We start from the raw sequence: 144179 nt of genomic DNA on the forward strand, positions 1-144179 counted from the left end.
TTGCCGACCTAACAACCAAATCGAGGCAGGGGCTCCGTCCTCCAGGCGAGCGGCTGTGCGCTCCCCTTCTAGACCCGTGAGGGCAGGTACGCATTGCAGTATTCTCATTGCCACCAAGGTTTTCATTGCCTTTTGATAGTCAGTACAAGCATAATGCCAAATTTGAATGTTTTCATGTTACATCAGCCAAGGCTGAGGTTGTTAGTTTCCACTCCCTCAGTTGCAAATGGTCTTCTGGAACAAATGGGGGCAAAAGTATTGTTGAGGCATTTTTCATGAGAATGTTTTATAGTCTTCTGTAACAAATGTGGCAAATGTATCGTCTAGGGTACAATACTCTTTTCAGGCATTAATCAATGATGCAACTCTTGTCAACATTGCTATATTTGCAAGTTTGGAGTTTGTTAATTTACAAATACCTTTCCGTTTGCAGGGTGATAAACAAAGTGGTAGTAATGACAGTGGTTCAACATCGGCGGGACAATCTCCACGACTTAAATCTTTCTCTTGTAGATCTCTTCTGACTAATGATGTAATTGATGCCTGATAATTGGAAGTACAAAAGAATCCGTTCGTTCTGAGACGATGTCTATATATCCGTGTTAGGAACCTATTATATAAATTTAAGGTTGAGTTGAGTCTATGAATTCATTAGGTTCTGCAAAAAATTTGGAAGCTAATCTTGAATTCTTAATAAATCAGTATGGTAGTACGTATGAGAACTTAATGTACAAAGTAACCTATGATGCTAATATCTTATTGCTATGATGTTCTAATGAATTGTTTCAATAGTTTATTGATATCCAGTGCTAATTTCTGCCTTGACATATATAAAGTGTGGATATAGGTGTGTTTCTTTTCTTTGGCTCATCAATGTTTGTGATTACCTATCTGTCATCTTAGTATTCTTTGTAAGTCTGTTTGGAAAAATAAGCAACACTCCGCAGTGAGCCACTGCTCGCTAATCCAATATGAATCACGTGCTCTCTGAGTTTCAAGCCATCTGCTATATGGTACCTGCCCATTGGCTGAGAGTTTCATGAGAATGGTCATATTTTATGCTGCTCACAGTGACAAATAGAGGATTGCGTTTTTACTGCTGAGGGTGAACCAGTTGTCCATTCCGCCTCTAAAATTTTGCCCATTTTCCTTTTGCTACACTTCCTTTATTTGCTCCTTTTTGATTTCAGCATTTTTTCACCATTTTCGGCTGAAGTCTGTCAAGGTGGCATAAGACTATTTTGAACTTCTAGAAAACATCCATTAGTTATGAACAGAAACAATACATTGGGTGGTTCTTTTGTCAATTATGGAGGGTATCTTGGTTATACTCGTAATGATCAAATTTTGCATGCTTTTCTTCAGTCAAACTGACAGTGACAGTAAAACAAATTATTGCATAATGGAAGAATGACAATGTATTCCCCTAGGTGGATGCTTAGCCCCGCTAGGTGATGGTCCGTCTCCAGACTAGTACCCAGCTCTTATGGGAACACGGACTTACTCGTAAAAAGGAAATGACTGAAATTTGAATGGCATAATGACGAACAGGGGCCAGCTTAGTGGCAAAGGCAAATTTGCATTAACACTAGACACCTTAGGCACTTTTGGCTGACTGCAGTTGGAGCTGCACATATTAGTTGAAGTGAAGAATACGGATTATTAATTGCATGCATTTCTGTAGGGCAACAAAGCAGGTGCAGTTTTTATACGCATTTAAAAAATTTAAAATTTCAACCTTTTGTGCTACTTCTATGATACTACATGGATTACCCTCTTCAATACTTTTTTTAGAATTTTGGATTTGAATTACACTGTAAAACTAGATTGCTCTTGTTGCCTTTATTTACGGATGCAGTTTTATTTGCTCAGGCACGTATTTTCACTTTTTCAGACATTGTTCTGACTCTTTTCTTTAACAGGTGGAAAGTGGACTAAGAAGACCCCTGAACCCCTAGGGCTCACGTTGAAGACAGATTATTTTGCAAACCAAAGTGGACTAACCACAGTTTGTTGGAGGAGGGATGCTGGTTCCTCAGATAAGAACTAGATGTTTATTTCTTGGTCTAGGGATTCCTGTTCAGATAACTAGAGCTTTATTAATTTCCCTTTTTCTCTTATAAATGAATTAATGAGTTTTATTTGTGAATATGTCTAGATGAGTTCCTGTTCAAAATTCAGATACGCGACTTGTTTTCATTCAGTGATGTAAATGTTCAGATTTGCATGCTTCCTACTGGCTGATATGCATTCATTTCATCCAAGAGATTCTGATCTGATTTGTCAATCCAAATTTGCTAGGTGCATGCTTGGTTTGATCACCTGATATGAGTTAATATATTTAGCCCCTGCGTTGTGAGTTGCTGTTTGTCCAGTGACGACAGGATGGGTCCTGCTGCCGAGCCCATTCTTACTGACAAGCTATAGGCAGCGAGCAGAAGGCCAACATTGTAACGTGAATTCCCCAACCTCTGCTGGCTCCAACCCAAAAAAACAACCTTTGGAGCATCCTTTGTGCAGGTGTTGAGCACCGGGACCATCTTATAACCCTTGATGAGCAATGGACCTCTCCAATCTTTTTATTTGTTTTTTATTCGTAAGGGGTGGGATTTTTTTGTGTGTGGCATTCTAGCCTTGCAACAGTGATAACTCTGTGATCCATGGTCAAATGCTTATCATTCCTCAGGGAAGTCTATCCAGTATTCCAGTGCAGCGATTGCATGTACAAGACCTAATGGCTCTTTTCACTCCTTGTAATGATCACTAGGTGCTATAACTGTTGTACAATTGTATTACTTGTGTCTGGAAACGTGATGCTGAATCCAGGTTCCTATTTGCAAATGCATAATTATCTGTGATGCTACTACATTGAATCTAGGTTCCTATAGTTTTTTTTTAGCACACTACTATTTGCATCCACGTGTTATTCCTTTAGGATACAAAAAATACTACTTTCACACTAGATTGACGCAAACAATTGCGTCTACATGTCATTACTTGCCACCAGAAAAAAAAAACATGATACTAGATCCCATAATCTATTTTTATGCGCGTGCACGTCATTTTTTTAAGGAGAGCAAACTCAAGGTTTCGAACAAGCAAATAGGCCTGAATGGGCCACTCACATATTGTTGTCCAATGGTCAGCGCATGAAGCATCATCAGGCCCACCAGGCAACATGCGAGCGTGGATGCAGGTTAAAATTGAAAAAAAAAATCAGTTGCAGTTTTGAGGAATCGAACCTGAGACGAGCGCTCCACCACTAGGCATCTGCGCGCGCGAGGAAAGGGCCGGAGGGGGAGAGGCGCGCGGCGTGGGAGGGGGCTCGGGTACACAGGTATTCTGTACCTGGGTACACAGTAACCTGCGATTTCAAAGAAAAAGTTTAACTGCTTTGGACGCAATGCAAGATGCATCCTACCATTTAGGCACCCCAACTCCCAACTTTGATACTATGCAAAAAGAAGATTCCCCATCACATCAAACTTGCGGTACATGCATGGAGTACTAAATGTAGACGAAATTAAAAACTAATTGCACAGTTTTGTTGTACTTTGCGAGACGAATCTTTTAAGCCTAATTAGTCAATATTTGGACAATAATTCACAAATACGAACGAAACACTACAGTGTGCTACAGTTCTGGCACAGTAATTTTGCATCTCCCAATTTAGCTAACTAAACAAGACCTTAACAAAAACACTAACGAAAAGTTATTTTTTGTTTGCTTAGAAGCGAGCTATTTGAAATTCTATTCACCAAAGGAATCTTACTATTACTAATTGGAGGCTCAAAAAAGCCTCCACCTAATTCTCACTAGGTGCGCTAGAAAAAAAAGATTAGTTTTAGAAATTCTCAAAAAAATCATAAATATCCAACAATAAATCTTATAGATAATAATAGTCATAGAATCTATTATGTTTTCTAAAAAGTTACTCGCCATTATCATTATGAAAATAGTCTAAAGGGATTTGCTAAATATATATCTAAATTACCTACATTTGCCATTATGAAAAATAAACTAAAGCAATCCTCTAATATTCATCTAAATTACCCACCTGTACCATTGTAACATGTAAACTAAACTAACCCATAAATTTGTATCTAAATTACCAACATATTTCATTATTAAAAATATCAAATACACCAATTTATGATTCTAAATTAATTATTTATCATATTGTTAAGGAAGAAAATACTAACTTAAGGTATACATGCGGGGTTGACCATTTATTATTATTATTATTATATATACGTCATAATTTTTTGTTTAATTTCTATTACTTATGTCTCTCAGAATTAGTAGTAGGAGTACGGGTCAGGGTCTAGTGGCTAACTAACACAAAACAAATGCAGTGGGACAAGAGTGTGCTGCTGAGGATTTTGTACCATTTGGAGGCTCTGTGTTTGGGGCGGTATTCAGCAAAGTTGACAGAGCTTTTCCTCTACACGTCGCCAGTGACCAACTATAGGTGTATATATATACTCTGCATTTCCTGATTGCCCAACCATTACATTCTTTTAGTAATAATACGCATTTAATTTGTTCATATGAGATGAGCAACAATGTCACATTGTAGGACATATCTGGGACTTGATCAGATGGAGGGAGATCGACGGAGGCGACGTTGCCCTGTTCCAACAGACTCGAGGCAGCAAAGGTAAGTAGTGGAAGGAATTATGGACAACTACCTATCGAGACGATGCATGATTTTCTGGGGATGATCTATTCTATAGTTGCAGTCGCAAGGCCCGCAACAGAGCAAGAAGAAAGAAATCGGCTAGCTACTTCAGTACTTCAGTCCAAGCTTGCGCGCCTGTGATGCCCATGGCGCCGACACGAGGCCTCTGAGGTCATGGCGGCACACCGGGCAGCTGTGGCCTTTGAAGAGCCACACGGTGATGCAGTGGGTGTGGAAGGGATGGGAGCAGGGCAGGTTCACGGGGGCCGTCGGCCCGGCGCCGATGTTGTCGAAGCCGTCCATGCATATGGTGCACTGGTGGTCGGCGGAGGCCGGCTCGGCGACCTGCATGACGGTCTCGGCGCAAGCGCGCACCACCGCCTTGGGCTCGATGTACACGAGGGTGACCTCCATCGCCAGCTCCAGGGAGAAGTGGTAGCGGCCGCCGCCGAGCCCCGCGTCGTCGTCCTTCCGAGCCCGGTCGCGCATGGACGTGGCGGCCGCGTCCAGGGCGGAGCAGGAGGCCCAGTTGTCCGTGGAGATGTCGACCCCCCGCAGCAGGGGCATGGACGCCAGCATGCCGTGCACGGCGCGCCGCGTCGCCTCGTAGGAGAGGAAGAGGGCCGGGTCGTACACGTAGAAGATCTGGTCGCCGTTCCCGGCGCACTTGTCGCGGTGGTCGGTCCTGGCGTGGCCACCGCCGGCGAGCCGGCGCGACGAGTACTCCCGCGACAGGAAGAGGCGGACGCGCACGGACGACGACCCCGCGCACGGCGGCGGCTCGCGGCGATCCAGCCTCGTAGTCCAGGTACGGTCGGGGACCAACACCCTGGTCGCCACCACCATGGAGGCGGGTCGGAGGTCTTCCCTTTTTATCTGGCGGCGGCTTCAGTCTCCCAACGGCCGGGGAAACACATGTTGCGTACAGTTCAAGCAGTCGGCAGCGCTGCTTTCGGATTCAGATCGGGAGGAGCATAGATGGCTTGTCTCCGATCAACCTGAAGCTGAATTCAACCTCTCCAAATCCGAAACTGGAACTTCGAACCAGAAAATTTCAACATTTAACTCGAAATTTGATCTTCCGAACCTAAGAAATCCCCAATTTTTGAGAAATCGATCATCATCAACTCGGGATCTCGGTTCCAACTCTAAAAACCCGAGCTTTCTCACCGCTGCTAGCAGGGGATGCTCGTGGAGCGCAGCGAAGGCGACGGTCGCCGGCTACGGAGCACAGCGGACGGCGGCGGTATTGGAAGAGGGGGTTGGGGGAGAAGCAGAGAGACGCAAAGGGCGGAGCAGACGGCGGTATTGGAAGAGGGGGTTGGGGCAGAAGCAGAGAGACGCAAAGGGTGGAGCAGAGGGAACGGTTTTCTCAGCCACGTGTGGGGCATCTGACGGTTAGGATATGAGGACAGCAGCCAATGACGTCACGCATTTTGTTTATTTTTTTTTCATTCCTTCTTTGGTCTTCTTTGACGTACTTTCTTTTGTGTCGCACGAAATTGGTCGAATCTATAACCTATTTAACTATAACTTTTTGTACTTCTCGTTCTTTTTTTACGTTCATATGGAAGAGAGATGGTAGAGAGAGATTTTTCGGGAAAAAAAAAGAGATGGTAGAGATAGGGAGATGGAAACATGGCAAAATCCGGAAGTGAGAAGCCAATCAGCCAAAGGAGAGCAAGAAGGCTGAGGCCAGCTTGGTGGCGATTCGTAGTGGGGAAGCTAGGGACGCTAATCCATAACATCTCCGCAATGAGAAACCATGTAAGATATTATCAAATTGTTCATGAATATTAAAATATACTAAAATTCAAACTGAATTTTGCTATCAAAGAGTTAGAAGACAAGTCCCACTCTTCTACTATGAAAAGATACTCATCTCTAGACACTTCAAAAATTAGTTGCAAATTTTGGTTTTTACTACTACTACACTAGTGTGATCGTGAAATATCTTGAAAGCTTAGTTGTCTATGAGCTATACATGAGTTGTTACCTAGTTGTCATATATGAGTTGTTATCTACTCCCTCCGTTCCGAGTGTCCTTTTAGGTCAAACTGTTTTAAATTTGACCAAATTTATAATGAAGAGTATCAATATTTATAACACTAAATAGGTATGCTATGAAAATATATTTCATAACAAATCTAATGAGACATCAAAAGTATTGATATATTTTTATATAAACTTGGTCAAACATAAGATGATTTGACTTAGAACTTAAATAAAAATACACTCTTTGCAAGACGGAACGAGTAGTTGTCTATTAATTATGTGTGAATTGTGTAAGACCATGAGCCTATAAATAGAGAAGCCTCAAGTTTGTAAGATGTTAATAGAACATTTTGCTCTACCTATAGATCTTGTACCTAAGGGCTTTGGATTAAGCTCTTGCTATCCGTGGATTCGGATTTGACCTTTTGGTCTATTGTTGTCTCTAGAATGATATCTAGCTCAGCACGCTGAAGTAGTTCCTTCCACACTTTGTGTTGTTTCTACCTATTAGCGCATTGGAGAGGTTTCTCCAATACTTGTGCTATATCTATCTGTTTGTACCAGCATTGGAGCTTTAGATTAAGCTCTTGTTGCCTATGGATTCAAACTGCCCTCAAGGCATTCTCTACTAGCACATTGAAGCTGTTCCTTCAACATTTTGTGCTAGAACCACCTACAACATCTTGGAGTGTTTCCTCCAATTTAGTGTGCAGCATCACGACCATTCGTGGATCATGTTTCAAAGTGAGTAGTATGCAAGAGTAGTTTGAAACAATTCGCTTCTGTAGTATGCGACCGTCTTATCTACCGGTTGGCGATTGCAGCGCGTCACGTGGCAGTTCAATGGACCAAAGACAAATATTGCATAATGGACAGTTCTAGTAGCCACTTCAATATTGCAAAGTTCATCCAAATTCAACTAGTGCCATAAAAGTAGACAAAGTCACAGAAGTTGCAAAATAATATTACATAGTATAAGACAAACTGTCCACCAAACTGCAGAACCGCACACTTAACTTTTTTGTTTGGTTTCCGAAATGAAATGAGTTGATCCACCATTACCTTATATTCCTTAAAAGCTGAAATGGGTTCATTCCACCAAATTTAAGGAATGGACTCATGATGGCCCACCTCATCTAGAATGGGTTTCTCAAACCAAACACCCCCTTTATTTGTTGCATAATGAGTACACAAGGGACAGTATATCATTTGCTCATCACCCAAGGTCATAACAATCATTGCCCTAATACTCGTCTCATCATCTTCATGGCCATAGTATATTTCACATCATATTCATGTCCATGATCTCTTCCACAAGTGTTTCCCTATAGAAATTAGAATATATTTAATTATGGAATAGCTAAAGAGTAAGTACTGACAATCACAACTAATATGACCTAATTTTATTTAGTCCCATTGCAAGTTTAGAAATAGTGTCTTCGGCTACGAAAGTAATTTTTTAGCTAACAAACACAGCGGTTCCTAAACCTTGTATTGTAGTAACGACCAAAAACAAGAAGTAGCACTTAAACTAACGGCAAAACATCAATATTCAGATCTATCTGTTTATATGCAAGGAGACAAACACATGCTGCACAACTTTTTTCTCAAAAAAACAAGATCAGGTAAATTTGATCTCCACAGCAAGAAGTGCCTAACAACAATAACCAAAAAATGACAAATACTCCATAGAAGAGTTAATCCACTCATTGATTTCTACAATTGATTTCTGTTAAGCCAAACAAAATTGCAAATCAAACTCTCCACCAGCTTGCTCATAATTCAAAATTTACAGCTTTTCCTGGCTTTCACATGAACAGCAGGCACATTACTACTAACCTGTTCAGCACCATCGTCCCGACCAACTTAGTCACGCTACTTGCTCCCTTGAGAACCCAACCTCAGATTCAGATGTAACTTGCATGAATACAAAAGCAGACAGTGTAAACATATTTACAGGCTAATATAGCATCTCACCACTTCACCGTTATCTAAATTGCATTATCCCACACTGTGGTGTGCATTTACTCTTACAAGTGAATCAAAGTTATACCACAACACCTTAGTTCACAGATGACATTTTGGATATAAATTGTAGTACTATATTTATTCTACGGCCAATAAAAACACAGGGTACCTCTATGGTTTCCTTTCTGCTTTAAATTATTCCTTTTTCTTTAACAAGATGTTGATGTTCCTTCCTTTAAGAGAAATCAGCGGTTGGTTTCCATTTGCTGTGACAGATATATGGAAACAATGAAAAAAAAACTGGACAAACAATTCTATCAGTCTCACTTAATATGGTATTCACAAAGTTGGCTCTAAAGGCAAAGTTCTATTTGGGAAAAATGTTCGGAGCAATCACTGTTTTGCGTTTTGGTATAGAACTCGCATGGAACATGACTCCTAATTACAGTGTCTTTAGGAGCATGCTGATTTTGTACATTCATTTTTGTGCTTGTACTCCTTTTCCTGTGAGTAGGTCTATATTCTGCATATTCAACGTTAGCTGCAGAGTTTACCATGTTAGCTTCAGTTTCCTGAGCTAATGCATCATAGTCCATTCCACCGCAAGTTTGTCACCACTCATTCCTTGATTGAGTTATTCTTTTCATCATTAGTCTACTGATTTGCTGAAGCCAATCCATTTTTAACTCTTGCAGCACGCGGTGTGGATCTCTTTGGCCTGGATGCCAACACAAGTCTATCCTTCCAGTGCCCACTCATCCTGCTTCATGCATGATAACTAGTATCAATATGGAAAATGTTTAATAAAATGATTGAGCAGGCACAAATACAATGAGGCAACTAAAAATAAAGTAAATGAATTAAGCCATTATTATCAAACAAGTATTTTTTTCATATATTGGAAAAAAGTCTATTTTACTACCCAAAAAATCCACTTTTGTCCGTTTGACCCTCCGAACAAAATTTTGGCTAAACTAACTCCACCAAACTATTTCAATCTACCCAAAATTGAGATTTGTCTTTTTCAGTCAGCAAGTGTGGTACAATATTCTCCTGAAGATTGGCTTGCAGGAGATCTCTCCCCAGCCAGAGAATAACTTCTTTGATAAATGGTGGGCAAGCACAAACATTGGAATTGATGGTCAGGCTAGAAAAGGTCTCAATTCTGTCATCATTTTGGGAGCTTGGTGTATATGGAATCATCATAACCGTTGTGTGTTCGATGGGATTCAACTGAGTCTAAATGAGGTCCTAGCTTCAGTAAGAGATGAACTGCAACTTTAGAGTTTGACCGGAGCTCAAGGAATATCCCATCTCCTCACTCTAAAGCCAGCCAATGTGTGAGTTCCTAGTTACAGGTCCCGGGGTCATGCATTTAACAAGGGTGAGAGAGATTATGTATAAAGTAAAAGGGTATGAGTGTGTGTGGTGTTGTATGGGGCTCTAAAATCCCTCCTTTATTCTACTTAATATAATGATACGCAGCTCTCCTGCGTGTTTGAGGAAAAAAAATTTCAAGTTTTGTGAGATGCTAAAAGCCATGATCTCCAATGTTAGAAAAATAATTTAAAAAAATACTTTAATGCATCAGAAAATTTCATATATGAAGTCACTAAAGAATTTTTGTATTCAAACATTAAAATTATAACTTATTTTTTATATAATGTATGAAACATATACATGCTATGACATTTCAAAATGTAAATTCCAAATATGGATCAACAACAAAAGCCTTAACATATAGGCAAATTCGAATAGGATTTGTTTAGATGTACATTGAAATTAAATTCAAAAGGTTATATGGATATTAGAAAACTCGACCTGCGGGGGGTAAGACAGCCCCCGGGTATTTTGATAAGAAGAGAAGACCTTCTCACGCAGGTCAAGAAAACTCCGAACCACTACCCCACCCTTACACAACGGCACCGTAGCCCGTGTGAGACGACCAACAACCGGGGACGGGCCTTAGACCTGTGCTCCTATGAGGAGTTGACCCCAGGACCTGAGGAGTGCTACTAGAGCCACCTAACTAACTCAGCTAGAGGCCTGTTCGCTATATGGATATTAGATATATACAATCAAATTGAACTTCAGTTAAATTATTATAACACAAGCCGATGGTGCTCCAAGAAAGGTACACGCACACACGGATCTTACATCCCTGATCTCCCCCAAACCGGTTAGCAGACCTCCCTGGCTTGTTTTCAGCCTGATTGAGACTATTGGTAACATCATAAACTGACCTTTTGTAATTTCTCTGACACATCAGCCATTGTATTTCCCTGTTAGTGTGGGTTTCTAGATGTGCTCGACACAAACGGCACCAGGCTTCAGGGGAAATGAAAAATTAGCCAGAACAGATGTCAGAACAGCTGCAATAGCAGGACAAACAAAAGGTGCCATGCTTAACTGGTGTTATTGCCATGTCCATCATGAAGATCAACGCTACAGGGTAACACGCTGATGGTTCAGTTATTAGTGTCATCAGGACATAAATAATCTTATTATTGGAAAGAAGAAAAACTGATACTTTTCTCTATTTATTTTATAATAATAGAAGACAACTTGTGGTTAGGGCTATCTAAAGTTGCATGTCCAGCCAATACTTCTAAAAGGATATTTAAGGCAGACTCACACTTTTCAGCTACCCTGTACCCAAATACAAGCCTACACAGAAAAGTACAAAAGAGCGAAGGACAGCAGGGAAAGAGGTAAAAAAGAGTCTAGGAAGGCAACAAAAGTAGTTCGATAACATTACAAATACATGACTACATTTTGCACATACAGACAAAAGAAGTTACCAACCAGAACAGGACATACCAACCACACAAAGCACACCACATGGTTAAGTGCTTCGTCTTTTCAGAGACTAATATGTGCAATTACCCAAAAAGAAACACCCATTCCTTACGCAAAAAGAAAAATGACGGCAAACTACTGCTGAAATGTAGACATTTGGAACTAAACTCAATCATTATAACACTATTAGATTGTTAAGCTGAAGCACTACTTGCCAAAAGAAAAAATAGGTGAAGAACATGCACTAAGAATTGGCTTTCGATGCACCCCATTTTATCCCGGTTTAAAGTTAGCCCGGGACAAAATGTTCACCAACCGGGACTAAAGCTCGGTCACTGGTGGGGGGCTCACCAACCGGGACCTTTTATCCCGGTTGCAAAGGCTAGTGTGAAAAAAAGATCCTGAGAGGCATTTTATCCCGGTTTGAAACACCAACCGGGATAAAAGGGGGGTCTTTTATCCCGGTTGGTATTGACCCTTTTATCCCGGTTGGTAATACCAACCGGGATAAAAGGGGGTCATTTATCCCGGTTGGTATTTCAAACCGGGATAAAAGGGTCCCCAACAAGGTCACTGGAACAGGACTAAATCCCTCGAACCCTTTTATCCCGGTTTGTAATACCAACCGGGATAAAAGGGGGTCTTTTATCCCGGTTGGTGTTTCCAACCGGGATAAAAGGGTCCCCCACGAGTTAATACAAAAGGATAGCATCCCCTCCATAATCAGATGTGGTGTGTAGGTGGGATGGCAGGGAAGCTACGCGCGAGGCTGAAGGTTGTGGGTTCGAATCCCACGCAGCATGCACGCGCATATTTCGCGTGAAAAATCGCGTGACTTGTGACCGTGGGAGCCTCCTGGGAGCTCGGGATTTCTTTTTTTTTTTTTTGCAGCGCCGACCGTGGTCTTTTGTCCCGGTTGAGTGACCCGGGATAAAAGACCCCCCTTTGTCCCAGTTGGTTTATCCCGGATGCATTTTCGGGAGATTTGCACCCTACCAACCGGGACTAAAGGTCAATTCTCTACTAGTGATGACAAGGGACAGTAAGTACTGACAATCTTGGTAGCAAGCAGATTGATCAATGGACCTCGTAACCTTCTCCAAGTTCACCATCTTCCAGCTCATGTGCACCATTTCTTTGAGAACTATTGACCTTTTTATGCATTTTGTGCTGGTTTTCACTATCCGAGTCTGAAGCATGTGCATGCTGCATGAATGACAATCATTATCTTATTACATGCTTAACCATATGTGAATAACCACGGTAATATTTCAGAAAATAAGCAATACAATGCAACAATTATATATTGACTGAAGCTATTGTCGACATTTCGAAACTCCGAGAGTGGTGGTGGTTATTTCTTTACAACTTGTCATATCCTTTTTCTCGTAACGAAGATTTGGCAGACGGTTGTTTGCCAGGGCGTTCGACATTTCAAGAGTACGTTAATAATTTTTCGATATGCTGAATTTGCTGATGTTTCTTCGTCCATATGGAAATCGGTTTCAAGCTTCGTCCATATCCTGAAAAACGACGCGCAAAGCATTGGGTATAGACTTGTATATTTATGGTGCTTGACCTTGCATATGCTACGTCGAATTCGTTCCGGTATCCTCTTCTGGATCGCCGCTTACTCTCCTCTGTTTGTGCACGGTGCTTACTCCGTTTCGCGATGCTGTGCACGGTTGCTAGCCAACTCGGCCGCTAAGCGGGCCAACAGCCCAGCACGAGGCCCGTTAATCTTGCCGGGCTTAAGTGCGGCACGACGTCTTGTGCGATGCAATACTTGATCTGCTTCTCAAATATAAGCTATTTGCTAACGCAGATCTTTTACTCATTTGTCGCTGAAGCTCTTGTTTTTCAGTAGAAAGAGTATTTGTATTTTACAAGTGCTGTTGTAAAATGCAGGAGACAGGCTGCGACCCTTTGGTGGATGATCACTCTTCTGGCAATGTTCCTCGTACTGTTGACGACAATGATGATCTTCTTGAAAACTGGGATGATGATGGTGCTGGTGATAACCGCAACAAAGACCTCAACTCTGATGACTCTGTTGATGAGGTATTTCCATTTGTTTCCCTTTGGTCCTCATTACACAATGTTTTGACTGATTATGCATAAGCAAGTTTTCTCCTGTTTTGTATGAAGCTAGCTGTTTCCTTAATTTTTGTACTACGTACTTACCTGACCCATCGTAGTTACAGAGATGTTAGCTACATCTTTGTGGGATTGTTTGTATTTTTCTGTGCATTTTTATTTCTTCTAGGGCAGGTTATTTTTGGCAAAACCACCTATTGGACATGATTGTTAAAAAGACCTTTCTACTAAGTGTTAGTTTTATCCTTCTTGCCACTTGATCTTTAGTTTTCTTTGCACTTATGTTATTTTTTAGGTTTCTTGGTTGTGTGTCCTTTTCCATTGCTATGTTCTTGTTGACCTTCTTACTATAGAATTTTATTTTTAAAATTTTAACTTTATATATATTTAGTAGCATCCTCTGCTATGATTTTGATTTCAAAAAATGGTTCTGTAATACTAGGGTATGTACATAGCATATGTGTGTTTCGCATGCCTTTTCCTTTGTAAGTGTAAACCGACTACTTATCCAGAAAATTTATGGGTTTTATACCTTTTATACCCGCATGCTATTCCCCTTTTGATTGAACAAGCTTTAGGTACACATATGAACCAGCTATAGGGATGTGCTTCAGGTTTTTCTTTTCTTTGTTCTGTAGCTGGGGGATTGCTTTAGGAGCAATCATATTCCTATAATCCTATATGCCTGTTAGAGGAGCTGGTCAATACAATTATATGTTCCCCTCATGATCTTTTGTTAGTTTTTTTTTTCTATGGTGATTGTATAGTGCTACAGCATTCGTGTTTGATCTAACACTGAATTAGTCTTGTAATTTTAGTGTCGAGTATGTGTGTCTTGGGGAATGCATATAGCTGAGAGTTGGTTGGATTAGACTTCAGTAGGATTCCAAATTTGTTTGTTGGGCCCATTACCCATCATTTTGCTTTGACCATTCCATATTTCTAATTGTTCAATATTCAGTTTTATGTGTTAGTAGTCGTGGCCTAAGCATTCTAGTTTTAGCTCCCTATGAGGTTTCAGCATACGTAAAAACTACATCGAGAGCCCTCTTGTTACATACAAGATATCACAGTAGAATGTACCAAGGTATATGAGGAAAAGTAACAAAGGTGGAAGGGGCTGCGGGCGGCGGCGGGTCGCCGCCGGCCGTGGGTGGCGGTGGAGGCCGGCAGGATTAGGGATTTAGGGTTTCTGGGTTTTGGGAAGCGGTTGTGGCCGGTGGCGGCGAGGCTTACCGGAGTTGGAGAGATGACCGATTGTAGAGGGATGGTCGGGGCGGTGGCCGGCCCGGCGGCGGTGATGGGTTGAGGGCGGCGGGGGCGCCGCCGGCCGGGTGGCGGGCAACGACCGGCGGGCAGGGTCGGTGGCGGGGGCAATGGATCGGTGAGGTTAGCGGAGGGCGGGGTAGAGGAGGAGGAGGTGGGAGGTGGGTGGACGGCGAGGCGGCGCGGTAGCCGCCGGCCGGGGCAGTGGTCGGAGGGGGCGGGTGTGGGGGCAGGACGGGATCTGCAGCAGGACAGACAGAAGAAGATGAAGCTGGACGGACCGAGGAAGACGAAGCGGAGGAGAAAGACGAAGCGATACGGAGGAGACGAGTGGGACCCACGTCCAGGGGCTCTCGCGTTAGAGATAAGTAGAGAGTACCCTCTCTCTAGTCACCTCCTCCAGCATATAGGTAGTCCCAGTGTAAACATGGGAAGTTTTACCGTTTTAGCTCCCTATCCGCTTCTCTCCCTCTCTTAATGTTAATGGTTTTGTAGACCTCGTGCTATACAATTCTGCCTTCTAGTTTTAGTATAAGTTTAGCAGCTTCCTCTCCAGCTGCCTTGATTCCATTGAAGTTGCAGTGCCATCTCTTATGAATGAACTGTCAGCGTTCTTGTTTGGAAAGTGTTTCTGTAAATTTGAAACTTTTTTTTTGTAATGGTGAAATGTGAATACATAGATGCACGTTCCACTTTAGCAAATTTGCATGACAGTCTTGCAATAAAGAGTTTAAAACTGAAGGATAATTATACACACGACTTGTTGCGAATAATTAGTTTTTCAAATGTTATAGCTAGGTCTATAAACTCATTAAGTTTGATAGTAAGGTGCGATTCCTGCGTTTACTAGTTGATTGTTTCTTTAGGCGGTTGTGGCAGACTTCTAGACATGCATATGACACTTCTTATAATGTATAAGTGCTTTCTATATGCTTTCCTGTGCTTTCATGCAGGAATTTATGCGAGAAATGTCACAGATGGATGAAAAGATGGAGTCCTTAGTGAGCATGGGTTTTGCTGAAGGTGAAGCCTGAATGTGGTATGTCTCAGCATTGAAGCTGGAGCAAATGTAGACCCTTTTTTTAATGCTCATGTGACTAACTTATTCTATCTATTTGTTTTAATATTACTCAGGGAAGGATGCGGATATATCTATGTTAGCTGGTTTGATCTGCAATTCAGAGTCTACTGGAGATCTGGAGCTGGTTGCCATGAGAGTTATGCAAACCATGAGGTACATTGTGGTTAAACTGTTCATCTGACTCAAGGACCTGTTCTTTTAACCTAATGGAATGACACTAAAACTTTCTTCATAGCTCCACAGGATACAGGTTTGAATTGTTTTAGTTCCTCTGGAAGATTCCAGAAAGCGGACCAAGTTCGTGGAAGAGAAGAAGAGAAAGGGGAAGCAATTTGGGGGATACAACACAAGGAAGTGGAGGTCCCATAGATGGTAGTCATGATGAGTCAATGCCTCTACCTAACCCAATGGTTGGATTTGACAGGGTAGCCCTTGCTTCGAAAGTGTCCGGAAACCATCTCAAGTTTCTTGCATGACATCAGCCCGAGTTTGTGAATTCAAAGTTCTTTTACGCCGCTGCAAGGAAAAGGGGTTACATACATAACCTTCCAATTGAGAACAGGTCGCCTCTCATTCCTGTTCCCCCAAAGACGATAATACATGATGCCTTTCCCCAAACCAAGCAGTGGTGGCCCTCATGGGACACACGGAGACAATTTAACTACCTCCAGACGTGTGTATCTAGCTCAAAGCTGACAGAACAGATTCTTTGCGCTCTTGCAAGCAGTGAAGACCCACCATCTCTAGGAGTTCAGAAATATGTCTTGAATGAGTGTAGAACATGGAACCTCACATGGGTTGGTCGAAACAAGGTCGCTCCTCTAGAGCCTAACGAGATAGAATTCCTACTTGGTTTCCCAAAGGATCACACCAGGGGAATCAGCAGGACCCAAAGATATAGATCTCTAGGTAACTCATTTCAAGTGGACACAATAGCTTACCATCTCTCAGTACTAAGAGACATGTTCCCAAATGGCATGAATGTGCTCTCTTTGTTCTCGGGGACTGGAGGAGCAGAGGTACCTCTGCACCGGCTTGGCATACGCATGAAGACGGTGGTCTCGGTTGAAAAATCTGAAGTAAACAGGACTGTCTTGAAAACTTGGTGGGAGCAAACACCAATCAGGAACTTTGATTGAGATGGCTGATATCTAGAATGTAACTTCTGATTGGCTTGAGTCATCTATGAGAAGAATAGGTGGTTTTGACTTAGGGCCTGTTTGGATACCACCTCATAAACTTTAGGACACTCATAAACTTTAGGAGCTAGAAATTGGTACTCCTAAAATTTAGGAGTGGGGTGTTTGGATGGACTCATAATTTTTAGGATGATTGAGGGAAAATGACTGTTGTACCCCTAATTAAGGAGTAACTGCCGGTTACTTTCTACCGCCAGGGATGCACTTTTGGCGCGAGCGAGCTGCCTTCGGCGCGGCGCGAGCGCGCGCTGCCTCTGGCGCGCAAGTGCTCCCTCTGGTGCACACGGGATGCCTGCCGGGTTTTTTTTTCATCCTTTTTTTTATTTTGCCGGCCCTTTTGCTAGCGGCTTTGATTAAAAAATCGTAGTTGTCAAAAAATACAACTCAAAAATATTTAGCACAGTCCATCGTCATTGTCATTACAACTCAAAAATACAAAACCTCTACAATCTATTGAACAAACCATTAGCTATACTATCACGAAATTCATTCATATTTTGATCTCCGTCTAACTCTTCGATATTTCCCTCATGTCCTTCAATGCTTGATTCTTCGGTCAAAGGAACAAAATTTTCATCACGATCACACATATGAAAGGCCCTATCCGCATTATCGTTCTCCCTAATGAAATTGTGAAGTGCCATACATGCTACTATTATTTTGCTTTGCTTTTCAATTGGAAAACTTGGAATTCCCAATAAAATCCTCCATTTCATCTTCAAAACTCCGAACGACCTCTCAATAACATTTCTAAGTGATGAATGCGCGTAATTAAAAGTCTCCTTCATACCTCTCGGATTTGGGCCACTCCGGAACTCAGGAAGGTGGTACTTCGTACCTTTGTATGGTGCAAGATACCCCGGGCGGTTAGGATATCCAGAGTCTACTAGATAAAACTTCCCTACAAATACAAAAGAGAATATGGTTAGCAATATTGGCATATAATTTATTTTCAAAATATTATTGAGAAAAATTGTACCTGGAGGAGGGTGTTGATACTTGTCAGCATATTTATTTAAGGCATCACTGAATACTCTCATATCATGAACTGATCCAGGCCATCCACTAACAACAAATGTGAATCTCATGTCGAAGTCACAAATGGCAAGCACGTTCTGTGTAGGGTATCCATGTCTGCCCGTATGCTGCACCACCTTATTACTTGGCACCACAACTGGTACATGAGTCCCATCTATAGCTCCTATGCAATTGTTGAAATATGGAGCATACCTAGGGTTTCTCAACCTCTGGTGAATTGTTGTAAACTGAGGGTCCTTTGGCCTAATTATATCTACTGCTAGTCTAATAACACATGACAAAATCAAATCAAATGTGCGGCTTATTGTTTCCAATGACCTTACAAACCGATCCGCAACTTGTCTTAGTGATTGGGGTGCACCATTTATCCATAAGAACATAGCTAAAGCCTCCATCGTTGACATTCTTCTAGTTCCCCTCAAACCATAAGACTCAACCAACAGGTCATGAAGTTGGTGAAATAAAGTGCAAGATATCCTAAACATGTTGTAGCATGAGGTTGGATTTGATAGTGTCTCTTGCACCCATTTTATGCCCGGTACAGTAGGTACTCTAGGTGGCCCTTTATGATAGTAAGTGTCATAGTACATACCAAGCATTATTGAGGACTCCATAATCTCTCGATTCCTCTTTCGATGTATGATTTCCAGCTCCATGAACTTGCATGCCATATTAATGAATTCATCGTCAGAATCTCCTTCACCATCATCCTAATTCACCATTAAAAAAAATAGGCATACATTAGTCAAACAAATTCATTACAGTCACATTAGTACTGCAGCCGAGCCATGTTCACAAACTAAAATCAAACATGTCACATGATCAAATACTCTAGTACTCAAACAGCCACATATTGAAACAACCACATATAGAAACAACCACAAATTTAAACATGTCACATGATCACAACTTGAAACAGACACATATTCAAGTTCTAGCAGCCGAAATAACATGTTCAGAAACCAACAATTCAAGGTTCAAACAACCACAAATCTATACTACTAAATTCTAATCTAAGTTCTCCTTCTTGCACCATCTTTTCAAGAAAGCCATTCTAGCCTCTGCATCATCAAGGTTGCAGAAGAATTCTCTGTTGAATTTATCCTTGCATATGTCCCAACAAGCAAACATTTCAGCACTATCCTTCCTTGCACCACATTCTACTGCTAATTGTTGGCATCTCTTAACTTCATCTGCCACTGAATTGGTGTTCATCTTCTGCCTCTTATCTTCTGTGAATTTGACAATTGATGCACCAACATTCCTGAAAATACTATGGGTCACATCATCCTTCTCTGATTGCCTGTTGAAGTAATTTGTCACAACAGTGATCATTGGGCTTCTAGATTTTTTTGGAGGGCTAGTAGCAGTTGATTTGGTGCTTGCATTGGACCTCTTCCTGGTGTTTGAGCTCATAGGGCTATCATAGAAAGAGGCAGGTTCACCATCACAGTCCTCTACACCAACTGAAGGGTCTCCAATGTCATCATCTTCACCATCTTCTTCTTCCTCCTCCTCCACTTCTGGAATGTATGCTGTGCTTCCATCAACTGCAGTTTCATGAAACATTTCTTCCAACTGATCTAAGTACTCTGGAGCACCATGCTGCAACTTCCTCAAATCAGGACGTTTCTGCAAGTGACATGTCATTCTAAGTCAGGAGCATTACATCCTGGAAATTAAAGGGTTAGTACAAAATTTATGTCTCACCTGTGTGTGTAAATCCCACCACCAATTTGGAGCTAGCACTGTCCCATCAGCATTTCTAACTAGACCTGTTTCCCTCTGTAGGCCTTTCCAAAAGGTATACAACCTTTTCAATTGATCTCTTCTATTTCTAAGCTGCCCAAAATCATGCTTCAAACCAGTAGCCATGTAGTACTTTTCCTGAATTATCTTCAACCCTCTAGTGGACATGTTGCCTTTGGGACAGTTTCCTTCTCTAATTTGCTCAACTGACAAATCACAGAATATTCCAGTATTCCTTTTTGTCCACTGTGCTTTGTCATTTTTAATCTATTGGATAAAGAACAGTGAATTTCCAGGCAAAACACAAAAAGCAATCAACAAATACATGTCACTAACTCAGGAACTATGTAATGAATTTATCTAGACATAATACATGAAGGCACTAATACATGAAAGCAACATTTTCAGGAACTCACAAATTCAACATCTAACAATTTCAGCATGTCACAATAGGAATAAGTCATAGATTCATGAAGCCACTAATTCATGTAGCCACTAATGCATGAAGCTCTGTCATGCATCTAGTCACAATTCAATCCATTCCTAAAAATTTCAGAACAACTTCCACAGCTAATTCATACTATCAACTTCCACAGCTAATTTCATTCCCAATTTCAGAACAACTAATTCTAAATGGACCCTAAATTCATACTATAAAGTCACAGATTTTACCTGTGAGGCAGGAAACACAACTTCGACAGCTGCATCATCAACAACATTGTGTTCACATGCATCAAAAGCATCTTCTGGAGGGCCTGAACTTCCTCCACCATGAGCACCACCTCGACGGCCTCTTCCACGACTTGCACTACCAGAACCACCACCGCGAAACAAAGATCTTGCACGGCCTACTCCACCTCTGCTACCAGGCCCCCTGCTGCCGCCCGCCATCCTGTTGCCGCCTGCAGCTTGACTGGAGCCGGCCGCCTTGCTGCCGCCAGGTCCTGTGGTGCCGCCGGCACCTTTGCTGCCGCCGGCCCCTCTGCTCGCGCCGGCCGCTCTGCTCCGGCCGACCCCTCTGCTCCCGCCGGCCCCTTTGCTGCCCCCACCACCACTTCGAGCTGCGCGTAAGCCAAGAGTACGGCTACCGCGGCCCCGGGGAACCTCATCTCCCCAAAGGTACTCTAAGTATATGCTCAGATCTACGTACTCCTCAGCCTGGGAGTTGAGGTCCAAGTTCTCCAAGCCATGACGGGGGGCACTGGAAGACTCGGACTGAGAGAAAAAATCGATTTGGCAGGAGGGAATTTGTGGATCGGGCTGGGGGAACAAATCCTCCAATCCGTCATCGCCGTTGCCCGCCATTAGGAAACGACGAAACTCAAGAACGGCGGAGGACTGGAGGGGTTAAGGAAACCCGGGATCTTGTGGGGATGGCGACGGGAAAATGGGGACGAGGCGGCGGGGAAATAGGGATGAGGCGGCGAGGGAACCAGGCGGCGGGAAAATGGGGAGGACGTGGCGGGGAACTGGGGAGGAGGCGTCGGGCAAATGGGGATGAGGCGCCGAGGGAAGGAGGTGGCGGCGAAATGGGGAGGTGGCGGCGAAATGGGGAGGAGGCGGGGAAATGGAGACGAGGCGGCGGCCAAATGGGGAGGACGCGGCGGCCAAATGGGAAGGAGGCGGCGAGGGAAGGAGGCGGCGGCGACCGGAGGAGGCGACGACCGGATGAGATGGCGGCGGGGAAAGGTGGACGAGGCGGCGAGAGTAGGAGGCGGCGGCCAAGGGAGGAGAGGGCGGCAGCGTAGATCTGGCCCTGGAAGGGGATGGCGGCGGCGGAAGGAGTACGGGGAGGGCGGAGGGAGGAGGAGGCAGCGGCGGAGGGAGGAGGAGGCGGCGCAGATGCGCTGTGCGGGAGGAGGAGGCGGCGCAGATGGGCAGTGCGGGAGAAGAGCGGGGGAGGATAGGGTGCGACCGTGCGTCCGTGGAGAGAGAAGGGGAGGGGTAGGAGGGGTAAAGGAGAGGTTGGGGACCACTTTTATGAGAAAAATGAAGTTTATGATGGTTTGATCCTCCTAATGAAAACAGCACCCCTAAAGTTTATGAATACGCTTTTATAACACCAGTTTGGATGCACAAGTCCTAAAAGTGACCTAAAAGTGAAGTCCTAAAATTTATGATGTGGTATCCAAACAGGCTCTTAGTAGTTGGAGGCAGCCCATGCAACAATCTTGCTGGGAGCAATCGCCACCACCACCACCGCAATGGCTTGGAGGGTGAGCACTACCACTATGTTAGAATCTTGGAATGTGTGAAGTCGGTCATGCAGCGTAGGTAGAGTTATTGCTGTACAGAAATAGAAGTGCATGCAGTGATGCAGCAGCATAGCACCGTTTTTGATGTAGTGACGTAGTCTTAAGTTATTACTACTTTGCTCAACCCTAGGAACTTGAGCTCTATGTACTGTTGAATACTACATTGTCGTGGATCAAGTTTCCTCCCGGCAACAGATTACGTAACCTTTTGTAGTGGATTTGTAGGAGTACTCAAGGCCTGGGAAGATTTGACTTTTTTTGTCTTTTGCTTTCTATTGATACATTGCAGCTTGTTAGCAACCAGAGTCCAAAATGCTTTATAGTAGCTTTAAAGCTCGTTTTACTTGCTAGATGTACAAAGGCGACCTGCACTGCTGTGATTTCAGGAAACAGAATAGCTTTCTGTGCAGGTTGCTGACCAGTGTGGCTACTGTGCTCTTGTTTATCTTGGTTCCATGACTTGCCCCTTGTTTACTTCACTCCCAACTCCCAACTTTGGCACTATGCAAAAAGAAGATTCCCCATCACATCAAACTTGCGGTACATGTATGGAGTACTAAATGTAGATGAAATTAAAAACTAATTGCACAGTTTTGTTGTACTTTGCGAGACGAATCTTTTGAGCCTAATTAGTCAATGTTTGGACAATAATTCACAAATACAAACGAAACGCTACAGTATTGCTACAGTAATTTGGCACCTCCCAAGTTCACCAAGTAAACAAGGGTTGACTGTTTGCTCTATGAGCGGACTGCTGCAATAAGGTGAACTTTTGTGTCGTTCTCATGATACACAAAGAAGGGCGCTTTATTAGCCCTCTCTAAGTAAAACAATTGTGAACTTTTAACTAGGAGCGGATAGGTGTGAGCGTACCCTTTGAATTGAGTACTTGTGAAGAATACTTTCTAGTTTCTTTGGCCTGAAGATTGACGTTTTTTACGGACACAAGCCTGAGTATTTAAAGTTGCGAGATTTGATCAGGAGAGCCTGAGATGAGGAAAGGAGGGGATGGTGTTCATGATGGGAATATGGCAAGCTGCAACGCTTGCTCTGCATGGAATCACCTGAATCTGAGGGTACTGCAGAAACCCTTCCAGATAACAAAAACAAAAAGAAAATGCAGGAACGCAGGGCTCGGAAATCTTGCTATGTTGTCCTCTTACCTGTAAGGCTGTAACACGTTTACTAAAGGTTGAATTGCCTATGCGTATATATTTGTGTTTAAAGTCTAAATTTCTTATTCTCACAATTTTTCGTAGAGCCATTTGGAACACGCTGTTGTTGCTGCGCTTTCTTTTTCAGGGCTAGTGACTTAAGATTGAGAGATAATTCCCTATTTGATACTAGAAAAATTACTCGTTCCTTTCTTGGTCCTTAAAAAATTTCCGTTCCCTATTTGGCACCGAGTTCAACTTTCATTCCTTATATGACACTTTATTGTTTAACCGTTAAATGCCTGGTGAAAAAATAATTTTGCCCATGTGGGCCCCACCACCCTTCTCCCTCCTCTCCTCTCCTCCCTCTTATCCTCCATCTCTCCGTCTCATCTCGTCTCAGCCTCTTCCTTCCTCTGTTCCTCATCTGTCTCCCCCCCTCATCTCCTTACCCCAACCCCCGCCCACTGATTCCTCCACACCACGCACGCGACAGCGGTGGAGCTAGACAAGCTCCCTGGCGGTGCTTCTCGATCAACACGCATGCTCCCAGGCCTAGGGTTCGGGACGGGGCTGCCTTCCTCTGCGCATGGCGCCCGCCACCACGGAAACCCTCGCCTCGTTCCCAATCGCATCCCTGTCCCGTTCGTTCCTCCGGCCCCTCCCCTGGCGACCCGCCGCCATCGGGAGAGGCGCCCTATCGGTCCGGATATCCGTTGTGCCGCCGCGGGGCCTCGGGGTGGTGCTCGTGCATCGCCGCGGGCGGCGCGCACGAACATCGAGCGTGACGGTGACGGAGCCGCTGCCTCCAGGAATGGCAAGACTTCCTCTGCCGGAGATGGTGACCAGGACGCGTCTGCGGAGCCGGGGGGCGCAGCACCAGCACCACGAGCGCGCCCGCGCCGCCGCCGCTGCAGCCATCATTGAAAAGGGGGGAGAATAAGTGGCGGCGGAAGCTGCATTAGGGAGGTGGCGTCGGGCGGTGGCTATGGGAGCCCATAGTGCAGGGGCGGTAGATGGGGTTCCTCTTGCTCCAGCTGGGCTTCACCATATTCGTGCTCCGCAAGCTGAGGCCGGAGATCGCCCTACCTGGTTCGGAGCCCCGGCCGCAGATGACGGCTGCAGGCACAAAGATTGGAGGAGAGGAGAGGAGGGAGAAGGCTGGTGGGGCCCACATGGCAAAATCGTCTTTTCGCCGGGCATTTAACGGTTCTCGGACGGAAAATTCATCAGAGTGTCGTATAAGGAATGAAAGTTGAACTCGGTGTCAAATAGGGAACGGAAATTTTTTAAGAGCTAAGAAAGTAACGAGTAATTTTTCTAGTGTCAAATAGGAAATTATCTCTAAGATTGAACACTGAACTCCCATGTGTCTTCCAGGTGGGCTTAAAGACGCATGTAAGCATACAAATAAGGCTCTCCCGAAGAAAAGATAAACTTGTTACAAATTCCTAGAACAGACTTTGCCTAGGACAAACTAAGCAGATTAGAATAACTCAGGAGACGAACAGATAGAGTTTGTGTACGTACTAGCCCAATGAGATACCTGCAAGTACTACTAACATCTGAGCAGTCGCTTTCCGAGCCATATTAAAATGGTGTGCGTGTATTGCGCTTGGCTGTGTTGTTCTTTCCCTTGCTGATTCCATTTGTTGGAAACACCAGAGCATTGCATAGTTTGCTCCGTCATGGCCACAAGTTGCTTCAGTTGGATTTCCACGTCAGCTAGTCCAAATCCCACTGAACGTTGGTATTCACGTCTGCTTATTTTGACGCCGGCCTTCTACTCACACTCACCATATGCAGTTTGGATAGCTTTTCCAACCTCTAAACCATAGTCATCCAATAATTCTCTTGTTTACTGATAGCGACTGAGAAAGGAACTAACGGTGACAAAAAACATTGTAATTGAAGTACTATCGAGTATATAAAGAATACCAGTGCCCTGTTTGTTGTTGTGAAGGTATAAGCCATTAGCCCGTTCCGTCGTCACTGCACGATGGAAGCCATGGAAGATGTCGACCTGGAGGAGCAACGGCTGCCACATTCACCGCCGCCGTCTCCGCCACCGCTCCGCAAATCGGCTAGGAAGCCTGCCGCCGACGGCCGCTGCGTGCTCGCGACGCCCGCGCGCGCGCTCTCGCTGGTGGTGCTCGTGGTCGGCGTCCTCTTCGCCGTGCACCTACTGGTCCACGACTTGAGGACGCTCGTCCTCCTGGCGGCCGAGTGGCTGTGCATCTTCTTTGTCATGTCGTGCGTGGCGGCCTGCGAGAGAGGAGCGGAGGACGCCGGCGGCGGCGGCTCGCGCGGGCTGGGCGCAGTCGCGGAGGTGGCGCTGTGGTCGTTGGCTATGGCACTCACGGTGACCATGACGTTCTGGGTTGCGGCCGGCTTGCCCCTGCCGGCCGTGGCGTTCCTCTACCTCCTGTCGCTGCTAGCTGTCTCGGCATGTTTTGCAGTTCTTCTTGATGCTTGATTATACTCCCCTTGCTTGATTATACTCCCCAATGATACATTAGGTTTGTCTTAAGTCAAGTCTATCCAACTTCGACCAAATTTGTAGAAAAATATAACAACATTTTATAATACCTTTTTGTTGAATGCACCAAGAAATATTTTTCTATAAATTTGGTTAAAGTTGGATAGGTTTGACTTAGACAAACCTATCGTGACATGTAAAAAAAATTGGGAGGGAGTAGTAAGAAAACCATCAGATGGGATTGTCGGCTGAGCACCCTCGGGCCTACCAGAAGACTTGTACGGACCCGCTTAAGGGAACGTACCTGAAATCTGCTTGACATGAAGACTACTCTGCAGGGCGCGTAGGCTTCATGGACCCCCGAAGACTAGTTAGGTCCAAAGGAAACTACTCTACCGAGTTGGAGTAGGACTCCGTAATGTACTCGATTAGGACTCCTGCCCTGTAATCCTGCTCCCCCGACTATATAAGGGCGAGCAAGGACCCTCTCCAAAAGACAGGTGGGACTCAACACAAGTTCAATACAACCAACACATAGGATGTAGGGTATTATGTGATCTAGCGGTCCGAACCTGTCTAAATCGTGTTCCTTGCGTCACCATCAACTTCTTGATTCTCGACGACACCCACCACACAAAATACCACCTTGGGTACTCCCTAGGTGGGTTGCTAGTCTAAAACACCGACAGCTGGCGCGCCAGGTAGGGGCAGTCACTGAGTTTCTCCACGCGAGATCGATGGCACCAGTCGTCATCAAGCCAGTGTTCGCCTTCGAAGCGGATGCAACTTTCGTCTTCGGCTCCTGGCTATGTAGTGCCGATGGCGCTGGATATTTTCAACGCTACATCATCAACAACTAGGAGAAGAAGCGTCCTGACGAAAACTCTGATCGTCAAGAAGCAGAGGATTTCATCGAAAAAATCAAAAATTTCAACGTCAATGATATCGAGTTCGATTACGCCTCGGACTCAACCTCGACTCAAACTAGCAAACGCCGGCTGGCGTCTAAGTCATCACGCAAACCGATCCCAACTCAAAGTCAATTCCCATTCGGGTTCCGAAACTCAGCCATGGTCCACCAAGAATTCCTTACTCGAGTCCAATCCAGACTAGAGACAGTTGAGGACTGTGACTATGACTCGGACTCCGTCCAAGAGATTTCTTTATCAGGCCCAGCTCAAGGCTTGGTAATTATTTCGACTCCGCAAGTTAGATTCGTTTATTGGCCTGGGATGAAGCCACCGTTCCTGGCCTAAGATTACGAGTCGTGCCTTGTCGATTACATGAACAACCTCCCGTATCAAGAGGGTATCCCGCTTACTTCAACCGACGAAGAAGGAAGCACTACGGAGATTGCAACATCAAGCTCTAGAAGCTACTACTTGGACAGAGAAATCTTCGTCATCACGTCACCAAACGACGACGCAGGTGCCAAGCACCAAAAAAACTTCTCGACGGGTTGGACAACTCGACGACGTCTCACAAGATGAGTTGTTAGCTAACGCCCCACAAGGTGAAACCTCTAAATAGAGAAATCAAAGAAGGGCATGCAATGCTGCCCGAGCAGCTCGTCGCCGACTACCATCTACGAACATTCCTGTCGTGAACCTCGAAAGAGCATTCGATGCAGTGCAAGCTTGGGAGCACAACACTCCACTCGCAGCAATTGCCTCAATCAATCTCATATTAACTCTCATACCTCACGACAGAGACAACGAGTTAACAACACAACTTGCGAAAAGGGGCAACGAGTTAATAGCACTACTCGCAGAACAAGCTTACAAACTACTTGACAAGGAATCACCGATCCCATCTATTCCTCGTAACTCAGCCCACCAGGATGGCAGCAGAGATGTTGTAGTCCGTGGTGGCAATCACGAGGTAGTCAACCAGCCAAGACAACACAGCGGTGAACGCGAACCCTGAAGGCAAAGTAGAGATGAACGTGAGGCCCCAAGGCGAAACAGGGATGCAGGATAGGCTAGCTGCACCAATTTAGCAAAGAGCTCTCGCTACCGCAGAGCTGATCGCGAAACCTCAATCTTCAGTGACCTAAGAGAGATACTCAATAACAACCATCGCCGTGAACGCGAACGTGAAGTCAATAACTATGATCACTTCCCTACCTTTACCATATGGGTAACGAAGAGTAAATTACCCAAGAAATTCAAGCCAACAGGAATCACCAAGTATGATGGCAAACAAGATCCAGTCCAATGGCTACGATGCTACTCACTAGCAGTTCAAGTAGCTAGGGGTAATGATGATACAAAGGTCATTCACTTCCCATATGCATGGAACCCACGCCGTTAACATGACTCGAGTCACTCAAGCCCAAGTCGATCGATTCCTGGAAAGACTTGACAAAGGCTTTCACTAATAATTACGTGAGCTCCATGTTTCGCCCAGGCAACAAAATTGATCTGAGCCAAGTCAAACAGAAAGAAAAGTGAGACACTTCGCGACTACCTACATCATTTCTTTGAAAAGAAGGCTACAATAGTTGACATTTCAGAAGGAGATGTCATCGAGTGCTTTCAAAATGGCGTCTACGATCGTCGAACATACCAAGACTTTGGCAGACGTCGTCCAACCACTGTCAAAGATCTCAAAATCTGGTGCAACAATGGGCAGATGAAGAAGACAAAGAGCGTGAGAGATTCGGCTCTCATCGCAACCGAGGACACGATAATAATAACAACAATCATGAACAAGACAGAAACCGCAACAATGACACTCGAAACAACTACTCGAGTAATCAGAAGCGCAAGCGCAAACTTGACAATACTGTCGCGGCTATGTCCAACTCAGGCAAGAAAGGGTCACACAAATGCAATGACGGGCCCTCCTTCACCGAGTTACTCAAGAAGCAATGCCCATGGCATCCAAACAGCAAACACTTGGCGACTGATTGCTACAACATGCGCCGAGTAATGCAAGAATTACCCTCCTCCCGAAGACATTGGTTAGAAGAAGGACAAGGGTAAAGGCAAGGTCGACGAAGCTGACCAAGGTGAAGGCAAGTTCCAAACTGCTTCTAAGATGGTCAACATCATTTTTGGTGGAATCTCGGGTACCGCGTCCAAACGGTCCAATAAGCTAGTACTTAGAGAGATTATAGCTAGCGAGCCAGCTGCTCCTACACCCCTCAAATGGTCTGAGGTACCCATAACTTTCAGGAGAAAGGACCAATGGACAAGTTTTTTGGAACCAGGCCGATTCCCTCTGGTACTCGATCTTGTCGTCACAGGCTCAAGACTTACCAAAGTACTCATCGACGGCGGAAGCGGACTCAACGTCATTTTCACCAAGACACTAAGGAAAATGTGCCTCGATGTCACAGACATGCTTACTCCAACAGACTCACCATTTTACAGAATTGTCCTAGGCAATGCTGCCATACCCCTAGGACAAGTTGTCCTACCAGTCACTTTCGACACCAAGGAACATTATCGAACCGAGTACATTAGGTTTGAGGTTTCCGACTTCGAAACTTCTTACCACGCCATACTCGGAAGACCTATGGCTATACCACACTACGTGTAGCTGGTATTCAAGATGCCAGGACCTAAGGGTGAGTTAACACTACGTGGAGACTTGAGGTGATCGTACGAGTGCGACACGAAAGCTGTCAAAATTGCAGCGACTTCTAAAGCACCCAATCCCATGCAACAAGTCTTCACAGCATCAAAGAAACTCAACCCCATAGAATTTGAGATCCCAGAAAACAAGTCGGGATCGACTAAGTTGATACTAGCAAGCGAGAAGGACTTCAAACCCGTCGATCTCCAGACTGGTGACTCATCCAAGATAGCTCTGATCAGAATAGGAATAGACCCTAAATAGGAAAGTGCGCTTGTAAGTTTCCTTTGGGCTAACCACGACATCTTCGCTTGGAAGCCAGCTGACATGCCTGGTGTGCCCAAGGAGCTTATCGAGCATTCATTAAATGTCGACCCAAAGCTACACCAAAAAGACAACGACTACGAAGGTTCGCCGAATATAGACGAGATGCAATCAAAAAAGAGCTAGCCAAACTACTCGCAACTGAGTTTATCAAGGAGGTTTTCCACCCTAATTGGCTAGCCAATCTTGTACTTGTTCGCAAGAAGAACAATGAGTGGAGGATGTGCGTCAATTACACAGACCTCAACAAGCATTGCCCAAAGGACCCCTTTGGTCTACCTAGGATCGACCAAGTAGTCAACTCCACAGCTGGGTGTGCATTGCTCTACTTTCTCGACTGCTACTCAGGCTATCATCAAATAGCCCTCAAAGAAGAAGATCAAGCTAAAACATCTTTTATCACCCCGTTTGGAGCATTTTGCTACAAAATAATATCTTTCGGGCTAAAAAACGCAGGTGTGACCTATCAACGTTCCATCCAGATGTGTTTCGAGAAGCAACTACACCACAACGTAGAAGCTTATGTAGGCAACGTAGTCGTCAAAATAAGAAATCCAGATGATTTAGTCATAGACTTAGAAGAAACATTTGCAAGCCTACGAGCATTCTAGTGGAAACTCAACCCTACGAAATGCGTTTTCGGTGTACCCTCGGGAAAATTACTCGGATTCATCATTGGCCACCATGGCATTGAGGCCAACCCGGAGAAAATCTCTGCCATCACAAATATGCAAGCTCCAGCTAGCATCAAGGATGTGCAGAAGCTTACAAGCTGCATAGAAGCCCTCAATCGATTCATCTCAAGACTTGGAGAACGCGGATTACCTTTCTTCAAGCTACTCAAACGACAAGACAGGTTCCAATGGACAGAGGAGGCAGACAAAGCCTTGACACAGCTCAAGGACATCCTGTCAAAACCACCAATCCTCAAAGCTCCATCTCCAAATGAGGACTTGCTCCTATACATAGCTGCTACTACTCATGTTGTCAGCACAGCAGTAGTAGTCGAAAGGTCTGAACCAGGCCACGTCTACAAAGTTCAGAGACCCATCTATTTCATTAGTGAAGTACTCTTGGACTCCAAAACTCGGTACCCACCGGTGCAAAAACTACTCTATGCAATCCTGCTCACCTCACGAAAGCTGCGACACTACTTTCAAGAACACAGCATATCCGTCACCGACTTCCCGCTGGGCGAAATCCTTCATAGTAAGGATGCAACGGGTAGAATCTCCAAGTAGGCAGTAGAACTCAGAGCTCTGTCTCTAGACTTCAAACCCAGAATAGCTATCAAATCCCAAGCTCTAGTCGACTTCATGGGGGAGTGGTGGGAAAACCAAGTACCAACAGCAGTTAAAAGGTCTGAGCATTATGTACTTCAACGGTTCCCTCAAGTTTGAAGGCGCCGACGTAGGAGTACTCTTGATTTCTCAAAAAGGTGAACAACTCAAATACATTCTTCAGATCTTTTGGGAAGTCTCAAATAATGAAGCCGAGTATGAAGCATTTCTACATGGCCTTCGTCTCGCAATATCACTCGGTATCAAACAACTACTGGTATATGGTGACTTGCTAGTCGTCATTAACCAAGTCAATGATGAGTGGGATCGTAACAAGGAAAACATGGACAACTACTGCAAGAAAGTCTGCAAGCTAGAGAACAAGTTCTCAGGCCTTGAGTTTCACCATGTCGTCCACGACAATAACGTAGCTGCTGATGTGTTATCAAAAATGGGCTCAACCCGTGCAGAAATTCCAGCAAGCATTTTTGTACATGAGCTTCGCAAGCCTTCCATACCAGAACAAGCTACTCCAGCAACTACCAATACAAAACCTCCAGAACCCAACCGAGAGATCATGATGATCGAAGTTGACTGGAGATCACCGTTCATCGACTATATCAAAGAACAAAAGCTACCCTCCGACAAGGACCAAGCTGAACAAGTCTCGTGACGAGGCAAGAGCTATGTTCTAGTCGGAGACAAGCTCTACAGAAGGAGCACATCTTTAGGAATACTTATGAAATGTGTCACCCGAGAAGAAGGTCAAGAAATCTTGGAAGAAATACACAAAGGAATATGTGGGAATCATGCCTCTTCATGAACGATCATAGGCAAAGCTTTCAGAGAAGGCTTCTACTGGCCCATGGCACTGGCCAACGCAAAACAACTAGTCCGCAGATACCAAGGCTACCAATTCTTTGCCAAGCAACAACATGTCCCCGCCTACAAGCTCATCACAATACCTCCAACATGGCCCTTTGCATGCTGGGGGTTTGACATGATTGGTCCACTCCCAACTGCGTCAGGAGGGTTCAATCGAGTACTTGTAGCCATTGACAAGTTCACCAAGTGGATTGAAGTCAAACCCGTCACTTGCCCCAAGGCCGACCGAGTCCTCGACTTCCTGGATGAGATCGTACATCGCTATGGCTTCCCCAATAGGATCATCACGGATTTGGGATCCAATTTTAACAATCACGACTTCTGGGAATACTGTGAGAACAACGGAATTGATGTACGATACATCTCCGTTGCTCACCCAAGGGCCAACGGCCAAGTCGAGCGTGCCAACAACATGTTGCTCGAAGCTCTCAAGAAAAGGCTGCATGACATCATCAACACGAAAGGAGGAAAATAGCTCAAAGAACTACCCAATGTTCTTTGGGGATTACGCACTCAACCATGCAAGCCTACTAGGTACTCTCCCTACTTCCTCGTATATGGTTCAAAGGCCATCCTCCCTACAGAAATCATGTGGCAATCTCCCACAGTTGAGCAATATGACGAAGGAGTATTAGAGGAAACAAGGCGCCTAGACCTAGTCAGTCTGGAAGAAATAAGATGTGCAACACTGGTTCAGTCAGCCAGATATCTCGATGGGTTACGACGCTATCACGACTGTAATGTCAAAGAACGTTCCTTTAACGTGGGTGACATGGTCCTCAAACGCATTCAAAACACATCAAGGCTGCACAAACTCAACTCACCATGGGAAAGTCCCTACGTCATATCCAAAGTCATAAGGCCTAGATCGTACCGATTACAAGAACTCTCAGGCGAAGAAGTACCAAACTCTTGGAATATAGAGCATCTGTGTCGCTACTACTCATAGCAGACTACAAGACATGTACTCGGGTCCTCACCCACAGTTTATTAAACAACAAAGTTCTTTGGCCAACACTACCCATCTTTGCCTCCGCTTGGCTGTGAAGCTCTTCAGCTCCGCGAGCCCTAGCGCTCCGCCCTCAACTTGTTTCCATCAAGTCTCTTCGAGTTATCACCACTCATCGGCTATTCACAGCCACTCGAGCTCTTCAGCTCTGCAAGCCCCAGCGCTCCACCTTTGACTTGATTCCATCAAGTCTCTTCAAGTTATCACAACTCGTTGGCTATTCATAGCCACTCAAGCTCTTCAGCTCCGCGAGCCCTAGCGCTCTGCCCTTGACTTGTTTTCATCAAGTATCTTCGACTTATCACAACTTGTCGGCTATTCATAGCCACAAGCTTTTCAACTCTACAAGTTTCAAAGCTCTCTCACCGACTCGTCTCTACAAGACTAAACGACTTCACAAAAGCCACGACTCACTGTCCTACAGCGCTCCACAATAACATGACACGACTACAGCGCTAATCACTCATCCTCTAAAGGCACAAAACTGTCGCAAACATCAGTCAAGGAGTACTCCAATACTTGCATTTTTTGCATTAATGAAACTTCACAGGATTACAATCGACTACCCAATGAAGTCAGGATATACAAAAAAGAACACAATAGCACAACAACGACTACAAGCAACTATTGGCAGTTAGAACAGAAGTCCCAGGCTTTTACTATATCACAAGGATACCAAGCCCGCAACTGCCCGACTACCAATGTGCAAGCAGTGTCAAAAGATAGGACCTGCACATGAGGAAGCTGCGCAATAGGCAGTTGTACCGTAGTCCCTCCTCCTGACAACCGGCAACCAAGTACTCCTTCACCGCCGCCTCGATGGCACCATGTTGAATACCCAACGCAGGATCAGGAAGAAAAGCACCAGGAAGACGAAGTGCACTTCCCGAAGCTGCTCCCTGGATAGTTTTAGTGCACATGTCCTCACTGCATGCCACACCTCCACCTCTAATCAGGGAGCTGGATAAAGATCGCGGAGCTCATCATCCTTCACCCACGAGTTCCAGCGCGGACTGAGCTGGATCGTGAGTTGCAAGATGAGGCGTGCGGTAAACCCTCCTATGAGGATTCTTCTACCATCGCGGCTATCCCTATGAGCGCAAGAGTCTGTGGCCAACTCTTTGCCCATTGGGAAGCCCAACTTTTCCAATCGCTGAGTGTAACCAACCATCTTGATTACATGTGGTCCTACTGCTGCGCCTTCTGCTAACTTGCACTCCAGAAAGGCTTTGGACACATTGAACCTTTCGGTCCTAGCCTGTGTCTGTAACATGTCCTTGAGCGCCACGATCATATCGTGTGCCTCATGATTTGTTTCGAACTGCATCTGCAGCTCGGGTTCCATGCAAGCAAGCATAAGGCAGCTTACCTCAAGATTAGCATCAAATGCCTTCTTGTAAGCAGCCTTAACGGCAGCAGATGTATCATCAGCAGGTACTGGTGGTAGTGGGGTGTCTAGAACATCTTCCTTTTTCTCAGCCCTGAGAACAATTCTCAGGTTACGGATCCAATCCGAGTAGTTTGTTCCATTCAACTTGTCCTTCTCAAGGACCGAACGCAAAGCAAACGATGCGGTGGTGTTGCTAGGTGCCATTTAATCTACAACAAAAGTAATGCAAAATACACTAAGACAAACGTATCCATGATAGAGCAAATTACATTAAACTATTTTAACAGAATCTACTCCCACTAAAATCAATATCCCTCTATTGAAACTTAGTGATTCAGGATCCACAACTAACAAGTCCACTAGTGAGCTTTAGCATCACCGCTAGCAAACGAGGTAGATCGGTAAGCAACTTTTGCTAATCATATCACATATGACTCCTGTTGTTGGGTGACATCTCTATGTCTCGGCGTCCAACCTTTATGCCCCAAGGTCCTTAACCGTTAAGATAACCTTGTTAAGCAAACCAACCCTTATGCGTGTAAGTGTCCGACACAAACCCGTCTAGTCAAGGAAAACTAGTGGCACCCTAATTTCATAGACCCACCACTAATTGTACAAGACATGGGACGGTGCAAGTTTTAGTTGGGAGGGCATACTAACTTAAACTTTGTGAGGGATCGTTCTACTTCTAACATCACAGCATGCAGAAAGTAAAACATAAACAGAATAGCATTCACACAGTTGTGACACAGTATGGCCCGTTTTCATATGGTGATCTCCATCTCCATAGAACCTGTTCACCATGGTGATCTCCATCTCCATGTTCCACGTGCGCCATCCTCCTGGTGATGAGTCCTCCAAGAACTAGAGCATGCTATTACGCCTAATAGCTAGTAAAGAATCTAGTAATAAAGATTACATAGTTGCTTGGATCATCACAGATTGGTACGCAGATCATTAAATACAATAAAGTGACAACACATATGGCTCCTGCCGTGTTGCCGTACGCGCGACACGCAGGTCATGAATGAGTTACACACATGCATCACATACACAAGGGGGCCATACTGATCACAAGATACATACATACATCCTGCAAAACAAAGTTAGGCGTCCTAACGTTCCAAACTTCGGAGGCCCGAAACTCCATCTTCCAAGCCGAATTTGGGAAATCTAATTTTGCCGAAAACGGCGAAGCGGTTGAATTTCATGTGTAACTTTTTCTGTAGATCAATTTTCATATAAAAATCGCCCCGATCCGAGATTGTACCGAAAAGTTACGGCGGATTTACCGAAGCATACGCATACGGCAAAATCCCGACCCCGGCAGTAGATCCCATCTACTATTGCACATCTAATGCGCCTGGCGTATGACCCTGAATCTCGATTCGACCAATCATATTGATCTTTGCTCACTGCAACTGGATTTACGTGTATCACTTAACTCCGATGGCGGAAACCGACCGGTAGGAGTATGTCGTTACACTACCATTGCAGCAAGGGCACGAAACCAGGACATAGATCAAACAGAAAACTCGCATATCTCCATATGCACACATCCCGAATCCAAAACTAAGCAGCTACGGCTCTTGATAACACTGTAGGGATACGAGGTAGGCTACACTAGCGCAAATCAAAATTTCTACCGCGTATAACCAGGAAGAACTGCCGTATAAGGATCACGGGATTACCACTCGACGCACTAATGGTGCGGAAGATGTAGATATGCGTCGATGCAGTGAAGATGATCACGTAGTCGTACGTAGTCGATCAACGTCACGTCCAGCAGCTCCTCAGCAGATCGCCTCCGGTGCCGCGGCTCGTCGTCGGCTTGTCGTGGCTCGTCGTCGGCTCGTCGTGGCTCGTCGGCGGCTCGTCCAAGTGCTGCAGGCGCAACACCTCCAAGGTATCCACACGTGCAAGGAGGAAGCGTCGCAAGCCAGACTGCTAGATCCGCGAGTTGCAACAGGCGAGGGCGTGGGAGGCGCGGCAGGTGTGTTTCGCCAAAAGGTCTAAACCCTAGGGCGCCCCCACCCCTCTATTTATAGAGGTTCCTGATGGGCCTCTGGATCCGAGGCCCATTAGTACTTCTAAACCTAATCCAACTCGGATCAGATCCGAATTGGTCTTCCAGCCCCTTAAGTGTGTGACCCTATGGGTTCGGATACGTATAGACATGGCCCGAGTACTCCTGCTCGGCCCAATAGTCGGTAGCGGCCTCTAGCAAGACGTGCCAACTCCTATACGTACACAAAGATCATATCAGACGAACCATCACAACATAATATACATGTTATTCCCTTTGCCTCACGATATTTGGTCTAGCTTCAAGCCGACCGCTCTTTCTCGATCCTGTGATTCAGAATCCCTTTGTAGGTTAACTCTTAACCGTACGTAGCATGGCCATGCATTTTCGGATCCGATCACTCGAGGGGCCCAGAGATATCACTCTCAATCAGAGAGGGGCAAATCCCATCTTGATTGACCATGTCTCATAGCATGCTTCTTGACAAACCCGAAAGCTACCTTTATAACTACCCTGTTACGGCGTAGCGTTTGATAGCCCCTAAGTAGGTCGATCCACATCTAGAATACATGCGACAATCTCAGGTCTAAGGACAAAGCGTATATGTTGTTTAAAGAGAGAACTACTTCTCGTGTTGGGTCAGTCCTAGCACATGTCTCCACATGTGTCCACATTATTAGTTCAACATCTCCATGTCCATGACTTGTGAAACATAGTCATCAACTAATACATGTGCTAGTCTAATATTCATGTGTGTCCTCACATGAACTCCGACTAGGGACAACTTTAGAATAACCATACAAGTAAAGAGTTTCACATACAATTCACATAATTGCAAATCAATTCAAGTAGCCTTCAATGGATATTCAATGAACACAACATACAAATCATGGATACAAATGGAATATCATCATCTCTATGATTGCCTCTAGGGCATACCTCCAACACGATCTCCCCGGTGACCGTTGCCGCCAAACATGATGATGGTGTTCGATCATGGTGACTGTGCACGTCGGGGGGAGACGGCTGATCCTATTATCTTGCTGATGGACCGTGGGACACGGACGTCGCGTCCCTATCGCCGGATACGCTGGGCGCGAGAACGGGCGGGGCTTCTTCCTGTGCCAGGCGGCGCAGGCTATGAGTGCCCTGTAGCAAATCAGGGAGAGCCGCGACCACTGTAGCATGTGCTGTGCGGTCGTGCTTGGGTACTTGTGGCGGGTCACGTCGGGGGCGCGGGCGCCTTTCTGCGCGCTAGAGCTGCGGCACATTTACGGCGAGATCGGCAGGGGGCCCAAGAGATCCACACTCTTATCTTCCAGTATGCGCCTGAGGCGGATACTTGTCTTGTGGGCCCGGATGAGTCCGACCCCCTATGCCCTGGGTCGGGCGAGGTGGAGTCTTGCGGTGAGGGGTCTGGTGCTCCCGACCCTGGGACCGTGGGTCGGGCGAGGCAGAGTCTGGCCATCAAGGGGACGGGAGCGTCCGACCCTAGGGCACTGGGTCGGGCAAGGCGGAGCGGGGCGCTCCCCTCCCATGTTGGGCTGACGGCAGTCTTCATTATCGTAGGTGGGCCTGGGCCTTTATGATTGTTGTTTTAATGGGCATTAGGAGGTCGTTAACACTTCCCCCCAACAATGATCTCCATCTCCATAGAACCTGTTCACCATAGTGATCTCCATCTCCATGTTCCATGTGCGCCATCGTCCTAGTGATGAGTCCTCCAAGAACTAGAACATGCTATTACACCTAATAGCTAGTAATGTAGATTACATAGTTGTTTGGATCATCACAGATTGGTACGCAGACCATTAAATACATTAAGGTGACAATACATATGGCTCCAGCCGTGTTGCCGTACGCGCGACATGTAGGTCACAAATGACTTACACACATGCATCACATACACAAAGGGGCCATACTGATCACAAGATCCATCCATCCTGCAAAACAGAGTTAGGTGTTCTAACGTTCCAAACTTCAGAGGCCCGTAACTCCATCTTCCAAGCTGAATTTGGGAAATCTAATTTCGCCAAAACGTTCCAAACTTTTTCTGTAGATCAATTTTCATATAAAATTCGTCTCGATCCGAAATCGTACCGAAAAGTTACGGCTGTTTTACCGAAGCACATGCATATAGCAAAAATTTGACCCGGTAGTAGATCCAATCTACTATTGCACATCTCATGCGCCTGACGTATGAACCTGGGTTTCGATTCGATCAATCACATTGATCTTTGCTCGATACAACTTGGCATTACGTGTATCACTTAACTCCGATGGCGTAAATCTGACCGGTAGGAGTATGTCGTTACACGACCATTACAGCAAGAACACGAAACTAGGTCATAGATCAATCTGAAAAATTGCATATCTCCATATGCACACATCTCGAATCCATAACAAAACAGCTACGGCTCTGATACCACTGTTGGGATACGAGGTAGGCTACACTAGCATAAAATAAATTTTTTCTACCATGTAAACCAGGAAAACTGCCATATATGGATCATGGGATTACCACTCACGCACTAGTGCGGAAGATGTAGAATCACGTCGGAGCAGCGAAGTCGATCAGCGTAGTCAAATACGTAGTCGATCAAGTCGACGTCGAGCAGCTCCTCAGCAGCTCGTCCATGTGCAGCAAGGTGGCAAGGAAGTACTGATTAAATGAGTTGCGCAGCTATACCTACTTATTCGATGTGCTGCTTTAAACTCCCTAAAGGTTTATGCCATCACATCAATGGTTTATTGAGGAACTTCTGGTAGGGTAGCAAGGATCGAAAAAGGAGAACGTGTTGGGTCACTTGGGATGAGATGATCAAACCAAAGTGCATGGGCGGCCTGGGCTTCAGGGAGATTGAGCTGTTTAATCTTGCGTTACTAGTGAAATAGGCATAGGGCATCCTCATGGATGAGAGCTTGTTAAGTGGGCGAATTTTAAAAGTAGTTTACTTCCCAAATGTGGATTTCTTATATGCTAATCTGGGGTCTTCTCCCTCTCGGATATGGCGATCCATACTTGATGGCAGGGAAGTTCTGGAGCGGGATTAATTAGGAGGATCGGAAATGGAGAATCAACACATATATGGAATATGAATTGGATTCCGGGAGGAAATTATCTTCGCTCCATTAGGATGGACTTGACAGATCTTCCACAGATGGTTAGCGCACACGATGGCCTCATGGGACGTCCAAAAGCTTCATACTGTTTTCTGTCTATCTGATGTTGACGCGATTCTGAATATACCCCTCTGCACTCGGAAATAAGGGGATTTTTGGGCATGGCACCATAAAAAGCGGGGTATTTCTCAATTCATTCAGCTTACTAGATGTTGGTTGTAAACAAATAACGAGCTACAATCTATCTAGAGAATATTGCTGGGAGATCAGATTCAAGGTCCGAGGAAAATGAATGGAAGTCGCTATGACAGATTAAGGTACCATCAAAGATACATGTGTTCTTGTGGAGGCTTACTCATCACTTCTTGCTGTCAGGTGATGTACTGCACTATAGAAACATGGCTACTCGAAGCACCTGTTCGATCTGTGGTACGCTTGATTCTTGGAAGCACTCATTGATAGAGTGCAATATGACGAAATGCGTGTGGGTTCTAGAACCCGAGGAAATTACACAGTTGATGAGTGAAACTCAGGAGACTGAGCCTAGGGGATGGTTAGCGGCTATTATCAGCTCGCTAAAGCATGAGGACCTGACGAGGATGGTGGTCACTCTTTGGGCTATCTGGTATGCTTGTAGGAAGACGATCCACGATAGTTTTTTTCAGAGTCCTTTATCTACTCACTATTTGTGAACAATTTTATAGCTGACCCGAAGATGATCAAGACGGTGCAGGCGGCGAGGTACGTCCCACCTCGGTGGATCCCTCCACCACTGGGTCTTGTTAAAATCAATGTCGATGCAGCCACTTCGAAAAATTCAAGCAAGGCAGTGGCGGCTGCCATTGTTAGGGATGTTGCAGGAAACTTTCTAGGAGCGTTCTGGTGATTCATGAACTCTCACATGCAGAGATCCTCGAGGCTATTGCGTGCAAGGAAGGCCTGGCGTTGGCGAGTGACCTCATAGTTCAATACTTCAGGCTAGCTTTGGACAATGTTAATGTGATTAGAGGAATCAAGGAGGGAGAAATGGCCGCTCATGGCCATATCATCAAGGAGATAAAAGGCTACAACAGCGCAATTTAGCACTGCTAATTTTATTCATGAAAATAGACGCTCTAATATAGATGCTCATACATTGTAAGAAGTGCGATTTATGCTGAATTTGGTAGGCAAGTTTGGTCTTTAAATCCGCATCAAATTGTTTGTAACTCTTGTCGATGAATAAAGAGTTATGCCTAAAAAAACCGAGGCAGCGGAAGCCCAAAGCTCACAACGCCTCATAAATTTGTCCGTTACCAACCCTACCCTGCTGTCCCGCACACGATCTCCCCCGAAATTTGAAATCACAACCGGGAAGGAGAGAGCCCGAACGACACCCCAAAAAAATTCCCCACTCAACGCCTCGCCTCCTCCTCCTCCTCCGCCGCCGCCGTCGACCGCACGGCCATGCCGCCCTCCGAGGACGCCCCTCCGCCGGCGCGGACCCCGCCTCCCGCGCGCGGGACGGCGGCCGGCTCGCGGGTGCTGCTGCAGTCGCCGCCGCCGGCGTTCCCGCTCGGCTCCAACGACGACCAGCTCGAGCGCGCCCGCGCCCGCGCCGCGGCGCGGGCCGCCTCCGTCCGCCGCCGCTCCCTCGCCGCCTCCATCGCGCCCTCCAAGGACCCCCACCACGACCTCCTCAACCGCGAGCAGGTCATGGACCTCTTCCACAACTGCATCAAGCTCGCATCCGAGAACGTACGCGCCGCGCCCGCCTCCCAACCCTAGGCCGCTCCTTTCCTCTCGCTAAGGTTTTTCGTTTTGTTCTTTCCCGGGAAAATCTGGCAGAAAATTAACCAGAAGAACACGTGGGAGCTGGGGCTCATCGACCACCTTAGCGAGATCATACAGGCGGGGGAGGAGGAGGACGAGACCAACTTCCAGAAGGTACCGACCTGCAAATATCTTTAATTTCCTACTTCAATTCTTCTTGCCAATCTTTTCTGGAGAGGAGGTTGGTCGGCTGTGTTTTGAGTTTGGTTGGGAATATGTGGTGCTTTTACGGACCAGGCAAGCTGCACTCTGGAGGCTGGGGTCAAGATCTACTCACTTCGTGTCGATTCCGTGCACTCCGAGGCATACAAGGTGCTCGGTGGGATCAACCGTGCCGGAAGGGGTGAAGAGGCTGGTGAGGATCCACTGGAGTTTGAAATGGATTCTTATATTGTATCTCTCTCAGAGAAATTTTACTCCTTTGTTGGAGTTCTCTATCCAGTGCAAATTACTTGCTTTATGCAGAGTATTACCGAAATGCTTGAATTATAACAATCCAAAGGAAGGCTGCATACAGAATGGGCTTATGGTTTACTGGCACCACTATGTTCTAAATAATGGTTCATCTTAATAAGATATGCTGCTTCATTGTCATCTTCTAGTTTAGTGATTGTTTAAAAAGATTTGGAGAAAGGAAACAGAACCTGCATATTTTTGCTTCTTCAACTGAGTCTATATCCTGTGCCAATTAGTTGCATTATGGTGGATATCCCTAAAACGAGTTAAAAATTCTAAGTTGTCATGCAGCATGGGTTTATGAGTTACCTAAAAGGTCATTGCTTTAAATTGATTGGAAAATGAAACAGATTTTAGAGACCTTTTTATTGCCTTGTTAGAATGGTTCTTCTTGTCAGTTTTCCTTTAGGAGAAACTGCTCAACATCGCATTAATATGCTACATAGCTTTACACAACTTGTGCACTCATGCACTAGTATGCACCCTGTGCAAAAGGCCGTTAGTGGAATTGGGAACATTTGCTCTTTTCTTACTGTTTTGTGCTTCAAATTTGAGGGCACTGTATGGTTGTAAGATTTAGTGATACATTGGTCCTGTTTACTGTGTTATACTTAGATAACATAATGCTGCTTCACTATGATGTTCTGATTTGTCTGTTGCCATTAAAGATACGGAAGAAGGAAGCAATGGTGAACCTGCACAAGATGAGGGTATCAGCAAAAAGGACGCTGATAGGAGGGTACTTCATTTTGAACACAGTGCTGATTTTTTCACTTCAATTCTGCTGCATTATTGCTAATTCCTTTTTGTTCATTAGATTTCACCAGCATCAACGTTGGAGTCCTCATATGAGGCTCTTAATGTAAAGAAATTTGATGGTAAGTTTCAAGCTTATTCTCAGTTTCTCACTATGCTTCTGTTGAAAATTCTTCTACCATGGGGCTGAAATGCCATGCTTGCTACTAGTTGCTTTCACAGTGGATCCTCTATACCATCAAACTACAGCTCAGTTTGATGAAGGTGGGGCGAAGGGTCTTTTGTTGTATAACCTTGGTGTCTATGGCAGCTGTCGTGTGTTGTTTGATTCATTTGAAGCTCCAGACAAGTGTATCTTAAGTGATATGCAAACTGAGAAGGCTGAGGTGATTGACCTTTCATTTGCTAAAGGTAATATCATTTTATTGCTTGCTTCTCCTTGTGGTCTTTGCATCTTGCTTGCAATTGGGGTGTCAATAAATTTCTAATATTGGACAGAGCAAATTGAGGAAATGGTTGCTCAAATGCCTCTATGTAATGATATTTCTCCAACCCTGAGGGACATTGTTGCTCAGTTTGATGGAGAAAACGAAAGGCCATCACACGGGTTATCTTCTGGGCAAATGCCAGTGATGGAAGATGAGATGGTTAACGGTAACGAAGCAGACAATAATGATAGCTTCATACCGGAGTCTGGAATGTGGGATTTTGGTGGTTGTGATGACCATGAGGATGCTTACGATGAAAACTACAACCCAGTGGGTTCCAACTCAACAAACTATCAAGAGGTATTTTCCTGCAGACTAGGCAAAATTCAGAAATGGTCCTCGGCAAAAATAGTAGCAGAAACACAAATTAATCGAACAGATTCATATATTTTGAAGATACATATGTAGCCATAAAATATGTTGCTACAGTTTGATGCTGACTGCAGATTATTTCAGCTTGCCTTTAATTTAAGTTTCTTGAGACTGAATTGTTTAAAGATCAAAACCTTATTGCACAGTTATATTGGTATGCAGGAATTTGATGAATACACTGTTGAGATTCCTCAAGGTACTGTTGCAGATGAAAAGCTTGACAAAATTGCAGATCTTTTGTTGCTTGGCATGGGCACTTCAAAGACAAATGCTTGGGCAGGACCTGAGCACTGGAAATATCGCAAAGCTAAAGGTACTGCCTGGTATGAACTTCTCTTGGGTTTCATTGAGGTAGCATTCTTTAATGTTTGAGCTCACATTTGTTTAGATTTGGAGGCTGCCCCAACTTCATCTGTTGAATCAGAAATACCAAATAAGATGAAGAAGAAAAGAGCCAAGGATGAGCCTGATGTTGATTTCACAAAAGCACTGGACAATGAGCCTCTAAATATCTTCGCACCTCCCAAAAATCCGAAGTCATTGCTGCTTCCCGCAAATAGGGCTATCTGCAGTAATAGACTTCCAGAAGATTGCCATTACCGGCCTGAAAGCCTTGTTAAATTATTTCTTCTTCCAGATGTTTTGGTAATGTTTACTTCTCTTGAAAATTGTTCTAACAAATTGACCTGTCACTAAATTCTGAGAGGCAGTGATCTATTATTTGTAATAACTGCTGACCCTTTTTCCTTTGTAGTGCCTTGCTAAGAGAAGAAGAAAATCACATGGTAAGTTTTGCCAAATTAGGTATAAGTGAAGAAAATTTGCTTGTTAGTTTTTTCAGTATGCATGCTTTTCAAAAACTGTCCACATAACCAAGAAGTCTTGAAGTTTGAAAAACCATTATTATATAATAAGGATACAAATCAAGTACTGTTGTGCCTAGCCTCTTTTTTGGGGCTCTTTTATTTGTGTGTGGTGGTGGGGGGTCTTACATGTTAGGTACCATCCTGTTGAGCTGTTACTCTTTTAAATCAGTGTATTCTTAAAAGACTTTTCTTTCATGTCTTACAGTTCGACCCTTTCAGTGTAAAATCTTCTACGGGAATTTCTGCATTGCCCAATTTTCCTGATAAATATGGTTTTGCATGTAACACATTTTTGATTGTAGACACTCCAGTGGAGAACAATGATAACTTCATGCCATCTGAACCTTGGGATGATGATAACTTTTGCACTGATCACATTGATGAAGGACATGCCTGCAGTGATGTAGAGGAGCCAGTAAACCTTATCAATAAACCGAGACAGGTATGTTCCTTGTTCTATACGTTTACCCTTTTAAGCTATCCATTTTCCCTTAAGGAACTTGTTTATTCTATAATTATGTGGTGTCTGGTTTTGTCTGTTTTTTTCCCTAACGTGTTGAAAACATCAATTTAATGTAGCATTTTTGTGGTATACCTATAACTTTGGGTATGACTATGACCCCCAAGTTTGAGCTGATGTCTGCTTGTTTTGAATCAAAGGTCAACAAGATTGATATACAATACGACAAGGTATCAAAACAAGTGGATGTTCATGCTTTAAAAGAAGTGCTTTGGAATCACATCCATGCATCTGCTGAGACTGATAATCGGGTAAGGCAAATGCTCTCTCAGTCTCGTGCGGAACACTGTCATCAAATGATTTGCCCACTGTCAGTAGTAGGAACACAAAACTTATTTTTGAACAAACCCTGCGGAACTATGCTGAAAGCAGTATGTTGCAAATTGTCAAGCTTTCTTCTTGCTTGTATCATTATCATTCCTGACCTATTTGGCAAATCTGTAGAAAGTAGAACTAGGGTAATTGGTTGTTTGACGTACCATCAACCGAAGATATTCAGGAAAAAGGACTCTTGTCAAGTATTCCATTTTGAGGTAGCAACATGAGGCCATGATGGGCTTTATAGCTGAAACTACCTTTCTAGGCAACCAAAATAATCACAATTTCACGTCAATAGATTTGTATTGTAGATTCTTGACTAGGTTTCCTATTGAGGTAATGGGCCAGGTCCACCCTGCCCAAACAGATTTCCCTTCAGTCTTCTTGTTTGTGATAATACTAATTTTTAACAATACAATTTTTAATTGTGCTTTGTCCAGCAGGAAAATGAGGAAGCTGAATCACCGCTGAGCCTGTCACAGGTGCTGCATGATCTTCCAAGCAGCAACCCGGATGCTGCAGCAACTGATATCTCACCGCACCTGTATTTCATCTGCCTCTTGCATTTGGCAAATGAGCATGGCTTGACGCTGCACGACCGCCCCACATTGGATGAAATTGACATATGCATGCCGACTTCACCTCATGTGAAGTGAACCTTGCTGGCGGTTGAACGCATTTTACGTGGTCTCGTCATGGTGGATGGAAATCGCAGTAAATTATTTGAGGCTTTGCCATTGTATCATGTAATATGTATATATTATCCTCTGATGATTGTACTTTATTAGATGTCATCTGATAGAACTATCGTACCAGGGGGTGCTAGCTAATGATTTAACCATTGAAGCGAATGCTTTTGGGCTAAACGAACAGGTGATGGGCAGTTTCTGCTGACAGTACATAATTTCTGGCTATTGGGTACCGATCTCATTTAAATATTAATGACTTTTTATATGTTTGCACCTAATCTTCACAGTAGCTGCTAACTTGTCATGATCTTACCACCGTTGACATGGTCCTACTGATGAAAGCCTCTAAAATTTAGACAACTATATGCTTTTCCAACCAATAATGTTCTGGCACATATTCGAAAGATTTTCTTTGCTACCAATAGCAATAGTGATTTCACCTTGTACTGTCAATAGAAAAATTTGAGAAATGTCGTTCCCTCACCTTATGAGCTTAGGGGTCACGCTGATGTGTAGGTGTGGCTTTCAACAGACAAGGATGTCAACCATGACAAATATTGCATAGCAGAACAACCAGCAAAAACAGGTTTGACCTTACAATGATGAGTTTTAAAAAGGTGACAAATAATCTAGAACATGATGTGGATTAAAACTTCAAGTTATCTAATGTAAATATTTTATAGGAATCCTGATTAGCTTTGATCCAATTATCTCAGAACCTGTTTGTATCTGCTTATTTCCTAATTATCGATAGAAATAAACTATAGGCCCTGTTTGTTTCCGCTTATAAGCGGCTTATCGGTGGAAATAAGTAAGAATCCCGCCAAACGCTTTGCTTATTTCCACCGATTCTCGCTTATGTGGTAAGCCGCTTCAGAAATCTGAACTACGAGAAGCGAAAAGTGAGAAGCGAGAAAATCTTCACTTAGATTATAATCCAAGCGTGGCTAAGCTCATCCGAACGCTGGCTTATTTTCTGCTGCCACCTAAACCGCTTAGCCCGAAATAACTGACGCACCGCTTATTATCCTGTAAGCGGCCCGGAGGCGATTTTCCCCCGCTACCCTCACCCCACCGACACCTCCGGCCGTCTGCCCCCCGCGCCTGGATCCCGTGACCGCCGTCGGCTCCCGTCCGCCACCGGGAGCGTCCGCCGCCCGCCTCCCTCCGACGGGCGCTGGCTCCGTCCGCCGCCCGCCTGCCTCCACCGCCCACCACCCTCGACCGGCCAGATCCCGTCCGCCACCTCCTGCAGATCCCGTCGCCGCCGGCTCCGTTCGCCGCCCGCCGCCGGCTTTCGTCCTCCCTGCCTCCGCCGGGCTTGGCCCCCGCAGCCGGCCGCCCCTGCCCGCCTCCTGCATCCGACGCCGCGCCCCTGGGCTTGGCCCCTGCCGCCGGCCACCCCTGCCCGCCTGACCATCAGACAACGGAACATGAGAATGGCGATGGTGCTGAAGAAGATTCAGTGGGAGCAGAGATTGCTACTCAGGCCTCATAAGATTGCAACTTTGCAAGATCATCAGCTTCCGTTCTTGTAATCTTGCTTGTAGATATGGTTCGCACATGCAGCCTTCTTTGTTGTTCATAGACCCATGGTGGTGAGGGATGTCAATCTCAGAAAGCCGTGTTTTGTTGTTCATAGTTGTGAAGAATAACAGTTTAGAAATGGCTGTACACTAACAAAGAGCAGCGTGCTGTGCAGTTTAGACGCTCATGTTGTAAGATCACATAGCTCTGTTTGATGGAACTTTTGTAAAGAAACATATATTCCTTGACAATACTATTGTAAATCATAACTTTTTTCTTTCTTTCTTTCTACTTTTTTCTTTCTTTCTTTCTTTCATGGAATATTTTTGCCAATACTTTCATGGAATACTCCACGATTTTTGCGTTGCAGAGTAATACATCACGATCACATCACACGTCAGGAGAAGTATAATCAAATAAAGACATGAAAATTATTATCTTCTCCTCAGATTCACAAAATTATTATCTCCTCAGATTCATAAAATTATTATCTTCTCAGATTCACAACAAAAATGAGCTATTATCAGTCTCAGGGGCATTCATGTCAATTTACCAACCAGGATAGACAATCAACACAAAATAATCAGGATTGACAAACACCCTACTTATTCAGACAACGGATTCTCCAGAAAGCAAGCTTATCTGATAAGCCTGTACTACGTAAGCGAGTTTCAGAAATACGTATGTAAGCGAGTTTCAGAAATACGTATACAAACAGGACCTCATTAGTGTGTATAAATGTTCAATTCTAATTACCACTATATGTCACTATACAGGGGCAAAAACACATACTGATAATTCTGATATCAGTAGTAGCTCGGTAGCTCCATGTACTTCTAATGTAGTAAACCTGACGAAACTACACTACAGATGCCCAAAATCGATCACTACAAGCACATCCATGGAAGATAACTTGGAACTGGTGCCTTGCTTTGCTGTCCAAGCTTGTTCGTAAGAGGGATGGAACTGGTCATTCGGACTCGGACTCGTCGCCGATATCCACCTCCTGACCTGCAAGGATTCTTGATATCTGGAGGCCCCTGCTGAAGGCCTGGTTGAACAGCAGCCGGGTCTGGAACTCAGAGACAAAGGGAAACCATGACAGGAAGCCTATTGGCAGGAAAAGGATGAGACCCATTATGTTTTCGTACGACCTCCCGAGCTCCATGATGGAGTCCCACAGCACAGTCCTCCTAAGCAATGGTGAACACGCTTGTCCAATCTGCGAGCAAGAAATCATAAAAAATAATTAGGCAAGAATGAAACAGATGATGTAAGCTTATCAGGGCAAGATTTTCTGTTAGAAGAAATCTTGGTGCTATTTAAAATGGTACAGCTGCCTAATGTGTATATGATCAATGTGCATTCCAATCAACTGCATCTTCATGATTCTCTCGACTGATTGTAGCACTGAGTTATTTTGCCATAGAGAAACCATTTGGAAAGTGAAGGGGAATTAGCGATGGGAGTTTTTTTAATTAATTCCCTAACAGATAGTTCAAGCACAGCCTTTTTTTTGGGTGCGCAGGTCTGAATGTTACATTCAACTTAAAGTATCAAATTGTTTGGTGAATGGAGGGCTTCACTCACCAGAAGTATACACCATCCAGTAGGCAAGAACCCAAGGATGCTAGCGAAGACATCAGCAATAGTAAGGTTTAAGACAACAAATAGGACTGCCATCACGGAGACAAAGCCAAGGAAGAGAAGGCCTTTGAGAATGCGGAACATAAGCTGCAGATCAGTTCCAAATTTCTGCCGCCCTATTGAAACCATCTAAATGAAAGGAAGAACATACAGTCAGTAAGATTTCTAGGCATAGGAGCTAGCTAGACCAAATGAAAGGCCAGTGTCTTACCTTCAGGACTACTAGAACAAGGAGCATAACCACCCATGACAGTGCATATACCTAGAAAGGAAAAGTGAGATGACATTAGGATACCCTGCGAACGTACAGATTATAAAAACAAAGAAAGCAGATCGTGTTTAGACAAGTTACCATAATGCTTTTGTTGTGACGTGCTACTGCTATGTTCAGATGGTAGACAATGCCATACTGGTAGATCAAGAAACGAAGTGAAATGATGATTTCCAACAGAAGGGCTCGGATGCTAGTCTTCCTGAGGTGATCCTGCTCACTTATCCACCAAGCTTCCCAGCTTTTTTCCACAGACATGCCGATACCCCCTCGGTTACCCATCCACTTCCTCCATTCTGTCCAGTCGTCAACTGTCTTCTGCCACTCAAAGCACGATGGATTGAATATAAACGGCGCAAAGAGCCATGAAGCAACCAGGAACCATATTGAGCAGGTGACAAATATGTATAGGTTTGAGCTGCGATAGGAACTTCCATAGACTAGATATACGACCAGAAGTATCAACAGTTCCAGTCCTTTAACAAAGTGGCTACGGGAGTACAAGCGGTAATTTTCAGTAAACTTCGCGTGGTACACAACAAATCCACGACCTGTAGGTCTGTATATTGCACCACCATGGAGTATTGTTCTCCCATAGTAGTGGGTTTTGGTTCCAAGCTGGAATGTGAAGAACATAGAGGCCAACTGAAGCTGCATGATTATAAACTCTCCTAACGCCGTGCGGAACCCTTTCTCCAAGCCAACTTCCATGATCATAGGGAGGACAAGCAGCAAACCTAGCTGGAAAACAGACTGTGAAGCCAGTGCATTTTCAAGAGCCTTCACGTTCTGCTGATTTCGTGGGTCCATCAGAATAGACTTTTCCAGACCACTCATAACTAGATATAGCCTCCCATACAAAAATACATAGACAGTAAGTACAGTAACCTGAAACAAGGAACAATGGATCAATATCATAAGACATGGTGGACACAGCATTTAGATTGTGAGCACAAGGACACCAAAACACTTCAATTTTGAGCATAAGGACACAGAAGCCTCTACCTTTGTTGATAATAAAAGAAATACTCAAGTGAACCAATTTAAGCAATTTTTAACATGGAAGACTATGAAAATCTTACTGTTTGACAAATTCAGTATACTGGTGACGAGGAAACAAATGACATAAGGTCAGATTATCTCCACTTGTGGTTGTGGATGCATTTTCAAGTGTCTGGGATAACTCAGAATTATATTTCATTTTCTCCTTTCAATTTTGCAAATAAATTCTGTAGTTTAGGTTTTAAGTTCCAGTATAACTCTCCCTACCTTTTGCATACCAAGAAGAAATTTATAGTGTAATCACTGAACATAAGGTTCTAGAGATCCTTAGTTATTAATTTATTATTGTAGCTTCTTACCATGCTACTGAAATAAAACCCAACTGTAGTGAAATAGAAAGATAGCATTCTGTAGAAGTCAAATCTGCGTCCAAGCCGATAGATGTCACGGCTCAATGTTTGTTCACCATTGCCGTTGGCCACCTTAGCTTCAAAGCTAGAAATCTGATTCATTCCCACATCACGCCCCTTACCGACTTGCATGTATTCATGATGTGTAACATTTCCTCCTCTCATAGTTGAATTAAAACCTATAAGAATATCAAGTTTGTAAGGGCTGACAAGTTAAGGACAAGCGCAAGTTGTTTGCACGAGATGCAAGTACCTGAAAAGATATCTTCACTCAGGTTTATAGTCTTTGAAGCTTTACTTATGCCTCCTCTGGTGATATGGAAGAGTCTGTCAAAAATATCTGGGTGGCCGTAATGGAACCGAACCCTGTTTCAAGCAACAATGAACAAGAAAGACACGAAGCCTTGTCACAATAAGAAAGCTATAACATGATGGGAAGAAAATCTGCACCTTGCACACACACATATGGGCAAACATGAAAAATACCACACCAGTCATTATTCAAAAACACGGAAGAAATATCAAACTATTAGTGATATCCAGTTTCATCTTGAAAATCTGTTAATTATATCTGTACCATCATCTTCCAGCAAGTTCCGCTCCACTGCAGCAAACACACAATCCCCTCTTGTTCTCTCTATAGTCTAGGTCCAACAACCTATGCAGTTTCAGTAGATTGGAACATCAAAACAGTTCCATGTTATCCTTTCCTTTCCTTTGTTTCGCACCCACCGAATCAACAGATCCAAAGAATGATCCCAAATTAAAAAAAATTGATTGAAATAGCAAGACAACAGCTTCAAGGGCTGCGCTGACAGCAGCATATACACTTCTATTCAACTTCCCCCCTCCAGAGTGCACCCACAGTAGCCATTAGACCAATGGCTCTTGGCCACGGTGACAAATGTTAAAGACAAGATGGGAATTCAGGATGGATTGGAACTAAAATTTTGAGCAAATAATTTATAGTGTTATGATTGTATTTGATTCGAATGTGGGACAACTCTTGAAAACTTTATCTCTATTTACTCCCATCTCCAACTTGGAATAAAACTAGTATCCTATCTCCAACAACAGGACCAATTGTTGGGCCTCTTTTAAATTGTATCGAGGTGTTTAATTTATCCTTCCAAATGGGTCTAATCTGGATCTAAATGTGAGTTCGCCTTCAGGAAAAAAGGGGACAGTTTCTTTGTATATTTGAGGTATACCCAGCACGAAACCAGAAATACAAATAATGGTTGCACATCAACATGGTTCGGCCAAAAGGGAGAAGTATAAGTGGACTTATGAACAATTTGAATAAATTTTCATTCAAAAGAAAACAACTATGCAATCTATATTATTAAGGTTATTTGTGTGTATCCTCTGAAACACAAGGGGCACAGGCTAGATAGTTATATCTGTGCAGCCCCCCACCATCCCACCACCACCCCACACACACGCGCGAGCGCACACACAACCACCACCACCACACACAAAAAAAGGAATACACTTGATGTCAACACGAAATAAAAGATAGATTTGCATACTTGAGAGGATTTGCCAGAACTCTTTGTCCAATAGTAACAAAACTGGTCTCTTGATTGGACATAAACCAAGCCAGTGACGAAACACTAAAACAGAAACACAGCAATGTTAATAGCAGTACATTCTTTGGGTACAAATGCAATGAACGAGATATAATTAAACAAATCTTTAGGTATATGGGCATACCTTCCAGTAAATATATGCTCACGTAGGCCTAATATAGTGGGTTTTCTCTTCCCATACTTTCTACTCTCAAACTCCTCCAGCACATTTCTCATTTTGAAGGCCTCTTCAATATAATTATCCTATAAGAAAAGTAAAATGAGTTATGAGCACTTTATTACAATGTGTACTATGTGGAGTTCAGAACTAAACCTGATTCATATCAATGGCCTGGAGTGCTTCTCCTCTAGTGAAGATTATTGCATGATTTTGGTTTTCAGGTTTCCCCTCACCAATATCTGTTGGTCTGCCGGGAAGCTTTATGCGGTAAATTTCCTAAAACAAAAATTACGGCGCCAAGCATGAAAATGGAATAAGATTTAATCATGTGTGCACAGAAATAACAGGATGTTGTCAAACCTGAGCATTTAGTTGCATAAATCTGTGCACAAATTTGATATAAACTACTTATTACTAACATGACATACTATAAATTTCTGAGAGGAGTGTGAATTTAGTAAAAGATGCTTTTGTAGGAGTGTAACCTCGAGAAAGCATTACTGCTATGATACAGTCAACTCTTCTATATCACTATATGACTTCATGTGTTATGCAGAGGTAAGTGAAATCTTCAAATTCTATTTGACAAATACCTCATCATACTTTTCACCACCTTTGACAAGAACAGAATAATATGTCTTCTCAGTTGTTCCATTCCCAGTTGGAGCTTCTACCTCATCAATGTAAGCAACACGTAGTGATGGGTTCCTGTGTAATTTAGAAGTCAGATGGGTTGGAGCAAGCTTACTATGTAACTACTGAGCATTAGCTTCTGTACGTTATCATGAGATTGAGGATATTCAGATAGCGGTTTTTGTCCTCTTTTTTCTTGGACGTCTTCTGCATGCCATAGATTTGACATGAGACAACATAGGTGAATTTGATATCAGCAATAGCTTGTGCCATTTCACTATCAGACTGCAACTCTTGATAGGATTCTATTGATGTGTCTCGGCCAAATTTAGCTGCAAAAAAACAAATGTCAATCCAAAACATATAAAGATAGACACATATTGGAGAAAGAAAAGATGAACAGCTTAATCTTACCAGGATCTTTTGTATCTTGAAGGCATTGGATTTCAAGTGCCTTCCTGTAGTACATCATTCCTCTCACTAGCAAAGTAAAAGCAAACAGTTAGAGAAAATGCTATATGTTAAGGAACCACAGGATTGCACTAGTGACTTTACCTGTTCTGGAGAGTGTTTGGCCCCTATAAGATGCCCAATGACAGATCTCCTCCATCCTTTCTTTAAGTTCCTCTTCATCCTTTGGTTTACAGTTTATCCGCTGAAGGAAGTTCCTAAATTCATCTATGGACATACAAGAGTCATGGAGAATCATTTTCTGACCGCAGAAATAACTAACTCGATCAGTTTTAGGTCTAGCATCTGCAAAATACCTGGAAATATCTTCCTTAGATAGAACAATATTGATATACCATCCTCATTTTTTCTACCAAGATCTTTCGGAGAAAAGAGCACCTCCTCTTTGAAGTATGGAGTTAAAACACTGATGCAAAAGCAGAAAGGCAATTAAACAAACTATCAGAAATAATAACTTATAATCGAATGCTCATTTAAGTACGTGTTATTATTTCAAGGCATGATCTGACATAAATATGCAAACTGTGAAAGCCATTGTTGACTTCAGAAAACAGTTTCCAACTGAGTGCCAAGAAGGCGAAGAGCTGTAAAATGCTGCCAATATGAATTGATGAAAGGGCGAGCGAGCTAGGTTGCCTACCTGAAGGACATCATGCTACGGACAGGTGGTGCCCTTGGCATCTTCATAAAAAGTGAGTTTGCGAAAAAGGTGATCCTACGCCGAGCTTCCAAGTTCGTTGGTACATATATAGCAGATTCCTTTGTTGTCAACAACAGTTGAAGCCTAACACACTGTTAACACAAAGTATTACAAGATAATATACTGCTTCTAAACAATACTGCTAAAAAATGTAACTACAGAAATTGATTTCTTGAAAGGAACCACGACCTTCTCCCTCCAAGCAACATGCTTCAATGGGTCCAGATTTAAATTTGCAAATAGTTGTTTTTGTCCCTCATCCTTCAAGATACTGCAATATCCACACGAGAGAGAGCCATCAGATATTATCCATGAATCTTCTCATTTAAACATACATCTTACCCTTGTCCATTTTTCATAATATCCTGCGTGATAATTTCCATTATATCTTGCAACAGATTGGCAATCTGTGTATTGTTCTTTGTAGGATCATTCTCATCATAAAACTTCTGCAAATGAAACAAACCAATTTTTTTGGAAAATGTAAAAGGAGCATGTGGTGCAGAAAATATATTATCTAAAAAAAGAGAAAGGGTAGGGGTTGGTACCAGTAGATCTAGCAGCTTATCAAACTTTTCACTTAGCTGAGGAAGCTCATCCAATCGGAATTCTTTCACAAGTTGTTTACATTCAATGCTATTTTTAATGCTTTCATCTATCTTATCGATAACTCTGTAGCCATGGTGCAATGCAATATCAACTAAATTAGTAAGGCACAAGTTATAAAGCAAAACATCAGTTGGGCAAAGAAAAGATGGCTTACTTCTTATCACTTTGTTCAACTATAATGCTGTAAAGTATATCCAATAATGTCTCATAGCATTCTATTACAGCATACTCAGTATAAGGATCCTGGTTTATCCTCTTCATGAGTTCATCATCCTTTTTCTTGACATTCTTTGCCATGTCAAGTGCAATTGGAATCTAAATACAAAATATCTTGGTGATGAGCAGAACAGAATCCCCAGGGTTATATAGCAGTTCAATAGTGCATAATGTGTGTACCTTACTGGCAAGAAGGAAAGGAGGCCACTGAAAAACACTTGTTTCACCGCCAGAGGATGGAACAATCAACAGATTTTTCTCCCTGTGAAACAAAGGAAACACATCATTTTAAGGTGTGCCGCAAGTCAATATATAAAATAAAGAAAGTTTAACACCAACAGCAAACCTATTGTTCAGTAAGTCCTCTTCCCGCAAAGAAGTAATAAATGCATTCCATATGTCAGCAAACTTATCATAGGGCGGGTTTCTGTCCTCCTGGTGGAAAAGGTTCATTAAATCCACTATTAAATCCATTAAAACAATAGTGTAAAAAATATGGGTACAAAAAAAATTAGCGCAACCAGACCTCTTCTCGTTTAAAATGACTACCACGATTAGGTACAAGTTTTTTGCCAAATGCTCTTGGAATTGCCTGGAATCTTGATCTTAACATCCCAAGGGTTCGGATCTTCATGGTAAACAATTTACAAATACTAATGTCAGTAAATATAGACTGTTAGCACTCCAAGGGTACACTTATCTCCAGCTACCAACCTCACCCAAGCGGCTGAAGGCTCCATTTACGCCACCACATATTGTGGAGAAAATGGCATACCATATTTGCGTGTCCATGAAGTATACCTGTACGAAAATTTAAATTAGGGAGAACCTTTTTTTTGGAAAAAACTACCACAAAATGCTCATAATGTACATACCATGACAATTGGAGCCCATACAGTAGTCACAACTCCTAAATTATGCTGCACTGTGAAAATAAGAATCTTGTCAGTGTAATAAAATTGTGCATAGGAGTTACATATAATATACTAAAATACCACAAAATAATCTTACAGTTTGGGAAGAACTCATGCCATTCATAAGGCGGCCTATCCAGTGACATGATTATCCTGGTAGGCTCAACTAGAGGAGCAATCTGCCAATGGTAAATGAGCATTGAAAATCTCATTAATAATTGCATAGTTGAAGATATACATAATTAACAAAGACTCTTAAGTAAAAAAGAGAATAAAGCACTGAAATGATTCTATGAATTAAGATTTTGTAGAAATTGCCCAAGCGTGGCAGTGTAGTCTAATGGCAAAGGACATTTATTCCAATAAAGTTGAAGTTACTATCTTTGTGATTTTAGTGCTAAGATATTGTGAGCAACATGCCATCAAGAGTCATAAAGGATAACATTTTTATACCAACCTCAACATAAAAACTGAAGGCAAGCTTGCATATAAGCAATAGAATCCAGAAGGTTGTGTACCTGGTTTTATATACAATAATTAGTATCTCATAGAGCAGAAGCAACAAGAAAATGTAACTCTTACTTAAGAAGTGAGCCAGTGTCTTCATACATGCCGCGGGCAACATATAACTTCGGCTGATTAGAAAACAAAATGTGTGAGAAGTTGTTTACAAAATACAGACAATTCTGCTAAGAACTTAATGCATAAATCTAGTTAAAGTATAAAATCTTACCTGAGTCCACCACAAAAGAAACCTAATAATACGAGAATTTGAGCGCTCTAAGACCCCTCGAATTGGTAGAAATATGAAAAACAGGGCACTGAGGATGTTTGGTAGCATGTAAAGGGCAACAGCAAAATTATAAATTGATTCATTCTGCAAATTCCCGATCCAATTGCTGAAGAACTTCACAAGGCCTGTGGGATTTTGAATGGAGCCTGAGTATGTTATTGGAAGAATTATCAACCAAGCAATGGCTGCAGCAAATTTCAGGATACATCGCATCCTTTGTGAGCACTCCAGGCTCTTCCAAGCCTTCCAGTTGAGAATTATCTCTAGCATGGCTGAAAAGGTTTAAAAGACCAAATTCAGAAATTGTGTTGCATTCGAAACAAGGGCTGGAGCAGAATTGGATTGTACAGACTCCACATATAGGTCGAAATTAAGAAAGATCTGCTTAAAATATGCAGTATGTTACATAATAAGTAAAACACAGAATGCGGCTGAGTCACAAAGTAACGTTTTACCTTGAAGGAAGTTCAGGAATGCTGCCGTTATGAAGATTGTCAACACATTTCTGAAAACATCTGCTTCAAATATAGAAGAAAGTGATCCAGAGGGGCTCCAGGCAATAATTGCCATTGCCTGAAACAGAATAAATACATTATGTGCCACATACAAGAAAATGTATCAATCTTTTCTGCAGGGACAAAGGCCACCATTTACCTGGAAAGACAATATAAAGAAGGCCCACATACGATCAAAACTTCTGAATAGGTGCAAAAATGTACGAACTTCAACAAAATTTGTTTTTGACGCCCTTCGTCTGCGAATTGCATGATCATGTTGCTGTGCAAACATCTGAAGTCAGTTCCATCATAATACAAGGTATACTAATTCTGATCAAATTTCCTTCAGCGACATGCATATGAACTAATGAACAGTTGCAAATTCATCTACATTTCTCTTTGCCCCCCCATCTAAGTTACAGATAATTTGAGGAGCTTATACCATCAATAAGATGCAATTTCTACACAGCATCAGACAGCGTGAATCAAACAATTACAACAATGCAAAGAAGGAACTTTTAATTCCAAAGTGTGCTCTTTTTCAAGGCATGGGATTCCTTTAAAATACGAGCAATGAAATCATCAAAAGTAGGCATACAAAATCACTTGATATGTGACTCTTAAATCAAATATGTTCTTGTGATTATTCTGTCAGGTGGTCCATATCACTAGGAAACAAGTGAGCTGTTCAGTCTCTCCTAGAAAGAAAGTGGGATGTTCAGGGCCAATCTGCAGGTAGCCATGAGGCTAGACAAGGCTCATGAGAGGTGCCTGATTGGACACAGCATTACTTGAAGCATAACTCAAGGGTGAGCTGTCTTGTGAGGACATAATGCAATGGCTAAGAGAGCCTTAAAAGACCACACCCATTAAACTTTAGTTTTAGTAGTTACTGCTATTCTCTTTATTGTCTTTATGATTAGGTCCGTATCTATTCTTTAGTTAAGGTTGCAAGGCCCTAACTAGGAAACCATTGCGATCAATCAAGCAAAGATTAAACCACAGATACCTCCCTCATGTCTCCCTTCCTGTACCCGAGCCCAAAGATTCTTGGCGCAAAACACACAAGGCCCCTGCGTCACCCCCGCGGGCGACACGGGCAGCTCCCACGCCACGCCGCCGCCAGACCAAGCCATCATGCGCCCTCCTTGCCATTGTCAGAGTGGACGGCCGGAAGTCCGGTGGCCACAGGGAAGGTGGTGGCGAGGCGAACTCCAACGAGGGTGGCGATCTCTCATCGTCATCGGCGACATGGCTAGGCGCAGCATGCTCGGCTCGGTTCCAGCGATGCCACAGCCAGATCCGGCGGCCCGGTGCCCGAATCAGCCGTGCCCCAAGCTAGATCTGCAGTGGCACGGCCTCGGCTGCTCGGTGGTGGCGGAGATGGCTCGGAGCGGCGGCATGACGTAGTCGGTTCCAACTTGGGCGGCAGCAGTGGGTGGGCCTTGGGCCGCGCACATCCACTGAAAGGAGGAGGTGGTCCCCACGTGATGTAGCGGTGCGTCATCCATCACGTAGCTCTGACTCGTACGCACGTGCTTACCCTGGACGCAAGTTGGGTCGATGGCGGCTGCAGATTACCAAATCTACTCGTTGATGGCCTCCTGGCCATATCCATCAGCAGCCCCCTTTGTTGGGTGCTTCATCGGCAAACTTTTCGGTGTAACGACGCTAGTCCTTGTGGCCAGTGAGTGGTGGTGTGTTTGTTGCCACTGCTCTCGTATTGGGAGGATCTCTCTAAGGTGCCGGCAGTGTGAGGCCATTGTCTTCAACGATGGTTGCTGCACTCCAGGGCTTGATGCCATTCCAATATGGATTTGGCTCAAGCTCCGGTTCGGCATTCATCCAATATGTGAAGCTAGCTCATTTCGAGTCGACATTACCTAACAAGCTATAATGCTTCAGGTCGGTTCATGATGACTACGCGAGCTTTTTATTGGAGATTTATTTTCGTTTTTTTGGAGTTAGGGTTTATCAAGTCTTGGCTATATGTCCTTTTGGACGTGTGCTTTTTTTCTGTTGTGGTGACATCTGTTAGATGTATATGTACTGTTGGTATTTTACCTTTTGTATTAGGGGGTTTTGTGTATATTTCCCCCTCTATGTACCTGTATATAAATATGCATAGTGCCCCTATTGTGAATACAAGTGCTATTCCTAACATGGTACAAAGCCAAAATAGGGTTAGGTTTCTTCTCAATCTGCCCTAGGGTTCCTTTTTTTCCCTTCGCACGTTGCACTTGCATGCTATTCTCCCCCGCCATATCCGCCGCTCGTCCTCTTGCTGCCTCTGCTCGCTGCTCGCCCCTCGTCTCTGGGCAGGAAGCCGCCAAATCCACCGGTTGTCTCTCCGGCGCTGTGCCTGGGGCTTGTCGCCGCCACTCGTCGCCCACCGCGCCGCGCCTGCGGCCGCCGCTCGTCCGGCCATCTGCCCGCCGGATCCTCCACCCGCCTTGTGGTCTAATGCATTCTCACTAGAGAATGACTGAAGCTGGAAATAAACTTTCCATTAACTAAAAAAAATACCCCAGCCCAATATCCTCTTGTAGTAGTTGTTGACCCATGTTCCTCAGTTGTGGTTGTAGTTGGTGGGTTTAGTACCACCTTGGAAGTCTAGAGGGGTGAGGGCCAGCTTATAACCATTGCCGTTTCAAACATAGCACCTCCAGTTAACCCTTTTACACGAAGTGAGGATGATGTGTAAGAGAGGTGCTATGTGTATGCGGGGCCTTTCCACGTGAGGAGCTGGGTTGTAAGCAAATTTTGGAGCGGGGTGTTACACTTCCTATATGTATCCATCTATTCTCCCTATTAGATATGTATAGTTGTACTCTCCCTCTATCTTTTGTACTTCCAGCCTATACGGCTTCATGTTGTACTATCAGCCTATTAGCATCTATATATGAAAGGTCACCCCCCTCCTCTCAGGGTGTGGTGTATTGCCTAAACATTCAATATGGTATCACGAGTACAGGCACCTCTCTAGGCCTGCCATGTGCCCCCTCCCCCCCCTCCGCTGCTTAGGCACCCTTCTCTCTTCCACGGGCGCCTCCTCCTCTCCTCCTCCACCAGGCACGCCACCACCAGCACTACCCCTTCCTCTTCCATCAACTGCTCCTGCTATTTATGTCCACCATTACCAGCAACTCTTCTTCTGAACCTGTTGCTGTCAACTCTTCTGGTGACTCTCCTGCCGCCATGGCTGATGCAGTGAGCCCCTACGCCACCATCCTTGTCAAGTCCCACGTCCCCATGACGTTGGAACTCCGCTCCTCCAACTACAGCAAATGGAGCTCCTTCTTCCAGGCCATGTGTGGCAAGTTTGGCCTCATGGGGCACATCGACGGGACCCCTCCTCCCAATCCCATCACTGCTGCATGGAGCCAAGCAGATTGCTGTGTCCGCAGCTTGCTGTACGGCTCCGTCTCCGACTCCGTCTTGGACTTCACCATGGAAGACAACCAGACCCCGCACCAGCTTTGGGTCGCCATCGAACGTCACTTCCAGGCCAACCAGGCTCCCCGCGCCATCTTCCTGAGTCATGAGTTCCACTCCATGACTCAGGGGGACCTCTTTGTTGAAGACTACAACAAGATGAAGAGAGTTGCCGATGCCCTTCGCGCCGTCGGGCAGCCCGTTGCCGACTCCACGCTCATCCTCAACCTCCTCCGCGGCGCCAACCCCCGCTACAGCACCACTGGTGACTTCACCGCCGCCACGCCGAACATCACCTTTGCTGCGGCGCTTGATCAACTCGCCCTCAAGGAGCTGCATTTGGCGAATGAAGCCAAGGTTGCGGCTTCCACTGCCCTTGTTGCCTCCACACCATCCGGCTGTGGCTCCAACTGCCACCCTCCTTCCATGCCATCCCAGCAACAGCAGGGTCGGCGCAAGAAGGGCAACGGCAAGCGAACCAGCGGCGGTGGTGGGGGCAGCCAGCAGCAGGGCTGGGGCGGTGGTGGAGGCCAGCAGCAGGGCTGGGGTGGCCAGCAGCAGCCACGTGCACCCTCTCCCACCGGCCCATGGATTTGCTTCAATCCATGGACCATACAGCAGGCCGGCGGCTCCTCTGGCGCCCAGAATTGGCGTGGTGTCCAAGGCTGGAGCGGTGGACAGGGCCTGCTTGGTTCAGCGCCGCAGGCCCACACCGCCTTTGGACCACAAGTGCCGCAGTATGCCTCCCCCCACCTCCCGGCATCGCAGCCAGCCCAATCTTGGGATCAGGCAGGGCTGATCGCTGCCCTGCAGGAGATGTCGTTCCAGGGCTCCAACCCCTGGGTCCTGGACACCGGCGCTTCCACCCACATGCACAACTCCGATGGTATACTCCTCTCTTGTTCTCCTGCCTCTCATTCTTCTATTATAGTAGGTAACGGTACGCATGTTCCCGTCACATCTAGAGGAAATTCCACCTTGCATACTGCTACCTCCACATTTCAGCTCAACAACGTCCTTGTTGTTCCCTTGCTGATTCGCAACTTGCTCTCCGTTCGTCAGTTCATGCGAGACAATAAGTGTTCCATTGAGTTTGATGCCTTTGGTTTCTCTGTGAAGGAACTCAGGACGGGACGCGTGATTCTTCGTTGCAATAGTGACGGTGATCTCTACACTGTTCCTGCCGTCACCGCCACCGCTGCACACGCCCTCGTCGCTGCTTCATCCTCTCTATGGCACCAACGTCTTGGTCATCCTAGTTCGGTTGCTTTAGTCCGTCTCAAGAATAATCAGTCCATTTCTTGCAGTCCATTTCTTGCACTAAAGTAGCTCGCTCGCTTTGCCATTCTTGTCAGCTAGGCAAACACACGCGGCTGCCATTTAGTCCTTCCTCCAAAACAGTTTCTCCATTTGAAATTGTTCATTGTGATGTTTGGACGTCACCTGTCACTAGTATTTCTGGCTACGGTTGTTATTTGGTCATGATCGACGATTACTCGCATTATTGCTGGACTTTTCCCCTTAAGTGCAAATCTGAATGTTCATGAGCACTTGGTTAATTTTGTTGCATACACTCATACGCAGTTTGGCCTTCCAACTAAGTGTTTTCAAACTGATAATGGTAAAGAATTCGTTAATAATGCCAATCACCTTTTTGGCCTCCTGTGGCATTGTTTTTCGCCTTTCTTGTCCTTACACATCCCCTCAAAATGGCAAGGCTAAGCGTATGCTTCGCACCATTAATAACTTAGTGCGCACATTGCTCATTCATGCTTCCATGCAGCCGCCCTATTGGGTTGAAGCCCTTTCCGCAGCCACATACTTGATTAACCGTCGTCCTTCATCCTCCATTGGCCATGAAGTTCCCCACACACGCCTGTACCGCGTTCCACATACCTATGAGCACCTTTGAGTTTTTGGGTGTCTTTGCTACCCAAATCTCCAAGCCACTTCTCCTCATAAGTTGGCTCCTCGGTCCACGGCTTGTGTGTTCTTGGGATATCCGTCCTCTCATAAAGGCTATCGCTGTCTTGACCTCGCTACTCGCCGCATCATCATATCACACCATGTCGTTTTTGATGAGTTCTCCTTCCCCTTCGCTCGCGAGACCCCTGTCCCCGACAGCTCCTTTGATTTCCTCTTAGATGATGACTCGAATTTTTGCTACTGTCCTACTAACCCTGCAGCTCCGTCTTTCCCTACTATCGAGGAGCATGTGTTGCCCTTCCCAACACCTAGCAGGAGCGGTTCTGTATCTCAGGAGCGGTTCTGTATCCAGGGCCCTCGGTCCCTTCCAGTCCAGACGGGCGTGGTTTCGTGCCCCCGCTAGGATCCCCCGGTGCTCCTTCACCAGCAGTTGGTGCTTCGGCTGCCGCTGTCCAGCCTCCAGCAGCACCTTCGACTGCTGCTGTTCCGCCACCAGCAGCTACCTTCGACTGCTGCTGTTCTGCCACCAGCAGTTGGTGCTTCGGCTGCTGCTGTTCCGCCACCAGCGGGTGGTGCTTCGGCTACTGCTGTTCAGCTGCCAGTACCACCTCTCCCGGGCCGCTTTAGCGGCAAGTTCTACAGTCGGCGTCTCCGGGAGCCACTCCCGGTGCCTCCGTCTCCAGCACCAGCTCCTATGCCTGAGCTACAGCCGCCTCCGCCCCCACCTCGCCCGACGACGAGGCTGCACACTAGTACTATCCAGCCCGTCAACTACAAGAACTTGTCAGCTCAGCATTTGGTTGCCTCTCCGGTCCCGTCCAACTATCGCAGTGCACTTGCCGATCCCAATTGGCAAGCTGCTATGGCTGATGAGTTCAAGGCTCTTGTCGGCAATGGCACTTGGCGCCTCGTACCTCGGCCCCCTCATGCAAATGTGGTGACCGGGAAGTGGATTTACAAGCATAAATTTCACTTAGATGGCTCTCTTGCTCGTCATAAGGCTCGTTGAGTTGTTCAGGGTTTCTCACAATAGCATGGGGTTGACTACGATGAGACCTTCAACCCGGTGGTCAAACCGGGAACCATCCGGACTGTTCTGAGTATTGCAGCCTCTCGTGAGTGGCCGATTCATCAGTTGGATGTGAAAAATGTTTTCCTTCATGGTCATCTTGATGAGACAATGTACTGCCAGCAGCATCCTGGTTTTGTGGATCCAGCTCACCCTGATCATGTCTATCTCCAACAGAAGTCGCTCTATGGACTGAAGCAGGCTCCACGTGCTTGGTACCAGCGGTTTGCCACATATATACGACAATTGGGCTTTGTTTCTTCGGCTTCCGACACCTCCTTGTTCGTCTACAAGGATGGCGCCAGCATCACCTACCTATTGTTGTATGTCGACGACATTGTTCTCACCGCCTCGACACCAGCCTTACTTCAGGATATCATTGATCGGCTTCACACAGAGTTTGCTATGACAGATCTCGGGGTGCTTCATCACTTCTTAGGGATTTCGATCACACGGACTTCTGATGGACTGTTTCTATCTCAGCGACAGTATGCTTTGGATCTTCTCCAGCGCGCCGGTATGAGTGACTGCCACTCTACATCGACACCAGTGGATAGTAAGTCCAAGCTTTCCTCCACAGACGGGCCTCCCATTACAGACCCATCCGAGTATAGAAGTCTTGCTGGTGCTCTACAGTATCTTACTCTGACTCGACCTGATCTCGCCTATGCTGTTCAACAAGTCTGTCTGTTTATGCATGCTCCTCGCGAGCCTCATCTTGTGCTTGTCAAGCGCATCCTCCGCTATGTCAAAGGCAGACTGTCCTCTGGACCCGTGGACAATCTCACAGCATATTCTGATGCAGACTGGGCTGGTTGTCCTGATTCACGGCGTTCTACTTCCGGCTATTGTGTTTATCTTGGTGGCACTCTAGTCTCCTGGTCTTCGAAGCGGCAGACTACGGTATCTCGTTCTAGTGCCGAGGCTGAGTACAGGGCTGTTGCCCATGTTGTGGCAGAATGTTGTTGGATGCGGCAGCTTTTGCAAGAACTTCATGTTCCTCTCTCCAAGGCTACGCTCGTTTATTGTGACAATGTTAGTGCTGTCTATATGACAGCCAATCCTGTTCATCATCGACAGACAAAGCACATTGAAATTGACATCCACTTCGTCCGCGAGAAGGTCGCCATGGGAGAAGTTCGTGTTCTTCATGTTCCTTCATCCCATCAGTATGCTGACATCATGACTAAGGGTCTTCCTGTCCAGTTGTTTACTAAGTTTAGGTCCAGTCTTGGTGTCCGCCAAGCTCCCCCTGTGACTGCGGGCGGGTATTAGATATGTACAGTTGTACTCTCCCTCTATCTTTTGTACTTCCAGCCTATACAGCTTCCTGTTGTACTATCAGCCTATTGGCATCTATATATGAAAGGCACCCCCCTCCTCTCAGGGTGTGGTGTATTGCCTAAACATTCAATACTCCCTATACTAATCAAATCCATCCTCTATCCATTCCATACTTAGCCTCCCCAACAAGTTGGTCCATAACAAGACAAATGAGGGCATCCGTACACTTTTACTACAGGTATTCATACAACGTAACTTCTACATGGTGAAATTCACATCTATTGAGGAACTTCTGTATTTTTTATCCAATAATTCAATGAGAGCTAGATGTATTTGTTTAAAAGGTCTTGTCTACACATTAAGAATGAAACAGAACGGCACAAATCCAACTACATTTTTTTTTTGGGGGGGGGGGGGGGGAGATTCAACTATATTTATTAGCTAAACTAAACACTGTAGTTAGCTACTAGCATACCTTGTGTAAAAATTATTTGGACCAGATTATTACAAATAGATGAATTTCAGCTTTGTGGAATGAGACAATACATAGTAAAAAAAATCTAGAAACCAGTAGTCTTTTCTAAACTCCACAAGGGACAAACCATGCAATGATCAGAGAGTTGATGATGTGTGGAATGTGGATTATATTTCTTGAATCCGATTTCAAATCACGTCTTGAGAAACAGAAACTAGTCATGCTTTTGTCAAACTGATACCAGTACATATTCAACAAAAAAACAAAAGAATGCAAATAATTAATGAATAACCTCAGTTTCATTCTTGGTTCTGGTAGGCACCGCAAAAAAGTCAGCTGTTGGATCCATTGGCCATCCAAGTTTTTTGAAGCATTTTTTCGACCTGAAAATGTAGAGGCTCATCACAAGGGAAACTGGCAACAAAGCTTATTTGCTTTATTTTATTTTTTTGGAAACTTTCTAATAAACCCTCTTTTTCATGATATATGTTCCAATTTTTCTTTGATGTGTTTCAATGAAGCATAAGGCTCTTATGAAAATGGAGAATTTACTCCAGTGTTTTCTGATTTATGCCCTAACAATGATAGGGTGGTGCAATGTACTTTTCTTCACTAGCCCATTAGTCTTCCTCTACTCGAGTATTGGTTAATGGTGAACCAGGTGAAGAAATTAATCATAGAAGTCTTTGGCATGGTGACCCGTTCTCACCTATGTTTTTTATTCTGGTGAAGGTTAAACCTGCTAATAAACCAGGCGGACACAGCTGGTATTTGACAACCATTAGTTATCCGCATGTGGGGTGAAACACTGGGCCTCCATTTATGCAGATGACATGATTCTGTTCCTGTGTTATTCACTCCTATTAGATGTCAAGAAGAAGATCTTGCGGTTACCCAAGAATATGCCCATGAGATAAAGGAATTTCCTTGTGTTTATCTCAGGCTTTATTATTTTCGGGTGGGTGGGATCAACAGAGGAAGCCCTGGGATTCCTTACAGATGAAATAGCTGATTATCTACAAGGATGGAAGGCTTCTCTCATGAACAGGGCTGGCAGGTTGATTATGGTCAAAGCAGTACTCTGCTGCACGTATCTACCTCATGATCACAAGAACTTCCAAAATGGGCTCTCAAGGAAATTGACAAAAGAAGACGTGGATTTCTATGTAAAGTTTGGGAATGAGCAAATAGTGGTAATCACTTGGATTCTTTTTTTTTGTAGTAGTAATCACTTTGAGGTAATCACTTGGATTCTTGGCCATGGATATGTTCGCTGATTCAATGTGGAGGCCTAGGGATTCATGACCTTCAAAAACTTGGCTGGACACTCTCGTTACGTAGTTATGGCTAAAAAAGACCGATCCAAGTCGACCCTAGAACGGTTTGCAGGTAGGTGCCCCCCAATCTAAAGGCATTGTAATGGCTAAGGTTATGATGGCTGGTGATGGTACATCCACCAATTTCTGGACTAATCATTGGCTTCATGGGAGAGCAGTTATGGAACTTGCACCTAACCTTACTGTCCTAGTATCAAAAAGAACTTTGAACCGCATAACTGTACAGGAGGCATTAACTGACAGAATGTGGGTCTCTGATATTCGAGGAGCCTTGTTTATCTTTGCTTTGGTGGAGTACCTAGAGCTGTGGGAGACACTGGACGTTACGCAACTTCAACATGACACGCCAGACCAATACTTTGGAAGTTGTTGGCTCAAGGGACCTATACAAGCAAATCAGTGTATGCGGCCCTCTTTATTGGATGCGTGAAGCTAGCACCTTGAACACAGCTCTCTAGTAACAAGGTTAATGGTAACACCTCAAAGAATTCAACACATTGGTTCAGTTAGTCGCTTGATAAATTTGGAAGCACCGGAACGATTGTATCTTCAACGTAGCTTCACCTAACCCAAACAAACTCTTCCAGGAAGTGCAGAATGATCTCAGAGGTCGTACGCTTTTAGCTTGATAGGATCCTTCTCTTTTGGTAATTTGGTCTCCCTTTTACATGTCTGCGGCACGAGTGACATATGTGTAATATAGGTGGTTAGGCCTGTAACCTAACATTTATTTTTCTTCTTCTATTAATGAAATGACACGCAAAGTCTCCTTTGAGTTCTAGAAAAAAAAATAGGGAAGGAAATTTCTAGGCAGCCTTACTCTTGCTTATTTTGCAAGGAGGCTTATTCAGACCCAGGACCTTCAGGAGATAAGTTTCTTATGGGTAGATACTTTTCCTTTTCTCACCTTGGTTTCAAATGTGTTATAGAAAGCACTAAGAGGTAAGAGCTAGGAAGGTAGCGGAGTGCTTCCTAGCTCCTAATCATAGCATAGGCAGCTATTTTTCTTTAATTGTGAGAGGCAGCTGAATTTGCATTAGTGATTTCAAATTTGTTGCTTTTTGCCTTTGCTAGAGGACAGAAATGTGCTATGAAAAAGGAATTACCAACGTTTCAAAAAAGAAGTGAAGGAATTACCAAAAGTATTCGTTCAAGTCATCATAGTTTCTCCACTTTGAGTGGCTCACTGTACCACGTTTGCTCCTTGCAGCTTCCTTTTGCATCAGGTGAAAATTCAAAAATGCAAACAACATTATAAAAGATAAGCGAACTTATCTTCATAGAAATAACACTGAAAGGTATTTATCACTTTAGTAGCATCCAATTCTGCACGGAATGCTACAAACTAAACAGTACCAGCCTTTGATGCTATCAAAGTGAACCAAAACATTTTGGTGTTGTTTTCTTCCAAAGTGTATTATTTTGATTCTATAAAACCAAATCTCCCCTTATAAGTAATAGACAAAAGATTATTAACAACTGCAAACTTATTCCATTAGGATGTAGGCATATGTACAAGTGAATTAGAGTTAGCCATACACATACATTACACCTAACAATAACATGAGCAAATACCTTCTGCATAACACTGTAGATGGGTTCAATCACTAGCTGCAGAAATGCATCATCACTCCCCTCTCGCTGGAATGGTGGATCAAACCATCCATCTCTTCTATCAGATATTATGTCATGTAAATCTCTGGCCATCTACCTCATGAATTCAGGGAAAAAATAATATTAATGAGTTAGCATGTGTTAAGACATGAACAATGGCATTGGCCCCCAGGCTATTTATGAGGAAAAGCCAAGAACATTGTTGTGCAGTCCACTTCAAATATTTGAAGAAGATGAGTGCTTGATGAAAAAGATGAAAAAAAGATCATGCAAAGATTGAAAAACACATAGGCTCTTGCATTTATTTCAAGGTACTAGACAGTATGCCTGGAACTTGTTTCGTATACTTCATGCTTACATACTTTTCTTGGACTTTATGCTTATCTGTATTCGAATCAAGTATCAACTCGATGTGTGCGATTCACTTATACTTCAACATCAAGTGTTGCACACACAAACACATCCACATAATGTCTTGTTACACTGATAGACCTGATGTTCGCAAGATGCTTACATGGTGCCTAAATTCACAAAAGCTACACATCAATGTCTTTTTTTTCATAAGGTGACAAATTATTGCCTGGAATAATCTCTTATTAACATGTCTCAGCCTTAGGGGATAGAGGACGAACCATTATGCTCTGTCTCAACACTATGTTTCCCTTTTTCATGGATATCGTGAAAATCCATACATGCAACTGAGAAGTTTACCTGTTCTCAGGACTGTATCCCGTGACATGGAGAAGATGGCATTCTTTAAAGCGATATTGTTAATGGTATCCATGCACACCACACACTGGCTTGTACAACCAGATTATGCACTTCACACAAAGAGACCATAAAAGCTAATAAAAACAACTTGACACACCAGCACCGCTTGTCGCTATTTGTTGAGATTTATGTATATCAAAGAAAAAACAGCTACGAAATAAATAAAAAAGATTTTTTGCATGAACTTGACATGTAAAAAGAATTTAGACAAATTAAATATTCAATGAAATATATCAAAGAAGAAACAGCTAGTGAACTACGATAAAAGCTCCCACACAAGGAATGAAAAAAAAAGTAGAATTATGTTGCCACTTACATGGTGGAAGATATAGCAAAGACATTCAGGCATGAAGCGGACATTAGAAGCTTCACCCCAGATCAGTAAATACAGCCCTATGTAAAGAAGCTCTGGCTGTTGTGTGGAGGCATCCCTTGGAATTCTGTGATTTAAAAGTTCTCTTAGTTAATGAGGTAAAATTCAAGAACAAGATGCACATCAAACTGATACATACTGACCTAATGTTTGACTCCAAATGCAAATATTGACACCAGGAGTTGTAGTTCTTAAAAATCTTGTCCATCAAGTCTATCACCGTACTATTACGTATCTGCAAAGAGGTGAAGTGTATGCAAAAGAGCCCCCCTAAGAAGTTGAATCGATTCAATGTAACTAAAATAAGAAGGTTGAAACGATTTTTTACCATATGAACATGTCTTTCACTCTGGTGGGCATGACCCTGTTGTCTCATGTCAATGTTTGCAAGCAGCAAAATCAAATGCTCCTTTTGATTCTCAACATTACCTTTCTACAACAATGAAACAGAGCATGACATTATAAAGACATGTTTATCAACACTAAGCGCATAATATAGGATGCATTCAAAGTAAACCTTATTTCCTAGGACCAAAATCAACCAACGCTATATTACTTCATAACTAAAGTAAGATATGAAAAAAAATATCCATAAATATACATAATAGAAGTCTATATGTTTGCCTCAACCTTAATACTTCATAACTAGAGCAAGGTACGAAACAAAATATCCATGAATATACATAATAGAAGTCTATACATTTGGCTCATGGGAATGGCAAACTAAAGGTAAAAGTCAAATGAACGGAATCCTATAACATTCCTTTTATTTATATTATTATTATGCGTACCAAATTTCAGGAATTAGTGCAGCCAAGTGTATTTGGCATAGACGTGAAATTTCCAAGTTCCATGATTTACCAAATCACGAGACAGCAAAGGTTGTGGGTTGTTTGAATAATGATTTTTTTATAACAGACTATGTCAACTAACAATAGCTACTTTGCACTTTATATGCCCAACTTTAGCAAATCACGCAAACCGCTTAAATGCAATACATAAATCAGAGTGCTCTCCGTGATTATACCTAACAATGTAAAACCCATATTTACACAAAAAAAAGAAATTTTTCGAACAAACTGTGAACAAAATCTCAATCGAAACCAACAAGTGTTGCAGGTTGATGTCTGTAACTTCATCCTTAATATTATTAAAATTTAGCAATTCTGGAATTTCCAAATCAGACGTGCACGATTTGAATTTGATAAAGCAAGGCAGTACAGTCAAGAAAATGAAATCCATTTGGTATGTGTTTAGTGGCACCTGAAATCCAAATGTTTGCCAAAGCCATTCAAGCAAATCCTGGACAGGTCTGTCCATTCCATCAAGCCCTGTTTTTCCATCAGAGCTTTGCGGTTTTGGCATTGGAAGACCATCCATCTGACGAAGAAGCCCAACTGCTGCTTTGATCTGCATTTTGCACAGCACGTTAAATCATACTACATGTGGTAGTTTCAAAGCAAACTAAATAAAACTTAAGGTATATGACCTCAGGAATTTCCATTATTGGTTGTCTTGGAACAGAAATATTAAGGGGTAAAATGTTGTACTGTGAAAAAGAAGCTTTCTCTTTTTCAACTCCTTCAGCATACTTATCATACTGAAAAGCAAAAGGTCAAAGTAATATTATTACATGATATAGGAAATGTGACGGAGATGAAATAACATGTTGTAAGGTAATGTAATGATTGGATACAGAACCTCGGGATGATGTTTGCCAGGTGTCACGGTTTTCAGAACATCATACAGGACGGACGCGATCTGATAGTATCGAGCCATCTCCTCACTAAGCCACTCAACAAACAATAAGTTAATGTAGCAAAGTATGATAATTTGTAAGGTTGCTAATACATATGAACAATGATCACCCTTACGGTTTCCTCTTTTCATGATCTTCCTCTAGATATTTTTGACAGTAATACTCATAGAACTTTTGTATCTCCCTTGCATCAGTCGAAGCAAGCCTGCGCTTTGTCTCTTGTTCATCCTGCCAAACAAAAAAGGGTAAACATGAAAAGACCACATGTATCATAACTTTTGGTTGGATAGCAAAACGAGTACTCCGTCCGTCCCAAAATATAGCTATGTTTAGATTTTTTTTTGTCAAAGTCAAACATTTTTAACTTTGACCAACAATAAATCTAAAAATAATTGATTTCGAATAGAAAAGATTACATATTATAATAGTTGGTTTCATGCTAAATCTACTAACATCACTTTTATGTTATTAGTGTTTATGATTATTTCGCTATTCGTAGTCAAAATTAAAAAGGTTTGACTTTGAAAAACTCTAAACGTTGCTATATTCTGGGACGGAGGCAGTAGTTGACATAATGAGGCAATTCACATTGACATAACTCTTGGGTGATGGACAATTCACATTGATTGTTGTATCCAAAACCTCTCATTTCAGAGTATTCTGTTACATAAGTGGAACTACAAACCCACACAAAGTTCTCTAAGAAACTAACATAAATTAATTGGTTTATGCATGAACCAGTAAATGGCTGTCTTACAGACAAACAATTTATCAGGAAGTACTGAGACAAGCTAAAGGACACCAAATGGTGTGTGGCCTGGCACCGCTAGTAAAATACCCAGTTCTGATCCCTCCGAACATACTGGAAACAATTGAATCAGATGGCTAATTAATTCCTTTACAAATCACTCAAACTTATGACCAGGACGTTTGTGGCTCAAGAAGAAGTGCGACAGGTACAAAGTAGAAATTCAATTAAAAATAGAATAAGAATATACAAACAGGTTTTTGGCTGTTTGGTGGGTGTCAGCACTATCCAGAAATTGAGCAGAGTACAAAAGGCTGAGAAATGAAACTTTGTTTTTAGAACTTCACCATGCAATTGTCATGGTACAAGTGAAAATTAGGTGGTTCAGTTCGGCAAGGATTGACGAGGTGATGAGGATCGAGCATAAGCATACCTTTTCAAGCTTATGCAACAGGTATGTTTTGAATTGCCGAACTCCGCGTCCATTTGAGTTTGGATCCATAGTGTGAACCTTCTCGAATGCGGTAAAACGGCCTTTGTTCACAGAGCAAGGAAGAATAAGTGAAACAACATTCAGATAACTGGAGGTGGTGGACTAGAAATATGCTCATGAATACCCGTTTCATTGTTGAGTTCAAATAAGCATTAGGAAGGATAACGCGTACATGTGCGACTACTCTTAACAACCAACAAGCATCACAGCATCCGACTAATTCAAATTTCAAACTAGCTGCGTGCGAGCACATACACAGGTAGGCGACGCGCGGGTTCTCCTCCTCAATCTCGTTGGCGGCGCGGAGGATGGGCACGATTGGCGCGAGCGACGAGGGCACGAGCTCGACTATCTCGACGCCGTCCTCCCCGGAGAAGCCCTCAGGGCGCATGGTGAGGGCGCGCGTGGGCAACCGCGACATCGTCCGCTGCCGCCCCGACTGGGACCGCACCGGCCCCGACGGGCCGGCGCCGGCGCTCGCCATCCCCGGCGAGGCCGCCGATCCCGACGGCGCGCGTCCCTGCTGCTGGTGACGCGACGCGCGATCGCGGGGTGGTGGAGTTGCTTGCGCTGGTGCTGACTGGTTGCTGCTGCTGCGGCCGCGGTGGCGCAGGAAGTGGCGGTGGCGAGGAAGCGAGGTGGGGAAGGAAGGGGAGCGGGGCAAGGCATCCTCTCCGTCTTAAGAGGAGGGGGAGGAGGAGGGCTCGAGGCGGGCGCCAGTGGTGGCGCTGAGTGTGGAGCGCGCTTTTTCGCTTTGTGGCTTTGGCCGCCGCTTTGGCTTTCGGGAGATGAGATGGCATTGCTTTTTGGCGGGGAGGAGGGATGGGGGCGGTGGATGTGCCCTGCCCGGTGGGGGGATTTTGGAATTGGGATTGGGATGGCCGGCGACGGAAGCAAGGAATTTGAGACGCCGGCAACGCCACGGGAGTTTCGGATTCCGGAGGGCCCCGGCGGTCGGAGGGTGGTGGCGTGGCATCCGGCAACGGTCCGACGAGGTGGAGTGGCGAACACTGACGGGTGGGCCCGGGGCAGTGGAAATGGCGGCTTTTGGGAGGTTTATGCTTGTTCTCTCTCCGGCCTTTTTAGACCTTTTGTTATTAATCATAACAATAATAATATAATCTCTCCCTCCCCCTCCACATAACACGGGAACAGGATCCCTACTTTTGCTTTCATCTCTCGTTGCCTCTACAGTACACTATGATGTCCATTACTTATGTTTCTTTTTTATACTTATATACAGTACCTCTGGTTGGCCATGTCTGCCCTAACACATTAGGAAGGATAAATATCTGAAACTGGCTTAAGTAACCATGTCAAGGTTGAATTAATTAAAACATGTCTTTTTTCAATAGCAAAATAAGCGTACGCAATACACACGATAGACAATACTCCTATCAACATATTGAGATGATAAAACCTCTATAAATGCATGCATATAAATTTTACCTGGCCTATTAGCATCTTGACATTGACAAAATACGAGCCCCCCGCCAAGTTGATGACTTAAACCAGATAGGTAGATTAGAGACCCAAACAACTTAAGTTATGTTCCGATTAAGCTCGGAATGATAAGTAGCTGGGTTAAGTGAGATATCCTAGGTTTAGGCAGGCGGCCTCTTCCTTCTTTCCGAAGGGTGCAGGTATGTTCATTCGGTCCAGCACAAAATGCCACTTTCCGAAAGGAGGAGAAGATGACAATGTTTCAGACCGCTAAGCATCCTATTCATTGGACGATCCGTTCTCCGTCTGGAAGAAGGTTCCGTGGGGGCCCCGCTGAAAGCTAGCTACTACGAAATGTTAAAAAACTGAACGCAGGTGCCCATGCGGCCATGCCAGTGCGGAAGTGCCACGAACTTAAGCGCTAAGCGTTCTACATCTACTCCAAAGCCGGTCGTAGTGGCGGCCTTGCGTTTGCTTTTGTAGTGGTATGGTACACGGTCAATCTTAATATCCAGGCCGGGCCCGTTTCTAACGTGGACTTATATTGTTGCAAGTAATCTGGAAGCAAATTGCTCCGTTTACTCCCCTCTTTTTTTTTCTCTCTCTCTTTTCAGAATCAGCACGGATCTCAAAGCATATAATTAATCTTGGGTACCTGACAGTCACAACTCTTCTATCTAGCCCTTGTTCCAAACTCCCAACTTTGACACTATGCAAAAAGAACATTCCCCATCACATCAAATTTGCGGTACATGCATGGAATACTAAATGTAGACGAAATTAAAAACTAATTGCACAGTTTTGTTGTACTTTGCGAGACGAATCTTTTGAGCCTAATTAGTCAATATTTGGACAATAATTCACAAATACAAACGAAATGTTACAGTGTCGCATTTATGGTAAAATGCTAATTTTGCAACTAAACAAGGCGCTAGTACTCGCTCCGTTTTCGTTTTTAGGCGTATCGTATGGACCTGCAGTACAGAGACCAAGGGAGGAGTAGCTGCGTGGGCTAGCATTAAATGGCTGTACTGATTATTGTATCGCATAGCCAGCCAACGCATCGCTTCGTTCCTGGCAGTATGCTCGCGAGCCATCGGAACAGAAGGGAAAGGAGCGGTGGATGGAGGGACGTGGAGGAGCGGATGATCGATCTATGCATTCACGTTCGCGTGGGCTGCTCGGTTTCCTATGGGCCGATTAATTTCGCGAAATAATTACCTGCGTAACGAGAGACAAGGGTTACCGAGATCGCTGCCTTATCCCTCCTTCCATTCCATTCCTGTTTTAAGGCGTGGTAGGACATCGCATAATCTTCCAAATTAAATTTTGATCATTTATTTATTTTATATTATATTATTTATATATGGTTATAAACTTATAATCTCTACCATCAGTAGAGAGTATATTTGATTACAAATTCAACCATATCAAGTTTACATTAAAAATATAAAAAATATGTCGGTGCGAAATCTGGCCGACAAGTAAATATTTGTAGTTTTGCCGTGCGTTAGATCAGATATGGCCAAACACATAATAGCACAGGATGCATACTGGTTCGGGCAACGCGCCCTACGTCCAATCGGGATCAGTCGGTCAACTTTATTCCAGAGCCCAGGTGCTTGAAGTTTGCAATAAGGGTACAAACGAGAGGAGGATGAGAGGGGGTGCCTGAGTCCTGACCTTGTTCTCGTCTCAATGGAAGAGAGTGGTAGGAGCTCAAACGTGCGCTAAGTGTATGAGAGTGTGAAAGCGTAAGAATGCGTGTGTGAACGTCCGCGTGTGCAGAAGTGGAGGGTCCGTTCCCTTTTATAGTACAAGGGAACGGCCTTATAAGTCAGAAGGGATAAGAGAGTGAGTGTAGGCGCTGTCTAGTCTTGTCAAACCCCACGTCGTTTGGTGCGGTATAGCCTCCGTACTCGATTACTGCTCTCCTCGTCAGGCCACTCCGTCATAGCGAGTAGGTTTACGGCGGCACTGTGCAAGACGTGCGCAGGGCGTGGCGCGGTACGATCCCACGTACGGACGGCTGACCCTGGCGCTTCCTCGTTATCCATCCCACCTGCTCCCCGGGCCCACACCGGGCGGGCGTCCCCGATCAGTTGTCCCAGTCGACCTTGATCGAGTCAGTCGGGGGGAGCGGTACGGGCAGTACAGTGCATCCCCAGTCGGGAGGACTTGGTCGGGAGGACCCAGTCGGGAGAATTTAGTTGGGAGAACTCAGTCGGGGTCAGACTGTGGCCCCACCCTTGACTGGCTTCTTCTGGTCAGGTGCCGACTAGGCTTCCTGGTCGGACGAATCGACCGGTGGTCGGATCGGGACCTCGGCCTGGCTGCGCGTAGCTGGGCTAGCCCAGGTATACGTTGTTGCGATGCCCTTCGTTGGCCCAGGTATACGTTGTTGTGGTGCCCTTCGTTGGGCCAAGTGTTGTGGGAAGGCAGTCCCGTTGGGGACCTCGAGTCTATGGACCCATCAGGAGCCCCCGAGCCCCTTTGGGGCTTTGTTGAAGCCGTGAAGGGGTTTTCGGTCGGAATGTTCCGTCAGGAGGAACATATGGGGATGTTGTTTGTTTTTGTCTTGTTTGCGAAGTGGGCAGGCAGCATTGTGGGTCCAGCCCCGTATCCGAGATGATAAGGATGAGCTCCCGCGTGGGGATTGTACCACTGCCTCGTGGCCCGGTACCTTCGCCTCATTTCCGGCGCCTTTTACTACGTGGTAGTCGCACCGTCGCCTCAAAGCCAGGCGCCTTTAGTGCGCGGTTGCTGAACCGTCGCTTGGATGCCAGGTGCTTTTATCGCGCGTCCATGAAAGCGCATCGTAACCGTTCCCGTACGGTAGCCGGCCGCCCAGTTATAAATAGGAGGGGTTCCGCATCTAGAGTCCCCATGGCTCGAGTTGTAGATCCAGTAGGTTTGAGACTTTTTCTCTTCGCCATGGGCGGCTTTGGCCACTCCTCATGATGCCAGAACATCTCTCATACTAGGTGTTCCTCCTCCTCATCGCAGCCTCCTTCGGCATGTCTGGGTGCCACGATGCGAGAAGAACTCTCGTAACATGGATCCATCGTGCAATGAGAGGCTGGATGAGAGGACGAGGGCAGCGCCTCAGGAGGAAGGGGGAGCATGGCCTCCTTGTCCTCCATGCAGTGCTCGTACCTTGGGCCGCCAATCACCGGAGGTCATTATCTTGATCTGCCATGTGCATGGCAGATTCAGTGGCGGAGAGCTAGTTTACCTAGGTGTCTGGGACACAGTACTTGTACTGTCTCTATGCCTTTTCTTCTTTATCTAGGTCACCACAGAGGGAGGAGAGAACTTTGCAGCTGAGCTGCTTCAATTCTTTTACCTTCTTCTGCCCCTGGCGCCCCTCGCTCGGAGGAAGGAGATTGAAGAAGAATCAGCGAGGACGGATCGACGAGTGAGGTTCCGAGCGTAGCTTTCTTGCATTGCATGAGTTCTTTTTGTTTCTTTCGGTCCCGAGTCGTAGGGTAGTCCCTAGGTTGTATTCACACGCTTTGCGTGATATTGTAAAGCCTTTGGGCTCCTATGTTCGCACGCTTTGCGTGATATTGTAAAACCTTTGGGCTCCTATGTTCGCACGCTTTGCGTGATATTGTAAAACCTTTGGGCTTATGTTTTTAGCTTAATGAAAGCTTATATTCGACATGTGATTCTTGTGCCCATCACGCCATTGAGGTGGATTGTCATCAGGACTTCTGACATTTTCCCCTTTGTGCACTGCGTTGCGTAGGGCAGCCGAGTAGGTTCAAACGTTCTAGCCCCCGAGTAGGTACAGGGGCTCTTGAGGGGATGACTGGCAGAGGCCACAGTGGCGTGTCAGATAGACACTGATGCCCAGCTCCCAAGGAGATGACTAGTGTGGGCCGCAAGGGCGCGCCGAGTTGCAGAGGGTGCCCGGCTCTCGAGGAGGGGACTTGTTGGTAGGCCATCTTCCGCCGGGTTCACGCGAGCGGACCCAGTGGGTCTAGCCCCCCCGAGCCTGCGGCCTACTAAAGAGACGGTCGGAGGCTGAGCACTTAGATACTCTTTTCTAGGGCCGCGGACTTTGGCGTCCCCGTTGGCTAGGATGAGGTAGTCCTTCTTGCGAGTCGGGGTGCTTGCCCGTGTTCGTTCCAACTGAGACTTGTGTCATCGGTCGTATTCCTGGGTCGGGATATGGCGGCCCGAGCCCCCGAGTCCCATTGGGCTTGATCGGCGTCGGTTGAGTTTCATGCGTCACCCCGTCCGTAGTCTCCGCGACTAGAGGGGCTGAACTAACGTCGCTTGCCTTGATGGCTCGGGTGACGCGCTTGGTGAGCTCGCTAATAGGCATGTCCATGTGGAATCCGGGTCCGTCGTTTGTAACGGGGTCGGCATAGCCCTCATGTGGAACACTTCTCCTTAACCCGCCTCCCGGCAGATGCCCGAGCCGTTTCGGAGACCGACTCATGTGGCCCACTGGCCTCCCCTCGTTGGAGATTCTGTGGGCATGGCTCGAGGTTAGGATCGAACGAGAAGGTCGAGATGATCCCGTCCTCTTCTGAGCGAGTCGAGCGAAGGCCACTGGGGCTTCATTTGCATTTTCCCCCCTAGCTCTGTTTGATGCGAGGCAGCCTCAAGCCCTTCGCGAGCCGGCCTTCGAACCTCGGTCGGTCGCAGCTCATATCGAATGGACCGTTATTGCTTTGTGACACGATGCAAAGCAATTGGAATGCAATGATTACATGTATGAGATGAATGTATCATGCATGAATGAATGCATGGACGCATGAGGCAGATGAATGAATGAGTGCTTGTTTGCAGAGCAAGTAAACGGGGGGTCGGTGATGTTACCTTGGTCAGACTTTCAGGCGTCAACCCATCCGCGGTTTCCACAACCGGAGGGGACAAGCTAGCGTTGCTTATCTTGACGGTTCGAGTGACAGGCTCGAGGCACCCTTAGCGGGTATACTCGAGTGGAATCCGTATCCGTCGTTCGTGACGGGGTCGGCATGTCCTGCATGTTAGCTTTCAACTATTTTTACCTATCTTCCGTCGGATGCTTGAACCTTCCGACCGACCCAAGTGGCCTGCTAGCCTCAGTTTGATGGAGGCTTTGACGGTGGGTCCCTTCGCTCCGTTGGACCGACCCGAGTGCCTACTAGCCTTTGTTCGATGGAGGCTCTAACGGTGGATCCTTCCGCTCCCTTGCCTCGAAAGGCAAAGGGGCGCTTGCATGTGGTTGTGCCCCATTTTTCACGGTTTCGCTGCAGAAGTAGGTGGGCTCCTCCCGGGCCGCGCCCCATCGCGTAGGGTCGTGTTTCGTCGGTTGCGTCCTATCCGCCAGGGCTCTGCGTCCCCTTCCCTATTAAATACGGGGAGGGGCGGAGGTCTTCTAGCTCGTCCTTTCGCCTTCCCTCGATCGCTGTGGTGAGTTTTGGGAGAGAGGAGGGTCAAGGTGAGAGTGAAAGAAGCCTTACAGATCCGTTCATCGCCTCCCATTGCGCGATGTCAAACTGGAGGCCGTCCGTCGTGAAGGAGGATCTGCTGGAGGACTTCGCGAGGAGGGGGTTGCTGCCGCTGAAGGTAGTTGCGGGTTGGAGAGCACCGGAAGCAGGAACTGTCGTCCCGCGACCCGAGCACGACAAGGTCGTCTCCTTCCTCACTTTCCATGAGCGCGGGCTTGGATACCCCGCGTATTGGTTCTTGCGCGGGCTCCTTCACTGCTGGGGGTTGGAGTTGCAGCACTTCAACCCCAATGGGGTGCTACATATTGCCAGCTTCGTCACCATCTGTGAGGCCTTCCTTGGGATGGAACACTGCACATGGACCTCTTTGCGAAGTTCTTCTCTAGGCGAGTCTAGTTCGAGGAGAGGGGGAAGGCGAGCCTGCCAGCCCCGATCGGAGGATTCACGCTACAAAGGAAGCCCAAGGTCGCATACCTACCATACACCCCTAACGATTCTAATCGAGGATGGCACGACGAGTGGTTCTACATCCGGAACCCGGCAGAAGCGTCGTTCCCAAAGTTCACCAGAGGAAGGCTGACGAGACAAAAGACTGGGTGTGGGGACTCGCTTCGAAGCAGAAGAAACACATGGAGGTCCTCGAGCCAGTGCTACAACAACGTGTGGAAGAGGGCCTTAATGGGCTGCTGATCTTCGACACCTTCATCCCCTAGTCGGTCGGGATGCACTTCATGAGTACCCCTGATGGACTTCGTTTGTAGAGTTCGTTGCAGATAGCAACAAACATTTTGGTGTATCGAGCAATTCGTTGCGCTTCAGTCCTCTCTGGTGGGAGGACTTCTTCGAGGATGTAGGCGAGCAGCGGCGTGCTCTAGTTGGTCGGGTCAAGCACCATCACCGCGGTGTCCAGGTCGGAGCCTCCGGGCCCTCGGTCGGGGTCAGGCCGCGTTGATGTGTTGGAGCCCCCGAGCGCTTGGTCGAGGCCAGGCTGCGTCAGGGTTGGATTCTCCTGGATGCGAACGGATGGATTGTGGAGGTCGTTCACGAAGACTCTATCCGGGGGTGGATCCTATTTGGCCGCCAATTTTGCTAGGGAGTCAGCGGCGTCGTTGTCCTTTCGTGGGACGTGGTGTAGCTCGATCCCTCGGAACTTGCCCTCGAATTTGTGTACCTCTTGGTAGTACACTGCCATGAGTGGACTTTTGCAGGAGGACTCCTTCATGACTTGGTCGACTACTAGTTCCGAGTCGCCGCAGATGTAAAGCCATGTCGCGCCGAGCTTGATGGCGATACGTAGCCCGTTGACGAGGACTTCATATTCTGCACATTGTTCAATGCCTTGAAGTGGAGGCGGATTGCGTAGCAGAGCCTATTTCCCTCTGGGGAGATCAGGACCACTCCAGCCCCCGCGTTGGGTCCCATGACCGACCCATCAAAGTACATCATCTAGTACTCGTGGGTGACGTCTGGGGTTGGGATCTGGACCTCCGTCCACTCGGCGACGAAGTCAGCCAAGGCCTGAGACTTAATCACGATGCGGGGGGGGCATACTTGATGTTGTGCCTCATGAGCTCGAGCGCCCACTTGGAGATTCAACCCACGGCGTCACGATTGCAGAAGATCTCGCCTAGTGGATACGAGGTGATGACCGTCACCTCGTGCTCGGTGAAGTTGTGCAGGAGCTTCTGTTTTGCCATCAACACGGCGTACAGAAGCTTCTGGACCTGGGGGTAGTGCACCTTGGCATTAGTGAGTACCTCACGAACGAAGTACACTGGTCGCTGGGCCTTCAGAACGAGTTCGGGCTCCTCCCTTTCGACGACGAGAACGGCGCTGACCACATGGTCACTTGCTGTGATGTAGAGGAGGAGGGGTTCTTCCCGCTCAGGAGCGACAAGGACCGGGGCTGAGGTTAGCAACGATTTGAGGCTCTCTAAAGCCTTCTGTGCTTCTTCCGTCTAGACAAATACGTCTGACTTCTTGAGGAGCTTGTAGAGCGGTATCCCCTTCTCGTCGAGCCGGGAGATGAACCGGCTTAGAGCGGCCAAGTAGCCAGTGAGCCTTTGTACGCCCTTGACGTTGCGTATGGGACCCATGTTTGCGATGGCTGTGACTTTTTTAGGATTGTCTTTGATGCCACGCTCGGACACGATGTACCCGAGTAGCTTCCCCTTCAGAACCTCGAAAATGCATTTCTCGGGATTTAATTTGACGATGAACCTTTGGAGGTTCGCAAACATTGTGGCTAGGTTTGCGATTAGGTTGCCCGCTCGAGCCATCTTTACCACTATGTCGTCAATGTAAACAGCAATGGTGGCCTTTGGCCGCTCAACCTGGTCGGTTTGGTCGGGCGGGTCGATCTGATTGACGAAGCACCGTTGCATGCACCGCTGGTAGGTGGCACCGGCATTCCTCAGACCGAACGGCATGGTCACATAGCAGTATGAGCCATACGGGGTGATGAAGGAGGTCATGACCTGGTCGGACTCTTTCATCACGATCTGGTGATAGCCCGAGTAGGCATCTAGAAAGGAGAGGATTTCGCATCCTGAGGTGGAGTCAACTATCTGATCTATGCACGCTAAAGGAAAATGATCCTTAGAACACGCCTTGTTGAGGCCAGTATAGTCAACCCACATTCTCCATTTCCCATTTTTCTTTTTTACAAGAACTGGGTTAGCAAGCCAGTCGGAGTGGTACACCTCCTTGATAAAACCAACTGCTAGGAGTTTGGCGATCTCCTTGCCTATAGATCTACAACTCTCGTCGTTGAAGCGGCGCATGCGTTGCTTGATGGGCTTCGAGCCCAGGGCGATGCGTAGTGCGTGCTCGGCGACCTTCCTCGGGATCCCTGGCATGTCAGCAGGCTTTAATGCGAAGACGTCCTGATTCGCGTGTAGGAAGTCAACGAGCTCGCTTTCCTATTTGGCCGGGAGCTTGGTCCCGATCCGCACCATCTTGGTCAGGTCGCTAGGGTCGATCTCCATTGCCTTGGTCTCCTCGATCAGACTGAAGGCGCTCACGGTGGTCGGCTCGTTGTAGTCAGGCATTTCTGGTGCCACCTCCTTTTTGAGCTTCGGGACTTCAGCGGAATTGGCGAGGCCGGTGGCGAGCTCGAAGTTCTCGTGGTTGCACGCATAGGCGTGCGAGAAAGTGCTACCCATTGTGATGGTGCCGTGTGGTCCCGACATTTTCAGCTTGAGGTAGGTGTAGTTGGGGACTGCCATGAACTTGGCGTAGCATGGCTGTCCCAAGATGGTGTGGTAGCACCCTGGGAAATCCACCACCTCGAAGGTCAGGATCTTCGTGCAGAAGTTGGCGCAGTCGCCAAACATGATGGACAAATCGATCTGCTCGAGCGGATACGCCTGCATCCCTAGGATCATACCGTGGAAGGGCGCGCTCACTGGTCGGAGAGCTCTGACCGGAGGATGCACATGGCATCCAAGGTCTCAACATACAGGATATTGAGGCTGTTTTCCCCATCCATGAGCACCTGAGTGAGGCACTTCCTGTTGACAGCGGGGTCGACGATGAGTGGGTACTGACCTAGTTCGGGGACGCAGGGAGGATGGTCCTTTTGATCGAACGTGATCGGATGGTTCGACCAGCGTAGGAAAGTAGGGACAGCTGAATCGACGGCACATACCTCTCGGTAACGCACCTTGCGCTGCCACTTGGAGTGGTCGACATCGGATCTCCCGAAGGTCATGAGGCAGGTTTCAGGTTCGGGGAAGCCGTCTCCATCCTTGCCCGCTGTGGCTTCCTTGTTGGCTGCGTCCTCCTTACTCTTGCGCTCCTTTGGCTTGCCGGCTTGCCACAGTGCTCCACCTTGCTCGACGTGCCTGCGGGGGCGAGCGAACGAAGCGATTCGGCTGGTATGGCCCCAGCGTGCCGGTTGGGCAAGAGGCTGCGTGTCGCAGTTGCAACGTGAAGTTCTCCGCCTGCTGCGGCGGCGATGTTCTGTCTGGCCCGAGCGAACTGCGGGAGGTCGTCCCCTCCCGCTAGGATGTTGCGCTGGACCTGGCGGGCGCGACCTCGAGCGCCGTTGGTGGGTTGCGCGCGTGCGGTGCGGAGGGATGCGCTAGGCGTGCCGGCAGAGGTGGCTGCTGGTCCTGCTGCCGTAGTCACAGCTCGTCGCCATGCACCTGCGCTTGCGCCAGGGCCTCCGCGTGGTGGTTCGGTGCGGTGTGAGTCTCAATAGACTCCACCACCTCCAGAAGCTGTTTCTGGGCGTCTGCCATGGCGCACTCCAGAGACAGAGGATGGTCAAGTGCCATTACGTCACCAATGCTCACTCTCGAGCTCCTCGTCGCAGAGGTCGTGGAAGGAGGCGGGAGCATAGTCTGTCATTCCCACGAACTCGCATGAGTGGAGGGACGACGTCATGACCCTCCAGAGCCTCCGTGTGTACGTGTCCACGAGGGACGCAAGACCGAAGGGGAGCCAACCGCATGGCAAACGCGGTGGGGACAACGGAGCGCCTCCAGAGAGCTAGTTGAAAGTGTTAGCTAGTTGATACATGATACTATCCACATCCTTCATCATGGGGTTCGTGCCTAGCACGAACTCGATGCGGAGCGCAAGTGCCTCCACGTCGAGGTTGTCGAGCGGCTCACGAACGATGATGCAAGCCACCTTTCCCGAGGATGCCGGGGGAGTCATCTCCTCGTAGAGGTGGAGTATGCCGAGCTGGTCGGCGACGAAGTCCAGGCTTCCGAAGGGGAAGGCCTGGGACGGTACGAAGACGGGTGGAACCCACGTCACACCGAGGGTGGTCGCGGGAAACTCCAGCGAGCCGAAGCGAATCGTATCGCTCGAGCCCGCCATGCCGAGGGTGGTGGTGAGGTGGGCCGTCCGATGACTTGCAAAACGCGAACGCAACAACATCTTTCCCATGGACGGCGCCAACTGTCAGTGCGAAATCTGGCCAACAAGTAAATATTTGTAGTTTTGCCGTGCGTTAGATTGGATATGGCCTAGCACACAATGGTACAGGATGTATACTGGTTCGGGTAACACGCTCTACATCCAGTTGGGATCAGTCGGTCGACTTTATTACTGAGCCCAGATGCTCAAAGTTTGCAGTGGAGGTACAAACGAGAGGAGGGTGAGAGGGGGTGCCTGAGTCCTGACCTTGTTCTCATCTCAGTGGAAGAGAGTGGTAGAAGCTCAGACGTGCGCTAAGTGTATGAGAGTGTAAAAGCGTAAGAATGCGTGTGTGAACATCCATGTGTGCAGAAGTAGAGGGTCCGTTCCCTTTTATAGTACAAGGGAACGGCCTTACAAGTCGGAAGGGATAAGAGAGTGAGTGTACATGCATTGTCTAGTCTTGTTGAAGCCCACGTCGTCTGGTGCGGTATGGCCTCCGTCCTTGGTCCCTGTTCTCCTCGTCAGGCCACTCTGTCGTAGTGAGTAGGTTTACGGCGGCACTGTGCAAGGCGTGCACAGGGCGTGGCACGGTACGGTTCTGCGTACGGGCTGACTCGGGCGATTCCTCGTCATCCGTCCCACCTGCTCCCTGGACCCACACCGGGCAGGCGTCCCCGGTCAGTTGTCCCAGTTGGCCCTGACCGACTCGGTCGGGGCCGATGGTACGGTGCATCCCCGGTCGGGAGGACCCAATCGGGAGAACTCAGTTGGGAGAATTTAGTCGGGAGAACTCAGTCGGGGTCGGACTGTAGCCCCACCCCCGACTGGCTCCTTCTGGTCGGGGTGCCGACTAGGGTTCCTGGTTGGAGGAATCGGCCGGTGGCCGGATCAGGACCTCAGACTGGCTGCGCGTAGCCGGGCCGGCCCAGGTATACGTTGTTGCGGTACACTTCGTTAGGTCAAGTGTTATGGGAAGGCAGTAGGATCCTAGGTCTATAGATCCGTCAAAATGATTGGCTAAATTATTGATAAAAAATTGTAAGGTTGAATCTCGAAATGCATGTATGCCATATATAAACAGGAACGGAAAGTATCCGGTAGCAGCAACGCTCTATCTTGCTTTTCCTCGGCGATGGATTTGCGTGGACGACGGACCAATAACGAACTCTGAGGGGACGTGATGAAGTGATGAACCACTGATGGGTGGGCCCGGGCCGTGGGAATGAACGAGTGGTAGCTTTCTGTTCACTCTTTTTTACTTTTTTTTAATATTAAAGGGAAGGGATCAGTTCTGTGCTAGCTTTTATTCTCCCTCTGCAGCTCTGCTCTGGTTTCCTACCTAATCTAGTCATGTGTACCTTCGCGGCTTGCAGCACGTCGGCGCCGTACGCCGTGCGTTGGTGTGGGGCTGAAGGAAGCACAATCTGGGTGAGGAAGGAAGGATTAGCAGCACGCTCAAGTGATCCTAGGTTCCTTTTTGCTTCTACAGATACAGACTACAGGCTTGGCTTCCTTCTTTTCCAACGCCTGGACAAGTGGACAGATACTGCGAGACAGGCTCTACGTACACAATCCAAGTCGCTGGACGCCCTGTTTGAGTATTGTCTATTCCAACTTCCAAGAAGATACCATCTTACTACTGATGGCACCATCTTAAGCGCTGAGATTAATTTCCATTATAATTAAGTGTTAATTTTCTATTAGCATAAAGTTGATACCTCATGCGGTTAATTCAAAAGTTTGGATCTAATTAGCGGGTGATTGGAAGTACTGTACCTTCCAAAAATCAGCTCCACGCTCCACACTTTCGCAGCTCCACTCCACCAACTTCAGAAAATCATGGAGCTGTTGTACGTGTTTGGCTGTTTGTAGTGCTCCAGCTCTAGAAATATAAGGATTTCGTGGGAAAGTTCTATTTTGCTCATGGTGGATGGCCGGTTTTGTTTTTAGCATGGTGGATGCCTACAATATTTTTTTTTAAAAAAAATGTTGAACCAAATAATGTTCTGCTGAATGAAAGGTCGCAACAAATCGCAACAAATACAGTACAAAATCAACCTTGCCATTACAAACTAGTTCCAAGCAAGAGAGAGTGCGGTGGCTAGCTCATCACGAAAGACATCCATAGTTGGTGCGTTGAGTGCGGAAGTTGACCCATCCGACGCTGCTTGTGAAACTGCATATTTGTTATATCTTTCCGGTATTGTAGGAACAAAATTAGGATCACGATCAAACCAAGCAAAGTTTTCATCTTCACCTCCATGTTCACGAATGAAATTGTGAAGGATCATGGTAGCCACAACAATCATCTACTGCTTGTACATGGGATATGGTAGCATCTTCCAAATAATTTGCCACTTCATTTTTAATAATCTAAAAGATCGCTGAATCACATTGCAGATAGATGAGTGAACCCGATTGAACCTCGTCCGCCGGCGCCCAGGCATTGCCGTCTTCCTAGCCCCCGAAGCCGCCCCTGGCCCGCGCCCAAGCTGCCACATCCGCCGGAGCCCAGGAAACCAGCGCCTTCTTCCTAGCCCCTAGCCGCGCCCAGGCCACCTCGTCCACCGGCGCCTAGGCCACCATCACCATCTTCCTAACCCCTGAAGCCACCCCTAGATGCGCCCAAGCTGCCACGTCCGCCGGAGCCTAGGCCACAAGTGCCTTCTTCGTAGCCCCTCGCCGTGCCCAAGGGCCCACGTTCGCTGGCACCCTTCCTGGGCGCGGTCTTCCTGTATGGCGACGCTACCCCTGCCCGTGCCTAAGTTCCCTTGGCCGGCGGCACCCACAAGCAGCCTCTGGGCAGCATGGCCCCCTACCAAAATCGAGCTGTGAGGATGAGCTGAGGATGGAATCGGAGGATTCGGTAGAGGAGGGTTGCCGTCGCCATCCATTTCGCCGGGGACAAGCGCCGCGCAACGGCCCTAGGAGATGGCGGCGGCGCTAAGTCTGGTGACGGGAAGAGAAGGGGGCGACGGGATGGGAGCCGGACGGGAGTCTTTTTCTTTTTGTGAATCGAACCGGTACGTGTGTAATGGGTGGTAATGGTGGGTAAATACCCACCAACTCCACAAGGACGTCTGAAAAGGGAGTTTTTGGAGCACCCCTTGAGATACTCCACAAAAAATGTGGATCTGACCCCCTACTCCACCTTTTTTTGAAGCTAGAGTTGGTGGAGCTAGACGCGTTTAGCTGCGAGTTTTTTTTGGAGTTGGTGGAGTAGAGTAAATTTTCCAGGAGTGGAGTGCTGCCAAACACCACCTTAGTGCCGGTTTGGGACCATTTCCCTCCACGAAATCCAGCTCCAATTATAAAAATGTATGGGTATCAAACTGCTTCCTGTGAAATTTGAACGGTTCTAGACATGGTTCATGTACTATATTTCATTTCTAAACAAAGTTTTAAGCACAAATCTGGGATGGCATCTTTCTTGCCTTCTTGTCTAGGAGAATTCTAGGATGGACGTGTCACGAATTATCAGGCCATCTTAAGAGCTGAAAACAAATTCTGCACGACACTTAAAAAAAGAGAATCAGTATAACGGGCAACAAGAATCCACCACACAAACAAAAAAAAACAATGTCTTTTTTGAATGGGATCACCCACCACTAAGGCTGCCAAATTCCCCAAATTTACAACCAGTAGCAATTTATCCCTGTCATTGAAATGGGCCTATATAGATGCTTAGTTTTGCGAGCATCTGTAGTAATTAGCAAGAAACACATTGAGCAATTTGTGCTGCTTGAATTCTTGTGTTCTATGTACATCATGTTCAGCAAGGGAACTTTTATTCACTGCTGATGGAGTTGCAGAAAAGCGCGCATGCAACCAGCTTGATCTCTTTGGCCCTGATGGCCACAACACTCAGAGTCTCAGACCATATGTTTTACTCTCTTTTTCAAAAATGGGCAAGACCAATCGAAAGTAGGGGCAAGACCATGTGTTTTGTTGTTTTTCAAAAATGGAAGCAAAATCACTTCTTTTTAAAAATTGGGGGCAAGACTGTTATTCTTTTCTTTTTTGGAAATAGGGCAAGACCAAGTGTTTTCTAACGAAGGGAAGGGGTAAAAAAAATGTACTCCATTGCAAAGAAGGGCGCATGGTGAACTTAGCACCTGTTTGGGCCATGGTAGGAACTCAGTATGTAGTTGTCCACAAAAATGTTTTCTACAAAACTATTTAATTTAAAATAAGTTTCTGGTAACAATATCGAGTTGATGCTTAGTTGAGTGGGTGTGCATTGCCATCGAAAAGACAAAAGAGAGAGACGGCATAATTCTTGCCTTCTGGGCCTTCTCGCAAACAGAGGTACTTAGAGCCCAGAAAATCGACAGCACACCAAAACAGATGGTGACTAATGTAGCAATACCCCTGGACTATACTTGCTCTACACAATCCTCTGGCATGACTCCAGGGTCCCATTTCCAATCTACCTGCACAAAGTAGGTAGAACAGCTGAAAGCCAAATCCAAGATTTGCTTGCGAGCATCCTGTAACAAGAAAAAGTGCTGAATAATGCGATGGGGATCAAAAAGGGTCAACAGGTGGAGGACAATAGACCATTGGAACAGCTTTCTTCCATCTCAGAATCATCTAGGATTACCTTTTATTACCCATCAATAATTGTAATTCAAATGGATGGACTCATTGGCAATACGTTCCATTCCATCAACCACACTACTTTGAGAGAACAGCAGAGTCCAAGCCAAGCACAGCACACGGAACCGACAACACCCCTAATCATAACTAAGCTTCACCTGACTCATTAAGGTGAGCTGATAATCTAGCTAGATAAACCTAAGCCAACCCGCTCGCCGCTCTTGTGCCTGCGCCGATCACTATCAGCAGGTGGCCTCCACGGTGAGCGCGCCGGACTGGCACCCGGCGCCGGCGAACGCGCCCGTGTGCTTCACCGTGCACGACTCCTTGCCGATGCACGCCGCTGTGAACGCCTTGAGCGCGCCCTTGGACTCGCACCCGCCCTCGTAGGCGCCGCAGCTTCCCCTGGTCACGCCGAAGCTGGCCACGTCGACGCTGGTGACCACGTGCCCGTGCCCGCCGCACGACAGCGTCACGTCGTCGCCCACCTCGGCGCCGGACACGCAGATGGGGCCGATGCCGACGGTGTGGAACGCGGCGCGCGTCGGGTCGCCACCGGCCTCCTCGAAGAGGACCAGCGTGTTGGGCTCGCCGGCGCGGAGGAAGGCGCGGGGCATGTGGTAGTACCGCTGCGACGGCTCGCCGCAACCCGTCAGGCACCGGATGCCGTCACCCTCCGCCTTGTACTTGCCACGGTAGTCGCATATGTGGCACCCGTCCATCTCTGCGGCCGTGTACGACGGCCAGTACCGGCCCAGGCTGTTGCCGTTCACCCACGCCATGTTAGGATTGATCTCATCCGACTCAATCCAACGATTGAGTCGGACCCCTTAACCACGTCCTGATCGGGACTGCTCAACCGACCACTGGTCGGCGGATCCCTGTTACACATAGCTATAAAAAGAGAAAGGTGGGATCGAAGTGCGGTACACACGAGTTTCATCGCCACCACTAACCTATCGAAGAACCCTAGAAGGCCCCTCCGATCATGGGCGCGCTGCAGTAACGGGAAGCACCGCCGGCCGCACCGCCATCCTCTAGAGTCTACCGGCTCGTACTATGTCGCCGCTCTCATGGTAAATTCTTCCTACTCTACCTCCCCTGCCAAGTCCGAAGGTATGGGCCTTTACTTCTCTCTCTCCCTGGATTCTCCAAGTTTATACAATGCTAAACCGAAATCACCAAAAGATCTACACCTAGATGATCCTAATGAGTCTATCTATGGTATCAAAGCCTAATTATGGTGTAGATCTAGTCGCGTTTAGAAAATAAAAGCAATTAGAAGGAGATGATTCAAAATCAGTAGAAACCCTAACCCTAAACCGGATCCCCACCGGGAAGAGAGAGGGAAGAAAGAGGGTTAAGGGGAGTTTCCGGATCCATCCGGGAAGAAGGCGCCGGAGCTCCTATGCGTGCACCATTGACCGTCGGGCCAATGCGCTGCCACCTCGATCGCTATGCTAGGGGCCAAGGCAGTGCCTCACCACCACAGGACCACTCGACGGCGGCGCGCTCACCCTAGGGCGAGCGCACGCGCCGATGAGAGGATCGGTGACGGCACCGTCTCGGGCTGCTGGTGAAGAAGGGGGCTAGAGCTTCCCGCAGGGGGAGCGAGCGCGCCGTCTAGCTTCGGGGTTAGCCCCACACCGGTGGCGACCTCAGCTGCTCTTCCGCCCTAGCGACGCTCCCCGGCAGCGCTCGGTGTTGCTCTCCCGCTCGGCTCTCGCGTGGCAGCGCTGGAGAAAGGAGGAACATGAGGAGAAATGCGCTAGGGTTTAGAGGGCCGGCAGCATCCGCGATTTTTCTCGCGCGAGATCGACGTAGAGGCGTCAGATGTGATGGACGTCCAGGAGACGCCGGGCTAGATTTGGCCCAGGTGGGAGGCAACTTTTTCGACCTAGGCCCAGGTTGTGGCCTGGGAAGGCAAGCAAGCGTCGGCGCCGACTCGGGCTGGGCCATTTCATGGCTTGGGCCAGAAGAGCAATAGCAAGCAGGCCGGGCCACATTCGCAAAGCAGACCAAGAGCGGCTCGGCACAGATGGGCCTCAGCCTGACGGCCGATTGACCAGCCCAAACAACATGGTACGCGGGCCATCAGTGGGCCGTTTTCACGAGCAGGCCAATGGAATAGAAATAATTGAGCCTTTTCTATTTCTTTTTTCCAGCGATTTTTTGATAATTTTTGGAAATTGTTTAGTGGCTCAAATAAAATAAGTTTTGAGGAGTTTTTTCCTGTGGGTAAAATCCGCAAATTAAGTTTAAGCTTCCACTGTATTAAGATTGAGTTAAGTTGAACTTTAGCTTAATTTTGCCAATTTTATGTATTAAGTTGAAGTTTTTAGTCTATTTCTCTAATTAAATTGGAACCAATGGGAAAAAAATTTAATTAGAAAATAAGCATTTTTTTGGAGTATGATAATTTTATCTACTGACCAACATTATTGATAAAATTGTTGTACTATAAGTTTTGCTTTATCATTATTAATTCTATTTTTGCCCAACGGTGATGTAGAATTGATATTGAGAAGTCTTATGTTTTCATTTTGACGAACGTTAAATTAAGGCCTTTGCCAAAGAGAAAAAGACAGACAGCCGTTGATACCAATCAACACTTGAGGTTACTCGGCTGCAATGCCAGGCTATGTGAATGAAAAGGCTTGAATTAAGCTTATTTTGGGCTAAAATGAATTCAGTTTTCTCTCACCAAAAGCTTCTGTTATTGTCAGTCATTAATTTTCTGATTAAATTGGAACCAACAGGAAGATTTAATTGGAAAATGAAGTATAAGTGAATATTTTTGGTCATCATGTCTAAGTTTTCATTACTATAAATAGAATATGTATTTTCAATCATTAAGATAAGAGTTGCAATAAGTAAGATGCATGTCTAATTTGACCAAAGGCGGATTAAACATGTGTGTTACAGAGTATTCGGATTTATTTCTGAATTTGATGTATTGAATGTTCAAGCACTTCCTATGTCCTGAGAGCTAATTCTAGTATTTATGTCCCTTATAGGGAATTATCCTGCATGGTGGGAGAAGTTTTTGCATAGTACTTATGCTATTCAAATCCTGCATAGCGGGAGAAGTTTGTGATGACTCATGTGTTTTAGTGTTTTCAGCACAGCGAGAGAAGTTCAGGGTAGCTCTTATGCTATCCTAGTGTTGATCGTGCATTTCTATTGCATCATGGTCATGAAGCACTCAATGGGTTGAGGGCTATAAGGGGTACAATCCCAAAATCACACCAATGCTAAATCCTAAGAAGGTGGAGAGTCGATTGGTTGACTCTTTACAATCATATGCGAGCACTCTAATTGAGTAGCTCATTATGGAGTAATCTACTAACGGTGGAATGCACAATTTGAATGTATAATATGGCCACTAAGATGGAGTCATTAGATGTGGATCGAAAGGAAAGGGAAAGTTTAAGACTTGATAGGTTGAATCTATCAACTGAGCTGAGCACATCAATTAGAAAACAAACAATTCAAATCTTTCCTTGTAGTATCTTTTTTGACATAAAATGAGTTTGAGGACAAAAAGAAGTTGCAACCAAACCAAAGATAAGGAAAACATGCAAGCATGACTTGAAGAAGTACTACTAATAAAGGACTTTGTTGAGTTCTTGAAGTGGATGAGAAAAGTGTACTATCATGTGAATAAAGTACGTCATAAATGTCTTCTCGTTCACAAGAGTTCTAAAAAGTTTTCAAAATTATGGCAGAAAAGTTCATGCCATATTTCGAGGGGAAGAATTGTAAGATCAATTAAGAAAGATACTCTCTCCATAATGCGATCCATAGTATGCATTGAGAGCAAGAGTGATCTATAAAAGATGAATGTGACCGTTAGCAGAGTACAACGGTCATAATAATGATACCCCTAAGCAGAGAAACAATTAAATTCCTGGACTTTTCATAGTTTCGATAGAAAGATAGCGTAGTCAGCTAGTATTCATACTGGATGAGCTTCAAAGACATTAAGGCAGTGCTTAAAGCGTCGTATGAGATTCTAACAGCTTAAACCCAAATAAGATATTTGAATATACACCATTTTGATAGAAGATGGGATAATCTAGGAGCATGGTATGTAGAGACCTAAGACTTGAAGAGAAATGGGACTACATGCGCACTCCAATGATTCAATGATTCAAGAGCAACAATTTCCTCAATACTTGTTGATGTTGTATGACTTGTACAACACCTATTGTTAGCTCTTCAAGGAAGATGAATAATGTAAACAAGGATCAGCCTGTAGAATCAATTGTCTCTTGATAATGAAGAGCAACAACAACCCCATATGTAAGAAGTGCCAGTAACTGAGGCCCCAGACTATGAAGTCTATGTTAGTGAAGAAATTCAATTGGAAGGTTTTCCTACCTCATTTGAAGAAGTTATGAGAAGTGCTCACTCATCATCTGAATGGAAAGAGGCTATGGAAGATGAGATGAAATCGATGAGTACCAACGATGTTTGGGAATTTAAAGAAATTCCTAATGGAGTCAAAATAGTAGGTTGTAAATGGCTCTACAATACAAAATGTGACTCCAAAGGGAATAGAGAAAGATATAAGGCACGACTTATGGTGAAGGCTTTACGAAAGAGAAAAAAATAGGTTACAATGAGAGTTTTCCTCCAGTCTCATGCAAGGATTCTTTTAGATCCATAATGGCATTAGTGGCACATTACGATTTAGAGTTACATCAGATGGATGTAAAGACGACATTCCCCAACAGGGATTTCTATGAAAAATGTTAACATGGCACAATCCGAAGGTTTTGTCGTGGAAGGAAAAGAACGTATGGGATGTTGCCTGCAGAAATCCATTTATGGGTTGAAACAAGCCTCTAGACAGTAGTATTTAAAGTTGATGAAACAATAAGAAAGTTTGGGTTTAAAGAGAATGAGAAGGACAATAGCCTTTATGCAAAGTTCAAGAATGAAAAATTCATTTTCCACATATGTGTAGATGACATCCTACTCACTAGTAGTGATGTTTATCCGCTATGGGAGAAGAAGAAGTTCTTGTCCTCAAGTTACAACATGAATGATCTCGGTGAAGCGTCATTCATTCTAGGAATTGAAATTCACTGAGATAGAACAAAAAGGGGTATTAGGACCATCGCAAAGGCATACTTAGAAAAGATTCTAAAGAAATAAAGTATGCATGCAAGTAAACCTACGCCTGCTCCTATAGTCAAAGGTAATAGTTTTGGGAACTTTCAGTGTTCTAGGAACCAATATGAGATCGATCAAATATACATGGTTCCATATGCTTCAGCTATTGGAAGCTTAATGAGTGCACAAGTAAGAACTTACCCTGACGTAGCTCACGTATCCGGGATATTTTGGCAGAAGTCCAGTCCAGATATAGATCACTGTAATGGAGTTAAGAATGTCTTGCAATTTTGCAAAGTATTATAGGCCTCATGATGAGTAAGAAAGAACAAGTACTCTCAAATAGTTGTGGGTACAAAATGTTGAATTTTAGCGAGATGTGTAGTAAAATCCATAGTAGTTGCTAACACTCGCAGTTGGAGTTTTGTTGTGGAAAAGCTCCAAAGAAATAGTTGAGGTATCATCAATGATGCATACTCATAGTATAGCTTGTTATGGGGCTTCAGGGACAGGCAGAGGTGGTTAAGGGAATTTGTACCCGGAATCAACAATGGTGAACAACAACAATAACCATTTAAAGCAATTCACTCCTATGACAACAGATCAAGTGTGCTGCCAAACACATTGACATTGAGTTATATGTTGTAAAGGAGAAAATCCAGAATCATTTTGAAAGCATTGTTCATATAAATACCGAGCAAGTACTTGCGGATCCGCTTACCAAAGGCTTACCACCCAGTGCGTTCAGAGAACACACAGTCAACATGGGTTTACGGGAAAGCCTATGATTCATGGATACTAAGGGCCTAGAATAAGTTAAATATTTGTTTTAAAATAGAAATGTGTGTTGTAGCCTGTTAATCTGATAGTGCTGACTATTATGATGAGGCATGCTCTATACACTTATCTATAACAAAATGGGTGCCAAGTTAAGTATTCGAAGTTTAAGACTAAGTTTAAAGTATAAGATGAGATCAAGAGGGAGATTGTTAGGATTGATCTCATCCGACTCAATCCAACGATTGAGTTGGACCCCTTGACCGCGTCCTGATCGGGGACGCTCAACCAACCACTAGTCAGCGGGTCCCTGTTACACAACGCTATAAAAAGAGAAAAGTGAGGCCAGGGCGCGGTACACACGAGTTTCACCACCACCACTAACCTACCGAAGAACCCTAGAAGGCCCCTCCGATCGTGGGCGCGCTGCAGTGATGGGAAGCACCGCCGGCCGCGCCGCCGTCCTCTGGACTCTACCGGCCCGTACTACGTCACCAATCTCACAGTAACTTCTTCCTACTCTACCTCCCCTGCCAAGTCCGAAGGTATGGGCCTTTACTTCTCTCTCTCCCTCCTAGATTCTCCAAGTTTATATACTTAGAACCTAGGATCGTCCACATCGTGACCGTTAATCATCGCAACATACAAACTACGATTTATATCGATAATACCGATTCCTAAGAACCTATCAACCTAGCGCGCGCGCGCGCGCGCACACACACACACACACACATATACACACACACACACACACATACATACATACATACATACATACACTATCCCTAGCCTTGTAGGGCATGTGGAATGTCTTTCTAAATATTCTCACCAAAGTCGTGGATGATGATAAGGGAATGTGAGTTTGGCAACCACCATGTCCTTGACCCAGTGTAGGACTTCTTTTAGGCAGATTTTTGTTGGCGTGCTTGAAGGTTGAAGATACCAGAGTATTAACTACGAGTCCTTATGACATATGTAGAGTATTAACTAGAGTAAATTATATATATATATATATAATAGTAGAGATAAAAATTTATCATACATATTAAGTCTTACATAAATGAGATATTTAGAACATAGGATCGTCCATATCACGACCATTAATTTAGGAGACAAAAAGATACACCAATCCTAAAATAATGGTACAACATGATATCTACGAGTCCACCTACTCTAACTGAATATCATAAAGGAATATTAAAATAATTGTCCAAACATGTTTTGGAGCAAGTGCCACATTTTCATAATAGAAATATGGTGTCCCAATAGGGTCCATGCAAAAGACCTGTTCACTGAGCATGGCCTATTTTTGCGGTCCAAAACCAACCATAAGCCGATGGGTCAAGGTCAGTGAACAAATTTCTGCCTGAATCGGCTATTGGCTACCATACTTCTATTATGAAAATCTAGCTCCAAAAGGTGTTTGGAAAACTATTTCAAGATATGTCCAGTCCATCTGCATATTATGTGCAAAATGGACACAAAGCTTCGTATTAGATAAAGAACTTGATCAATATTAGGTAGGGGAAAGATAGAGTAAATGTGTTTATAATATTTGGTACTCACTCTAAAAAATACTCCATTCTCCTCGTTCTAAAAGATCAACAAGTAATCCATTTGTAACATAAAACTCATTCTAAAAAACTCTCCATTCTCCTCATTCTAAAAGATCAAGAAGCTAGTACTCCATTTGTAACATAAAACTCATTCTAAAAAACTCTCCATTCACCTCACTCTAAAAAACTCTTCATTCTCCTCGTTTTAAAAGATGAACAAGTGCTCCAATTGTAACATAAAACTTATTCTAAACAACTCTCCATTCTCCTCACTCTAATAAAGCAACAAGTACTCCATTTGTAACATAAAACTAGCTCATTAAAAAAAAACCCCTACAATACTATGACCAGAGGAGGGAGAATAAAGTTGCTAACCGGTCTAGTGAAGAAGCTAGTCGAGTGAAGAAAAATGAAGCCCGAGCATATGGTTGAGCTTGCTTGGGGAGGAAGCTAAGGAAGCAGCTCATTTATATATAGAGCAAGTGGTTGACATTAGTACTGGCTTGTAGCTACAACCGGTTGAAGCTACTAGCCGATACTAAATGGCATTCTCACCATTTAGTACCGGCTGAAGGCACCAGCCGGTACTAAATGTCTTCCTGGGGACTCTAGCTGTCGGTCATGCAGTCCACGTGCTGCCATTTAGTACCGACTGAGGCTCCAAACCGATACTGCAGGGGCTCTGATGGCACTGTGCATGACGACCGGTACTAACGCCGTGCGTTAGTACTGGACAAAAAGGCGTCTAGTACTGATGCATTGGACGTATGCTCAGTTCTCCAGTAGTGAAGATGTAAAGTTATTAACTACATACATAGTATTTGAATTTGTATAGATTATAATGTTCCAAGTTGGTATAATTGGATTCGATCGTTCATATTTTAAGGTACTTTTGATATGCTGTCATTTCATAGTCATGGGTGTCGTAGTACATGAGATATCACTACCAGAAAGGAGGCCATCACTGCCGGGTTTTTACATATTCAGCGGTGAAAATTGGAGCAGGTGGTGATAATATACCATCCCTTCCTTCCTCCTGAAGGATCTAGGTCCCAAAGCATTGTGCTATGATGAGCTTTGGTGATTAATGACAACTGGATGTGTGGGACTAACTATTTTCATGAGTTGATATGTTAGATTGAGTTCCAGCATCAAGAAAAGGGTTGATAGCTTATTGGTTGAGAAGCAGCAAGTTGAGGATGTGATTGATGACAACAAGACATTATGTGTTGATGGATACTTGCTGAGAAGTTATGAATAAATATGAACATCATGAGTTGATGTAGATCAAAAGCATGGGCATGATGATTTTGTGATCAACAAGTATACGGTGTTGAATGAAGTGAATGAGAAAGTGAATACACTGAAGATGTGGGATACATAGTTGTTTCATGTGGCAAGATCGTGAAGGGACTCAGCTGTGATGGACCATGCAAGGGTGAAGGGCATGCATGGAGCTTGGCGTCGAAGGATCAATGCAATGGTGAAGGGTGAGTAAAGGCTTGGGGCCGATGGACCATGAGAGGCCATATGAAGCTATGAGTGATCCGCATCAATCATATGAAGAATGCAAGAACATAAGCAATGAAATCAATTGATATACTTCACATGGTGAAGGACATCCCATGGCTTGAAGAAATGAAAATAAAGAATCATCATGTGTTGATGAGAGTCAAATGATGTCGTGAGGAGTTTGAAAAAGGAAATCATGTGTTGACCGACATCAAGTGTATTGATGAGATTAAATGGGTGGAGTCTATATGTTGATGTACATCAAGTGCCATGAAGAAATGATAGTGATGTACATAATATGCATATGAGCATCAAGATAGACCCAAGTGAATTTGATATGTAGGGCATTTCATATTTCATTTTACCGATCTCGATGTTTAGTGGAGAAAAGACTAGATTGATATGATAGAATGCCATACTATTAAGAGGGGTCTTGATAATTCTTGAGTTTTTACTAGGTGTTGAAAATCACAATATTCCATATGCATACTAGCCTTGGCATGGAACCGGTAGTTTGCAAAACTCGCTTAGCAAATGCTGATGGTAATGGTTTGTGGTGCATCTTGAATTGCAATTATGCTTTTATCCAATGTGTTTTGGGTCAAGCATTCAGTTGGGATGTGTAGTTCTTAGAATGAGCTTTCCATAGAGTCCAACATCACCTAATTTGGACATTGGAGCTAAAAGTTATAGTCGATGGTCCACCAGTATCGATTTTGAGGCTAGACAGAAACATGTTGGTTTTGTGTTTACAGAAATGGACTGTGAAAAGTCTGGGCTTTTTTAACACGGACGATCCGCTAATAGAGATTTCTAGGTTGACCAGAGCCTAGACATGTGCATGGCCCGTCTGTGTGTATTGGCACAATGAAAGGCGGACGGGTCCACCCCTGTAAGGGCCGATGGTCTGCCAACTCTGCAATGGTCGACTCTGAGGTGCATTTACAGTCCATGGAAACAGAGTGTTTCGGGCTGTTTGAATGTAACGACTAGTTTTGGAGGGTTGGTCTATATATACCCAGTTTTCTACGTGTTTGGGGAGTGCTAGGCATCCATTTGAGCATTTCTTGAGCTTGTGCAAGTCCTCCCCATGAGTTTGTGCATGTGTTGCACATAAGAGAGGGTGAGAAGCAAGATTGAAGTTCATTTGCATAAGAGATTGAGCTTGAAGCACTTGGTGGAGGGTCAAGTGTGTCTTGACTTAGGGCATGTTTGGAACTTTTGCTGGCTCCTGTGTTACCTAGCTAAGCCAGAAATTGCAGTGGGTGAGTTGTTTGGATGTGTAGCATGCTCACATCGGGGCTTGTGCTTTCCAGCTTTTCCCTCACCACTTTGAGCAACCCAAATTCGCTTGCCGTCGCTAGCAAGGCTAGCTTTTCCTAGCCAGGTGAGGCTAGGCAAGCCAGTAAACAAACCAAATGTGCCCTTATTACTCTTGGTGTTTGCCGACATCTAGATGGTGTGGTGGTGTTGTGATCCGGTGATCTTTTCAAGTGAAGCTTGTGAGAAGGCCCGGTGTGCTTGTGAGAGGCATTGAGCTCGCTCACTAGAGTGGTGAAGAGCAACTCTAGTGGAATCGAGGTGTGGAGCGGTTCTTTGATCCAAGTCGGCTCAAGATCAAGAGGAGCCTTGATAGAGGAGCAGTTGGAATATTGAATCCACCTCAATGTGGATTAGGGATGACCAACAAGTCACCGAGACTACGGGAAAAAAATTCGGTGTCTCCATTGTGGTTTGTCTACTTAAGCTTATTTACTTAAATTGCTTGCTTGTCACCCTAGGTTTGCAAACCTTGATATAGAGGTGTTGTTGCATATAGTTGAGACATTGAATTTTGGGTGTAGTCATGTTATAGTCGATCATTTTAATTTCACGTCTTTATCGGTTAAGTCTTGCTATATTTTTAGAACCGACTATTCACCCCCCCTCTAGTCGGCTTCCTCGATCCTACACCTCCTTCCCTCCCTCCTCTCTCTCTCTCTTTCTCTCTCTCTCTCTCTAGGTGACGATGGGGCTCCGGCGGGGCTACGACGGCGCGTGGCCGTGGCGTGCGGTGGCAGTCGTGCAGCGCACTGTTGGCGACTGTTGGCACGCCAAGTTGTGAACCGTAAGCGCACGGATCAGTTGTAGATCTTCCCTCATAGTATTCCCCCAAGGTTTATCAATCCGTGAAACTTATAATGCAAGAACTACTTCAACTAATAATGTTAGTATGAACTTTGTTTATGAATAGATTTGATGTAATTAGCATGAACATACAGATAACAGATATGACCAAGAGGTAACCAATCTAGAGCAACCTAGACTATGCATATATTGTAATTCTAAGCAAAATAGCAAAGCAAGACATACGTGAATCTTTAATCAACACCTCGAGTCTAGTTCCCCAAAACCCCCCCTTACACAAAGCAGATGTTGTCACGATCCCCCTATCAGCATAGGCAATTTAAGGGTACGAACACAAGAACATGTTATACTCATCGGTACATCAGGCATGCAAATCTAGTCACCATGACCACATGAGCATCCTATGCAATCTATCATTGATCATAGATTGAAAACAAAGCAAACCTAGTAGAACATAAAACTATAGTAGAAGGCACTTAGATCGCTAAAGAATTGGAACACATCTATTACTTCACCATAAATGATTGTACATCACCAGATCTCCACTGGTATCCTACATTGATCTGTTGATCCTAGCTCCAGAACTCCGATGTGGATCTTCCTCGCAGGGTTCCCATGTCGGCTAGGGCTTAGAGCAACTCCAAGAGTACTCCAAAAAATTCTTCCCTAAAACTATGTATTGGGAGTTCTTCCAAAAAAATTTTCCCCCAAAAACATATCAATCCACAGCAGATCGCTAATAAATAGCTCCTAATATTTTAAAACAGGCCACGTCATCGTATTGGGCCCATCGGAAGGGACGCGCGAGCGTGCGGGAATTAGGATTGGGGAGGAATGCCAACGCTAAAATATACGCGGTAGTAGGCTGTTTTTTAGCGTTGCTAAAAAATTGGGGAAGGTTTGGGTGGACTGTTGGAGTTCGTTTTTTCTCCTTTTTTCCCTAAAAAGAGTATTGGGGTTAAGATTAGCAGCCTCTTGGAGTTGCTCTTAGCTACGCTAATCCCTAGACAACTGCACGGCCCTCATCTCTCAGAAGTGGTGTCCCTCAGGCTCTTTCTGCTTCTCTGCTGCTTACCGTTGAATACGTCAAGATGATTCTCGTGGCGATGGAGATTGGGGGTATTTATAGTCTGGAGGACCTGTGGTATGGGAAGTCGAGGGGGCGAGGGAATGGCCAGGACAATCAGCCTAGTTGGGTCCAGGCCGATCGGCTTGACCCTTACTTCTGGTCTCTCGCACCTTTCTTCGTCCCCAAGTCTCCTCTGGTGTTCTGGAGTCTTCTTTTTGCTTGCATGTGGGCCTGGCATGACGATAACCTTAGATAAGAATGGTTCTTGATAACCTTCCAAATCTCCGCTTGATTCACTTTGATCCGAGTTCAACTTATCATATCTTCGCGTGGAGGATTGCTCGCCAAGAATGAGCACGAATAGGCGCCCTGAGGCCCTATGCCGATTGGCCTAGGGCCTTTTTGATCCCGTTGGCCTTCGTCTTTCCCTAGGTTGTCACTTGTTCAGAGCCTTGTCCAATCAGCTCCATTATAGTCCAATTTCCTACGAAAACAGAATGTCCTCCAAGATACAATGCATGTGCAAAAATGGTCCGATTATTAGGTGTGATCAATAGTTTAGGTATTAAATTTATATTATTATTGAAGATAAACACGGGTAAAAAGGTGTTCTTAATGAGCACCAACACGCGTAGCTAGGCACGTGCAATTTTTTTGTTTTTTTAATTTGGCTTTACCTCCGGTTCAAGTTCCGACGGTGATTGGGATGCCTATCACCGCCGACCTAAATCCGTCGGATCCGGATCCCAAACCAGCGGTGCATCCCAAACCGGCGGTGATGCAAGGTTTGGGGCCGGCAGTGATAACCTGTTGTGTAGCAGTGTATCAACCGTCAAAATATGGCGTTGGAGATTATATTCGATTGAAGCGTTGCCTTATATTTTGAAGATGAGAGTCCGGGCGAGTCCCATTGGATGTTTCATTTAATTGCTTCCAAGGGTTTGAGTTGATGAGCATGTCTTACACACATAACTGGGGAATGATAGCAAGTTGAAATGAAACTTTTGCCCCCAACACCGTTGTTGTGTTTATAAGTTTTGGAAAGAATACAAAATATTTACCATTCATATACTTCAAATAATTGTATATATTGTATTTCATATTTTCATACTATTCATTCACCATTTTATTGGAAATCTGTTTGCAGATTTGTATGTTATAGTCTTTTCGATTTTCCTCCATTTCTGATAATTCAAAGTAAGGTCACTTCCTATGTCGTCCCCAATCACATATATCATCCGTACTGTCTTTATTTCACGGCACAACGTGCGTCTGTATGTGAAACTAAACCATTTCAAAAGATCGGTTTCGCACCACTCATAGACATCGTATTGCGTATCATCATCTCGAGTCTTTCTTCATGCAGTAAGAAACATTGACAAGGGGGGAAGATAGTAGTGACTGCGTGTCGTTGATGGAACAGCCACGTTCTGGTTGGAAACTGTATGATTGTTACGAAGTTAGAACTACCTTAAGCGGCGTAAAAAATAAAATAGTACTATAAATAAATTACAGTACACCCTTCTTACTTTCAAGTTTCAACACCGGAAACCCATCAGATTCCATCGTACACGTGCAAATCAATTAATTCAACCAAAGTAATAGGTGGAAGTTCAATACACACTCAATTTGTATGGTGCATTTTTCACACTGCTTGTTGGTACACATTACAGAACGGACAATAGTAGCAACGAAATGCCACACTCCATCTCAAACTAATTTGGTGAAAATGAATATGAATCAAATTAAGAGGTGGAAATCCAATAAACCCACACGGCAACGAAACGCCACACGGCACGAAATGGATCAATCTGCGGAAGCATCAGTCGCGCTTTGTACCGCTCCCGTTCTGGCCAGCGAGAATCCTCGAGATCTGCAGCCCCCGGCTGAAGGCCTGGTTGAAGAGCAGCCTCGTCTGGAACTCGGAGACGAAGGGAAACCATGACAGCACGGCGATGGGCAGGAAGATGAGGAGCCCCATGGTGTACTCGTACATCCTCGCCATCTCCTGTATCGAGTCCCATGGCCCCATCTTCCGGAGGCCGGCTCCAGTCCTCTGCCTGAACTTGGCACAGCAAGGACCTCTGCACGCCCCACCAGTGCCATAAGGGCAACATAGCGTGTGAAGTGGCTCTATGATCAACCTCCGGAACAATGGTCCACATAGTTGCGCAATCTGCAAGGGGCAATAGAAGGTGACATTATCATGATCTCGAGAACAGGTGAATACACATAAAGTACATAAACAGGATAGCATATACGTATACTATTCCAGATTACTGCAAAAAGCCATGGGTGGAAGATCAGAAGAATCACTCACCAGAAGAATAAACCAGCCAGTGGGGATGAAGGCCAAGATACTGGCACCAACATCTGCGATAGCTAGATCAAATCCAACAAATAGAAGGACAAGCAAACCGATGAGAACAATGAAGACAATGCCCTTGAGGATGCGGAACACAAGTTGAAACCTTGTAACAAACTTCTCTCTTCCCATTGAAACAACCTGAAAGAAGGGGGCACACTCCAAGTGTAAAAGCAATATGAGATAAAATAGGATGCAGTGCAACACTCAACTGACTGTTACCTTTAGTGACACAAGAGCGACTGCTATAACCAGCCATGACAGTGCATATATCTGGGGAAAAGAACAGAGCATTAGTTAACTGATTATCTAAAATGGGGATTACAATGGCAAGGGCCATTCTAAGCAGGTTTCTTACCATGAAGCTTTTGTTCTCGTGCACTATGTGCAAGTGGTAAACAATACCATATTGATAGATCAAGAACCGGAGGGAGAGGATGAACTCCAAGAGCAAGCTACGTATTGTTGCATTCTTCAGGTGGTCATGTTCACTCATCCACCAAGCCTCCCAACTTTGCTCAGGTGCTAGGCCAATACCACCTCTATTGCCCATCCACTTCCACCAGTCCATCCAGTCGTCAACAGTCTTGTGCCACTCAAAGCAGGATGGGTTGAAGACAAAAGGTGCAAACAGCCAACAGAAAACAAGGAACCATATGGAAACTGTGACGTACAGATACAAACTGGAGCTTCTGTAGGAACTACCATATGCTAGATAAACAACCAAAAGGATAAGCAGCTCCAATGCTTTCACAAAGTGGCTCCGGGAGTACATCCGATAATTCTCAGCATACTTTGCATGGCGCACAACAAACCCTCTTCCTGTAGCTCTATACTTAGCTCCACCATGAAGTATTGTCCTACCATAGTAGTGAGTCTTTGTTCCAAGATGAAAAGTGAAGAACACAGGAGCTAACTGAAGTTGCATAATTACAAACTCTGCCAGTGCTCTACCAAATCCTTTCTCCAGGCCAACCTCCATCATCATTGGGAGGACGAGTAACATCCCAAGTTGGAATACAGATTGAGTGGCAAGTGCATTTTCAAACGGTTTGATGTTTTGAATATTTGGATCTTGGAGTATTGACCTTTCTAAGCCACTCAAAACAAGGTATAACCTCCCATATAAAAATACATACACTGTGAGAACAGCCACCTGAAAGTAATATATATAACTTAAGGTCAACTCAAACAAAAAATATAGAATTAAAGTCACAAAACGCGTTACACTTTATGTATTATGTGATCTAGACAATATTCACTGCCTATAAGTCCTTGGTTAGAAAACATTAAAAGACACACATTAGTCACTTTACACAACATGCAAGCTTTGTACAAATTCTCTCAGGTAAATGAAATAAGAAAAAAAGATCAGGGAGCTTACATTTGCACCCCAGTTTCTGCTTGTGAAAAAATATCAGTATTGAAATATCAAAAACCAAAATTTTCTAATGATTCCAGCAATGAGACCTTTTGCAAGTTTTGTTGCTGAAAAGTTGAAACTCCAGATCCCAAATAAGATTCTTGTTTGTTAGGCTTGGTTTGGCTTAGTGTAACACCCCGCCCTCCAAAGCCGCACTGCCCCCCTTTCGAGGGGTGGGCACACATAAACACAGCACCTCACTTACACTTTCGTCCTCGCTTCGTGTAAAAAGGGTTAACCCAAGGAGCTATAGCTGGAGGATAAAGGCTCATAAGTTCGTTCCACCCTTGCTCAACTATTGGGCCACTACTGGGACACATCAGTCACACTTAGGCTTGGTTTGTTAGGAGAGATATAGCAGGGATCAGGAGACTGTTTTGGGAGACGTCACCACCTCACCGGTGATTATATAAACCGCGGGAAGGTGCACTCATCAGCTTAAGAAATAGATCAATCTCACCAAATCCTGCCTCGTAGGCGCGGCTAAGCCGTCACGGCTATGGTGTCACGCCAGCACCAATATCCCTCCCTCTCACAGCTATTCCCTCCCTCCATTCAAGTTATAGAATCGATCAATCTGCTTTCCTACTTCCTGGAAGTCATATTTATGAGTTACTAAGTTGATATGTTGAAGTATGAGACCCATACCATGCTATTGAAGTAGAAGCCCACTGTGGTGAAGTACAGAGATAGCATCCTAAAGAAATCAAATCTGTGTCCTAGTCGATATATATCACGACATAGTGTCTGTTCACCATTTCCATTTGCCACCTTAGCCTCAAAATTGGATATTTGGTTCATTCCAACATCACGCCCTTTGCCCAACTGTATGTATTCATGATGTGTGACATTTCCTCGACGCAGAGTTGAGTTGAACCCTTTGATGTCAAAAAACCATTGTGAGCATGGTGGCAGGACTAAGCAACTATGCTCATCGCATAGTCTCAGGAAAACATACCTGCAAAGATATCTTCACTAAGGTTGATAACCTTTGATGCCTTGCTTATGCCACCCCTTGTGAGGTGAAAGAGTCTATCAAAAACATCAGGGTGCCCATAGTGGAATCGTACCCTGCATCAGAAATTTCTTAAAACATATCTCAAATAACACAGGAGAGCTGCGTGTCATTTCATTAAGAAGAGGAAAAGTATACACAAGATAAGAGACAAAATGCCCCCTCCCAAACGCACGCATCACACAAATTTAACAGCTACACACGCACCACTTATCAGTTATCACACAGCAACGACCACGACCATCGACCAAACCTCCAGAAAGACTACCAAGTCTGGAGTGAGCGACCGAAGGATCTCTAAAACAAGTTCCAATAAGAGCATTCCCATGCTACCTATAACATTTGAATTCTACCACTAGCAGCTAAACTCAAGAAAGTATAGATGTCACTCTATTTCATTTGTAAATTCTGCACTCTATTTGATGTGTAAATTCTACCTGGAATACAGGTAACAATCTGTGACAATTACAAAATCTGTGTATCCCCAGTGTCTATTGTAAGATTTATAGGTGAAGACAACAATAATCAAAAGACTAGACATTTCACAGGTGACAACTTATCAGCACCAACGGTGCAGGCAATGAAACAGACATTTACTCAGTGATTCCTTTTGGCTAAGAATATGCGCGGGAATGGGCCTGTGACCGATTGGTCAGCAGGACCTCAGTAGCACCCGGCCCAAGAGGCCGCAGGTTCGATCCCCGAAGGGGACAAATTCTGGTGGATTTTCCAGGATTTATTCCTGGGTAGCTATGGGTACACAACACGTGCGTGTTCAGTGGTACTTCATGTTTCCAACGCAATGAGGGCAGCAGGCTCTCCAATCTCTTCTCTAGCGTGTGTATGGACGCACACGCGTGTGTGTGCCTGTGGTGTGAGTGTGGTGTGCGTGGTTGTGTGCGTCCTATGTATGTACGCTCTCAAAAAAAAAGAATATGCCTTGTGATATTTTGTTGATAGTTAACACCAATATTTTACAAATCTTATGGTGACAAAGTACTTCTATATATGGTACCGTATATATTCAGTTGGAGTGGCACGCGCAGCTGTATTTACAAATATAAATCGATTCGCAAAATAAAACATCCAGGATATAAAGCCAATAGGACAGCACTGTCAAATGAAGACAGCAACCAAACAAAATTTTCATGTCCAAGTTTCCACTGACAGCATTCCCGATGTTTCATCCATTAATAACATCACTTTCTCAATTAGGATTATATTATTTGTTAATTCCCATGCTACAAATCTTGGACTAAGTACCCCAAATGGAAGATAGCTAGAAATACAACAAATTATCATGTGGTTTTCTACAAACAACACGACACAGATATAGGCTACAACACAGTAGCAAGCAGAAGGTGAACTGGCCTGCTAGGCTGCTACAGAGGCACAGAAGGCTCTATTTGAAACAATGCTTAACACAAGTATCAAATTTAATGACAGGAACCTGGCAAGACTGTATCCATTGATGCAATCAGCAAATTACACATCTAGGTATCCTATAGTTGATTGGACAATGCTTATCCATATCAAATACTGTTCATATAATCTATTCACCAAAGTTACATGAAATACACATTATTCATTTTGGTTTTCGTATAATACTTACACGGGAATTGGTATGATATTTCTAAATATATTTATTAGAAATTAAGCATGGGTTAAAAACTATAGCATACAACTTATCTACATTTTCCAACTTCCAAATACATTTTCTGAAATGAAGGAGCTATGTATGCCTGGCATGGCAACATTTAATTTGCTTTCTAGAGAAGTATTACATGTGAAATAATAGACCAGCGAAATTATTTTTAATAAATAAAATTTATTTAAACCTTGACAAGTAATTGTCAACAAATCTTAAAACTTTAATAGTGGCACTGGATTTTTGCTAGTAATGAGTTCCGTTCAAAAAATCACATTATAACAACAAAGAGTTAGAAAAGATCAGAGTTCGGAAGAAAAAGAACAAAAAGAGTTTGTTAAATGTTGAAAGAGAGAGGAGGCATACTTAAGCGGGTTGGCAAGAACACGTTGTCCAATAGTGACGAAGCTGGTCTCTTGGTTGGACATAAACCAGGCAAGGGATGAAACACTACATATCAAGGGATAATATAATTACATTAGCATAAGACAACAAAAGGAAAGTTAATAAAAAAATAGTGTAAGAACAACTGAAGACTTTTAAATATATTGGTAGCAAACAGAAAATCAACCTTCCTGTAAATATATGCTCTCGAACACCCAATATGGTGGGCTTTGACTTTCCATGTGTAATAAGGAACTCTTCCAAGAGATTTCTCATTTTAAATGCTTCCTCAAGGTAGTTATCCTATAGAGTAGAAAAATGTAAGATTCCGCTAACTTGAAACTCATTGCATATGGATTAGTGTACCTGGTTCATGTCAATTGCTTGAAGTGCTTCACCTCTTGTGAATATTATGGCATGATTTTGATTATTAGGCTTGCCCTCTCCAACATCTGTTGGTTTACCAGGAAGCCTTATCCGGTAAATTTCCTGAAAACAAATAAAATTTAAATGGTAAGGCACCAGCACCCTAAAACTTTTAACATGATCATGTATCTCAAGATTTCCACATGTTAATTGGCTACATTAATAGCAAGATCAAGCTATAGTTATTCATGGTCTACATTCTGTTACATGCATTTTTTTAAGTTAAAGGACAATTAATACACTGACAATGATTAGGATGTTCAATCAGTTCTTATTTCCCTGTAATATTGACATTCAGATTCAGATATCAGTATATTCCATTGCCTATCGGTCCACATTTAATTTTGTAGATAATAATAGCAACACGTACTTCTAGACAAATTAAAGGTAAAAATCAATTGCAGTTGCTGATGAGAACCAAACAGTATGTCGGTTGGTAGTGCCTCCCAGTTGAGAGGATGGCCAGTTGGCCACTAGGGCTCAAACCCAGGCCCCACCAATTTTGTGGGTACCTCCCTGAACTAGTTTGAGTGAGTTTCCTGACCAGACAGGGTTTGGTCCTCCTACCCAGTGTAACATGGACATGAATGTGAAAAACATGGCCAGACACAGTTCCCAGGAGAGTCTCAACCTTGCCATGGCCAGAGAGACACGTACGTAGGGAAAAGAGCTCTAGTATTGGAATATGTGTACAACAGGAGGTGAGAAACAGAGAGAGGGGACTTGGGGGGAGATGGAGATGAGTGATGCCGTGGGACTATTGTTTGGGATCTTCTGCAGCACTACTTCAACATGTGATTCTGAAATATGCAAATATAATTTAAAAAAAAGATAAAAAAAACATCAATGTGTATTAGAAGAATCCCAGAATCCTATTTTTTATCAAGTTTACCAAATTGGACACCCGCACCAATGTCGCGGTACCACTACTTTACATCTTAAAATTGCAGTCTAGAGAAAATTATAGTTGCTGATAACACAACATCTACAGAAGGAAAGTAAAGAATCAAGTTCAATGTAAATTCAGTACCTCATCATCACCTTTCACAAGAACAGAGTAATACTGTTTCCCTATTTTACCATTTGGTAACTGTACTTCCTTCTCATCAATGTAAGCAATGCGCAAGGCTGGATACCTGCCGGTTGTGCACATGAAACTGAGGTAAAACATGGAAAAATAATTCAAAACAGAAAAAGAAAACAGGGTCAGTAACTTACGTCAGCATGAGGTTTAAGATATTCTCGTAGAGACCTTTTTCCCGGGAATCCTTGGATGCCTTGTGCACACCATAGAGTTGACAGGAGACAACATAAGTGAACTTGATATCAGCAATAGCCTTGGACCTCGCGGCTTCCTCTCCACCAAAATTAGCTTTTCCATAACAACATTATTCAATGCATCACAGCATAGCCAAGGGGTATGATTTTCAATTGCAACCACATGAAATAAAAATGGAGGACCCATGTTCAGAGGACTCAGTAACTAACCTTCGTCATTAATCATATCCTCATAGCATTGTAGTTCAAGAGCTCGTCTATAGTACATCATTCCCCTCACTATACATAGCAAGATAGAAAGAATAAGATAAGCAGATAAGACACATTTTTATAGCCCAATAAAAGATAGGAAAATCATAATACCAGTTCTGGCAAGTGTTTGACCACGGTAAGATGCCCATAAACGAATATCATCCATGCGGCCTTTAACTGCTGCTTCATCATCTGGGTCAACTCCAATACGTTGTAGAAAGTTGTTCCATTCATCTAATGAAGTGGCAAAAGTAGTTATTATAATTTATCCTATGAGTCATCGTTAATATTTTTACCTATCTATAACAATCTGACAAAACTTTTTAAGAAACACAGTACAAGGTCTGCAGTTCACCTGGATAGATCTTTTGCAGGTAGAACAAAATTGAGATACCATCTTCATTCTTCCTATTTAATTCATAAGATGAATAGAGTACTTCTTCGTTGTAGTATGGAGTCAGAACACTGAACGTTGAAGCTTGTTAGAATGTAAAACGTTACAACATAAATGTATAAGAAAAAACATAACAGAAACTCAAAACATTTCTGCACAGAAATATACATTTGTGATTTTGGTTTCTTATGAAGGACATAGATTTCAATATGTTCTTTTCTGAAAAAAAAGAGCATGTTTTGTGTAAAAGCTTGAAAAGGGTAATAACAGTACAACTGTCCATTTCACTAATTTGTGCATACCTGCTACACTACTGAAATAAAAGCCCATGGATGATATATACACACCTAAATGAAATCATGTCATGCACATGAGGTGCTCTCGGCATTCTCATAAAAAGTGAGTTTGCAAAGAAGGTGATCCTCCGTCGAGCATCCAAGTTTGTTGGTACATCCATTGCAGAATCCTTCATAGTCAACAATAAATGCAGCCGCACAAACTGAAACCAAAACAATCTATTCAGTACAATGAAAAGATTATCATCAAATTTTAAATAAATCATAGTGATAATTGCAGACCTTCTCCCTCCAAAAGTCATCCTTTACCATATCCATATTCAGATTCGTGAAACTTTGTTTCCTCTCATTCTCATCTTTCAAAATGCTGCCACAATTTCCCATACAAGTAAACATCATATTTCATAAGGAATTTTCTTACTCCACCATTAGAACCATATAAGATCATCATAGTTCTTACCTCTGTCCATCTTTCATGAAGTCACGTGTTGTGATTTCCATAAAATCTTGCAAGGCATTAACAATTTTCCTCTCGTCAGCTCCATTAATAGGTTCACTCTTCTGCAGATGTTAGATAGTGAGCAAAAACAAAACAGTACATATAAAGGACATGAAAAGAAGCAAGTACACAGTTTTCTCGAATAAGAAAGTACAGAGATTGCTGGGGAAAAAATCATAGTAAGCCTACCACTTACCAGCAGCTGTAATAATTTTGCCAATGTAGCACTTACTTTCCCGATTTCTATCATTTCAAAGTCTTCCAGGAATGTTTTATTAGTCATGCTATAAGTCACCTTCCTATCAATTTCATTGACAATACTGCAATTATATGTCAAAATGCCCACATCAACACTTTCTGAGTGATCCAATACAAAATATAAGTAAATATCAAATCAAAATGACAAGGATGGTACTGTACTTCCGATCATTAGAATCTAGTAGAAGATTATTAAGTATAATCATCAAGGATTCGTAGCATTCTATAACTGCATTATATCTGTCTCGATCTAGTTTGACTTTTTCAATTAGCTCATGCTCATCCCCTTCTTTGGAGTTCATGGCCATATGAAGAGCTGCGGGTACCTGGTACATTCAAAATTCCATGAATATTCCTTATTTTAAAATATTTGATCATTTGCATCTGATATGGCAACTCGCCTTGCTAGCAACGAGGAATGGTGGCCACTGAGTGACAGATAAATTGATTGAAGATGATGGAGCCATCAATATGTGCTTCTCTCTGATAACATAGAAGAAATCAGGTTTAAGGTGAATGGCATATTAGTCTGACATAATGTTTAGTGTTCCAACCTATCGCTGATTAAGTCTTCCTCTCGTAAGGAATTGATGAATGAATTCCAAACACAAAAGAAACTCCCCTGGTTAAGTGCTTGCTGGCAATTAAGAACAAAAAAATTAGTCAAATACAAATAAACTGGTTGCAATTTTGCAATCTTCAAAATAAGATATGCATGTTCAGCAATTTGAGGCATTGGCAAATAAAGAAAAGCACTTGACAGTATGAAACCTCTCTCTGTTTTGCAGCAATACATTTACTGAAAGCTTCTGGCATTGATTTGAACCTGACCCTGAACATGCCAAGGGTCCGTATCTACATTAAAAGCAAATGTAAGATCTGGTACTAAGAATTCATGCATACTGTAAACATATCACAAATGAGACCACTAACCTCGCCCACATGACTGAGGGCACCTGAAACTCCTCCGAAGACTGTGGAAAAAATGGCATACCAAATTTGTATGTCCATAAAGTACACCTACAGGTACAGGGGTAGGTGAAATGGCTAACAGAAAACCATCATAGTTCTCGTAATTTATTTACATACCAAGACAATTGGTGCCCATATGGTAATGACAACACCTAGGTTGCGTGGCACTGCAAGAAAAATATCGTATGTCACTATAGTTTTCCTCTTGAGGAATTAAAGAAAAGTTAAGGTTCAGAACCCTCTCAGTTTCATTTAGCTTGCACAACTACATATTTGTATCAAGAGAACAATTTTAATACTCCTACTAACAAGACAAAGTTGAAGGAAAAGAGCACTGGGGTTAACAAAATTTAGGGGGAAATTCAGAAGTTTAAAGTCAGTAATATTGTAAACAAAAAAAGTAATGAATTACTTTATTCATTCTATAATTGCAAAATATATCGATTCCACAATGTTCTAAATTTAAGGTTTTCTACTTCATCTATATTTTCGCTACATAGTACATTTATACGACCTAATTCAAAATGACCATAATTGCATTGGTCTAATCTATTATATACAATATGCTTACAGAAAGGGAAAATTTGATGCCACTCATAGTTCCCAACTTGTTGGCCAAGAATGAACTTTGTTGGATCAATCAATGGGGATATCTGTACAAAATTGAACAATGTGAATTGAGTAAAATAAGCTATAAAAATAGTACAGTCTAATGTTGTTTCTTCAGTTTTTTCTATTAAATGTAAGAATTAGCAAACAAAAGTATTTAAGCATATTATCAATGCAAAGCTAGATGCTCCCACAAATAATACATGATATATTGTGCAGATACTATACAAACATTCACAATGACACTTGGTTCACTGCCACATTTGCCATCACTAAGCCTTAGTATAGTCTGGCTTGCAGCTCCCTCTCATTGTGGTAATCTTAATAAATGTCCTATGTGCAGTGTGCTGAAAGTTTGAAATAAGATTTATCGCAAAAGCTTCCTCTCTCACAACTTTTTTCTGAGCCACTCCATGTCACCTCATCCTCCCAGACTACCAATCACCTGACGAAAACAGAGTAATGGAGCTGCAGCAGATACAGTTGTTGGCCCATTTTTTCTGTTGCTATTAATTTTTTTTCTTCTCTCAAACACGCAGGAGAACTGCATATCAATATATTAAGAAGAAGAAAGGGTATAGAACCCATAGGTTCAAGATCAGGGAGTTTCTGTTGGTATTAAGTGAGGTTGCATTTTAGTCCCCATAGGTTCTAGATCAGTGAGCAACATGATACAAAGGATGGCGATGTAGACTAGGCATGGCACCAAAATTAATACGTGACACAGTGAATCTCCAAATCGTGTCTCCCTATTTCCTCACTTTAAGCCAAGCCTAAAGGCAGAAGAAGCACCCAGGCAAGCTTCATTGCCCCACAAAAAGAGTTGACCTTAATCATTGACTGGATTGACAAGTTGCCAAACGAGCCGAGATGATGACTTTGTTCATTGTTGCCTGGGCAATAGAACTGGATAACATTGGAGTACGAGTTTTTCCTATAAAAAATTATTTTGAACTTGGTATTACTAAATTCAAAAATTAGACTCAGAAAGTTTTATTCTTAAACTCCGTAAAGGGCCAGGGGACACAATTAGCTAAATAGATATCCATACTATTTAAATATGACAAGTTATCAGTTATCACCATGAGTTGCAATTAATGAAAAATAAAAAATGTTAGAAAACTAGGCATATTATCAAATATGGGGCAACAGAATTCTTTTTCTAAGGAAAAAAGAAAAGCGCAACAGAATTCTCAACTCCTCGTGCAACTAACCATTTTCCATAGAGTTATCCAACTTGCATCAGTTCAAGAATATAAATGGCAATTTGTCAAATCGAAGTATGTATTCACTATAAAAAGAAATGCTACTTAAAGTGTTAATTGATGTACCTCAACATAGAAACTGAATGCAAGCTTGGAGATGAGCAACACAGCCCAAAAGAAGACATACCTGTTGATTTCATCTGAATGTCATTTTCAATTGACAGAAAAGCAATAGCTCAAGAAATATATGAAGTACTTACTTAAGTATTGACAAGATATCTTCATGCATCGCACGTCCAACATACAATCGTGGCTAAACGTGGCAAAACATTATGTAAGCACTAATGATGCTCAATACTTCAATTAATTGTCTAAATAGGAATATGAAGGACTGACCTGAATCCACCACATCAGAAGAACAAATACTCGCGAATTTGAGCGCTCCATGAAATTCTGAATTTGTGGCAACAAGAAAAACAGGGCAGCAAGAATATTTGGGATCATATATATGACGATCGCAACGTTGTAAACTGACTGGTTATACCAATTCCCAATCCAACTATTTAGGATTTTGCCAGCACCAGAGGGGTACTTGATGGAACTAGAATATGTCACTGGAAGAATAACCATCCAAGCAATGGCCACAATGAACTTTAGTAGATATCTGACTATCTTTGTCCACTCCATACTTCCCCATGCTTGTACAGTAAGCAGTATATCAAGAGTTACTGCACAAGTTAAAACTAGGAACTTGAGAAATGCAATGTCAAATGAGTTTAAACTTATCATATTGCATGTGTATCATGATGAATACACTGAAAAAGTAATACACCTGTTATGAAGTTGAGCAGAGCTGCTGTCATGAAGATACTTAAGACATTTCTGAAAACAGTTCCATCAGTAATTCCAGAAAGAGATCCAGAAGAACTCCATGAAACTATGAGCATTGCCTGGAAAGCCAAGGTATACGTTTTGAATATTTACTACTAAAACTTACAAAAATAATTTTCATGTACTTCAAAAGAGGAAATACCTGGAAAGCAAGTATGAAAAATATCCACATCCGGTTAAAACTTCTAAATATGTGCAGAAATGTGCGTACTTCGACAAAATTTGTTTTGGGCTTTCTTGCTGTACCACGCTGTAGAACAAGAAAAGCAGTTTGAAAATACCAAAGGATGTAAACATTTGGTTCAAGTGAGCATGAAACCTTCTAATTTTAAAAGAATTTTTTACCATGTTTAAATGCTCTTCTGTTGGGGACAATACTATAACTGGGGAGAACACGACTTTAATGTTTCCATGCAAGTACAGTCTATAATTCGATATCTTCACAGTAGAATCTATCCAGTTTGGCATTTTCAAAGAAACAGTTGAACATAATAATATATATGCAATTGCTCAAAATAGCTGCAATGAAGTATTTCAAGAGTAGGGATCTACATTTAGCTTGCACATGACGATGAGTCTAGCTGCGTAAAATATGCTTTATTGGGAAAATATATGTTTCTCCTTTGCATTCCTGATATCTTTTTGTCCATAAGTCACAACATTGAACTTATTACCATGTTAGGCATTGCAATCCTTGTAACGAGCACATAATTTTTCAAATTAATATAGGGTAGAAGTCCTAGTAACAAGCATGATTGTTCCAGATCATATTGACCACCTCCAAAAATAATGCTCAGCACTATACTGAATTCATAATGTAGTTTATCAGACTATTGACAGCAAGCTCCCATATAACTCCAGCAAGAGGCAGTTGCAGTATGCTGAAGGTAATAAAAATAATAACAACTGTTACCTACCCCTTGATAAAAGAAATCTGATGTGAGATCCCATGGCCACTTCAGCTTAGTAAAACATTTCTCCGACCTATGAGGAAAAAAAAATTCTCAGAGATTGAAAAAACAAACATTAAGACAGTAAATTTTTTGAAACTACACTAACAATGCATAAACTGTCACAAAACTACAGTTTTAATCTTGTAGTTTCACATAATACGTTTTGTTTGACCTCTCATTGTACAAAACCACACTTCCATCCTTTGAAGTGGGTGACCATAGTGGGCCTCCCAGCTCACTGTTTTGCGAAACTACACTAACAATGCATAAATTGCAAAACTACAGATTTAAGCTTCTAACTTCAGAGAAAACGTTTTGTTTGACATCTCGTTGTACAAAACCACAATTTGAACCCTTGAAGTGGGCCTCAGAGCCCACGCCCACATAGAAGGTAGTGTCATGTGGAATTCTTTTGTATGCATCAGCAGTTCCACACTCATCTTTATCCAATGCCATCTAACAGGTCTAATATTTACCAAGAATATTCCCATTAAACTACCCATGTGGCAAGTGTTTACACACCAGCAAATGAAGCAGTTTAACACATTACACATGTATGGAACATAGGCCACTAGGCATAGGCTGTTAGGTCTGTTTTGATGACAGAAGTGTAGTTTCACGAAGCAAAAGGTCAAATAAAATAAAGGCTTAGTAGCATCTTTTTGCTATCATTTGCAAAAGAAGTGTAAATTCGAGAAATTTACTCAACATAATAAAATGGGATTACCAAAACAGTTCATTCAGGTCGTCATAATTTCTCCAAGCTGAGTGGCCCGCTGTACCTCCTCTACTTTTTTGTGCTTCCTTTGGGGTGAAAGAAGAATAACAACTTTGTAAACACGAGACTTGCACAAGCACAATGCAGCTTATTGATTGAATTTTATATACTCACTTTCTGCAGGACCTTAAAGATAGGTTCAATGACATTTTCCAGAAATGATCCCTCTTCCTCAAACCCTGGTGGTGGTTGAAAATAATTTCCATCAACCATGTCATGCAACTGTTTTGCCATCTGTCACACAAATTGAAATTACATGGATGTCAAAGGCTCAAAGCTTTATATTTGCATACATGAGACCCGAGAAAATTGCGATTACACGCATATTACGACTCAACTATATGGTGAATGATGACAGGTTGGTTGAATTTGTTGTAGAGTTCATGAAGGGCTATGAATACATTAATTAGTTTACAATGGAATTAATCCACGCTTAAAAACTGGACCTTGAGGCAACTATCATGTATCTCATAACAAGCTTTCTGGACTTTAAACCACATTTTTGACAATCTAGATGTCAGGAAACTGTGTTTTGGTGTAGAAATAACTCATATTCAGTAGCAATGGGATGTATTTCAACTGAGGCCCATATCTCCATCATTCTGAACTTGAATTCATATATAGCATATGGACCAATGTGATTGGTGTTGAGCTATTAGGTCTGGAGAGTAGAGTAAGTAGTATTAAGGATTTCAGCCTATCATGGAACCTGAGTTTCTCTTCAGTGGGCTATGTTGACTCTGGTGATCAAATCACACGTCAATGTTTCATAAAAAAAAAAGGATCGATTTTGACGAAGCTTCAATCCCACAATTATTTATTATTTAAACATTAGGAATTCATATATAGCATATGGACCAATGTGATTGGTGTTGAGCTATTAGGTCTGGAAGGGTAGAGTAAGTAGTATTAAGGATTTCAGCCTATCACTGAACATGAGTTTCTCTTCAGTGGGCTATGTTGATTCTGGTGATCAAATTTCATGTCAATGTTTCATAAAGAAAAGGTCGATTTTGATGAGGCCTCAATCCCACAATTATTTATTATTTAAACATTAGGAAATTTCCAATATAACTGTTCCAAGTTCACATACAGCATATTAAATCATGGCTTCAAAACTATGATTGAAACAAATATGTAAATTGAATAAATCAACCATGACCTTTTTTTCTGGAAAGAGAACACAACAGGTCAGCCATCCTCAATAAGTTACTAAAGTTAGAACGACCTTCTGGAGGAAGCCAAAAGGCTATTTCTTTCATGAGAGATACTTACATGGTGGAATATGTAGCACAGGCACTCAGGCATAAACCGAACATTTGAAGCCTCACCCCAGATAAGAAGATACAATCCAATGTGAAGAAGCTTCAGCTGTTGCTTCTTATGTTCTGCAACATCATGACTGATCCTACAACACAAAAATGAAATGTAGAAGTTAATAAGGCATGGAAGCTTTACGTGTTCTTAAAAAAAAAAGTAGACATATGAAATGCTAATGGACACAATGAGGATAGCTATGAGAAGAAACTCGCAAACTGTAGGATAATTACTTGAGAAAAAGTTAGTCGAAACAACTACACCACGTACATGATATTGTTACTAACGTGCAAATAGCGACACCATGATTTGTAGTTTCCAGTAATCTTTTCCCATAATTCGTTCACAGTGTCAACCTGAAAAATAACATGTTAGCTAAGTATCGGACTTCAAAAGGGTTAGTTCAGCAGTGCATACAAGAACTTGAAATATAAGATAAAATGCCTCAAATAAAATCTTCAAAATAGCATATATCTTACCAAAGGATGCCCTTCCTGTGCAGCAGTTCTTGTACTAATATTTGCAAGAAGCAAAACCATGTTTTCTCTTTGATTTTCTACATTAGATTTCTGCACACAAAAACCGCACACTATTCAGTTCTCATAGAACGATGTTTGCCAAAGATAATAACATGTGAACCAGTAAGACTGAAGCAGTGACACTATGCCACCTTCTTTGAATGTCAGAAAACAAATGAAAACAATGACATCACCTGAAATCCAAACGCTAGTGAAAGCCAGTCAAGTAAATCATGGATAATTTTATCCCCCTGCCTATGCACAGAAGACATGTGTGGCATTGGAAGACCATCTATGACACTTATTGCATCAATAGCACCTCTTATCTACATAATTTGCAGGGTAACAAAAATCAAAAGTTAATGCAGATTTTCACAAACAAGTATAAATAGTGTTATCAGAGATAAGTGTAAGACCTCCGGAAGTTCCACAATTGCCTCAGAAGAACCAGGGAAATTGAGGGGAATAATGTTGTACTTGTAGTTCTTGAAATGACGACCCTTTTCCTCGATCATTTCCGCACACCTTATCACCTAGAAGTGGAAAATTGTGTTGAAGAAGTTTACCGAGGAACTAGGAAGAAACAAACAATTACAATGCATCACCTGGGGATCAACTTTGTTATCCGTTACATCCCTTAACACTTCATAAAGAGCAGAGGCCACTTGGTAATATCTAGCCATCTCCTCGCTGGATCAATATTAGAAAAAAGTTGATTAACAATACAATAGAGAAGAAATAACTCACAGGTGTATATATTTCTCCTCTCATAAAAAAGTGTATAGATTTCTTACAAGTTCCTCTTTTCTGAAATTTGACTCATACTAGCACAGTACTTCTTATAGAACTGTTGTATCTCGCTTGCATCATTGCCCAGAACTTGTGTGTCATCCTGTCAAACAGAGATTAACCTCAAGGACTCAGTACTAAAAAATTGGTGACGAGTAAATAACAGTTTGAAAGGATTGAACTGGATCAAGATAAGTTGGTTCAAGTGCCAAGCTTATCCCAATGGACCAGTTAGAGAGTTGAACTCTGGGAATCGTTGAAACTCCCGTCCCAGCCAAGGTTCAAAGCACGGCACAATCTTAGGACAATGCCTGGGGGGAACCTCCCCCTGTGGTCAAGTTTTTTTTAGTTGGTTCAAATTAAAGGGGGCATAGTCACAACATAATCATGCCTGTTTCGAATGCTAGCACCACTGCAGGGAACAATCTGCTTTAGCTGTTATCAAAATAAAGAACAATCTGTTTTATCTATTAGCGAATTAAGTCAAGAATGCAAGGCTTTCATAAGTCATGATTAGGCGGTAAGAATCAGTAATACTAATTGATTACCAACAATCATTTCTCCTCTGAGCAGCCAATTGAATAATGTATATGGTTTGGTACCGCACAGATAAAACAAACCATTTGTGAGGTTAAGATACTACTAAAGTAGCGAGAAATATGAATCTTAATTTTCCCCTCAATTTCACATGGGTGAAGAAAACTTTGCTAAGGTGAGGATAGGAAGATATCAAACGAACAGATAACAAGCAGTGGATTAAATCTTAACGAGAACAAGACTAAAGGCTCAGTACTACAAGATATGTGTTAAAGCTTCTTTCTAAAAACCTGATGAAAAGCATATTAGGATTTTAGGTACAATGAAGGAGGCAAATAGTATCATGAACAATTCCATGTAGAAGCTTACTTGGTCCAGCTTAATTGACATGTATGTTTTGAACTGACGAACACCACGTTGGGTTGATGATGGATCCATTCTTTGTACTTTCTTGAAGGCATATCTACGACCTTGGTACAACATGAATGGCAGATCCAACTTCATATCAGAATAAACTCTACTAGATGACTTATCGATAATGAGAACATAAATGTCATGTGTTCTTAAAAAAGGAAGTGAGATGTTGCAAAGGTAGAGGGAAAACTGAACAAAAATCAAACTGGTGCACAATACAACTAGATATGCAATGGACCAATAACCCAATAACATAATGGGACTTATGTCACTAAATAGATTAAGGCCCTGTTTGTTTCCACTCATAAGCAGCTTATCGATGAAAATAAGCGAGAATCCCACCAAACGCCTTGCTTATTTTCCCAGATTCTCTCTTATGTGGTAAGCCGCTTCAGAGATTTGAACTACAAGAAGCGAAAAGCGAGAAGCGAGAAAATCTTCGCTTAGATTATAATCCAAGCATGGCTGAGAGAAGCGGAAACAAACAGGGCCTAAGAGTTATTTTAGAAAGCTCTCGCAGGTGCTGTACAGTACACGTAATTACTAGTTTTTCCAAGTAACCATCTATGATAACACTTTTTGCAGGTAGTGAAATGCAGTAAGTTATGTGCACTCCACAAGCAGCATATTCAAATGCGGCATAAATGTATCCGCGCATTCCAATACCCTGAAAAGTCTGAACCCCTAGCCACTTGAATTGTTTACCCGATACATTAGTATCCATTGACATGAATGCCTTCTGTTCTCTGTAAAGCACAGATCCCTGGCGTTTTCAAATGTGGATCTTTATCAACCAAAAAGAACAATGAGCAAACCTTTATATCGAAGATCCAAGACTGGCAGTCAAAACACGAGGAAATTTGTGCCACAGGTGAACATCTAGAGTCCGCACATCAAGCTTGATGTGAGAAAATGTTGCTATGCACGTAAACCGTTTCTATGTGTTATAACAATATAAATTGCAAAGTATACTTTGCTGACAACAACCATATACTTAGTATATAACGAAGTGCAACCCAGCTCGATTTGATTTTGAACCGTCCCAGTGCCATTTTGTACATCACTTGTTTCCAATGGCATTGACCGCATGCAAGCTAATATACCAAAATCTCAACTACATAATGTAAAAGCCATGAGCAACATTTTGCCGTGACTTGATAGCAACCAAAAGCGCTCTTGCTTTGTGAAGCATACAGTATTGTAGTTTCGTGAGGCAAATGTGCAGAACCACCAACTCAGCTAGCTACTGCATTGCACTTGGAGAAGAGAACAATCCAAGGGAAGGGAGGCAGGCGAAGCGGGGGGCCTGCGCGTGGCTACTCACAAAGGAATGCGACGCGCGGGTTGAGCGGCTCGACCTCGTCCGCGGCGCGCACGAAGGGCATGACCTCGGGCGCGACGGCCCCCGGCACCCGCTCCCCGGCGTCCGCCGCTCCCACCGGCAGCCTCCGCGACGCCAGCGTCAGCGCCAGCGCGTCCCGCCTCCGTCTCGGCAGCGCTCCCGCCGACGTCGACGCCCCCGCCTCCATCGCCGCCATCGCCCAATGCTAACAGTGGGCGAGGCGGCCGGCGTCGGCGGCGATTTATACGCCATCGGAGAAAGTTGGGGGGTTGAGGGGATGGAGTGGGGTGCGGTTGCCGGGGCGGCGGGGCAAGCGCTGTATTCGTATTCGAGCACCCGCCGAGGAAGCAAGGAATTCTGCCCGCCCTCTGCTTGGCTAGCCGCGCGACGGGGGAAGGAAGAGACGAAGAGGAATGGCTTTTTCCTCGGCGCGCCGCTTCGCTTTTTCCGAGTTGCGGCTGCCCCGTTGGCGGATGGGCCCCGCCGTGCTGGAAAGCGGAAAGCCTGGCGCGCCACTGTGGTGGGGCCGCGAAGCGTGATCGCTTTCTTTGCCGATGCCCCCGTGCGCTTTCTTTTCTTCTCATTCTCCTTTTGCGCTAACCGACTCGAATTGAATTTGTGGTAATTTGGTAAGGATGTGATTTTCTTATACATGTCTGATCCTTAAATTAAATCATGGTTCTCTATTGACTTTTGGGTATGCTTTCTGCATTGTAGTATCTTTTAGAAAAGTTTTTATGGCTCTAGCACTAAAGTTCGCCTTGTGTCGTGGGGAGTTGTGCTTGTGCCCAAACTCTCTATTCATTTCAGGCGTTACTTTAAGCATACGTTATTAAGTGCGCTTTATGACAGGCTCATATACATATTCTCCCCTCTAACTTCACAAGCCATCCATATCCTTCCTGACTATAGTTGTCACGAGATTTCACCACCTAGGCTGCTAGGCCCCTGATCATCAGAACTGTAAAGTACTTCTTGATGTAGGTATGTTTTTTCAATGTACTATAATTATTTGAAGGTTTTCTTAGTCTTTTTTTTTGTTTGCAAAGAATGTGAACTTTATTTGTGAGAGTTCTGCAAATTTGTCTGCCAACTTTCAACCATTCTGGAAGTTACTTCGTGTTCGAGTTTTGATGTTGAAATGTCTCTGTAATTCGTTTATGGCATGCGCTGAGAATTTGAGATATTGTCATTTGTCACTAGAGACATGGGCTAAAAGCCATGCAGGATGTACGTAGCAGATGGATAGCAAGCTTTTGGGCCAAAATTAAACGTGAATTATTTTTTTCCGTAGTTCTATACTAATTCGTTTCTACATTTGAAAATAGGATAGCAATGCTACAGAACTGATCGTACGAGATCTTTAAAAAATCGGACGGTTCGACATATATTGCAATAGTAAAGCATCGATATTGTAATTATTATTTCTGCATGTTTCACAACAAATGTTGCATGAAACATAGTGTTCATGTTGCGACAGGAATTTTCTATTCTAAAATCAAACAGCGGGATTGTTGCAACCATAGATTTTCGATGTTGCAGATATTTTATTTTAATGTTGCAACGAAGTATTTGATGGGAAAAATTCCATCGGACGTCTAGGCACTAGCACCATAACTCTTTCCATGTCCGTTTAAATTTATGTTTCTTTCATTTTGTTCCTTAGGACAAACACAACAAAACGAGATACCTTGTATGAGCAGAAAATTATGTGTAGCCGTGATAGCAACTTAAGCATAAACTTGTCAATAATTTATCAACATGACCTAGAATAGTCTCAACTGTAATTTACCTCACCAGACCGGGGTATGAGCGCGACCCTGCGCTCCCTAGCTTTTGCCTTTTTGTCTGACTCGAACGCGGGGTACATGGGCGCAATCAGTATTAATTAATGGGCCAGGCGTGATCTGGCTGGCATTCTCATCTAGCGGCCCAAAGCATTTCCAGGTCCTACGTCCTAAATTACATAAGCTGGACAGTAAGTAAGGTAAAAGACTATCATAGACCTACTTGGGACAAGAGTAGCTTATTTGATATTATTTATAATCACATGATACGACTAAAATATTCTTTTAGCATAATATCCATAACCTATAATCTAGATTATATAATATCCATAACCTACAATCTAGATTATATAATTTAGATGAATTATAATCTGACCTCAATCTAGCGCGAAGGTGGGATTTTTTTTCGGGTGGCACCGTACGGATGAACTTTTGTGGCAACACCACACTATAAGTGTATAACAGCCATGGCAACGGGGATGGATATGGCTATAGTGGCAGAAACGGTGAGATGGAATGAATTGCCAACTCCAACGTCGGTGAATTCGGCTACGTAGAATGACGATTGGGGTTTTCGGGGGCCGGAGTGAGGTGTCCTGCACTTCTGCTGGTGATGAACTGTGAAGTTATACGTGGTAAGGATGAAGCATTTAGGATCCGTTTGTTTGAGCTTCCGGGTAGCTTCTCAGCGTGAAAAAACAAACAATGAATTTTTGGTATAGCTTTCAGAAAGCTCTAAGCTAAAAAAAATTGAGTTTATACGGAAAGCTGGAAAGCTCAGAAAGCTAAACACATCTTCTAAAAGCTATAGCAACAGCTTTTCAAAAAAGTTCAAAAACTGCAGCTTAAACAAAGACAAAATAGCTAACATCATTCCCGAACTTTCTTCAAGGGGTCAAGTTCGTCCTTGAACTTTCAAAAGGATCAATATATATAGTCCCTCAATTCTTGTTTTTGGGCCAACACGTCCTTGTGCCGATGTGGCTGTGTAGGGTGGCATGAGACAAATGTGAAATTTCTGTTTTACCCTTGGCTCTTGCATAATGACACATGGGATCTACACGCCAGGATTTTTCTTTTTTTTTTCTCCTTGCATCTCTCGACGCATCTCTCTGGCTCCAGCGGTGGCGCGGGGGCGGTCCACGGCAAGGGGGCGTTAGCGGCTGGACGATGGAGAGCGGTGGTGGTCGTAGCCTCCTCGCTTCGCTCCGATGGCCTGCAAGCAGCTGGCCACCAAGGCCGCCGCAAGTCGGCTCCGGCCACCAGCGGCGTGTAGAAGCCCCACTGCTTCTGACCCTAGCACTGTCGCACTCCGCGAGATCTGCAAGTACCAGAAGATCGAGCACAGAGTTGTTCATCCCGCAAGCTGCCATTCCAGCGCCTCGTCCGGGAGATCGCGCAGGACTTCAAGACCGACCTTCGGTTCCAGTCCTCCACCGTCGCCGCACTGCAGGTGGCTGCGGAGGCATACCTAGTGGGCTTTTCGAGGACACCAACATGTGCGCCATCCACGCCAAGAGGGTCGCCATCATTGCCCAAGGACATCCAACTCGTGCGACGCATCAGGGGTGAGAGGGCTCGAGGGCTAGCTGCTCGTCATTGGTGTTGATTCGACTTGTTGGTCTATAGTGCTAGCTCTGCTAGAATTGGGTTGGGAACCGGTTCTTGCCGTTCTGGTATCTTGTAATGCTCTGGAGAGGTCAGCCGTCGGCGCCACCAAGAGGAAGATGAGAAGCATAAGAAGCTCCCAGTACCAAGGGTAAAACGGATATTTTACTTTCGTCTCATGCCACCATGCAGTGTCACATCAGCACAGGGACGTGTTTGATCAAAAATAAGAGTTGACGGACTAGATTGACCCTTTTGAAAGTTTAGGGACAAATTTGACCCCTTCTGGAAAGTTCATGGACGATTTTGACTTTTTTCCTTAAACAAACATGCTCTTAATATTCGACAGTTCTTGATGGAATCTTGCTGGATGATTGCTTGAGGTGTTTGCATGGGCATGTCTCACGGTTACAGAATATAACTGCGATGACACACCATTTTTTTTTGCCTTGTATTTCTCTCCAATCGTCAAAGAAATGTTGCTTTAATGGCTGAAGCTACCATCAAAGAAATAGGTCCATGCATATAAATTACTAGCAAGATTGGCGCGCTACGCCGCACCTATAGAAGATGAGTTTAAGTGCAATTGGTGATAAAGAGACAAAATGTAGATAACAACGCTCTGATGATATAGAGCGTACAGGCACTTCGACAGAGAATCGAATTCAACAAAAGTTAGGCCTGGTTTGGTTCGTTTGCTTATTTTTAAGCACCCGTCACACCGAATGTTTAGATACTAATTAGGAGTATTAAACGTAGACTATTTACAAAATCCATTACATAAGTGGAGGCTAAACGGCGAGACAAATCTATTAAGCCTAATTAGTTCATAATTTGACAATGTGCGCCTACTCTAAACATTTCGTAATGATGGACTGCTTACTCTTATTTGGTTCGTCTCACTGTTTAGCCTCCACTTATGTGATGGGTTTTGTAAATAGCCTACGTTTAATACTCCTAATTAGTATCTAAATATTGATGTGACACTTGCTTAAAAATAAGCAAAGGGAACCAAACGCCCCCTTAGACATTCTATGTAACACTGGTACCACATAGAAAAGCATCTGTAGTACCATGAGTTCCTGGGATCTGCACACTCACCTGACTTCCTGAGCCAATAGTGCCTCATTAATAAGAGGGGAGGACAGCGCATGAGCATTCAAAAACTTGTACCTGGTGGAGGAGATGGCATTGGCATGGTTGATGACGGCATCCCGAGTGCTCATCATTGACCTCAGATACGACAGATCCATTGGAGGAGAGGCCATCAGAGAGGGACGCCTCCAGCTGTCATTGTAGGTGGGAGAACAACGTGGGGAGTCAACTGCAGAGCACCGTGCGGCTGCACATATGCCTCCAGGATGGCCACATCGATAGGGCAAGGGAACAAAAAGAGGGACGTTGCTCGCATTGGAAACTAGAGAAGCGGTTGTTGCCGCAGTGGCGCGGACCGGACACAAATTGGGGGTGGGGAACACCACAACGGAAGAGACAAAGGGACGGGCATTAGGGGTGAATAGCTTAGGGGAGGTCAAGTTTGTTGAGTTGCAACAACGGCGGGTTGGGGCACCCCAGCCAGCACGGGTGGCAACGGAGAGGGGGGCAGTGCAGGCGACAGCGGCGGTGACGGTGCATGCGAGGATCGGGGTGACGTTCGTAGGCGGAGATGGAAGGGGGCGGCGAGCGAGAGCGCGCCAAAACAATCACGAGGCAAGGATGATTCCTAGAATCTCTCTGCATGTAGGATGCACACGACCGTCAAGGTTGGAGCCACGCCCCCTGAGTAAGCACCGAGCTAGAACTGCCATGCGTCTACTGCATATGGAACGTGACTGAAGCTAGCGACATGCAGCGTATACGCGAAAGGATATCGCTGTTCAAAAACAACATTTAGCGATCTGTAATTTTTTTTAGCACTCGCATACAGTAACCCGATGCCCTTGGAGGCTGGCGATCCTTGAAGTGATGTATCTCTAACTATCAGTTGATGGCCGGACCACACGAAGCATCAATGTGGCCACGTCTAGCACCCACGAGGCATACGAACACAGGTGGAAATGGCACTAAGGCTCTCGTGGGCCTACTTTTCCTACGTGCTATGGATCAGACTATTATGAGTTGCAACAATAGGGATGTGTCCGAAATAATGAGCAGGCACGAACGACGCAGGGGCTGGCCCAAACAACAAAGGCAGCACAAAGCAAGCAATCTTCTGGAGGCCGGGCATCCATCGCCCACGCGTGGTAGGATACGCGGCGCGACACGAGAGGTCGAACTGCGTCAAGCCTCCAGAGGCCAGGAAACCTTATAGCGATATATATCTTATCTCACAAGGCTGCAGTTAATAGAAACTATCCAATATGAACATTTTATAGTATAGTGAATGTACACTGGTACAGAGCACTGGTAACTCAAGGATCATGAAGTATATATATTGAGTAGCACTATACCTCAATCAAAGATAAACTTTCCGTTTTCAAGCGAACTGAGTATAGCTCAGCTGGTAAGGTGATTGTGGTGGAACAAGTGACCATCCAATTTCGATCTCGATTCGGATGGAGACAAACTTTATATATATGAAAATTGTATAGCTTAACGAGATCTACAACTTTGTAGGTGAATATTTTTATTTGAAGTCATTTATATCCCCAAATAATGGATCAAAATATCAGAAAAATAAGAGTCGAACTTGCCTTATGGTGTAGGTGGGATGGTAAGGAGATATCGCGTGAGGAGGGAGGTCGTGAGTTCAAAGGCTAGACACCCCGCGCGTGCGAAATACACGTGAATTGTAACTTGCAATTGTGTGGAGTAGCTTGGGGGTGGCCTCCAGGCCTAAAATAGAATATTCTATGTATTTCATTTATAAATTTCTATCTTTACTAGCTATCCGTGATGTTGCAACTTTGCACCGGTGTAACAGCCCATAGGCTAAGTTTGGTCAAACAATTTGAGTATCATGCATGAGGCATGGTAGCTCTAGAATAGTCCCAAATGGGAAATGGAGAGTGGGATGAGCTAACTTAAATAGCTAGCTCTAGGAAGCATTGCAACCTTTTACGCGAAGCGAGGACGAAAGCGTAAGTAGGTGTTGACGCAAAATCTGGACCTCAGGCTTCTGCATTGAACAACACGGAGGACTTGGGAGATCTGCTTCTTCATTGTAGGCTCCAAATCGGCTCGTGAGCGGTGCAAGGCGTGCCAGTCAATTTGACCTGAAAATTGACAAGGTAAACATTAAATTTCAGAGCCGACCGACGGCAAAGCCTTTTGAACTCATGGGTAGGCATTTTGGAATAAACACCACAACAGATAGATATTTAATGTAAGCATGCAGTTGTTGGTATTTCTTAACATTACGAATAAATCCGCAAGCACCGATATACCGTTGTAGCATTTCACCCAAAGAGTATTCAGGGAAGAGTTATTTATATTTTTCCAAAGGATGACATTGGTGTAAAAAGATTTATCGGATACATATCCAGAATCATAAGATTAAGTAATAGACTAAAGTTCATACATGGGTAAGCCATGATATATATGAAGGTAATGTGACACACACACAAGCCAATCTCAAGAATAAAGAATAAAAGATTAAGCCTAAGGTTAGCGGGAGCAATGCATACAAGAGGTCCTAATAACATCTATCTATACTAGCAAATGTCATACAAGCACATGATCAAAGCTAAGTCTAGTCATACAGTATTACACGGAGAATACCCATCCCTGGTCTGCCATGGCAAGGTATCTTTCATAACTCGAAGGACTACAAGGGATGGATAGGGCTATCACCACCTGCCGCCTACCCCTCAGACTATGGGGCACAATCATATTCGATGGATCCCAATGCACCCGAGCACCACACTTGTACACGTGATCACTACTCTAGCTCCTCCGGAACCCCGACCATGATGATCGACAGGTATAGAACTAGAGCAAGCCCGAAGGCACAATGAACTGATGCGTTAACATAAATTCAATCTAAGCATATGAGTATAACTTAATAAAGCATAGGACATGGCACAATATACTACCGAAATAGCATAACAACCATACTCTTTATAGATAGGATATCAACAAGTCGAGTACAAAGCCATACCAAGAGTCGGATGTTACATCCCCAACCGACTCGAAAACTAGCTTAACACTAGAAGAATTCAGCTCTAGCCTAGCTCCACTAGCCTAAGGATTACAAGAGTAGCAAGAGAGAGAGGGAGAGAGGCTTCAAGTGTGGTGTGTGCTAAGGGGGGTCTCCAACTCCTTTTACAGGTGGTTGAGGGTGGTTCTTAGGAGGTATCTCTGGGGAATCTTTTTCCACCGCCATCCTTGGTCAACCAGGCACCGCCACGTGGAGGATGAGGGTGGGAACCACCTATCCAGGTTCGGCTAACCCTGGGCTAGGCCGGATCCTCACCGCCTTTGCGTGGTGGGCTGCCTGGTGGGCCATGGTCCTTTTCCTCGTGGACCCACATTGGATTGGGCTGATTTGCTTTGGCATATGGGCCCTCTTAACTATCGTGTACGCGTTAATTCTTCTTCCGTGTGTTTCATTCGCGTTTGCATACATTTCATCTCTTATATAGACTTGTATCTCTAAAATAATTTATTTGCCAATACATGTGGAACTGGGTTATTGATAACAAATATACGAGTAAGGATCGTCAACAGCGGTGTAAATAAATAAAACATTAATGGCACGTACCATCGGCTATGTCAGCCGACGGCTAAGATAAAATATTGTAACTCAACAGCCATGATGGGAGCTCTTGTTAACCATGCGCACATCAGATAGGTTAATAGATCTAGTCAATGTCTTGATAAGTGTAATTGAATTTAGACAAGGTAACACGAATGAGAGAGTATTGACATCAATGTATTAACCTAAAAGATTAGAACACAGCAAATAAGGCCTTGTGCCTACCGCTTACAAGCTATTTAAGCTAATGAAACCTAATCAATGTCATGACCGTGTAATTGAACTTAGACAAGGTAAGACGGTGAGAGAGCATTAACTTCGGCTCATTAACTCAACTAGACAAGCTTGCAACAACAAGGCCTCGTACGCGCCTCTATCGGCTCAATGATGTCATCATACTTTCGTGAGATACAGATAAGACCCGACTGAAGCATCGGCTCTCAATAGTAGCGTGCTGACGTCTGAGACCTGACGGTTAGCAATATGAGGGGCAGGGGTAAAGATCTATAGGACCTAGCATATATAAAGTAATAAAAGCATGCAGAGTCTACTAGCGAATATGATCTGATAACTATGAGCGTTTAAACAGAGCAAGGGAGTTGATAAAAACAACCTAGCCAGATCTCGATAACTGTGAGCGCTTAGGAACAACCAAGGAGCCGATAAATACAACCTAGATAGATCTAAGCAAACTCGATAACTATGAGCAACATCGGAGACAAGCAGAATATTGGATAAAGCCTAAAAATTTCTACTTGCAATCTAAAATAACTCAATAACTAGCCACACAACAATATCAGAATATAAGACTTAACTTAGAAAGTTTTGATAGAGATCGTAATGACCGGGTGACGGTACTTACAAGTTCACCTGAGATCGAAGCCGATGTAGCCGTGTGCGTTAGAAGGAACTCATCGAACCTATTCTACTCCTACTCCTAGGATTTTGATGGCGTGGTGCCAAAAAAATTGTATTGATTACCATAACCGAAGGTACATATTTATACCCTAGACTAATGACTCCTAACTACTTACATTGTATAAAACTTATCCTAAAAGAAATATCTTAAAAAAATATTAAGATACATGGATTCCAATTTTCCTTGTGCAGAGACCTTGCTAATAAAGTTGCCTCCGACCTTTGTATGCCCGTGTTGTCCTGTCGTCCTTGCCTTTACTTTATTCTAATTGCCTTTCCTTGCTTAACCAATCTGACGAATCCTGTCTTTGCATTAGAGTTCATGGATTCCATGTCTTGCACGAGTACGACTTCCTTCTTTGCTTATGGCCAAATAACCAATTCTCGTACAAGATCCTCTAGTTGCATTTTATCCCTCATACGTGAAACACCGGGTTTCATATTGCTATCCTAAATATGCATGGCACGTACAGTTGATTCGGCAGCCCGTCAATTACGCAGATCTTGCATGCTCGCTCTAGAGAAAAGAATTCACTGCACCTGACAGTCTTTGGTCCTGACGCCGCTTCATATTTCCTCACTCCGGATTATCCGGATTTGTTGGCTAAAATCCGACCGCAACAGCATGTTGCAGTGTATGTGTGGTCTACTCAACATGCAGAGTGGGCATGAGCTATTTTCTCAGGCTGGGTTGTTACAACCGGTAGGCATAATCTGTTATTCATACCGGTGTAATTTTCCACCAGTAGGCATAATCCACTATTCATGCCCGCTTCGATGCCATCCGCATGCGTATCGGCTTTGTGGTACCAGTTCATCCACTAGCATGAATGGGGTTTTTGAGCCGGTACAGATGAGGTGCTCTGCAGTAGTGATGTACTCGCATTTTTCGTGGATTTATTTTAGTACTAGGTTCGCACTGTGCGTTGTTACAAGCAACAATAATTATAGCTAAAATCATAATATTTTTTCTTACATGTCCACGCATTAACGAGCCGATCAAACGAGCTGCTAAGCTGCACAACAATGCATATAATTTTTTAGACCAAATCATCCTTGCAAAATATAGGTTTATGCAAACTTTCTCAATCAAAGAGAAACTATTGCCACATCTTTAGACCGATCATGACTTAAAAGCTTATGTTCAATTTTCTCTCACATTTACTTACCCCGATCTCAACTCCTTACTCATTCAGATTTCAGACATGATGCATAATGGAATGAAAAAAAAAATACAATTACTTCAATATTTTTTTGAAAAACAAGTCCTTCAAGATTAACAAATACATTTTCACATCGTGTTCACAAAAATGATAAAGAGTGGACAGGATGCATGTTCTGAAGTGAACATGTCCTAGCTGCTGACTATTTCTCTCTATAACCATTCTATTATAGGTCTAGTTCGCAGGCAGTACCAGACGATCAAAACTCCTTGATGAAGAATGCCCCTTTCATCTCTTGTATCAAACTTTGCTGTGCAGTTCGCCTTTCCATCATCCTCATCCATGCGTGGCCCCACCTGTACTATCTCTTCGGCGGTCTCTTTTTTCCTCTGCTTGCACAAATTGTAAGTGGTGAGTAGTGAGACCAGCACATAACATAGCAATGAACCTATCCTTTGTCAAACCTCAAAGCAAAGGTACAACAATTGAAAAAAAATCAGCCTGTATGGGTAGAACAAGTTTTATGCTTCCATCCTTTATTCAGAGTTTAGAAAAGTGGCTACAGATTATTGCATGAATGGATCGTCGCAAGCAAATATGAAATACTATAATGATAGGGAAAGCAAAAGAACTCGGTGGCGTAGCTGCAACAAGAGGCCACTCTGGCATTTTGACAAACACCTGGTGAACATAGCAATCTTATCAAGTCACCTTAAGTGATCCAAGACACTGCATGCAGCACAGACACTCATCTAAGGCTCAAACGGAGCAATGAAGATCCACGTTCAGAATACTTTATTTTACAAGTTTTGTTGCTACCACCACCATAAAATCTTGTTGCTCACATGCATATGGACTATAGAGTACTACAATATCACCTGCCATTGTTTCATCTGCCCTTTTAGAAAACAGAAAGCAGGCCGGCACAGGAGTTCACCTTCTCGCAGCAGCTGACAGTCAACATTGCCATCTGCAGCTATGCACATCAACCATGTTATGAACTAAGGGGCAACAAACTTGATATAGGTCTAAAATTTTATAAAATGCATGTGCAACTCATATCGATTCTTATTTTATACACATAATCCAAAAAGGGAAGTGACAGCTCACAGGGCACAAACCTTGCAGATAGCTCAATAAAGATGTTGTATTCCCGCTAAAGCACCCTTGAGATTACAGGGCTGTGGTCAAGTTCAAGACAATCTTGTTTGATCGGGGCAGAAAATCTGCAAAATTGGTGGATTAACAAGGAGAATATTCCCGCATAAAGAATTACATATAATAGTTGTTTTCTGCATTGTATGTAGCCTGAAGTAAATAACTTCTTAAGTATATGAAACGACAATAAAGCACATGTGTAAAGTTTAAAAGTGTGACAAATAGAATGAATTGGAAAGAAATTACTGAACTGAGTATGCAAAACAATTACAGGCAGCATCTCTTGGAAAGCCTGAAACATCAAACAATAAGGAACAATTATGCTATTGATACAGTAGGAATACACAAAGATCCGCTATTGAAAACAAATCAGGTTGTAGGCTGCTCCCATGTTCCTACTCAGAGCAAATTAAGAGCAGAAACATGCTGAATCTACCCAAGAAGAAATATAAATTCATGCCTGCAGCCTTGAGAAGAGGAGCCTGACATGTCGATGAGCTTAATTGGTGTGCTACTTGGTGCTCCCATACTGGCTTCCCGGTGGCCATCAATGGGGCCTGAGATGGGGAGACCACATTTAGATGTATGTAGGTGGTCCGGGGGCATTGCAGAGCAGGGGACAGCAGGAGGATGGCTGTGATGGTGTGCAGACCTTCCTCCATATCCAGCTCTACACTGAATTTTCAGTTTCCAGAAACATCTGACTGTAGTACATGATATACATCTGCTGAACAAATAACTCTATAACATTCAAGGTTTTTGGTGCTGCCGCCTCGGTCCCCCTCCACTGTCCCTCCGGTGGCCTCGCCGGTGGGGTGAAGGAGCGGAGACCTGTCCTTTTCACAGATCTTGTTTTCTTTTAGAGTTGTTTCTTCAGTGACATCGACGGGGTGGTTGCGACGATGACGTTTTGGAATAAGGTCTCTCCGGCCTCTCCCTACCTCGACGACATCCGATCCGGCGCCGACGAAGGGCCACTGAGAGTTGGTTCTGCCAAATCTGCAGGTTCGCTCCAGATTTTTACAGTTGGTGTGTCAATCAGGGTATGCAGTTGGCTATCTTTTGTAGTGGCGACTTCGACCTCTTTTTTCAATTTGGTTTGGGTCAAGGTCTGATTTTTTCAACCCTCTGTTTTGGTGGTGATGCAAGCCTGTGTTGCTTGGGGTGTTCCCCCAGCCGATGTTTTTTCAATGATTTCAAGATCTTGTTGTTAGCAGTGAGTGATTTTTGCGGTCTTCAAAGCCTTATATAGCGAGGGTGTTGGCAAGTGTCTATTTCCCTTGCTGCCTTTTCAGTGCACTTTTCAAGCTCCGGTGGACGATGAAACAATCAAAAGAAGAAGATGAGAGTGCACAAGCTCCGGTGGACGATGAAACAATCAAAAGAAGAAGATGACCAGAAAGTTCTTCAGTATATTTTTATTTTTTAGATGTCGATTTGTTCTTTTCCTTGATATAAATCAGATATGAGTCACCTTTCGGTGTCTTTCGAAAAAAAAACTCTATAACATTCAAACAATATTTTTAGAAGAAAATAGCGAGTAGTATGGATAACATGCGGGTAGGGGTAGCTGCCCACGCTCTGATCCGGCCGCACGTCTGGAATCTTGTTTTGAGAACGTCTGGAATCTTGCTTTGAGATGTGTGATATGCTTGCAAATGAATCCTGTGGTAATTTCTGCCTACGAACGTTAAGCACCTAGCATCATCACGGTTCAAATTTATCTCCTTTATTTTGAAACTTGGGGCAACTTTTTTTTTTTGGCAGCGGGGCCAGCTGATCACATCATGGAGCTGGTGCGCGGGGGGCAGTGGGCTACTGTAACACCCAGGCACAACAAAGTCCAAGATCCTTCCCACTGAAATAAAAAAACTCAGTAGCATAACCCTACAAACAGACTAAAGCGCGGAAGCAACAACATAAATGATATATAAAGATAAACCACACACCAGCATTCCAAGATGTCACAGAACATCCTTCCCACTGGAATAAAAAACTCAGCAGCATAACCCTACAAACAGACTAAAATGCGGAAGCAACAACATAAATGATATATAGAGATAAACCGCACATCAGCATTTAATGGGCAACTTAACAAGATAACAATTAAAAAAATCAACCACACTCATGATTATGAAACCACAAATGGTCACCACAAGATCTACTCTATGCTCATTAAAGCAAGATAAATGTATCATTATTATATAAAAGGAAAGTGGTAAAGATGTGAAGACGTGCAGCTAATCCCATCCCTTCAAGCAAAACATCCACTCAATCACCTGGAAAGATAAAAGGGGTGTGAGAATAAATCTCAGCAAACAAACTGCTTTAACAAGTTATTTAAACTACAAGTTCATTATTCATCGATTTAAACATAGATACATGATAAAATAAGATAAACCAGATTATTGTGAAAGTCATCTTAATATGAAAGTAAAGAATGAATAAACCACAACCGCTTATTTACTTCATATGATCAAGACCTCATATCCACTTCCATGTCGATGCATAATACTCAAATATATAAATCACAATGAGTGCAAATACAATACAAATGCCACGTCCAGTGCCTCCATAGCCAACAAGGTATGAAGCTGCATCGTACCCCTCATCAGGCAACGTACGATGCTGTACCGGTACGGTCACGGCAGCAAGCGACGACATCCACGAATGATGTGCAATGCAATATGATGCAATGATATGATGCAACTGTAAGTAAAGTTACCACTTATGTCACATACAACCACGTACATAAAGATACCTCCTACCTCGTGATGGAATATACAGTCAGAAGTATTATTATAGAACAAGTATATTAAAGTAATTTAAAAAATAATGTAAAATTTAGTTAAGGAATATTTCTTTGGTTAGGTTTCTGAATTTATTAGAGTGTAGGTAGAATAAACAACAAGTCAAAGCTGTAGTGAAACCACCACTGCTACGTTTGCTTGCCTCAAAGCGATGGTGCAAACGGCACTAGGCATGATCCGACGCAAAACCACCTGTTTATCATCATGAACTCAGTACATACAACTCTAACAAACATATACAAAGAATTACGCATATTGCTCCTACGCCCGGAACCCTCAAACATGATAAAAAGACAAAATCAGCAAAACCACAATCATTCTACAGCAGCAGCAACATTTCTCTTTTTTGTATCTTTCAATCTACAAAAGCAATGTTAGTAAATAAATACATTTTCGGAAACTACATAGAAAGGAGAACAAATTTCATTGGTCAAAACATTTTTATTCACCAAGCAAACTGTCCTAATCTTCAGTTCAATTCAGACTATAGAATCTGTCTTAAGTTCTGACAGTCGATGGTAAAACCTTGATATCTACTAAACCACTCATCCAAAAGTTATGAAACTTTACTAGAAAATGAACAATTACATTATCCATAACTTTGGTTATATGGATCGTTTCAATAAAAATCACTAAGATCAATTAATTGTTATAGCAACCTCGAGTGCTGAATCTGACAACACAAAACTAATAGTACACTTTAGAATTTCATATCTGAAGTTCTAGCCAACTGAAAATTATGCTCTATACCAATATGGAAAGATTGATAAAACTATAAAAATATGGTATTCATTTGAATAACTAATTATGCCTCTTAAGTGCCTTAAAACTGAATAGATCTATTACTGTTCAGAAACTCATCAGAATAAGTTAGCCATCTTTGAACTGCAATATCTCTTAAACCATTTGGCCAAAAATTATGATCTAGGACTTTGTGGATAAAATTCTGAGTCTTCTACAAATACTTATATAGGTGGAAAAATATATTCGGACTATAACATGGCCATATTCGAAGAGGAATTGAAACTAACAAATCTGTCAGCCAGCGGAGACTAATCACGAGATCCATCTCTAATGCCCCCTCTAATAAAAAAACTAAAAGTCAGCCCTAAAACTCGTCCAAAAATATGGGATCAGATCAAAACCATCTCACCTCGATCCTCCAAAAGCCTAGGGTTTGTGCAGCCCCTTCCTATCCTTCCCTTCTCTTCCTTTATCCCTTCGTTTTCTCTCCTTCTCTAGTTCTTCGGTGGCAGCAGACGTAGTAGATCGGCAGTGGAGGCAACAACGGGTAGGGTAGCAGCCAACAGAGGAAGTCACGGGAAAAAACCATATAGGAGTCGCTGCTGGTTCTGACGTAGGAAAAGAGAACAAGAGAACAATGCCGGTTTCTCCATTCTACTTATTCTAAAAATGACCATCTTATTACCTCTACGTATCATAATTTATCTAGCTCATATTTACAAATGACTAAAATATAAATAAATTATATTTTTCCCCATAATTTATTTAGCTTATATTTGTAAAGGACTAAATTATGAAATTATTCCTCTAGCCTCATATCAATTTCTTTGACTAATACGAAACATAGCATCATAAAAATTATAGCTTATTCTAAAAATCACAAATATGAGGGCTAAATAAAACATGCATATAAATAAAAAATTTCTCCATGGTACCTTATTCTAAAAATCACAAATTACTCTAGCTTTAAAGTATAAAAATTAGTATACTAATCATATATCAAGGGAGGATGAATTTTGTTACCTTTAGGACACTTGACCGAGTGAAATCCCCAAGAAATCGTTTTCTGTCCAGCACCACCTGCTGTGACGCTCCACCCAGAAGCCACAGCTCAAGTTGTGGCGAGTGGTCTACGCTAGGCGGGCCCCGAAAACGGATCAGTAGGCGGGACCCTAGTACCGTGTCGAGGCTCCACCCGGTACTAACGTGCAACTTTTAATACTAGTTGGAGCTCCCAACCGATACTAAAGGGGTCACATTAGTACCATATCAAAAACAAACTGGTACTAAGGGCTAGGACCAATGCTCAGTTTTCCAGTAGTGTACGATGCTTACTCTTGTTAACACTCTAATTGTGGCTATAGGGCATCACGTACCAGCTAATGGTGATGATCCTATAATGCTCTTATACACATGTCGTCGTTTGGCGTGGTGGGCAGCTAGCTCTATGCGCATAGAGCATTTATCGAATAGTAAAAGAGATAAATTTGATATCATTGTGTTAACATTCAGACATAAGAAATGTGATACTTGACCAACCTGTATCATTGCATACTTCTCTAAATGACCATGAAAGATAGATACTAGATTTTAGATAAGATCCCAATGAATCAAAACTTGCCGATTCAGGCATCATTTGAAAACAAAGAGTTATGCAATTCAGTTACCAGCTGAGTGTAAAACTACCCTGAAGCTCACCAATAAGGCATCTGTCGGGCATGCACCCTAGGCCCATGAGTAGGCCCTGAACGGCTCACTAAGGGGCGTACTCGGACACGATCAAGACAAGGGGGCTACGCAGCAAGAGGTGTATCCCACTCGGATTAGTTAGATGTGCATATGGAAACTACTCGGTCTACACCGAGTAGAACTCTGTAATCGTACCCGACTAGGATTCAAACTTGTAACCCTGCCCTCCCGAGTATATAAGGGAGGGTAGGGACCTGTGGCGGATCCACTTCGGATTAGCTTGATTAAGCAGGGTTGAGCCGCCTAACATGCGACACTCCTGCCTAAACCAAGTTAACACGAAGTGCCGTCGGATTTCATCCGATTTACCACTTGAACAGAATCGAGTTAGCAAGCTCACGCGAAGGTGAGTGGTTCCAGAGAATACAACGAGTCCACTGAGTTAGGCAAATTTACCCATTTAGTTCGACCATAAAATCCAACATCAGAGTTTTACAGGATTCAAAAGAAACAACAGAGGTAAACACTAGCGGAAGACTTCGTCGGGGTCGGATGTCCTGGTGAGACCAGCCGGAACATCACTGATTTCTCTCCTCGCCGTCCGAGGAGGGATCCCACTCGACCGTCCAGCCCGGCGGGAGCTGGGGCGGCCAAGCGCCAGCAAGAGAGGGGTCGGGAGCAGCAACTTCACCTGAAAAACAGGAGCCACAACAAGGCTGAGCTACTAAGCTCAACAAGACTTAACCGATAGGAGTAAAACTACTCCTCCTTCTAGATATGCAGGGCTTTTTGGCGCAGGGAGTTTATTTGCCAAAAGCACTAAGTAAAACCCTATTTTCCAGTTTTAGCTCCGGTTCTAAGTTCATTAGCCGGTCTAGGTTTTGCAACCTATTCTAAGCAATCATAGAGCCAAACAAGATGTGTAGATAACTCAACAAACATGTCCTCATCAGATTCTTCATTTACTCAGGGTGACATAGCGATCAAGCAATCTCAAACTGTGAGAGGCAGACGAATCGATTCGAGTTCTTTAACCATGCATGGTGAACCTAGCCTCACGACATCCGCGCACCCGGAGGTCGCTTCCTGTGTCGGCCTTCCCCATCAATCCCCTAACCCGTATCGGGCCCATTTCCTTTGGTGCAAGGTTCCACAGACCCGGCCTCTGCCGTCCTGTGACCACGCTTGCCACCACGTGCGACAACCAGCAGGGGAAACTCCGTTCCAAGAACAATGGGGCGATCGCTCACGTCTAGGTTCAATCCGGTACTAGGCTTCCTCATCCCATACTAAATATGAGGCTAGTACTTTCAAACACTTGATCACGAACACCACCACTGTCGGGCATTAGCAAGTTTTCATAGACAGACGGGGCAACCATCCGTCCACCAAAGAGTTACCAAACCCTGCCCCGTCCATCGTCCTTATGGTTATAACAGAAAGGGTAGACATGCAACTCCTACAACTCGCGAGTGACAGGGAATCACTCGGCTTTTACTGTCTCCTAGTTAAGCAATGCATCTACTCGGTCCAACAGCTAGTGCTCAGATCATGGGGACAGCTAAGTCATGCATCTAGGGTTTCAAACAACTCCTATACATAAATGCACAAGCATGTTACAGAAGGCATGCGCAAGTTTGGTAAAACACGCAGGGTTTTCATGCAACCGGGGCTTGCCTTCGAGCAAAGAGGAAGGAAACTGCTCGACTTCGGGGGCGACTTCAGCTTCAGCGGGCAGGAGCTCGGCTACAGCTTCATCTTCTGGCGTCGGGTGTAGCTCGTAGAAGCCGTCGGCGAGGTGCAGCTCTACACGAATGCAATGCAAAAGTTAGCATAGACGGTTATTTCAACAGCAACACTGGCTCGCCTGAGCCCAGAAACTCGCGACAAAGAGCAGGAGGGTAGGGAGGTTCACGAGAGCTGGTGATGACCAAGAGGCAAGGGTCGGAAAGGAACTTATGATCTGACCCTTGAACTAGAGGATGTGGTATACTAGGAAGCCTCAGACGCAAGCGCTGAAGGGTTCCTAAATTTTACACATACACCCTCGGGTTGAAGAAAAGATCACAGCCTAACCCTCGGGCGAGGCGGATAAGGGTCGGCGGAACAGATAGGGTCGGGCGAGACGGAACCGGGGTCGGGCGGATAAGGGGGGTCGGGCGAAGCGGACTGGGGTCGGCAACTCACCTTCTTCCTGAAAGGAAAGCTTGGGGTCGGAAAGAGGCAGACTTGGGTGGAGGGACTAAAGCTTTGAACAACGGCTAAGACCAGCAATACTCTGGCGGCGGCGATGCTTCTTGCAGATCACAAGTAAGCTTTTATGCAGCACGGAGGAGCAAGCGGCTGGGTGACTTGGAGAAAACTGAGGGAAAGCTGAGAGAAAAGTTCCTCAAGAACTTGGTGGGTGGCGCTAGGAGCTTGAGCAAGGAGCGAGAGAATGGCTGAAGGCAACAATGGCGGAGGGAACTCCGGCGGCTGGTGCATTCCTTTTATAGCTGCTGGAACGGAGAAAGAAAGCGGCGCGGCGGAGAGAGAAGGGGAGCGGTGCGAAGGCCGGGGAGAAGCAATGGAGTGCTCTGCCGGGGCGGCGATTGAGCGAAGAGGGCGGTGGTGCAGGACTCCGGGGGTGACGCCAGCGGTCATGGGCTCTGCCGTCAGGGCGGCGCAGGAGCGGTTATGCCGGTGGTTGAGATTTTAGCGGAGGCGGGCGTCGCCGTGCGGAAGATTTGATAGAAGCGACCGGTTTAACGGCGCTAGAATCGAGGGTGCACAGGTGAGAAGACAGGCAGCTGCGGGCGCGCGGGCGAGTGCGGAGCAACAGATTGTCGGGCGGCTTCTGACAGGGCGGGGAAAGGAGCTGTCGCTGCCGTGGTCGGGGTTGGCGATGGAGGAATCGTCGTGTAGCGGAGACCAAGCGGCGCGACCGTGGTCGAAGTGACGGAAAAGACGGGCGACATCGGGCTCTGGGGCCGGGATCTGGCGGCGTGATGATGGGCGCGGGAGGCGAGGCTCTGCAGAAAGGTTGCAGAGGGGCTTCCGCTGCCATTGGGGAAGGGGGCGCGAGAAACCACTCGGTCGCTAGCCAGAGACAAAACTGAGCGGCGGCGTCGGAGAAGACGAGCCACGCGGCAGGAAGAATCTGAAGCGGGCATGCAACTCGAGTGTGCCTGTCGCGGAGGATCTGGGGGAAAAGATCTCGCGGGTCCACCGGGCAGATAGAACGGACGTTTGAGGAAGACTTGGAAGGATCCGACGGTGGGTTGAGCTCGCCGGGGTCGGGATCGGAGCGAAGCGGGGAGGGGTCGGGTTTCAGGGGTCGGGATCGGGCTGAAGGCTGAGCACTCAGGCGCGGTAAAACAAGACAGATGGCTACGATCAAGGGCTAGGATTAAGATTAACTCGGAAGATTAGGGGTCGGTCGTCACAGGACCCCCTCAAAGACAACAACTCTAGTTCATCTAAGATCAATACAACCAACTCACAGGACGTAGGGTATTACGCGATCTAGCGGCCCGAACCTGTCTAAATCGTGTTCCTTGCATCACCATCGACTCCTTGACTCTCGACGGCCCTTACCGCAAAAAAGACCACCTAAGGGTACCCCCTAGGCGGGTTGCCGGTCTAAAACACCGACAGCTGGCGCGCCGGGTAGGGGAGCTCATCGAGTTTGTCTGCGCGAGCTCGATGACACCTGTCGTTATCAAGCCTATTTTCACCTTCGAGGCAGGTGCAACTTTCATTTTCGGATCCTGGCTTTGTATCACCGACAACGCTGGATTGTTTCAGCGCCAAATCATCAAAATCCTGGAGAAGAAATCTCTCAACAAAAGCTTTTCTCAGCCAAAAACGGAGGATTCGGCCAAGAAAAACCAAAATTTCAAAAACAACAACCCCAAGTTCGACTACGCATCGGACTCGACCCCAGTTTGGACTAGTCGGTCCTAGTCACTTTACAAATCGACTTCGACTCCAAAACGGTTCCCATATGGACTCCGCAATGCAGCCGAAGTCTACCAAGGTCTCCTCACTCGAACTCAACTCGAACACGGGAAAGACTATGACGACGACTCCGACTCGGATCACGTCCCAGAGATCCCGCTGTCAGGACTGGCCCCAAGGTCTGGTAATAACTTCAACATTGCAAGGCAGATTCATTCACTGGTCAGGAATGAGACCATCCCTCCTCGCTCGCGACTACGAGTCATGCCTCATCATCGCTCACATAGACACCTCCCATACCAGGAAGGCGTCCCACTCACCTCAAGCCGTGAGGAAAGTTCCACAGAAATCGCAACATCAAGCTCTGGAAGCTACTACCCAGACAGAGAAGTCTTTGTTATTACTCAAAATAACAACGCGGGTACTAGCCAACAGAGAACCCCTCGACGAATAGTACAACTCGACAACGTCTCAGAAGATGAGTCATCAACTAACGCCCCACAAGATGAAACTTCCGATCAAAGAAACCAGAGAAGGATGCGCAATGTTACTCGGGCTGAACGCCGACAAATGCTGGCTACAAACATTCCCATCACTAACCTTGAAAGAGCATTTGACGCAGTACAGGCTCAAGAACACAACACTCCACTTGCGGCAATTGCCTCGATCAACCTTATATCAACGCTCATACCTCGAGACAGAGACAACGAAGTCACAGCTCAACTCGCGCAGGGAGGCAATGGACTAATTGCACAACTCGCAGAACAAGCTTACAAGCTACTCGACAAGGAATCACCAATCCCATCTGTTCCCCGCATTACAGCTCATCAAGAGGGCAGTAGAGGTGCCGCAGTTAACAACGACTTCCACGAAGTACAAAGGAACAACAACGAAGTAGTCAACCAACCAAGGCAACATAGCCAAGGACCAAGTAAACACAACGTTCCAGTACGACAAAAAGATGTTGGAGAGGTCAGCTGCACCAACTCCGCAAAAAGTCCTCGCCATATCCTAAAAAATTATGAAGTATCGAATTTCAGCGATCTACGAGAAATAATCAACAGTCGACGTGAACGAGAAGTCGACAATTACAACCACTTTCCCGCCTTCACAAATCGGGTAATGAGGACAAGATTACCCAAAAAGTTCAAACCAACAGGAATCACTAAGTATGACGGCAAGCAAGACCCAATTCAATGGCTCCGATGCTACTCGTTGGTAGTCCAGGCAGCTGGGGGCAATAACGACACCAAAGTCATCCATTTTCCCATATGCATGGAACCCACACCTCTGACGTGGCTTGAGTCACTCAAGCCTAGATCAATCGACTCTTGGGCAGACTTGACAAAAGCTTTCACCAACAACTATGCCGGCTCCATGACTAGACCGGGTAACAAGATCGACCTAAGTCAAGTAAAATAGAAAGAAGGCAAAACACTACGCGACTAGTTGCGACGATTCTTCGAAAAGAAGGCCACTATAGTCGACATTTCAGAAACAGACGTCATCGAGTGCTTCCAAAATGGCCTCTAAGATCGACGAACATACCAAGACTTCGGCAGACGATGACCAACCAATGTCAGGGACCTCAAAGTCATGGTGCAACAATGGGCAGATGAAGAAGACAAAGAGCGAGAATGGTTCGGCTCCCATCGTAACCGCGGACACGACAATAACAACAATGACCAGGATAGAAATCGACACAGCGATACTCGGAACAATTTTTCAAGTAATCAAAGTCGCAAACGAAAACCTGACAACACCATTACTTCCATGACTAACTCAGCGAAGAAGGGGTCCCGCAAAAATGATGAAGGGCCAAGCTTCACCGAACAACTCAAAAAATAGTGCCCATGGCACCCGACTAGCAAACACTCAGCAATAGATTGCAACAGCATGCGCCGAGTAATGCAAGATTTGCCCGCACCAGCACCTCCTGAGGAGTACAGCAAGAAAAATGATAAAGGCAAAAACAAGGTCCACAACGACGAAGAAGGAGAAGGCGACTTCCAGACCGTCTCCAAAATAGTCAACGTCATTTTTGGCGGAATCCCAGGCGCCGCATCCAAGCGGGCCTGCAAACTGGTACTTAGGGAAATCATGGCCATCAAACCAATAGATCCAACACCACTAAAATGGTCAGAGGTACCCATAACCTTCAGCAGAAAGGACTAGTGGACAAAATTCTCAGAGCCAGG

At 44.3% G+C, this 144179-nt stretch overlaps 5 protein-coding genes and 1 pseudogene across 6 annotated transcripts; 3 read left to right on the top strand and 3 right to left on the bottom strand.

Annotated features, from left to right (window-relative positions):
* Window positions 1–4789: 4789 nt before the first annotated feature.
* On the bottom strand, window positions 4790–5527 carry LOC105914405. The gene has a single exon (XM_012845987.1). It carries the CDS (start codon window positions 5525–5527, stop codon window positions 4790–4792), a length of 738 nt encoding a protein of 245 aa, XP_012701441.1.
* Window positions 5528–13345: 7818 nt separating this feature from the next.
* LOC101779764 lies at window positions 13346–26884 on the top strand (annotated as a pseudogene).
* A 4406-nt stretch (window positions 26885–31290) lies between these two features.
* Window positions 31291–31620, top strand: LOC101780175. The gene has a single exon (XM_004971845.1). It carries the CDS (start codon window positions 31291–31293, stop codon window positions 31618–31620), a length of 330 nt encoding a protein of 109 aa, XP_004971902.1.
* Window positions 31621–40703: 9083 nt separating this feature from the next.
* Window positions 40704–45922, top strand: LOC101785807 (condensin complex subunit 2). Of its 2 annotated transcripts, none has more exons than XM_004968820.2 (13): window positions 40704–41117; window positions 41208–41306; window positions 41430–41547; window positions 42317–42387; window positions 42466–42526; window positions 42615–42815; window positions 42903–43192; window positions 43427–43577; window positions 43653–43909; window positions 44019–44049; window positions 44433–44572; window positions 44791–44901; window positions 45409–45922. In XM_004968820.2, the coding sequence occupies exons 1-13, from the start codon at window positions 40827–40829 to the stop codon at window positions 45622–45624; spliced, it is 2037 nt and encodes a 678-aa protein (XP_004968877.1). In that variant the 5' UTR covers window positions 40704–40826; the 3' UTR covers window positions 45625–45922. The 2 variants fall into 2 exon arrangements, with proteins under 2 accessions (XP_004968877.1, XP_014660739.2); XM_014805253.2 differs by having other exon boundaries at window positions 45412–45922.
* Window positions 45923–47758: 1836 nt separating this feature from the next.
* LOC101785398 (callose synthase 7) lies at window positions 47759–73044 on the bottom strand. Its single transcript, XM_004968819.2, has 42 exons — window positions 72639–73044; window positions 72324–72424; window positions 71258–71370; window positions 71085–71169; window positions 70873–70983; window positions 70647–70793; window positions 69712–69816; window positions 69527–69618; window positions 69327–69450; window positions 68201–68332; window positions 67763–67839; window positions 65581–65671; window positions 57257–57379; window positions 57058–57175; window positions 56543–56874; window positions 56392–56444; window positions 56267–56327; window positions 55907–55988; window positions 55771–55820; window positions 55610–55696; window positions 55422–55523; window positions 55242–55330; window positions 55076–55157; window positions 54834–54994; window positions 54619–54742; window positions 54413–54519; window positions 54260–54341; window positions 54011–54162; window positions 53667–53776; window positions 53455–53577; window positions 53314–53379; window positions 53045–53231; window positions 52860–52974; window positions 52420–52542; window positions 52231–52349; window positions 52047–52130; window positions 50768–50880; window positions 50464–50693; window positions 49184–49990; window positions 49043–49093; window positions 48775–48960; window positions 47759–48406 (listed from the first exon to the last, which is right to left on the bottom strand). The coding sequence occupies exons 1-42, from the start codon at window positions 72865–72867 to the stop codon at window positions 48155–48157; spliced, it is 5778 nt and encodes a 1925-aa protein (XP_004968876.1). The 5' UTR covers window positions 72868–73044; the 3' UTR covers window positions 47759–48154.
* Window positions 73045–102442: 29398 nt separating this feature from the next.
* On the bottom strand, window positions 102443–121844 carry LOC101754495 (callose synthase 7). Its single transcript, XM_004968826.3, has 42 exons — window positions 121452–121844; window positions 120083–120183; window positions 119182–119279; window positions 118993–119077; window positions 118804–118920; window positions 118582–118713; window positions 118349–118438; window positions 118140–118225; window positions 117828–117960; window positions 116667–116786; window positions 116502–116578; window positions 115739–115805; window positions 114964–115071; window positions 114763–114880; window positions 114327–114658; window positions 114191–114243; window positions 114057–114117; window positions 112688–112769; window positions 112234–112283; window positions 112078–112164; window positions 111916–111999; window positions 111699–111781; window positions 111546–111627; window positions 111307–111470; window positions 111083–111206; window positions 110848–110948; window positions 110670–110754; window positions 110439–110590; window positions 110053–110162; window positions 109809–109931; window positions 109656–109724; window positions 109386–109539; window positions 109198–109303; window positions 108108–108230; window positions 107929–108044; window positions 107724–107807; window positions 105653–105765; window positions 105343–105572; window positions 103630–104427; window positions 103494–103544; window positions 103227–103412; window positions 102443–103082 (listed from the first exon to the last, which is right to left on the bottom strand). Exons 1-42 carry the CDS (start codon window positions 121663–121665, stop codon window positions 102729–102731), a joined length of 5703 nt encoding a protein of 1900 aa, XP_004968883.2. The 5' UTR covers window positions 121666–121844; the 3' UTR covers window positions 102443–102728.
* Window positions 121845–144179: the final 22335 nt, after the last annotated feature.

Source organism: Setaria italica, chromosome V, assembly GCF_000263155.2.
Source record: "Setaria italica strain Yugu1 chromosome V, Setaria_italica_v2.0, whole genome shotgun sequence".
Lineage (NCBI taxonomy): Eukaryota > Viridiplantae > Streptophyta > Magnoliopsida > Poales > Poaceae > Setaria > Setaria italica.

What these genes read in the sequence shown, in the direction of transcription:
- LOC105914405 (XM_012845987.1), bottom strand. Translation starts at nt 5,527, where the DNA reads ATGGTGGTGGCGACCAGGGTGTTGGTCCCCGACCGTACCTGGACTACG.
- LOC101780175 (XM_004971845.1), top strand. Translation starts at nt 31,291, where the DNA reads ATGGACAACTACTGCAAGAAAGTCTGCAAGCTAGAGAACAAGTTCTCA.
- LOC101785807 (XM_004968820.2), top strand. Translation starts at nt 40,827, where the DNA reads ATGCCGCCCTCCGAGGACGCCCCTCCGCCGGCGCGGACCCCGCCTCCC. An exon ending in TAATGTAAAGAAATTTGATG is followed by an intron (nt 42,527 to 42,614) that starts GTAAGTTTCAAG and finishes GCTTGCTACTAG; the next exon opens with TTGCTTTCACAGTGGATCCT. An exon ending in CTGCTGAGACTGATAATCGG is followed by an intron (nt 44,902 to 45,408) that starts GTAAGGCAAATG and finishes TGCTTTGTCCAG; the next exon opens with CAGGAAAATGAGGAAGCTGA.
- LOC101785398 (XM_004968819.2), bottom strand. Translation starts at nt 72,867, where the DNA reads ATGGCGAGCGCCGGCGCCGGCCCGTCGGGGCCGGTGCGGTCCCAGTCG. An exon ending in GACTTGAACGAATACTTTTG is followed by an intron (nt 65,672 to 67,762) that starts GTAATTCCTTCA and finishes CTACATTTTCAG; the next exon opens with GTCGAAAAAATGCTTCAAAA. An exon ending in ATAAGCTGCTAGATCTACTG is followed by an intron (nt 54,520 to 54,618) that starts GTACCAACCCCT and finishes TTTCATTTGCAG; the next exon opens with AAGTTTTATGATGAGAATGA.
- LOC101754495 (XM_004968826.3), bottom strand. Translation starts at nt 121,665, where the DNA reads ATGGCGGCGATGGAGGCGGGGGCGTCGACGTCGGCGGGAGCGCTGCCG. An exon ending in GATATCTTGTCAATACTTAA is followed by an intron (nt 114,118 to 114,190) that starts GTAAGTACTTCA and finishes TGAAATCAACAG; the next exon opens with GTATGTCTTCTTTTGGGCTG. An exon ending in CCTGCAAAAGATCTATCCAG is followed by an intron (nt 109,932 to 110,052) that starts GTGAACTGCAGA and finishes CCACTTCATTAG; the next exon opens with ATGAATGGAACAACTTTCTA.